The 144,179-nt window shown below is 37.1% G+C and overlaps 1 protein-coding gene across 4 annotated transcripts; it reads right to left on the reverse strand.

Annotated features, from left to right (window-relative positions):
• Positions 1 to 40,867: 40,867 nt before the first annotated feature.
• Positions 40,868 to 118,584, reverse strand: LOC145668052 (uncharacterized). Of its 4 annotated transcripts, none has more exons than XM_081735534.1 (3): positions 118,458 to 118,584; positions 96,196 to 96,720; positions 40,868 to 51,086 (listed from the first exon to the last, which is right to left on the reverse strand). In XM_081735534.1, exons 2-3 carry the CDS (start codon positions 96,642 to 96,644, stop codon positions 50,075 to 50,077), a joined length of 1,461 nt encoding a protein of 486 aa, XP_081591660.1. In that variant the 5' UTR covers positions 96,645 to 96,720; positions 118,458 to 118,584; the 3' UTR covers positions 40,868 to 50,074. The 4 variants fall into 4 exon arrangements, with proteins under 4 accessions (XP_081591660.1, XP_081591661.1, XP_081591662.1 ...); XM_081735535.1 differs by lacking the exon at positions 118,458 to 118,584 and adding an exon at positions 118,177 to 118,448; XM_081735536.1 differs by lacking the exon at positions 118,458 to 118,584 and adding an exon at positions 117,955 to 118,120.
• Positions 118,585 to 144,179: the final 25,595 nt, after the last annotated feature.

The following is a 144,179-nucleotide window of genomic DNA, read 5'->3' on the forward strand; positions in this document are numbered from 1 at the left end:
CTCGGGGGCTCCTGAGTTGTTCTAATATGGCCAATGTTGAGCCAGATCGATCATTTTTCTACTACTCTGCACCTTTCACGGGTTCTTTACCAATAAAAGTGTAAGAATTTATTACTAAAATCTTGTACCTTTATTTATACTGTGATGTTCGGATGGGCCAGCACGGGCCTGGGTGTAGCTAATATGTCAGGACGAGTGAATGGTGTGCAGAAGATAATTTTGACTCAACGTCCGAAAGCTGTATACATTCATTGCAGTAATCATGCATTAGATCTTCCATTTCAGGAAGTAGCACGAAAATGTTAATCTTTGTGTGACGTACCGGCTATAGTGAAAGACGTTTATATCATCAACCTGGATTCTGCAAAACGAGAGACAACAAACGCCGACATCGTTCTTGAATCCCGTAAAAACTAACAACGAAAGTCATCCTAAACCTTTGCTGCCTCTTTGTCCTTCTCGCTGCTGTGTTAGACGAAAATCTCTAATCAGATTTCAATCTACTACAAACGAATTCAAATCACGTTGAAAAAATCATCAGTAATACAAGTTGTCCAGATGATGGTCAAGAGGATATTTGAAAAGAATGAACAAATTCGGAATGATATATTTTTCTGATAGTCAGTATATGTGCTTTTGTACCTTGCGAACAACTGGCAAAAGTGCTTCAAAATTCTGAAACTTCTGCTTCTACAGCTAAAAAAGCAACAGAGGTTCTAGAGGATACTATGAGAAACCTACGAACTAACAGTGAATTTGAAAACATCTATAAGGAAGCAAAGGAAAATGCAGACAGACTACACTTAAAATTGCCCACTTCATCAAGATCAAACAGAATACCAATTAGGTTGGAGCAGACTGATAATACTTCAATAGCAGCTACCCTAGAACGTGTATCAGTTCTTCGAAAAAGTACATCGAAATCATTGACTATTTGTTGAATGAAGTACAGCGTCGTTTCAATCATCCAGGCCTCAAACAACTCATATAACTCGAGAAGATGCTGTATGTTGTGAACATCTCTCAAGAGATTATTTGAGGCAGGAATTGGGAGTTCATGCGTCGGATTTTAACCTGGATAGATTATGCGCTCAGCTCTTACTCCTTTCACTTACTTCGATGACGACCACCAACATATTAAAAACTATTAGTCCTGAAACCCGAACTTTTCGCAGCTTTCTCGACCAACTTGCTCGTCTCGAGACTCTCGTTTTCACTTTTCCAACTTTTTTAGCATCTTGCAAAAGATCATCCAGCTCTTTGCGTCGTCGAAAGATATATTTGAAAACTTCCATGACATAGAAAAGATTGTTTCATCTGCTGTTGTATGTGCATAACGATGCACAATGTGAGATTTAAACACCATTGCAAGCAACTTTAAGCGTTTGGGCTACTCTGGAAACAAAGTTAGGCCTCACAAAGTTTGAAGGGCCAACTTCACGTTAGCCCCCAAGTGTTTGGGCCAGACGAGATTTTAATTGGGCTGGGTAGTACTTCGTTTGGGCTGATTGGGTCAGCAGCTTTTAGCGTTTGGGCTATTATAGTTTCCGAAATATGGGCTATTAAACTTTTTGTAAAGTGATTTTCCTGCTTCTTTTGTCGGGACCAACTTCACTAATATGACATTTCTCACAAACATATTTATTGGAATTTGCAGTACTTTGTGTCCACTAGCAGTTTATGAAGTTTCAAGATTTGGGCTGTATTTGAAGCAAAATTAGAGCTTCACAAAATTTGGGGGGCCAACTTCACATTAGCCCCCAAGTGATTGGGCCAGACGAGATTTTTATTGGGCTGGATAGTACTTCATTTGGGCTGATTGGATCAGCAACTTTTAGCGTTTGGACTATTATAGTTTTCGAAATATGGGCTATTAAACTTTTTCAAAAGTGATTTTCCTGCTTCTTTTGTCGGGGCCAACTTCACTAATATATTTCTGATAAACATGTTTATTGGAATTGGCAGTACGTTGTGTTGACTAGCAGTTAGGAAGTTTCAAGATTTGGGTTGTATTTGAAACAGAATTAGAGCTTCACAAAGTTTGGAGGGCCAACTTCACATTAGCCCCCAAGTGATTGGGCCAGACGAGATTTTTATTGGGCTGGATAGTACTTCGTTTGGGCTGATTGGATCAGCAACTTTTAGCGTTTGGGCTATTATAGTTTCCGAAATATGGGCTATTAAACTTTTTGAAAAGTGATTTTACTGCTTCTTTTGTCGGGACCAATTTCACTAATATGACATTTCTGACAAACATGTTTATTGAAATTTACAGTACTTTGTGTCGACTAGCAGTTTATGAAGTTTCAAGATTTGGGCTGTATTTGAAATAGTTAGACCTTCACAAAGCTTGGGGGACACGTTCAAGCCCTTCCAAGTGACTAGACCTGACGAAAATTTTATTGGGCTGGATAGTATATCGTTTGGGGTGATTGGGTCATCAAGTTATAGTTTTTTGGGCTATTAAGATTTGGTCTGTTTTTGAAAGAGGTTAGACCTTCAGGTATTTTGCTGCCGGAAATAATAGGTTTTAATGTAATAGGTAGGGATTTTTCTTATAAACTGTTTGGACTGTACATCGGTGGAACACCAAATGGTGAAGAAAGATGCAATGTTCCACACATTATGCAAGAGGTTTTGACACAGAATTTCTTCATTATTAATTTCTACGATAGTACTAAATTTACACTTGGCAGAGGTTGGAAGTGGTCACCCAAAACCATTAAAATGATTCCGTGTGATTTCGCACTGTACAGTTTCACACAGTGCTCATTATCGAACAATTTCGCACCGTCTTCTTTATAGGATTAATCATTCTGCAGGTGTGGTGCATTCTCACACGGTCCACCTGTCAATCATGTGATTCATTCTGAAACTGCTTTCAGTATAGGGGCAGGAAGGACAGAACAAATGTCAACTTAGTAAGAACAGAAACTGAGCAAATACAAGTTAAAATAAATACGAACAATTGAATTAATACTACCTTAATTGAGCCGATGGCTTGAGCAGGCTGGGTTGAAATGAGTCCATCGGCTCGGTTTGACTCGGTTCAACTGAGCCCATGGCTCGAGCCGGCTCGGTTGGATGAGTTGTAAGCTCGGCCAACTTCTCGGTTCAGCTTGATAGTGAATGAGCTGTAACCCGAGCAGCTCGAGCCGTTGGCAGCCCTAAATCCGGGCCGAGCATTTTTGAACATGTTTGCCCGATGCCCTATAACTTTTAATGATTTTTGGCTCGAGCCCGAATACTTGCTTCTCCGGAACTCAAACCGAAAAGCTCGTAAACGGTGTTATTGCCTCCTAGACTCGCCTTGGATTTTGGTATTCAGATATAAACCGCGTGTCTTTCCTCTTTATATGCTGTGTTGTTGTTGTTAATAATAATAATAATAATAATAATAATAATAATAATAATAATAATAATAATAATAATAATAATAATAATAATAATTTCTAGCAGTAGTAATATCATTGGTAATAATTATATTGTCTATGTAGGACACTTGAAGAAAGTACTTGAAATTACACACAGGATTTGGCTCGATTTAGCTCAACTCGACTCGAAACTTAACCCCAATTTGGATCGAGTTGGAGGAAATTGTTCGAGCCGAATTCTCGACTCAAGCTTAAAGTTGTCTGTTTCGAGTCGAGTCGAGTTTCAAAAGAACTCGCTCGAACTTGCTCCTACCCATCTCCAATAGCTGGAATAATGAACTATGAATTGCACAAAATGGATTGACGATGCACAGAAGTATAAATGTTCTACCTCAGCAATGTGCTATTTGCTCGGAAAATATCAAGACGACAAGGTTTGTCTTCAAACTGCCTTGGAGTATACAGCTAATGTTTTGTGTTTCACAAATAACAACGTTTTTCTATCCTTTGGGGCGAGAACATTTTTTTCGACTTTTGAACTTCCTGACTGAATTCTCTGATGTGCTGCTTATTTTATTATTTATTTATTTTAATTTGTGATTGTTCTATCTCCCATTTCTAATTATTCCATTTTTTATGTTCCTTTTCTGTTCTTATTATTTATTTTCATTTGCTATTCTTTTTTGTTTTCATCTATTTCAATTTGCGATAATTTTTGTTATTATTTTTCCTATTTATTTCAATTTCATATTGTTTATGTTATTATTTTCTCTCCTTCCTTACTATAACTTTGGTTTGCTTATGTTTTCTTCTGTCTTGTCCGGTTATTTTGATTATTCTTTTTGTGAAAGTGAAACATTAGTATTAATTGCAATTGTTCATATTTAACTTGTGTTTGCTCATTTTCTGTTCTTAATTAGTTGACAGTTGTTCTGTGTCATCCCTCCTCCTATAGTGAAAGCGTTTTCAAGATGCATCAAATGATTGACATGTAGACCGTGTGAAAGTGCACGACACCTGCAGAATGATTAATCCGATAAACAGGACCGTGTGAAATTGCATCGTGAGAAACTGCACGTCACCATTAAAATATAGATCTTGTAATTACGACTCCCATTTATTACGACTGTACGATCGCCTTTGGACGGGGGCATCGCCCCGGTTGCCCCAGCCTTGTTACGCTCCTGGACCGAGGATGCATGTGCAAGACCAAAACCAAGACTAAATGTGTAAGAATACCAAGACTGCCAAGACTCCAGCAAAAACTTGACCCGCCTGCGTTGATACTTTTATAAATAGGCGAAAAATATAGAAAAGCTTTATCACTTTCCGGATCCGGGGTTTTTGGGCTATTTTTTAGACTTTCAGTCAAGCAGCTACTGCATCATCACTATTTATCCTAGGATCATGGTTCATACCTCATTCTCTTCAGAATAGAGCTGGCTTTCAAATGGTACCACTTGCATGCTCATACCACATACCAGGAGCGGGAAAAATGATGTCAAAGGGAAAATTTCGAAGGGGAAATTTTTTTCCTCGCATTTTGGGCCCCTCTGGAGCGGCCCGGTGTGAACGTAGCCATCTAAAAAAAATCTGATAAATAGTACTTGGTATACTGAATGTGTGTGCCAAATTTCAAGTTTCTATCCAGAATACCAAGGGCGGGAGAAATTTTATCAGGAATTCCCACCATGCCCCAAATTACCGTAAAACACCATGATCTCAGGTAAAAAAAATTCCTGAGACATCCCTAATTACCTTAGGGTCATGTTTCGCCCATCATTCTCTTCAGAATAGAACTGCTCTTCAGGCGGTATGACTCACGTGTCTCCATCATGTACCTAAAGCGGGAAAATGAGGAAAAACGGGATTTTTGGGGTAAAATATCCTTTTTTTCAACTTTTAGCCCCCTGGACCCCCCTGTTTTATCGCAGAAATCTGAAAAAAATCTGGTAAATACTACTCGGTGGGCTGAATGTTTATGCACAATTCCAATTTTCCAGGTGCAAAAGTAAGCCCGCCAAAAAAAAAAAAAAAATCCGACAATGTCCCATATTCCCGTATACAGAGGGAAATTTTTAATCATTCCCTGAGACATACCCAATTACCCTAGGGTCATGTTTCGCCTATCATTCTCTTCAAAATAGAACTGCCTTTCAGGCGGTACCATTCACTTGTCCGCATCATGTATCTAAGGTGGGAAAATCCCGTGAAGGGGATTTTTTGGTAAAAATTTCCCTTTTCAACGTTTAGCCCCTCTGTACCCCCCTGTTTTAACGCAGAAATCTGAAAAAAATCTGGTAAATACTACTCGGTGGACTGAATGTTTTTGCATAACTTCAATCTTCTAGGTGCAAAAATAAGCCCGCAGAAAAAAATAATACCGAAAATGTCCAAAATTTCCCTCTACAGAAGTATATTTTGATAAAAATTCCCTGACACTTCCCTAATTACCCTAGGGCCATTTGTCGCACATCATTCTCTTCAGAATAGAACTGCCTTTCAGACGGTATGACTCACGTGTCTCCATCATGTATCTATGGCGGGAAAATGAGGAAAAACGGGATTTTTTGGGTAAAAATATCCCTTTTTTCAACTTTTAGCCCCTCTGGTTCCCCCCTGTTTTAACGCAGAAATCTGAAAAAAAAATCTGGTAAATACTACTCGGTGGACTGAATGTTTGTGCAAAATTTCAATCTTCTACGTGTAAAAATAAGCCCGCCAAAAATACTTTACATAACCCCCCCAAAAATATTACACGAAAATATATATTTTAGAATTATGACGTCATCACCTCCTATGTCTCGACGCAGGAAGGTGTGAAACCATACGTAATGTCTTCTACAATGCCTCTGGACTTGAAAAAAAAAACGGACGAAAAAGCTCAAATAGGAGAGTTATAGTGCAACAGTAGTAGTGGCCCCGTTATGGCGAACTGAGTCAGCAAAAATTTTCTCGATTCTGATTGGCTGAGAGAGGTCACGTGACGTTAGGCCCCGCCCACGCGGGAAATTCAAATTTTCAGGTCACGTGGTATGACGTCATGAGTCACCCTGCGGGGAAATCCCTCATTCTCTTTTATGACTAGGATTTTTGAAAATTGTTCCCTTTTACGGGTAAGATGAGTGCTTTGATACCTCATTCTGATTGGTTGACAGCTGTCACATGATCTTAGACCCAGGGATATTTGAAAATTCGTTCCCTTTTACGGGTAAGATGAATCCTTTGGTACCACGATGCTGATTGGCTGATAGAGGTCACATGATCTTAAGCCCTGTGACTTTTGAAATTCGTTCCCTTTTTACGAGTAAGATGAGTGCTTTGATACCTGATTCTGATTGGTTGACAGAAGTCACGTGATCTTAGACCCATGGATATTTGAAATTCGTTCCCTTTTATGGGTAACATGAATGCTTTGGTACCACGAAGCTGATTGGTTGACAGAGGTCACGTGATCTTAGGCTCTGGATTTTTAAAAAAAATTCGTTCCCTTTTACGGGTAAGATGAGTGCTCTGATACCTGATTCTGATTGGTTGACAGATGTTACGTGATTTTAGACCCTGGGATATTTGAAATTCGTTCCCTTTTATGGATAACATAAATGCTTTGGTACCACGATGCTGATTGGTTGATAGAGGTCACGTGATCTTAGGCTCTGGGTTTGGTATTACGATACTGATTGGAAGATAGAAGTCACATGATTTTAGACCCATCACACGGTGAACAGATTACATGGGAAAACCCCTCACTCATTTGTTTCATTTTATGGATAAGATGAATGTTTTGGTACCTCAATTTTGATTGGAGAATAGAAGTCACATAATCTTTCCCTCACCCCAATGCTAGAATTTTTAGATTACGTGATATGACAGTGACCACCCTCGACCGGGATTTTTTTTAATGGTTATCCTTTTTGGTACCTTAAAGTTCCCGTGGAGGGTTCAACCTCCTCCTTAAATAACCCTTTTTTGGTATCATGATATTGTACTGAAGTTTACATTAAATATTATCGTTCTCTTTGACAGATAAGATGATTACCAGCTTTCTTACCTTGATGGAGATCCTGTCCTTGAATTAGTAGCCTATGTCTCTGGAAGTAACAATGGTGAAAGAGGGGTGTCGCTTGTAGATTTCTTATAACACATTGTTGTGAGTTTAAGCGATTTATTGCTCAGTAAGCGCTTCATTAATGGAAACAGCGTTGCCAGATTTTTTTTTACCTAAACTGCTCCGATTCTTTTCGAAACGGTTCCGCAGAGTGCAAGAAATTTTAAACTAAAAATTTTTTCGAACTAAAAAATTTCAAAACTAAAAAATTTTAAACAAAAATTTTCAAACAAAAAATTTTCGAACTAAAAATTTTGAAACAAAAAAAAAAGTTTCAAACAAAAAATTTTCGAACCCAAAAAAAATTTCGAACTAAAAAAATTGAAACAAAATTTTGTCGAACTAAAACATTTTTAAAAACAAAAGTTTCGAACTAAAGATGTAAATCACATCTAAAAATTTTCAAATCAAACTTTTTATCGAACTAAACTTTTAAAATTTTCGAACTAGAAATTTAAACCAAGTTTAAGAAAAAATCCTAAGAAATGTTTTTTCAGGAATCGAACTCAGGTCTTTCAAACCAAAGATGTGTATGCTAACCGCTTAAATGAATTCGGTTTTAATCGATCTTGGTGGGTTTCGAACCATGGTCCTTGAAAAGGATACACATATACTTTAAGAAAATAAATCTGACAGTGTAACGCTTCTCAAATCAAACTTTTTATCGAACTAAACTTTTAAAATTTTCGAACTAGAAATTTAAACCAAGTTTAGAAAAATCCTAAGAAATGTTTCTCCAGGAATCGAACTCAGGTCTTTCAAACCAAAGATGTGTATCCTAACCGCTTAGCTATGAATGAATTCGGATTTAATCATGCTTGGTGGGTTTCGAACCATGGTCCTTGAAAAGGATACACTTATACTTTAAGAAAATAAATCTGACAGTGTAACGCTTCCGTTCGTGGATTAAAATAAAATGCTGATAGACTTCTTTGTGTGACGACATAGAAGCACATATGATTGAAAAATGCAAACGTCAGCGGATCGCATTACTTTTTGTTTTACTACGAACGTGTCAGCATGATTCATGAAAAAAGCAAACATTGACATTCTCGTATGGAATATGAGGAAAATGAAATGTCGTCACAGTTACGACAAGTAGTGACATGATCCTGGCAGAAGGGAATTGGCATCGGAATTGCGATACTATTGAGAAACGTGAATGACGTCACGATCGATTGTTACACATCGTTTTGGTTCGTGATTCATGACAAAAGCAGCGAGCGTTTTGATTGGTTCGTTGTGATGTCATTTTATAAATTTCCTCGTTTCTGATTGGCTGACGGTGACATCGTTTTCGCAGCGACCTAAATAAAAATCTAAATTTCATTTTTCAAATCCTACACCGCTCTCAACTATCGAGTGAGAAGGTTTGTTTTTTAAAAGTGTCTTCATTTAAGAAGCTTTACTGCACCGACTTTGTGTTCATTGAATTTGAGGTAAGTTCAGTGAGATTTTATTTTTCACACAAGATTCGAAAATCATTTTTATTTTATATTTGCGGGCGGATCACGAATACACTGTTTTACTTTTAGTACGAAATATTTAGACTATGAAGAAATTAGTGGAATGGGAAAGTGGGAGTACGAATCAGGAACCCCCACACATTAGAAGTAAGCACGAGAAATGATATGGTTTAGCGTCCCTTCAGCTTAATGTTGAATGTGAACTCCCGTCGGGAATTGAGCCATGGCCAAAGATGTGTGCGCTTAGTTTTGAAAAGAATACATTACAAAATTTCAGAAACTATGCCTGAGAATAATATGGTTCGATACCCTTTGAAACCATTAGCGGCCCCTTCAGCTTAACGTGATATTCGAGCAATCACCCGAGATTGAACCAAGACCAGAGGTGTGTACGTCAACCATTTAGCTTAGTTTTGAAAAGAATGTATGATAACGCATGAGAATATTAAATTTCAAAAAAAAAGGTTGACAGCGATCCGATGTGTGAAAGCAAACCCCACCGAGGATTGAACCAGGGACTTCCACGTTAGAAGCATGTACGCTAACCGCTTAGTCACAATAATAATAAAAAAAATACGCTATACAGATTTTGTTTTGACAATTACGTATGTGTAACGTTAATGGTTGGTGAATCTCTTCAACTTGCAAACGCATCATTTAAAGGTCGTTGTGAGTAGAAAAAATGCTTACGCGTACTTTCTAACATCTCAGTACTGTTGAAACATTCATTCATTTCATGCATTCTTTTTATCACTATAGAATGGTAGGTCAGTTACATGCTGATGTAATGGTCTCGAGTTTGACAGCAATAAAACACACATTTCAGTAACATAATTATTTTTAAAAAACTTTGATTTCTAGTACATGTGCTTTCATAATGAGATTCTGAACGTCACCGCCAGGAATCAAACTCAGGACCTTTACATGAATTGCTTAGTTAAGAATTTATCATGAATGTTATGATTTCCCGGACTAAGCGGTTAGCATACGTGCCTTTGGCGTGGGAGACCAGGGTTCGATTCCCGGCGGGGAGCTCATGTGGTTCGGATTCCACGTTAATCAGTAGGTCCACGTCTCATATAGCCTCGCTGCTGAAAGGGACGCTAAACTAAAAAATCAAAAAATCAACTCAAATTCACACTGCTCAATTCCTTTTTTCCCATTACATATTTGTTTTACCGTACCTGTTTGTTGTTTTCATTTTTTAATCATGGCCGAATCGGGTTTTACTGTTTGTAATGAAATCACTCGACATTATAGACGATTTATGTACGTTTATGTATTATGAGGTGTACGTCAACCATTTAGCTTAGTTTTGAAAAGAATGTATGATAACGTTTGAGAATATTAAATTACAGAAAAGGCTTGATATGCCCCGACGTGGAAAGCAAACCCACCGAGGATTGAACCAGGACCTTCCACGTCCGAACCATGTACGCTAACCGCTTAGTCACAATAATAATAAAAAAAATACGCTATACAGATTTTGTTTCGACAATTACGCATGGGTATCGTTAATGTTTGATGAATCTCTTCAACTTGCAAACGCATCATTTAAAGGTCGTTGTGAGTGGGGAAAAAAAATGCTGACGCGTACTTTCTAACATCTCAGTACTGATGAAACATTCATTCATGCATTCTTTTTATCACTATAGAATGATAGGTCAGTTACATGCTGATGTAATGGTCTCGAGTTTGACAGCAATAAAACACTCATTTCAGTAACATAATTATTTAAAAAAAAAAACTTTGATTTCTAGTACACGTGATTTCATAATGAGATTCTGAACGTCACCGCCAGGGAATCAAACTCAGGACCTTTACATGAATTGCTTAGTTAAGAATTTATCATGAATGTTATGATTTCCTGTTTATCAGGTGATTAAGATTTTTCTTTCTTCTTTTCTTTTGTAGTAAATTCACGCTGCTCAATTCCTTTTTTCCCATTACATATTTGTTTTACCGTACCTGTTTGTTTGTTTTCTCCTTTTATTAACATGGCCGAATCGGGTTTTACTGTGCGCAATGAAATCACTCGTCATTATAGACGATTTAACATTGAAGGCAGAATGCTCGAAATTCAATTCAACGCACCGCCCGTAGGAACCGATATCATACAGTATGTACATAATAGTTTCCAAGCAATGCTAGACCATTTGTTATCCAATGTCGACGATGAGGCGATGGTTGGTTTATCGGTAATATCACCACGCAACACGAATAAACCATTTTGGGTGAGTTTTCGCCAAGCACGAAACTTGACACTGGAAACGATGTGGGCCTCCTTTGAAAGAGTGTTACAAAGTAACAATGCATTTCTCCTGCACGAGCCATTTACCGTTCATTTTCATCGTGTGGATATTCCAAGAGGATACGGATATGGAGATCGTTTAGCACAAGGAATACTTCAAAATGAAGAATTGTTACGTAGCAAGCGTGGGATTGTACGTGTAAAAAATCAAGACTCAAGGTGCCTGGCGTACGCCCTTGTTATTGCTATTGGCCTGAAAAAATACAAGAATGTAGATGTGAAACGACATAAGCAGTATAAAGATCAATCGAAATGTATTGTGGACGATGAAGTGAATGCGTTATGTTCAAATGCAGGAGTGAATTTGGATCATGGTGCCAGTGTAAATGAAATTCGACAATTCCAGGCATACCTCAAAGAATATAAAATTACTGTGTATACCAGTTTTTCAGGTCATGACATCATGTACGAGGGGCCCAATGATGAAAATCGCACTCCCATAAATTTGATTTGTTTGGCTGGCCATTTTGACATCATCCAATCTTTAACTGCTTGTTTTGCAACCAAGTTCTACTGTGAAGCGTGCCATAAAAAGTATGATCATCGTAACAGACATGTAAAAAATTGTCCTGTAACGTGCTCCAAATGTTTACAGAGACCTCTATGCGACAAGAATCAAACGCCGATATTTTGCAACGACTGCAATCGGCAATTTTACGGCGAAGAATGTTTTAATAATCATCGTAATATTGTATATCATCAAGGGGAACCTATATGCAAAATGGTGAAGCAATGTACTAGATGTTACAGAGTATATTCTTTTGTGCATACAGGACAACGACTTCATGATTGCAATGAGATTTTTTGCAATGTTTGTAAGAAGATTGTTCCAGGATCACATCAATGTTTTATGCTTCCTGATCGACAATGTTTGAAACCTGGTGTTCCTTCACTCATGCACGCAAAGAAAGCCTTGTTGATTTTCTATGATATAGAATCTATGCAGGACACGAATATTGGCGATAATACGTATGTACACATTCCAAATTTATTGGTTGCAGAACAAGTATGTTATGCATGTGTTGAAAACGATAATATCCAGCAGTCTTGCAGTACGTGTGGTCAGCGCCAGCATATTTTCCAAGGAGAGGATCCAGTTTATAATTTTCTCCAGTACTTGCGGGAACGTCGTCCCAATATAAATAGGATTTTCTGTGTCGCGCACAACGCTAAGGGATACGATGGGCATTTTATCCTAAAGACCATGGTAGAACAATGCCAATGGAGACCTGACGTCATATTAAATGGGACCAAGATACTGAGTTTAACGTTGAATAATCTGACGTTCATTGACTCGTTGAACTTCCTACCTATGGCATTAAGTAAATTGTCAAAAGCGTTCAATTTACCCGCAACCAAAGGCTACTTCCCGCATTTCTTCAACACCAAGGAGAATCAATCGTATATTGGACCACTTCCAGAAACAAAGTATTATGGTGCAGATGAAATGGCCGTCGAAGACAGAAACAAGTTCATGCAGTGGTACAACGATCATCGTAATGACACGTTTGATTTCCAGAAAGAAATTCTCAAGTATTGTATTCAAGATGTCAATGTACTGCGACAAGCATGCGTTTCGTTTATGACGTCATTTGAAACAGAAACCAAAGTGAATCCCTTCTTGGAGACGATCACGATTGCTAGTGCTTCCAATTTAGTATTCCGCCGGAATTTCCTCAAACCCAACACTATTGGAATTCTACCGGCACATGGCTATCGATGGAGAAGTACCCAATCGATCGCTGCAATGCAATGGCTGGCCTACATTGAAAAAACCGAAGAAAAACAAATCTTACATGCGGCCCGACAAAAGGAAGTGTTTATTGCGGGATTCCATGTTGATGGCTACTACCAAGATCCTGAGACGTTAGAGGAGCACGTCTACGAGCATGCCGGCTGCTTTTATCACGGGTGTAAAGTATGTTTTACTACAGGCCGTAATCAGCCCATCTACAGCAATCCAGAAGACACCATGGAATTCCGTTATGAACGAACGCAAAGAAAAAATGCAAGACTGCGTGAATTGGGGTACATTGTACATGAAATGTGGGAGTGCGAATTTAATCAGTTCTTAAAACAAAATCCTGCAATGGCGACGTATCTGAAGAATCACCCGTACATGAACCGCAGACCATTAAATCCAAGAGATAGTTTTTTTGAAGGAAGGACCAATTGCGTGAAATTGTACCACCAAGTCGATGAAAAAGCAGGAGAAGTAATAAAATATTACGATATTGTCTCGCTTTATCCTTATGTAAATAAGTGTGCTAAATACCCTGTAGGGCATCCACGAATTTATCTACAGGGTGATGAAAATATACCACCAATAAATAAAGTCAATGGTCTAATCAAAATGTCGATATTACCAAGTCGCCATCTTTATCATGGTCTCCTGCCTTACCGATGTAACAAGAAACTACTCTTTCCACTGTGTGCTGCGTGTGCCGAAGAAATGAACCCAGACCCTACAGCAACGTGTACGCACAACGATCAGGAGCGGTGCCTCACTGGAACATGGGTATCATATGAAATCCAGAAAGCAGTAGAATTAGGATATCAACCAGTGGAAATTTTTGAAATTTGGGATTATGACATTGAACAATATGATCCCATCACGAAAACAGGTGGCTTGTTCACGGAATATATCAATACATTTTTGAAATCGAAAATGGAAGCGTCTGGCTGGCCTAGTTCCTGTGTGACCGAAGAAGACAAATCAAAATTCATACAAACCGTCCTGGAGCGTGAAGGTATTGCATTGGATCCGTCCAAAGTTGAAAATAATCCTGCACGAAGAAGTTTATCTAAGCTTTGTGGGAACTCATTATGGGGAAAGCTTTGCCAGCGTACAAACTTTAGCCACACCACAATTATTGATCGGCCGGAAGAATTTTATGAAAAACTCACTTCCCCCGACATTAAACTCCATCAAATTGTACCCATCAATGATACGATGTTGTATGCGTTCTGGGAGTACAATGAACATGTGCCTGTTCAAAACCGAAACACCAATGTCGTGTTAGGTGCATTTACAACATGTCAGGCACGTCTGGAACTGTACAAGTACCTGGAAATGTTGCAGGAACGTGTTTTATATTTCGACACGGATTCTGTGATATTTACAGAGAAGCCCGGGGAGCCAACCATTGAACCTTCTACGTACTTGGGATGCTTATCGGATGAGATGGAGTCTTACGGACCACGAGCATACATCAAGACATTTGTCAGTGGAGGACCGAAAAATTACAGCCTAGAAATATACAATCCGGATACCAACGTCACCAGCTACATATGCAAAATTAGAGGATTTACATTAAACTACAATGCAGGACAGCAATTAAATTTCAATACGCTAAAAGAAATGATTACAAATCAATGCCGTGGACAAGTCACCATCACTATCCCCCATAAGATATGCAGGACTAAAGACCATACCATCGTCACACGCAAAGAAGAAAAAATGTACAGTATCCGATACACAAAACGTCGATTTAAAGAACTCAATTCCTACGATACGGTTCCGTACGGGTATGTTAAAAAACAAAAGATGGAACTGGAAAAAGAAGAAGATGAAGAAGAAAAAACTGTAAATACCCAATAAGGTCGCCATTTCTTTTTTCCTTTTCCTTTTCTTCTTTCCCTTCCTTAACCACAAAGCAGCAACACCAAGAAGAAAATGAAGTACCCACAAGAGTTCATAAATCACCACCAACACCATCAGTGGAAGAAATGTAGTCATCCCGTACCGAAGGGGGAACCTTGACCATAAAGCAGCAACACCTAGAAAAATGCAGTACCCAGAAGAGTTCGTAAACCACCAACACCACCATCTGTGAAAAAAATGCAGTGATCCTGTACCCGAGGAGGAAGATGAACCTAAACAGATCCATCATTTACGAGTAAGTTTTATTTCTCTCTTATCAATATTGACTCATTTTTATTGTTTCAGAAAAAGAAATTCTTAAAGTAATCCGTCGTTTCTTCTTTTTCTTTACAGGATACGTCTGCAACATTCGAAGATGATGACGCGTCCAACATATTCATTAACTCGATCCTGTATTTATTATGTTAATAAACATGTATAGGAAGAGCACATACCTTTCGTTAAAATACAACAACTTGAAAAAAAATATGTTTTATTATTTCTTGAAACCCTGAACACTTGTTTTCAAATCATGGTAATCTTGAAAATTTAAGGTGAAAAATATATTCAAGATTTGGTTTACACGATTTTGTTCGAAAATTAATTAATTTTTAGTGTCCAAAATTTGATTTTTAATTTAGTTCGAAAAATTGATTTGAAAACTTTCAAATGTGGTTTACATCTTTAGTTCGAAACTTGTTTTTAAAAATTGGTTCGAAATTTTTTTGTTTAAATTTTTTTGGTTCGAAAAATTTTTGTTTAATTTTTTTAGTTTGAAATTTATTTGTAATTTTTGTTTCGAAATTTTTTGTTCGAAAATTTTTTGTTTGAAACTTTTTTGTTTCAAAATTTTTAGTAACAAACTTTTTTTTTGGTTCGAAAATTTTTAGTTTTGAAATTTTTTTAGTTCGAAAAAATTTTAGTTTAAAATTTCTTGTACTCTGCGGAACCGTTTCGAAAAGAATCGGAACAGTTTAGGTAAAAAAAAATCTGGCAACACTGTTTCCATTAATGAAGCGCTTACTGAGCAATAAATCGCTTAAACTCACAACAATGTGTTATAAGAAATCTACAAGCGACACCCCTCTTTCACCATTGTTACTTCCAGAGACATAGGCTACTAATTCAAGGACAGGATCTCCATCAAGGTAAGAAAGCTGGTAATAATCTTATCTGCCAAAGAGAACGATAATATTTAATGTAAACTTCAGTACAATATCATGATACCAAAAAAGGGTTACTTAAGGAGGAGGTTGAACCCTTCATGGGAACTTTACGCATAACCATAAAAAGGGAACTAAATTCTAAAAACCATGTCTAGGGTGATCACCAACATATCGCTCTATATTTCACTCATGGGCTGTGGGGGTTAAGATCATGTGACTTCTATCCACCAATCAAAATTGAGGTACCAAAACACGCATCTTACACATAAAATAAAACAAATAAGTAAGGGGTTTTCCCATGTAACCTGTTCACTGTGTGGCGGGTCTAAAATCATGTGACCTCTATCAACCAATCAGAATCGAGATACCAAAGTATACATCAGAAAGGACACCCTAATTTCAAAAATCCTAGGACCTAAAATCACGTGATCTCTATCATCCAATCAGAATCAAGGTACCAAAAGCACTTATCTTACCCGTAAAAGGGAACGAATTTTTTTTAAAAATCCAGAGCCTAAGATCACGTGACCTCTGTCAACCAATCAGCTTCGTGGTACCAAAGCATTCATGTTACCCATAAAAGGGAACGAATTTCAAATATCCATGGGTCTAAGATCACGTGACTTCTGTCAACCAATCAGAATCAGGTATCAAAGCACTCATCTTACTCGTAAAAAGGGAACGAATTTCAAAAGTCACAGGGCTTAAGATCATGTGACCTCTATCACCCAATCAGCATCGTGGTACCAAAGGATTCATCTTAACCGTAAAAGGGAACGAATTTTCAAATATCCCTGGGTCTAAGATCATGTGACAGCTGTCAACCAATGAGAATGAGGTATCAAAGCACTCATCTTACCCGTAAAAGGGAACAATTTTCAAAAATCCTAGTCATAAAAGAGAATGAGGGATTTCCCCGCAGGGTGACTCATGACGTCATACCACGTGACCTGAAAATTTGAATTTCCCGCGTGGGCGGGGCCTAACGTCACGTGACCTCTCTCAGCCAATCAGAATCGAGAAAATTTTTGCTGACTCAGTTCGCCATAACGGGGCCACTACTACTGCAACGTACCATGAAACACCCCGTATGGTACAGATTGTACCATGGGATCCCCAAAGGGACTTCGAATTCATAATTTTGTATTTCGTTTTCAGCAAGGTGGAGCAGAAAGATTCAAGCACTTCCCTAGAAACATGAAGTGCTCATCGTAATCTTTTGAAATAAACGAACTGAGAAAAAAAGATTGCTTTCCCTACATACAATATAATGTGGATGAGTATTCGGCTTAAAAATTACAAAGAATTGTTAATAATAATATAAAGGAGACTAGTTAGAATACTGTATGCTTCTTGAGACTACATTGGGAATCAAACCTGGAGCTTTCTGCATCAAACACAGGTATATATTATCCACGTATTCACGAAAGGCTTACGTAACAAGGAAAAAATGAATGGATATAAAAATTATTTGGACATAATTCTTCAAGGTTTGACGCAATTCAATTATGTATGTAGTATATATAATTTTCACCAGTGTCTTATTCATATTTCAGATTACCGTATATAACCATTGCAATTGTAAAGTTATTGCTTTTACAGTTTATTAAGACAGTAATTGTTTTCCAGTAAAATAAATTTAGGGGATTAAAGCCGATAACTTCTTACAGAAAATTAGCGTTGTCAAAAATTCAGATTCACAAAATATGGATTTAGAATTTCAACTGAAACCGAAATCCGAATTTCCGATAATAAAATGTCAGAAACCGAAATTAGAATTTCGGATAATGAAATGTCAAAAACCGAAAACGGACTTCGGATAATGAAATGACGAAAGCCGAAATCCGGATTTCATATAATGAAATACTAAAAGCTGGATATATGCATATTGGGCAGTATTAGACAAAATCTTGTGAAAAAGAATTCCAAATTGTATTACATGAAGACGAAGAAAACATCGTATATTTGAGTATATAGTAACTGGTATCTAAATCTATCTCGAATTAATTGGCACAAGTATAATCTCCATTATAAATAACATTCAAAGAACTTAAAGAGAGAGAGAGAGAGAGGGAGAGAGAGAGAGAGAGAGAGAGAGAGAGAGAGAGAGAGAGAAATTGCACTAATTAGTAAAAGTATTTGTCAGAAATATCACATTAGTTAAGATAACCCCGACAGAAGAAGCAGGAAAATCACTTTTCAAAAAGTTTAATAGCCCATAGTTCGGAGACTGTCATAGTCCAAACGCTAAAAGTTGCTGACCCAATCAACCCAAACGAAGTGCTATCCAGCCTAATAAAAATCTCGTCTGGCCCAATCACTTAGGGGCTAATGTGAAGTTGGCCCCCCAAATTTGTGAAGCTCTAATTCTGTTTCAAATACAACCCAAATCTTGAAACTTCCTAAACTGCTAGTCGACACAAAGTACTGTAAATTCCAAGAAACATGTTTATCAGAAATATCATATTAGTGAAGTTGGCCCCGACAAAAGAAGCAGGAAAATCACTTTTCAAAAAGTTTAATAGCCCATATTTCGGAAACTATAATAGTCCAAACGCTAAAAGTTGCTGACCCAATCAGCCCAAACGAAGTACTATCCAGCCCAATAAAAATCTCGTCTGGCCCAATCACTTTGGGCTAATATGAAGTTGGCCCCCCAAATTTTGTGAAGCTCTAATTCTGTTTCCAAAACAGCTCAAATCTTCAAACTTCCTAAACTGATAGTCGACACAAAGTACTGTAAATTCCAGTAAACACGTTTATCAGAAATATCATATTAGTGAAGTTGGTCCCGACAAAAGAAGCAGGAAAATCACTTTTCAAAAAGTTTAATAGCCCATATTTCGGAAACTATAATAGCCCAAACGCTGAAAGTTGCTGACCCAATCAGCCCAAACGAAGTACTATCCAGCCCAATAAAAATCTCGTCTGGCCCAATCACTTTGGGCTAATATGAAGTTGGCCCCCCAAACTTTGTGAAGCTCTAATTCTGTTTCCAAAACAGCTCAAATCTTGAAACTTCCTAAACTGATAGTCGACACAAAGTACTGTAAATTCCAGTAAACACGTTTATCAGAAATATATTAGTGAAGTTGGCCCCGACAAAAGAAGCAGGAAAATCACTTTTCAAAAAGTTTAATAGCCCATATTTCGGAAACTATAATAGCCCAAACGCTAAAAGTTGCTGACCCAATCAGCCCAAACGAAGTACTACTTAGCCCAATAAAAATCTCGTCTGGCCCAAACACTTGGAGGCTAACGTGAAGTTGGCCCCTCAAACTTTGTGAGGCTGTAACTTTGTTTTCAGAGTAGCCCAAACGCTAAAGTTGCTAGCCCATACAGCCCAAATAAAGTACTTTCTGGCCCAATAAATATCTCGTGTAGCCCAAACTTTTGGGGGGCCAACTTCACACACGCCTAAAATTCAATATAAATTCTGAATTATTCCTTATTAATTGTGTAGTACTTTATTAGTGTGAAGTGAAGTGAATATGATGAATGACATTTGGAGGAGAAGTGAATGCAATAACAAACTGGATATACTGAAGTAAGTGTAGTAAAAAAAATCCAAGTAACTCTGGGTAATTAGGTGTAATTGAATTTTCTATATAAATTTCCGGATTGAGTATAGCCCAGGGGTGGACTGGCCATAATCAAGTACCGGCCCGATGGCCGCTGCGCCCTCCTCACATCAGTGCTTTTGCGCCCTCCTCGGGAGGGGCTAAGACCCGTCTTAGGCTCGAGAAGGCGCACAGTTTCCTCTCTGAACACATTAAAAAAAAAAAAACAAAGGTACGTAATTATTTTATAAATTCGCTAGCCTTTGGCCAGCTAGGGCTCCACCCCAGACCCCGGTATTTGCTCGACCTGCGGCCTCACTGTTTCTGTTTTCGGCGTGGGAATGCTATTAATGACATTAGATTTACCACTAAATATATAGATTTGACTCTAATATTAGTCATTTTGGACGATTTTTACATATCACCCTTACCAACCCCACGCTCCGCCCCAAATCCCAGTATTTGCTCGGCCTGCGGCCTCGCTCTTTCTGTTTTTGGCTTCAGGAATGTCATTATAATTATCTTATTGACCCTGAAATTTATAGATTTGACTCTAATATCGGACATTTTGGATGATTTTTATATATCAACCCTCCCACCCCCAATGCTCCGCCCCCAGATCCCGTCTTTACTCGGCCTACGGCCTTGCCCTTTCCGTTTTAGGCTTTGGTGGTACCATTAATGATCTCAGCGACTTCGAAATATATTGATTTCACTCTAATCTCGGCCATTTTGGATCATTTTTACATGTCTCTCCCTCCCACTCCCGCCGTTAGAGACGCTAGTGGCGTTACATAAAAACAAGACTCCGTTCAAGACTTACAGATGAACATCTGGAATCATTGTTCTTGATGAACTCAGAAATATACATTCTGATCAAAATAGACAATGTTATTACTGACAAAATGTGTGGAAAAAGCAAGGAGATGCGAAAGCTCCTTCAAGCATAAAGCGGTGACTTTACTTTCATTTTCCTGTTTTGTTTTTAAATTTCTTTTTTCGCTAGGTAGGTATATAATTCTAAATTTACTTTTGTTAATTTGTAGTAAATGTTTCATGTATACTTTTTATTAACGGTTTTAAAAATAGATGAAAAATAATGTTATGATGAACATAGCTTTAAAAGGACAGAAGTATGAAAAATGGCATAAGCCCCAAACTTAACTCAAATATTCAGTTATAGTTAGGCTGTTAACAAATGTAGCCGAAGAATTTAAACAACTGGTGTGATTTTTGTAGTCTCAGTTAAAGTGTGCAGATTTATATAGACCTAATATACGAGGCGTTTGAACATAAGTACACAACGAAAGGTTATTTCAAAAAAGTAAATGTATTTTCAGACCTACATACTTCACTCTATTTTTCGACATAGTTGCCAAGTTTGTTCAAACACTTATCATACCTCTCAACCAATTTCAAAATACCCTCTTCATAAAAAATTGCCGCCTGCTCCGATAACCAAGAGTTCACAGCCGTTTTCACATCGTTGTCATCATTGTAACGGTTGCCACTGAGGTGTTGTTTGAGGTGGAGGAACAGATGGTAATCGCTCGGCGCAAGATAAGGACTGTAGGGTGGGTGGTTTAAAACTTCCCAGCCAAAACTGTCCAACAAATCGCGGGTCTGACCTGCAGTGTGAGGTCTTGCATTGTCATGGAGAAGAACAATGCCCTTTGTCAGCATGCCGCGTCGTTTGTTTTGAATCGCTCTGCGTAGCTTTCACAGGGTTTGGCAGTATGCTTCTGCATTGATAGTGGTTCCTCGTTGCATGAAGTCGACCAACAAAACACCATGCCTATCCCAAAACCCCGATGCCATGATTTTGCGCTGGGACAGTCTGTTTGGCCTTCACCTTTACAGGCGAGTGTGTGTGTCTCCATTCCATACTCTGTTGCTTCGATTCGGGCGTGATATGCGAAACCCATGTTTCGTCTCCAGTTACGATCTGACTCAAGAAGCTGTCACCTTCTTCGTGATAACGAGTCAAGAACTTCATGGCACACTCAAATCTTTGGTTTTTGTGATCCTCTTTAGGAGTTTCGGGACCCAACGGGAGCACAGTTTCCTAAACTTTTGGTGTTCAAAAACAATTTTGTAAAGCACTGATCTCGACACATCAGGAAATTCGTTTGAGAGACCTGTTATTGTGAAGCGCCTGTTCTCACGAACCCTCTCTTCAACTGAAGCAGCAAATCGTCTGTAATCGAAGAAGGGCGACCGGAGCGGTCCTCATCATGGACGTTGTCATGGCCATTTTTGATTTCTCGTACCCACTTACGCACTTTGCTTGCACTCATAACAGTATCACCGTACATTTCGCAAATCTGTCGATGAATTTCTGCAGCAGACAGGTTACTTGCTGACAAAAACCGTATCACTGAGCGAACTTCACACGCGGCGGGCGACTTGATAGTCTTAAACATTGTGAAAGCACAGAACACAACCGTACAGGTCAGCTACAGAGTTGAAACTGAGCACATTTGTTCCCGAGGCATGCCGGTACACGACGCACACGCTAGTTGCGGTATGCGCGCGAACTACTAGTGTCTACAACAAAACGGACCTTACTTAAAAGCACGCCTCGTATTTAGAACTCAAAGTCTCTGTTTGTTTATGAAAATATTGAATTTGTATAATTCTATCGTGATTAACTGCAATAGCTAGTTAATCTTTTGTTGTGTTTTGTGTACTAATTTTCTGGGTGAATCCCCCCGGCACTTTCTTTTATTAGGAGGGGGTATTCCATACAAGCGAAAGCCTCAGACGAACGGCGCCCTCCAGAGTATGTGACCGCGCCCTTTTTACATAGCCAGTCCACCCCTGGTATAGCCCGCTCCCCTCAGTGATTTTTAACGAATCATGGTGATTCTAACGATTCATACTAGTTCATAATGAATCGGAATCGCATGTTATAAAGATTTAAGATGTAAATCTTGTGGTAAGGAAGCTTTAGTATAAGTAGTAGTAGTAGTAGTGGTAGTAGCAATAGTAGTAGTAGTAGTTAGTAGCAATAGTGGTAGGAACGGGTTCTGCACTCGATATAAATAGTAGTAGTAGCAGTAGTAGTAATTAGTAGTAGTAGTAATAGTAGTAGTAGTAAAAGTAGCAGTAGTAGTAGTAGTGACTCTTCCAGCTCCGGTGACAAAGAACTGGGGGGAGCGGGCTATACACAAGCCAAATTTCCTGAAGTCTTTAGTGAAAATTCCATTTTTCCATTTCTGGCACGTTAGTAGAAAAAATATATTTTCTTATTTTTTACTTGATTATGTAGCCTGTTTTATAATGTTCAAGTTACTTTCTACTACAAAGTACTAAAAAGTTTTTACTTCTAAATAGGAATTTCTAATATTACAGTGTACTGCAACACCAGAACTGGATTTTTAAAAATATAATTTTAATTTCCTAGTTACCAAGTGATTTAAGTACCTAGTAGTAATGGCAGCACCCTATCGAAGTTTGGACTTTGACCCCGACTTTGTGACGTCATAGGTCAAAGGTCAATGACCTTGGCCCGGGGTCAATGACCTAGGCCCACCCCCTAAATTTTAGCAGGGGTACATAGGACCACCCCTTAAATTTTGGAAATTGCCAAATCTAAAAATTGGGTATGGTAGCCTAGGACCAGGGTATGTACCTCTAGTAATATTGGATGTATATGTCGTTCCCTTTCATGGGTAAAAAATTGCCAAAAAGTCAAATTTCGGGGGTTTTTGACCTAATTTATCCTCTTTGATGAGGTTCTATTACCTTAAATGGTTATATGTTCATGTATAGGTGTCCATTCCCTTTCATAGGACATGGGTATATTGATGCACCCATTGACATTTTTGGGAGGGGTACCTTGGCCCACCCCTTAAATTTTAGAAATTGCCAAATTTAAACATTTGATATCATAGTACTGGACCCTAATATATATCACTATAAATTTGGGTGGTCCATCTCGTTCCCTTTTAGGGGTACAAAATTGCCAAAATATAAACGTAAGCAAATGTAGTACCACGTGTTTGGTTTTGACCTAAGGTATTCCCTTGGATGAGGTCCTATTACCTTATATGATTATGTATAGGGGTCCATTTCCTATCATAAGACATGGATATATTGATGCACCCTTCTTAAAATTTGGCAGGGGTCCACCCTTCAATTTTGAAAATTGTCCAGTTTAAGTAGAGTACAGGAGCTCAATATGTATCATGATAAATTTCGGTGGTCCTATTGCCAAATTTTTTAGTACAACCATGTGTTCGGTTATTGACTCAATTTATCCTCTTTGATAATGTTATAAGGTATGGACTGGTATCCCCTTTCAATTTGGTAGCACCCTTAGAGTTCAGTACGCTTACGTGATCGATGATTTGGTTTTGATGCGCGACGGGTCCCTGGTCAATGTTCTCTAGGAATTAGGTGGAACCTTTGCCCAGGGTTCTCGTCTTATATCGCACAGTTCTTTAGAAGAATCTGATAACGTTCCCACGAGCACGGTGTTTGTCCACCACAAAGTCCACACGGCGCGAGCTGGGATCGAACCAGGAACCCCAAGCACCGGAGGTGAACGCTCTACCACTGAGCCACCGCGCCCCCCTTGAAATTGATTGAGTTACTTCTCGAGAGAAATTTGTTATTGCCAATAATTCATGTAATATGAGCTCCCACTGAGCATCAAACTGCTCCTGTTTGTACACCCTATTATTCCTGATGCACTCTTCTGAGATCTGTTGATTGTCTACTCCAACGCCAAATCAGTTCCCACTGCTGTGAACTTGTGATCGAATCGTTTAACAACATGTTTCCCTTCCAAGAATACGTTGAATACTTCGGGATGTGTTAGTTCTAACCTCCGCATATTCTCCAAGTAGAGAGAACTCCAACGTTGGTAATTAATACAATCAAACACCGCAAATAAAGGCTGAAGTTGTTGAACAGTATACAAATGGAGCTCCCATACTCCTTCTCAGTCAGCAGTTATCAAGTTTCTAAGCAGTTTAATCATTCGCAAGAAATTATCCCAGAATAGAAACTGCTCCGATGGTTCCCTACCCTCTGCTACAAATGTCTCAAAATCATTTAGAAGAAGTGTCATCTGAACTGACTGATAATCACTTTTGTATTGTTCAGGAAACTTAAAAAAGCACGGGCATAAACGAATTATGGATTCATGCAGGTATTGCAGATTCTACAAAAATGGTTCCCATTCATTATATAGCAACTTCCTTGGGTCATGAATATTATTCCGTTCTACCTGATGTTCACGCTTTATTTAGTGCACACTATACCAGTAAATTTGGTACGAAGAAAGCGGTTTTAGATTGTAACTCTACGGCGTATTTGAAAGAATTTGGAATTACATGTGAACCACTTCACGAAGTTTTACGGTGTGCTGAGGAATATCTTGTTCAGTTGTTACAGTTCACAAACCTCTGCGCTTTGCTCCATACAAAGTGCAATATTGTTGTTCTTTTTAAAGATAGAACAATGATTCTGATACCGTTCGAAAGCTCTTAATGCAAATTCTTTTGTATACTTCGCAAATATTGAATATCTTGGTAGCACGTTCTATTATTTGATACTGAAGACAAAAAATACATTAACGAAACAATCCTTTTTGCCATTTAGGGCGCCATTATTAAACATGGCGACCACACATGATAACTAATTTAAGTTAAAATAATTTTATGTCAATTTTTCTTCATCAGGCAGAAAACGGTGTTTCAATTTTTATTTATTAACAAGTTACAAAGTGTTAAAATTGTTACAGGTGATTTTCCATGACCGCCACTGTAAAAAAGTGGGGGGGGGAGGTAAGCGGCAAACAACCAATTTTTTATACTTCCTTATGAACACAAGAATGTATTTCAGTAATAATTTCCTCCACACAGACTTGCATACAGAAGTATTATCAGCTCCAGGACTATAAGCTGATGTAGAGCATTCACTTAATCCGTCAAAGGAAAGCTTGGAATGACCAGTAAGGATGGCCGGTGATTATTTTTTAATAGAATTACTCGCACAGCTGTTTCAGCTAAATTTAAACCAGGGCCGTTCATACAAGTATAAATTCCAGTAATAATAATAATACGAGGGCTATCCAGAAAGTAGATTACGTTTTCGTCTGTGTCCGCTAGGGGCGGGGCTAGCGCGGCCATCTTGGGGTCAGAGCGTTGCGCAGCTCAGTCGGCATCTAGCCGTGCTAGTGAGAGGTTCGTGCTGTGCTCCGTTAAGATACTGTGACGGTTTGAAATGTCTGCGTTAATTGAAAATCCCGCGAGCTGCGAGGTGCGTGCAGTAATAAGGTTTCTGACAGCAAAAAACTGTAAACCGATAGAAATCTATCGGCAGCTGTGTGAAGTGTATGGGGACAACATTATCACTGAAGGTGGAGTGCGACAGTGGGTCATAAGATTTAAAAATGGCCGAACCAATGTTCACGACGAAGATCGAAGTGGGAGACCCAGCAAAGTGACTGCCGAACTTGTCGAAAAAGTCGATGTTAAAGTCCGTGAAAATCGAAAGTTCACAATAACGGAACTTTCTTTGAGTTTTCCACAAATTTCGCGAAGTTTGTTGCACGAAATCATCAGCGAAAAGCTTGGTTACCACAAGTTTTGTGCAAGATGGATTCCAAAAATCTTGACAGAGGACCACAAAAATCAGCGAATGGCTGCAGCGTTGCACTTTTTGGACGCCTACAATAAGGATGGTGACTCTTTACTCGATCGCATCGTTACTGGTGACGAAACATGGGTGAAACACGTGAACTGTGAAACGAAATTGCAATCAATGCAGTGGGGGCACACAGGTTCTCCCCAAAAACCCAAGAAATGCATGCAAACAATGTCGGCAAGGAAGATGATGGCGACTGTTTTTTGGGACAGAAAAGGTGTGATTTTGGTGGACTTCCTGGAAAGAGGCACTACAATAAACGCTCAAAGGTATTGCCAAACTCTGCAAAACCTCAGAAGAGCAATTCAAAACAAGCGCAGAGGAATGTTGAGCTCTAAGATCTTGTTGATTCACGACAACGTCCGGCCCCACACGGCAAATGTCACGCGTGAAGTTCTTGAATCTTTTCAGTGGGAGTTGTTTCCTCATCCGCCGTACAGTCCCGACCTGGCACCGAGCGACTTCCACCTATTCCCAGCAATGAAGAAGTGGCTGGCTATGCAGCGTTTTGATGACGACGAACAGCTGCAAGAAGAGGTAACGAAGTGGTTGAAGTCGCAGGCGGCCGAATTTTTCGACGAAAAAATTTCCAAGCTCGTACATCGCTACGATAAATGCCTTAATTTGAATGGTGACTATGTCGAAAAGTAGTATTTGTGTGTGGCTTTCATCTGTATATAATAAAATTTGTTTCCTATACTTTGTTGATTTTTTATTCCAAAACGTAATCTACTTTCTGGATAGCCCTCGTAATAATAAATCGGTGAAGATGGTGTGAGAAACCCTTTGCAGATCAGCTATCCTAACGGAGGTTTTCCTTCATTTGCACCACGCAAATATCGGAATAGTGCCTAACTTATAGGCCCCAAGTTGACTCAATTGCGGCTGCAAATGAGCAGTACTAATCCGAGGTTCGCTATTCTATTTGATAGTACTGGGAATGACGGTGAATGCTTCAAACTAGCCCGACAATACGTCGCATGTTTTGTTATTTTTGTGGATTCCAACGATTTCTTGGTGCAAATTAATTCATTTAATTTCCTCTTAAACCTTGAACCAAAGGAAAGACCACATTTTTTTTTCGGAACCTTCTTCCGCGATTGGAAAGGAACTGGTTCCATCCCGTACTCTTACTCAAATTGTATCCAAAGGGTGGCCAGATTCTGACAAGTAAAAGGTAGGACACAAGTGTAATAGTAAATTATACAATATACAATACATAGACTTTTGATTTGGATCAAAGAGGGTGTGAAAACTGTAGTCATTGCTATGCCAAAAGAGAACAACTTCAATGTCATCACATGGATATACGCAATACTCCTCACCCTCCTCGCCACTCAATTCTGCCTACCAATTATCTTTATAAACCAAAGAATTTCTAAGAGAAATATTTGGAAACAGATTGACTTTATTTTATTATAATACCAGAGATCAGCTTTCAGAAGGTAAGGACAGCGCATCTGACATCTTGAGGAAAAACTACTGCAGGTCCAGAATGCTGTTTTCCATTATAGAAGGGTTCTCGGAAAACTCGATTCCCACACTCCGAAAACGCAAACATTTTAAAACATTTTAAAAGAATTTAGACATCATTCACGGCAACAGCCTGACGACCAACTGTTTAGTGAATGCTTTTGTTTTAAAATACAGTGGGCCTTATGCAGAGTCATTTTGACACGTGATTAGTGCAATGCTAAAGCGTTCGACCAACATGTGTGGCCTGCAGTAGTCAGGCATTTAATATGACGCTAATTATTCGTCAAAACGACTCTGCATAAGGCCAGTAGGTTTTTTTTTTCCTTTTTGGTTCTAATTAAGTGAGTATACTATGAATCGAATGTAGCGTATACCCTCGTACTTCCTAAATTTTAGGTGGCTATACGATTGTTTCCAAAAAATAGAGGTGAGTATACGCCGTATACCCGCGTACACCCTCCATTACATCTCTGGTTTTGTGCTAATGAATTTTATTTAGGAAGTTTTATTTTGTGCTGCAGACGATCCTTTCAATCTGCTACTTTTTTAAACTTTGTTGCCTGATCTATCCCAATCATCCTTAACACTTCCTATCACATGGCGCTTCTAAGAGCTACTGCTTAATCAACTTATAGCTAGTTAATGCTGTCGTCAATCATCCAATAACCTTTCCCTAGACCTCACACAAGATGTCTACATTTGTATTTTGGCCTGCGGACTCAATTATCAACTCAAATAAAATTCTCTTAACACCGAACTTCCTGCGTCGCCTACGTTATTTCAATCTCTACGAATAAACGTCACCAAATCCTTTCGCTTTAACACCAATACCAATAGTAATTGCCTCCATCATTTTCGTCTTGGCACTGTAAGTCTGCTGGGAACACCCTTTTGAACAAGGTACCAACCATCCTTCGTCCAACTAGATGCTGCGCCTCTACCATTTGCTAACATCATCTTTTTCTGACGCTGTGTCCAGGAGATATCATCCTGTACGAAATCCTATTAAGATGTCCTCACTCCCTGACGAAAGATATCCAATAACATCAACTGTGAATCATAGTGATCGTCATCCTATAGATGATTCCGTCATGTTTGTCATAAGTGATTTAAGTGCGTCTGTGCTACCATACTGTTAGTGAAACGGCTTTACTGACGTCGATGGTAATCCTGGAGTTCATAATCTGAAACTCATAGAGACGTCGCGTTCTCAGGTGGGTTACTTTCTTTTCTTTTTTTTAAATTCAGTATGTAGATGCATCTACTTCTTGCATTCATCAGTTATCTATTCGCTTAACTCAAGGAGATCACTGTCTCAAGTACTCTATAATTTGTTTTGAAAACTCATTACTGCATTGCTACTCTTTTTGATGAACTCATTATCTGTAGAGCTATGCAAGAATGCTCCTCTTAATCGATTTGAGTATAGTTTATACCTTGTCTTAATTACTCAACTTCTAATCGCTACCACAGAACTGGTAACTGCTGGAGAAATCAATACCTCATAAATGTTACAGAACTGTTGTCAATACTTGCGTACTAACTCATTATAGTACTAAAGGTACCGCACAATAGTAGTTTGCTTGTACTAAATCGGGACATGATTGCTGTCCCCTCATTAACAGTTGTTTGAGACCTTTAGTGTATTTAAATGTATTGCGCCATGGTAAATTTATTGTCTAAGTAAAGATGTTAAATTATCTACCAGCGTAGAGCCTCCTTGCTCACTTTGAATACGGACCTATTTGACGTCCTTAATCTTTTTCAAGACTATTTGCTTTTTATGGTGTTTCGCTCGAAGAGCCTTATCTAAGCCTTAGCTTAGTTAGATGTGGTAAATAGTAGAGAATCTAGTTATGATATATATTTTATTTGGCGGCCTAAATTATCTCCACTGGTGTTAATTTTTTATTAGTGCCTTAAGCATCCTGTTCGCACGCCATAAATTAATTGCTATTGTTAAGTGCTCGTGTCCAATTGACACTCTTATAGATATGAATATCGTCAGATCAAAGAGCTACTTGAGAGAGTGAACAAACTATTTCATATTTCGAATGCAAGTAGTAGAATCAGTGTTCTTTAAAGCTACGAATCATTGATTTTCCTACCAGTGGGCCATGTGGAGCTTGTTCCCCTCAAGCCCCTACGTGTTGCACCACACAGTGTTCATGAATCATTTCAAATGACTTTATTTTCACGTAGATATACATTTGAATGTGTCCCCATTATTGGTATGTTAGAAAATATGAACCATATGGTCAAGTTCGGCCTATACCAGTCTTAGCAGAATAGGAGTGTTTGTAGCATTTACATACTGGCCACCAAGATTAGCAGCTTTGCCCCATTACTTCTGGTAAGGTTATGCGAAGAACAACCTACGGACCACCCTTATCGCAGGAATCTGGAACACTGAACCACAGCTGCCAAGCCAAAGTTACTTGTGATATGCTTAACTGTCGGATATGAATCGAACTGGATTATACGGTATGTTAACGCATGGGCGTCTCTGGTCGGGGGGGGGGGGGGGGACGCGTCCCCCCCAAATATTTTGAGTACGAGATAAGTGAATCAATGCTGAAAGTATTTAGATTTATATGGAAGAAGTAAAAATATAAGCAGAACAAATGAAAGTTAGATGTTGTTGTTAAACGTTAGGTTAATGGGATCAAAACGTCCGCCTGACGTGTGCCACTTTTAAAGAAAGATTTTTTTTTTCTAGTTACACTTATTAGTTAGTCAAAGTAGTCTTGGCTGCAGGCCCACAATTTTTTCATTCCTTAACCAGCAAGAATTGGTTTCCATGACGAAGGAAGACTGGAGAAGGGAAGGAAAGGATGTATAGAAAGTTTATCTGCGAATTAAGAAGGGAAATTACCTGACAGGGAAATATACAATAGAAATGCAGGTGACAAGAGGAATTTAAAAAGATAGAGAAATTTGAATACTATATATGAGGGTAAATTTCATGCGAGGGCAGGTCATCAGCTAGGATGGAAGAAAATAGAAACGCTTTCAAAGTCTTGACTGGAAGACCAATCGGGAAACATTAGGAAGACCTAGGCGTAGATGGGAGGACAATATTAAGATGGATCTTGCAGAAATACGAATACTCAATAGAAACTGGATACAGTTGGCTAAGGATAGAAGTCAGTGGAGAGCTTTTGTGAACGCGGGTTCAATAGTCCATAGAGTTAGTTATACTGTAGAAGGGTAGCAAGAGAAAACTACTATGACAATATAGAAACTAGGCCTAAAGATAGAAATGAGTGTTTAATGAGCGAACTGAGCTTGAGGAAGATGGAAAGTATACATTGAGGAGCCACATGACAGCAAGAATAAGCCGTACGTTTTATACATTAAAGCGGAAAATGAAGTAGGCCCTAATCGAACATGGTTCATTGGACAAGTTCAAACATACAGCGAAAATAACAAAAAGGTAGACAATATACCTTTTAAGTTTATTAAGAATACAGAAGAATGAAGATTAAAAATTCTAAATTCGCAATCAAATCAAGTGTCATCGTCAATTCGTAATCAAATCAAGACTTTCTCCAGAGAGTTAAGATTTTGTTAGCTAAACAATCGAAATATATGAGGACTATAAAACTACACTGCTGCAAATGCGTTTAAGAACACTGCGTAGGAATTCACCGGTAGGACTGTCAAGGTGAAGAATTTACCTAAGAATCATATTATGTATAAACTTTTTTTTTTTTTTGGCAAGTAGCCTACCAGTGATGTAAGAAAATTATGATGAATTGTGTTGGTAAAAGTAGAAAGAGCGGAACCCGTTAGTAAAGTAGATTCCAGTTTATTCATAATTTTGATCTAAATTTAGTTGGGGTCTACTAACATTCTAGTCATCCTCCCCCCTCCAATTTTAACATGCCAGGGACACCCATGTGTTGACGCAATGAATACTTTGTAAGATGTATAAACATAATTCAGTGACTGCATCTTTCACTTTGTTATCATTCAAGCACAATATATATCTTCCGTAAATATACAGCGATTTGTATGTTTCATTAACCTTGTAAATACAGTATTTTAATTCTTGTTTTTTTCAAAACAGGATGATTTCCAACATTCCTGGATAGGAAAATAAAAGTCTTGAATTATAATTTAATATTTTAATTTATAGAAAAAGATATTTTACAAGTTGTTAGTGAAGTCACTACAATCATTATTTAACGCTCAACTTCATCAAGAATTTGTGTTTGAAGCTTAAAATACTGACTGGCGTGTAACAAATTCCAGAAGAACTAATAGGAACAAACTGTTACCCTGATATTTTCTTGATCAGGAGTACAAAATTCTTGAACACTAGACTAGTGCTTGGTTTGTACCAGGATCTTTCTCATCAATGGTCCATGTTATAATTACACGTAACAACAGAGACGTATTCTAAAGCCTACTAGACATATTTATCAAGGTAACGGAGATACCCATGTACTGCAACACCTGATGTTTGTGGAGCTTTGTTGTAGTTTTATAGTAAGCATAACCGCCTATGGATTGAGACCAGCCTTTGGTTCTGGAAAGGGCACACTCCAAATTACTTAACAGTTTAAGAGTTCGTAACACTGATTCGGGAACCGCGGCTGTCGCGTGTTTATGCTATGTTATGTGACAGTAAGTAGTACGCGAGGCGCTTTCCTACGAATTCATGTGCGCAATAGGCCAGATACTGATGGTGCAAAAATGAAGATTTATCAGACTTTCAAAGAGGGCATCTTGTGAGTGCGGCGCTAGTTGCAGCAAATGCACCCAGGACTACCAGTGTGTTAGGTATGCCAAGACAGGGTGTATAGCAAATTTCTCTCATCATTTTCCAGAGTTTTTCCCGACATATCCTAAGAAAAAATCGTGAAGTTAAGGAAAGTTAAAATGTAACGAAAAAGTGTGCACAATCTTACCTGATTAAAAAGTTTCTCCTTATTCATGTATGCAGTGAAGTAATCTAGTCACGCAATTTCATCTCCTCTTCTATGGTAGCGACTTCTGACAAAGATTTACGATTTTCTGTTTCTTTGCTTCAAATTCCTTAAGTTTTCGTTGTGCTCTTCTTTTCTCAGCGCCCTGCGATCCCTTTCTGGCATCACTTTTCTGCGGTGATCTTCGGCTTCCTTGAATTTCGCGTATGCATTCTCATTGATCATCTGTTTTGGGATAGGCAGGTCCTGTACACCACCAATTACACTGGCAGCATCATATACTACACGCTGCGCCACTAAAGATTCCTCTGACAAATTTTCTATTATTCCGTTGTTTACGAAAAAAAAAAAAACTTTTTAAGGCTGCATTACCATAAGAATTAGGTATATCTACTATCTTGCAGATACACATAACTTGGTGATAAGATACTCTAGGTATATCTTTACTATCTTGCAGAGATACACATCATTTGGTGATAAGACACTCATCCAAAAGTTATCAAGTTTGCGTTCACTTCTTTTGTTAAGACTCAATTTTCTCTCGCACATGTATCTGATCTACTAGAGCCTTGTATTCTGTCTGCCTTCTCTGCATCGGACGCTGAGACAATATTACTTTGCATTTCGAACGTTGCTCTCATTTGTTCAACAGCTTGTTCCTGTGAATGAGCAACGGTGAAGGGATTAAGAAACGTCACTGCTTTTGTAAGGAAATACTTTAGCGGAGACCTCTGCTGCAACTTGGAAACAAAATGCTGATAGCATTCACAATCTTGTTTACAAAAACACAGCTGTGAAGTATCTGTCTTTTGGAAATGAAGTAACTATGTATTGGATATAAAGAAGCATGAACTTTTGAAAACTTTGAAAGAAAACTTTGTTTAGAAGTGTACATTCTCAGACAGCATCTCCTTTTCACTAACCTCTGTACATTTCCTGAGTGCTGATCTAGTTGTATACTCAAGGTCAATTTCCTTGATACGTACTAAATTAACATAGATATTTTCATTTTACTCCATAACATCAATTTCATTGACACTCTTCCTGTCCATCGTTTCTTTTTAACGAAGCGTGACATCAATATTTTTAATAACTGAGTGAGGCTGCCATGTAAAAATGGAGTCACAGGGATGTCTGACTAATATTCGGTCAGGAAAGGCTCACGGTCCTCAGCAAGGGATTGAAGAAATGCTAATTTTGCAAGAAGCAACTTGTCGTTCAAACTTCCAGCTACTATTCTGAAATTGTTACAGTTGAGTCCTTTGTTCTCTTAACAGTCTCAACATACTTTCTTACATTTGGTAATATTTCTTGGTTTCGCTTTGCTACTTTATTTCCTACCCACCAAATGTGGCAAAATGGAAGGGGAAATGAACCTGTTATTTCAGAATACTGAGCACGCCTTGCTGGTACCATTTCGAACAGTTATACAAGGCTCTAACAAAATAAATCAAATCCCATCCAGTTTTTGTATGCCAGTCTTAAAACCACCGTGAACAACGTAAGGCCACACGAGCCAAGTTCAAGAAGCCGTGAAGCATATGTACCAAGGGTGGCACAACGTTCCTCTTTAATTAGCCTTAAATGTGCCAAGTTTAAGTTTGGCTCATCCATTGAAATATCAGAAGCTTAGATGGCTCAAGCGACTGCAATACATTCTGCAAACCATGTAGTAGGTCTGTAGCTACACTATGATCCATAAAAACAGAATTCAAATACAGTGTTCTGACTCTGTTGTGCTGTCGTCCCAGAAGTGTACACCCACATCCACTTGAGTCCTTTGCACAGCTTTGAGCAACTTTCATTAAATCTAACGACACAATGTTCGCATTCTCGCAACAATGATTTAAGTTCATGTTGAAAATATGGACACTATTTATTCATGATGCTATATAACACTTTGTCCTTGGGCAATTTAATCTCGCTAGCAATTGCACTGTTTGGAAATATCCTAGTGAAAAGAACACTATTTTCTGCACTGCGTAAAGAGTTGTAATTCATTACCGCGGTTATACACCACAAAATCTCTGCCTGTGTAACACTATCCTTCAGTTTATATTTGTCCAGGTTAGAAGCACTAGTGTGAGAGCGTGTTTCACTTGATGAGCATGGAAGAGGATCAATGCTGCTGCCAGGTACATCTACATGTGATGCTGACGCAGAAAAACTGAACTCTTTACAGGTTTTATTGGGAAATGATACGTCATTACGAAAGTCTTCTGTCGAGTTGCTGCAAGGTTTTGATGCTTCTTGCTCCTTAAATGACCAGTAAAACAGCACGTCCCATGGTGCCAAAGAAAAATGAAGTATTACACCACACACATTCTGCAGTTAATTTTGTCTTCCCTTCTTTTCCTAGGGAAATTCATCTTCCCATTTTTCTTGAAAATTAGTTGACGGCATGATGTATGTTAGAATCTGAAAACACTATAAGGCCACTAAAGTCACTATATTTCATTGATGGAAAATTGGCCTTGAATTTTTAAAATAAATTTCTTGGTTTATCTTACTATATTGATGCAAAAAATGTCAACTCTTCCGATATACATCCGACGTCTTCAATTTCACTTTGAGTTATGACTGTTGTTCCCGCTAACTTTGACGCGCAACACACAATGTTTCGATGATTCTAAAATATTCTTCTTCAATTTTCATAAATTCTCTCGCACAAAGACTGTTTCTTCGCGATTTCCTCTGGTACCGTTTGGAATTCTTCCAACTGACAGTTATCCGCCCAGTTTTCTACAGTGTATTTTTATTCTTCTTTCACTACCAAAAAACTCGAATCCTAAGATTATTATAGACGGATGCTATATTTTACGAATGGAAATTATGTTTAATAAAACAAACTTACCAACCTCTACATTATAGACAGAGCTATTTTTTATCAAACGTGTACTACACTCTGTAAAGAAAAAATAGCGACACTTGCTCTAATATGGTTTTCTCAACATACTTTAATCAATATGAACTTTTACATGAATTCCTGATAATATTACAAGGCATATTCCTAATGAGCAGTTCATTCTTAATACTTGCACCAGAGTTTCAGGCTTTTGACATGAATTTTGTGAATTTATATGCATATATAAGTAGCTATGTGTGTTTTGAGCAAAATCGTTTGTAGGAAGAGTAATTCATAAAACTGAAAAAGATCAACAACAATAGCAGAAAACAAGAAATGGAATTTCTTTAGGGTAAGACATATTGTGTGCAAACATCGAGAAGTACGATACACCAAACTAGTATTTTGTATGTGCACCATGGGCTTCCCGCATTGGTAACAAAGCTATTGCAAAATGCAACCTCGATATCACGGAATAACACCCGGATTATCTGTTCCTTGAATTCCATTCTATTTGAGATAGTTGTCTATTGAAATTTCTACTCATATTGATCTACAAATTTTCAACTGGATTCATGTCGGGTGAGTTTGTAGGCCACACGAGTCTCTAAATAGTCATATTCTTGAACCACGTATTAACAATTTTGGCTCGGTGATATGAAGCATTATCGTCCTGGGAAAGGAAGTAGTCTATATTTTCTTCAGAAGTCATCTTTAGCTGTTGTAAGAACTTTACGTACCAGAATTTGAAGATATTTTCGTGCATCAAACGATCCTTCACATATATCCGTCGTTCTGACGTCTTTAACGGTGAACCATGCCCATATCATCACTCAGTAACTGAATATTTGAATCTCTTAAACAAAATCCTTGTCAAGTTCCTTGCTTGTTCGTATCCACAACTTCACACCACTACCGTTTCCCAATATTCTAAACTTCTTTTCAATGAAGAAAACGACATGCTTTCAGTTGTCATAAGTCCAAGTTGCATATCGACTCATAAAACTACATGTTGAAGTCCTCTGTGTTTTGTCAGTTTCGACTTTCTACGCGGTTTTCTCTTTGTAATATCCTCTTCATACAGTCAAGACAATACAGTTGTACAAGTAACTGCAGTTCCAAGATCATGTCAAACTACAAAAGCGATTTTTGGGGAAATCACTCATTAAATCTGCGGTGCTAGTGATTTCATTTAGCAATCTGCTCTGGGTGATGCTTTCTTTTTTCTTTCACACTGTTGACGAAGGGACGATTTGTTATGCTGTTTCCACTTGTGAATTACTCTTCCTGCCGTAGAATGATGGATTTTCAGAATTCCATCTATTCCTTTAGAGATTTGCCACAACTCACATTTCTTACCCATCTTATTTGTTTACAGTCCACATGTAGCAACAATATCACACACAAACAACATTGCACAACAAAAATTTTGCCACTTGACACACTGTCGAAACAATGAGAAAGCAAAGAACAATCATAAAATGCTATTTACCTCAGCCTACACATCACAAATGCAATGCAGAATTCTTACTACAATAATTTACGAGAAGCACTCAGTGCCATCTATCGAAAATACTACTGATACACCAACAATTGACAAGCGATGTCCTACACCACAGGTGTCACAGATAACGCAAATGAACTATCCTACTCTTCATTTCCTTCTATTCCTCTTCTAACGGGCTGCAACTATGGTTTTCTGTGTAAGTTAGTTTGAGAATTGAGGTGTCGCTATTTTTTCTTTACAGAGTGTATAAACAAATGACTGACGAGTTGCGTTCTAAACAAAAGAATGGCGAAATGCGATTTTGTGAATGATCATATTAGAATTTTCAAACCTAAAAGCAGTGACACAAAGTGTACACCTCAAGCAATAATTGTCAAAAACGTAAATTTAAATTTCCCGACTTTTTTTGTAAATTCCCTACAAATCCCCGATTTCCCGACCAATTTTTTAATTTAAGACAAATTTCCGACTGCTAGATACCCTGCAAGAGTAACAGTGTCCACGGTGATGACGCATGCTTGACTTAGGGAAAGATGTTATCAGACATGGGTACAATTTAGAAGAATGGATATTAGAAGAAGCTTCTGAAAAAAACGCAAAGAAAAACATGACAACGATGTTGCATTGAAGAATGTAAAATAATGTGCAGAAAGCTGAATGTGAATTCAGAAGAGAAATTGACAAAGTCAGGGAAGTATGCAACTGACTTAAAGAGATGCAGAGAAAGGAGAGAAGAAGTTATATAAAGGAGAATTTAATGGAAGTACAACGGTAGCAAACTGTTCAGAAACTGTATACTTCGGGCATTCAACAAGAAAATGAAGTAAACGAAATTATAACGAATATGCAATACTAAGAGACAAGTTTAAGAATATATTGAAGGAGACGGGGACGGTGGGGTTCGTCTAAAGATATGGGACACGCTAGACAGTTGCTGGAAGATGAAGTACTAGAAAGTGTGCAAATAAGGTCGAAGGACAAGTCCGACATCATCACGAATGCACAACACACTAATCATATTCCCTTGAATGAAGATCAGTGACGAATGAGACGAGATTTTCTCTCTCATTTGTAAGCTTACATACATGAACAGAACAATCTCTGTATCTAAGAAGGTACTATTCTCATCGCTGAATACTTTCATTCGCCTTGCCACCAGTCTCTCTCGATACCACATAAAACGTTTCTGGCGATGATCATATGTCAAGCGAAACTGAGCGAAAGTACCTCAAGGTGGTAGATCAATATTCAACCATCGATTATTTAGTGTTTGAGTGCTTACTATATTTAGTGTTTGGAGAACTACGGTGACTATTGATTGCATTAGTGGACGCTGTCTTGTCAGTTAGGGCGAGCCGAATTATCCTTCTTTCCAAGAAAACTTCGATTAGTTGTGAAGGCACTGAAGAGGCTGATAGTTATGATAACCCTCTGCCTACCGTCGTGTAACCAACATGAACCACTAACATGACATGACACGCAAGTAGCAATTTAACGAATGACCACCCGACCTCCCACTGTCTCGGTATATGGCTCCGCTCCAAGATACTTAACTGCGCAATACACTTTCGGTGGTGTCGTCCTAGAAATGCTCCGAACTTAATTAATTTCATCCTGTAGTTTGACAACTGAGAAGTGTATTTCCAAAACATGCTAAATTCGTTTCATAGAATTCTTCAGAAAGCGCAAAAACCTATATCATTTTACATTGAAATACTATAGCAAGTGATATTTCAAACAGAATTTACCAAAGAAAATAATGTGTTTTAACAAAAAATAATTTGAAAATTTAACGTAAGAGGTTCCATAGTATACTCTTCCATATTCAATTCAAAGTCGGACATTTTTGGATTTAGCATGTTTTGGAAATACATTTCTCAACTTTTAGTATTAGCATGCCCTGTACCGAAACTATTATGTCTCTGCTTACACTAAGCGACGTGCTAGATCCATCAAACTAACATCAACATATCCTCTGTGAATAGGTTAATTTGATAGGAACTAGAAAACCTAATATATATATAGGTCAAAGATGATAAAGAATAATTTGAGATTGAAACAAATTTATATATATTTATATATATAAATTAAAGCAATGGTGCCTGAGATGACTGAGGCTGTGACAATTGTAGAAGTCTCAGTAAAGAAAGTAAAATAGTTGGCTAGTTTTCTATATTTAGGAAGTTAGTATTATTAACGAAGGTATGAAATACAAACGATAAACATAAAGCAACGTGCGAAATGGTGTGCGTGGGTTTTCTCGAGGTTCTCCAGTTTCCCCCCACTTTCTTCATTTCATCTTATTTTTTTATCATTACTGTCTCCTTTAGCCTAGCCGGCATAACCATGGGACGTAAAACATAAAGATTTCAATTCATTTTTCTTTAAGACGATAATGATGATAATGATGAGAAGCACACTATGTAAATTACTGAATGAAGAGTTACACGAAGGAGTTACAAACAGCATTTGATTGTATGCAATAGAAACAGAAACATTACGAAAAGACATCGAAAGATATTGAGCTTTAGTTCTCCGAAATTTACATGTTAAGGACAATGCAAAAACTTAGCTAAGTGGAAAGATAAACCAATAAAGTGTATTAGGAATAATAGGAGTGAAATAGTCAATATGATGTCAGAACAATGTTGGAGAAGACATTGTACTTTGCGTGACGATGTAGAAAGTATGATGGAAGGAGAATAAGCGAGGAAAATATAAAATAAATTAATAAATTAGTATTAATGCTCTTATTCCTGCGTCAAGACGAAGATCCTGTAAGAATATATTATGACTAATTGTACTACTAAAGGTAGAAACGCGATCCAGCTACTTCAGCTAGCTTCTCATTTACCTCACGATTTTGATGTTGAGTTTGGGTCTACAATCATCCTTTGTTCTAGTCTTCCCCCTGAATGTTTACATACCAAAACCCTCTTGTTGTCAAAGATGAAACCGAATACATGATGATCTTCATAAGCTAAACATCATTGGTGCGTTAGAGATTTCTAAACTTCTGATTGAAGACAACGCGGTAGCATGAAAAATATGGTATCGAGAACATAATGTGTGACCACTGATGAGAATAATATTGTTTGAAGAGTCATATTTACATTGCCTCCAACAAGAGAATGGGTTTATGTACGGTGAACACTCAAAGCAAGGGAATGTTCTGGACTGCTTACTTCCTACCTGGACAGCGGGAGATCTATACTGGCATGGGCAGCAATTTTATGGTATTCCGTTAATTCTATCATTAGTATCAAAGAACGAATGACTGCAACAAATATTTCGACACTTTAGTTAACCATCTGCACTCTTCACTACAAATACTATATAACGACAATGAAGTCCTTCAACAGAACACTGCGCCAATACACATAGCCTGGTTTGTGAAATATCAGGATGGATTGTAACATTTCTAGCCCGTTTTATCCTCCGACATAAAACATTGCTGAACATCTAGGGCCAGTTTTATTAAAGTAGCAAATCCGGTCATCGCTGACGTGAGTGAGTGCTATACTGCACGAAGAATAGTCCATTAGACTTCTGGAAACGATTCGCACGAATTGCATGCCTCAATTCCGATACGAATACAACCTATAATACAGACCGAAGGTGATCACACTCCATACTAACCAAGCAAGCTATATTTTCTTCATGTATCTCCACTATTTTGATAACTAACATCTTCCCTTCAATTTTAGTACAATTTTACTTAACGCAGAAAGACTATAATTTTCTCCAACTTACGAATTTTCCTTAACGAAGCACTGTTATAAATACTGGTTATTAGTATTTATCAAGGCAAATTACGATGTAGTTCAGAATGATTTATTTTTCCCTTGTAAGAAACAGATAAAATAAGTCACTTTAATCATTATTATTGGTTAGGTCGCTTCATTCTTCTTCTGAGAAGAAAGTCACATTTTTAATTTTTTTCAAATACGGAAATACTTAGTAGTGTTCGCTTACTCAAATTACATAGTGGAATAGAAAGTTTAAAAAACAACTAGATTAGGTATAATCTTAATAATGGCACTTCCAGCAAAGTTAATATGAAATGCTTTGGTGAAACAAGCAATATCTAGATATATCACTGGCACATTTTTAAGTTTTTGTTTTCTTCCTCTTTTGCTGTACTTCCAACTTTCAAACTGATATCCAACAAATAAAATCTAGTTTTCAGTACGCAAGAAATCTGAAAAATATGGCAAGGTCAAAAACTGACATGTAAGAAGAAATACAACCACCTTTGTCTTCTTTATCATTTTGGTGACTAATATGTGGACCATAAATTGGAAAAGTCTTGGTACAAATGATACTAAACAGTAATAATTTAAAACTTACTTGAAAATATTGCATACATATATAATATAGTATATAATACATACACATACACATGCAGAGAGAGAACTATATTCTATTAATCAGTCATAAAATAAAATATACAGCGAAAACGAAAAAGTTATTCCTGAAAGGACAGAAAGCCTAATTTGCCTGCCTGACAGACTCAAAAATGACAGACATTATTATCAAGTATACACTTGAGGGAAAACAATGAATAACTTTCGCTATTGCTTTATTAGACAAGGAAGAAAAAAGTAGGAAGGAATATTACAGAAGAAAGCAGCAACTTAAGCAGCATATGTAGAGGAGGCATGAAGGCATGGGCGTCTCTTGCATGTAAAATTTGGGGGGGGGGGCATCAAAGGAAATGATCTAACTGTTAGTGAGTATCTAAATAAATTAAATTAAAATAAAATATTGAATATTTCGTATTTCAAAATATTGGGGGGGGGGATGCGTCCCCCCGCCACAGACGCCCATGCATGAAGGCGTGATAGTGTTCATACGTTGATTTCAGAGACTTTAGCGTAGGAATATAAAATTCACACGACTAGTTGGTCAGTAAAGATGGGAAATAGGAACAACTCGTGAAAAGAAACTAATAAATTAAAAAGACAATAATAACAGAAATGAGTAAACCATAAATTACGTAAAGCACTAAGAATAATAAATATGTAAATAACAAGATAAAGCAAAAATCAAAATTGCAATAAAATATTATAATTGTATGTAAAATATTAAATATAAAATATTATAGGTTTTCTTTCAGGCTTTTATGGCAACACTGTCACTTCTACTTTGGCAATGTGTCAATACATATACACTATGTGATCAAAAGTATCCGGACACCTGGCTGAAAATGACTTACAAGTTCGTGGTGCCGTCCATCGGTACTGCTGGAATTCAATATGGTGTTGACCCACCCTTAGCCTATGACAGCTTCCACTCTCGATTTTCAATCAGGTGCTGGAACGTTTCTTGGGGAATGGCAGCAAATTCTTCACGGAGTGCTGAACTAAGGAGAGGTATTGATGTAGGTCGGTGAGGCCTGGCACGAAGTCAGCGTTCCAAAACATCCTAAAGGTGTTCTATAGGATACAAGTCAGGACTCTGTGCAGGCCAGTCCATTACAGGGATGTTATGGTCGTGTAACCACTCCGCCACAGGCCGTGCAGTATGAACAGGTGCTCGATCGTGTTGAAAGATACAATCACCACGGAAAGTAAGAAGGTGCTTATAACATCAATCTAGGCCTGCGCTGTGAGAGTGCCACGCAAAACAAGGGGTGCAAGCCCCCTCCAAGAAAAACAACCACACCATAACACAACCACCTCCGAATTTTACAGTTGGCACTACACACGCTGACAGATGACGTTCACCGGGCACTTGCCATACCCACACCCTGCCATCGGATCGCCACATTGTGTACCATGACTCGTTACTCCACACAACGTTTTTCCACTGTTGAATCGTCCAATGTTTACGCTCCTTACACCAAGCGAGGCATTGTTTGGCATTTACCTGCGTGATGTGTAGCTTATGAGCAGCCGCTCGACCATGAAATCCAAGTTTTCTCATCTCACGCATAAGTGTCATAATACTTGGAGTGGATCCTGATGCAGTTTGGAATTCTTGTATGATAGTCTGGATAGATGTCTGCCTATTATACTTTACGACCCTCTTCAACTGTCGGCAATCTCTGTCAGTCAACAGACGAGGTCGGCCTGTACGCTTTTGTGCTGTACGTGTCCCTTCACGTTTCCACTTCACTATCACATCAGATACAGTGGACCTAGGGATGTTTAGGAGTATGGAAATCTCGCGTACAGACTTCTGACACAAGTGACAACCAATCACCTGACCACGTTCGAAGTCCGTGAGTTCCGCGGAGCGCCCCATTCTGCTTTCTTACAATGTCTAATGACTACAAAGGTCGCTGATAGTGAATACCTGGCAGTAGGTGGCAGCACAATGCACCTAATATGATAAACTATGTTTTTGGGGGTGTCCAGATCACATAGTGTATATATACACAATACATCAAACTTGAAACCTGCTTTGATGTACAGATACGTGAGATAGAAGACCATCTCCACTGCTCCACCCTCTTCTACACATTCTCTCACATTCATCCGCTACACGTACGCCTACAAGACTGGCACAACAAGTGAACAAATGACTAACATTTTGAACCAAACTGTGAAATGTTTTACATTGGAAATACCTACCTCGGGGCTGGTTTAAAACTGAACGGTATTTATCAAAGTAAATGAGTTCAGTCTCCACTTGTCCTAATGAAATACACAAATAAATAAGTTTCACACACAATCAATGATAAAATAAACATTCCATTAAAACATATTTTTACAATACATAAAATACTACTTCAAGAGATTCGATCTTGGCATAAAGTTTGTTCAAACGTTTATTGGTAATATGTGCAAACTTAAGAAACGATTAACTAATAAATATATGTACTCACACGACACACAGATCATTTCAATTTCAGTCAGTTACTTTTTGTATCTTTACCTTCTTAATTCATCCATTAAAACAGTCATATACAATACAATTACTCAAAATATGTTGATATTTTAACATTCAAACACTATTACAGATAATCAATATTTGATGAAGGAGAGTACGAAACGGACAAAAGGCTGTGTAAAGTAAGTTCAGTTACTTCTAACTGAAATTCATAATCACAATAACAATAATTTTCAGGTTCAATAACTAGAATAATACTTATAAACCATTCTTAATTCTGCACAATAATAATTATTAATTTAGATCATTCCATTATGATTTATATTGAAACATTTTTTTAACATCTACAGACATGATTTAAAAAATAAGGAAACATTGCTTAACTGATTGAATTATTTAAAAATGTGTAAATTTTTTAACTTTAAAAATAAAGAGAAAAGAGAGAGAGAGAGAGAGAGAGAGAGAGAGAGAAAGAGAGAGAGAGAGAGAAAAAAAATTCATTAGCTCATTGCACTTAATACTTACTCACAAAAGTGGTCAGGCACGAATGTTCATGGATAAAAATCTTGATTATTTTATATTGGTTTGTACTACGATCAGCACTTACTAGTTCAAACTAAGGCCTCACTGTTTATTGACATATTGCTCATTAATTGAAATATTACGTTCTATCAAAACAAAAAGAAACAACTCACTATTATTATTACTGTTATTTCTGAGCATTTCCTTCTAGTTAATTTACATATTAGAATTTAATACTATTTTCTTGTTGGAGAACCACTTAAATTACCAAATTACAGACATCCGTATAGATTGAGTCAACAGAGATGAGAACGCTTCCAAATCAATAGTAATAGTATTGAATTGATTTGTAGATTCAAATAATATCAAAACAAAGTGCTTTTTCACGTGCTTTCATATTCACAAGGTAAGTGCACAAACATGAAACAATACCCTTATCAGATTGAAACAAACGAACAAAATTAGTTTCTCCCAAAGTTTAAGTATAATTCACGCACTTATTTAAATCCCTTTTTTCTTATAAGGTACATATGCTACAATATTTCCTTAAGACGTTTTGGATGGGAATGATTGTGTATTATTATTTCTCTTTTTTAAAATATCTTGCTTTAAATGTGCCTTACTTGAATTAGTATATTCCTATGCAAGAAAATACTTACTTTAGCCTTCATTTTAATCTTCAAGCTTCTTTGCAAATGCAACTCTATGGGCTCAAACGGACAGACCATAAATGCTAAGGCACAGAAATGGTCGTGGGGGAAAAAACGGGAGAACTCAAACCACAGGACACGATGCTGTCCACCACTACACATGTCGTGGGATTCGAACAAGGCGCCTTCGAACTACAAGAAAGAGCTGCACTACTCAAGCTCTGTAAGAAATCACAAAGAGATGATAGAAAACCATACGATAGTTATTGAAATGGACTTGCATATATTGATGTTCACACGAAGGATACGGAGTAGCCACTTAAAGGGATGTTATCCTGTTATCCTTTAACATGAAAAATAATTTGTTCTAGTAAATGATAACCTTACAAAAAGGGAGGTTTATATTTACATAAAATAATAATCACAGACTATCTTCTGTATCTTATTTCTACTGAAACTTTCGTTTGCTATGCGTAATTTATTTCCAATCTTCTACCTTTCTATCATCTCTTCTAAACACTTTATCTAATTTTCTTGCTGCTAATATTTCATTAAATTCTTCGTTGTTTTCTTCCAGCACTTCTTTCCTATATATATATTGTATCAAGAATATTGTGCTTGAAAATATTTCTTTCACCATGTCAGTAATCTCTTTCATTTCTAATTATATTTATGTTTCTACCCTTACATACAATTATTTATCTTTCACAATTATTTCTAGTCTCTTTTTCAATAATTTTCGTTGTAGCTAAACTCTTCCGCTTAATAATAATAATGTGCGACTTATCAAACTAATCTTTTTAGCTTCTTCTGTGATTTTTTCCACTTATTTGTTCCGCAGGTGTTATTATTTCCCACTTATCCTAAGACATTATTTCCCATTTTCTCTCAATTATAATCAATCGTTTCATGATCTTATATTTTCTCTATCTTTTAGTTACTTATTATAACTTGTATATATATCCTGATGTTTTTATTTTCACTTTTTTCTTTTATGAATTGGGTTTTTATTTTTATTTTTAGTTTCTCTCTCAAATTTATTTTTAGCTAGATAGTGATTTGTGTCACAATGAGGGCCTCCGCACCTTTGGGTGTCAATAATAGATGTCGATGTCTCTACTAGGACACTGTCTATTTGTCTGGATTACTGTTTAAAGGTTTCCAAATCCCTGCATGAAACTACTGATATGAGAAGCATAGACTTACTATTATCATGCTATTTGTGGCTGTAAATTGGCTAGCATTAAACTACTCTATTACTAAAATATTCAAATGAAGTCATAAAAACTAAAAAAGTTGTAAATGTCTGAATTTAAATAATGCCCGTGTGAAGAAGTAGGTTAAGTTTGTAGTGTGTGTAAAACATCTTTTTCAGTCACTGGCTTTTTACAGCAAAATGTCCTTTACTTTGAAAACCAGCTCGTAAATATTGAGATGATATCACAAGATATATGATAACAAAAATCAATGAACATATAAGGAAAATCAAATGAAAATCCACTATTTACATTAATACTTAACTCACTCCTCAAGGAAGAAATCTTAGCTTCTGGGACAACTAGTAGCTACTACAGACACGATTCTTTTTGGCACTGAAAAACTGTATCTTATTTCACTAGATTGTCAATTATCTTACACATGTTCAAAGGGATGTACGTGTTAAGTTTCTGCAGTCTTGCTTTCTGACAAACTTAGCTAGAAGCACAGGGAATTGATTAAACAGTAAGTTAACAGCGGGGAGGGCGCTCTCATAAATTAATTAAATGTCGTGGAGGCAATTTAATGATCGTATAAAAAAAAGATACCGAACTATGATTGGCACTTGGAAGTAAGTCCTAATTGGGAAAATCAGGTTATGGTTTGTACTAAGTGTCCAATACTTGTGTTACAGCAAAACAATCTTCTCTCTCTCTCTCTCTTTTTTTTTATTTTTTTTTTATTTTTTATCCTTCATACTTACATTCACATGATCTTGTTAAACGCGTTTGATTTTTGATGTGGCTTTGTGTAATAACTTTTATTAGTTTATATTATTATTTATTGTCTATGTCGTAATGCCTAGGGACGGAATTAGGAAGAATACTCATTGATACGGAAGTTGGAATACAAAAACATACTATTCGAGTAAATCACATTACTACAGAATCTTGTGTGCGCGCAAGTAACTGGAGAAAAGATTTAAGAACCAAAAGTTTGAACGTTCATCCTTTCGTGGCTCAAAAACATCTGTGGTGATACTGTACTTTTAATAATATATTAGGCGTTACGGACACAGAACAATGTCGAAAAGAAATATGCACGTCATGAATAAATACCTTCATTTTAATTGAGTTACATAAGAACCACGATAAAACTTCCGTACTGCATGGCTCACAAACATAGTTTGCATACAAACCAAAAGGAAAAGAGAAAATACTAATGGTTACCTCTTTCCTTTTCCAAATGTGACACTAACAAATTCTGATACAGTAACGAATTATAATCGTTGACCATTCGTTCGTATTTTCTTAATTTTATTTCATGTTTATATAACATAAACGACACGTAAGTTTTTTTTTTTTTTATCTATGTATGGATATCATTTGATTCTATTTCCTCTGTCACAATAAGAAAATTAATTACATCATTATGACGTATACGTAGTGAGAGACAGTACAGCGTTAACTAGGGTTTGTCTGTTTTGCTGAAATATAACTTGGTATTTTAACATATTCGCTTGAGTAAGAAAATGTAGTCAAATATTATTATTACTATTTAATAGTACGCATAGGTCAACAACTTGTCTTCTATTAAAGTTTCACTTTGGCTATTTCATTTTTTTCATAATGATTAATAAAAGGCTAGATTCCGCACCCGGTCCACGCGAACCGACAGCATGCGTATTAGCACTTGGCCACATGAGGAACAACCTTCCACCACTAATGAAGATAAAGGTTTTTACGAATGAAACAACATGAACGCTAAGAATATAAACCAGTTTTTACCTTTATCCTCAAGCTCCTAACCATGCTAACGAATGATGTCAATTGGACTCGGAAAATTCGGTGAAACTTTATTATTGGACTTCGTAACAAGATTGATAGCAAACATTTTTATTTATTATTATTTTTAATGTTTAAACCATAAAAATTCTGATCTCTGTTGTGATTTTTCTGAAATACGAGCTTCCTCTAAAATTAAATAGAAGATTCCTCTTAAAATGCTGTTGTTAATATAACACATTGAGTATTTTCAACAATTTAGTCTAAAAATAAATTCCTAACACTATGTATTCTTGAAGAAGTTTTCCTTGAGCACAAAAAACCGCGCGCAAGTCACATGGACATTTGGAGTATATGCAGACCATCACAATTCCCTTTCAACTTAAAGGGGCAACACAAAAATTAATTATAACTTCTGGTGGGATTTGTGATTTAATCATTTACATTTTTCCAAAGAGCAAAAAAAAAAAAAAAAAAAAAAAAAAAAAAAAAAAAAAAAAAAAAAAAAAAAACGGACGGAAAACAAAGAAATAAATAAAACTGCATCACCGGCCGAAAAATATCATAATTCTCACGTTTGCTATTGTTTGAACTGCTTAATAATCCACAGCTCTTTCTAACGAGATTACAATGAAGCACTAAATAAATATTCACTACGTACAACTTAAGCTTTGTTAACTAACAGAAAAGGAAGTAAATTCTTACGACTAGAATTTGGTAGTGATCATAAGGCTATCAATGACCTCATGGCTCGAGCGTCCGGCTTCGAACCTTCCTGGGAGTAAGTCTTAAATGAAAACCCGAATAGTGTTTCGGATCTCACTTCAATAGCACGTCCTGTCTTTCGTAACTCGCTGTTTCCCATCACATAGTTTATTATAATTACTTAACTTTGAAAGATAATTTTCACTGGATGATCAGTAAACTCAAAAAGTACTTAGTCTTCTCCAAAATACAGATTTCAAAGATCACATTAAATATCGAATTTTTACTCAGTAGCTGTTTTTATTTACTACGACAGTGTGCTGACAACTTTCTGTGAAAATTGCACGTTTAATTTGATATTTTTTGAACCATCTAATAATTTCAAGGAGCAAACTGAGAACCTTTTTACTATATTGATGAGCAGTTTACATTATAATGTATGCCATCAATTACGTCACTAGATGAGAGATATACATGAAAAGGTGGGAAACAGTGATTATGGCAGAAAAATTAATATATAATTGATAAAGTATTTCACGAACAGGCTCTACATTTATGGCACAAAACGCATACTGTACTGCGTATAAATTATCGAACTACACCAGAAAAGTCTACCATAACAACATGACACTTTTAACTTATAGACCTCGATTAATTTTAGATTTTCTTTTTTCATGTTATAAAATTTCCTGACAACTAGATAGCAACAGATATGACATCTTAACAACTGTTTCAAATTGATTAATCGCATTACAAATTACTTCCTTTATCAAAATTTATTGAATTAGCATATATCAAATGAAAGATGCAATAGTCGCCTTTTTGAAGATTACCACTACCCAACCACCGAGATTTAGGTTTTACAAGCACTGTTTACGAGGAAATGGTGGCGAAACTGCAAGAGTTTTGCATGAAGTTAGTTACCTCTATATCCTCGGAGAAAACACAATGTGAGTTTGATCGCCGATATGGAATGAAATCTACGGGAGATCAGACAACCCATCTCGGCATAGGAAATTGCAGGAAACAGTATGCACCTTCAAGAAAGTGAACGTAGAATGGAAGAGGTTTCAACGTAGGCTACGGAAGTCAATCCGCTACACCAGTCGGGAACTGGATATTCCGAATAAAGTCTTTGGCGTCCTTTAAGATGTCAAACGTTTAGGGTAGGCTGCAACTATAGCATGCTCCCACAGCAGGGAAGAAGTTACAGGAAGTTTTTCCCTCGCGAAGGAGGCTATGAAAGACGAAGTTTGGAACACGCTGTGCTGGACGCGTACCTACAGTGTACATGAAAAGAAATTATAATAAGCTATCCTAACACCAAAGTATTTACTTAACACTAACAGCCTTAATTTCAATGCCACATATTCTAAAATGCTTCTTCAGTTTTCCCTTAAATCTAAAGCCCTCGCAACATACTGGACATTTGTATAGTTTACCGTTAGCGTGAAGCTTTGAATGATTCTGAAGATATGACTTCTTACCATACATTTTACCGCAAACCGAACACCTGTGATAATTATGTTGTCTTACATGCATTCTGAAATTCAGTTCTAAACAAAAAACCTTTTCACAAATTGGACATATAAGTTCCTGAACACTACGCTGTTCTGAATGGGCATGAAACAAGTCTGAATTAAAAAACTTCTTTCCACAAATATTACATTCGTATGACTTTTCGAGCGTCTTGAAAGTGATTTTTGCTTTCATGTGTTTTTTCGAATGTCTGATGTACAATTTCCGACTGTACAAAGTCTGTTTACATATGGAACATACATAAACCTTTTTGTCACCATGAGCTCTGATGTGTTTAATGAAATTAGATTCGTACGTAAACGCTGTTTCACAAATAGAACATTGAAATGGTTTAGTTTCCTCATGCTCTTCTAAATGGGCTTCAAGACTATTCTTGAAGGGAAACGTTTTGTTACATGTTGAACAACAAAAGACTGACTGTTTCACTAATGTTGATTTCTTTGAAGCAATTTGCTCACTTCTAACTTTTAAGGGGATTCTTTTCGAGGGTCTAATTTTATGCGCACGTAAATGTTTTCCAAATTGAGCTCTTTCACAAAATCCAATGTTACATTCTCTACAATTATACATCATGGCATTCTGGTGAAATTCTAAATGCAAATCCAAAAGAGGTTTTGATGAAAACACTTTTTTGCAATCACTACAGCTGTATGTTTTAGAGTCAGGCGAGTCTTTCACCTTCACTGCAACTGTCGACGTACATCCTTTTACAGTTTTTTTAGGTTGTATATGAACCCCAGGTTTGGAAGACACTTCCGAAGTTTCTTCTGGTAGCTCAGTCTCTATAAGATCACTCAGAAAGTTCCTGAAATCAACAATTAAAAATGTAACATTATAATAATTAGCAATACATAATGCATATATGATACACGTACATGTAAACACTAACAAATTAAAATCTGAAGCTTTCTAACTGTTAATTAATGGTTCACAAACACAGGGAAAGAAAGAAAGAAAAAAACAGAATATACCAGAAAAGTATCGACCATTTATTTACGAGATAGTTCTGATTGTAAGCTTGGAAAATGTGACGAAAGAATGAATTCTGAATAAAACAATAATTCCGAAGTGGAAAGAAAACTCTAAGAAGCGCACAACCCGTACAAATTATGGGTTGGTATATAAGAAGGAGCAGATCGAGCAGTTTAGGTGTGGAAAAATTGACGAAATTAACGCTTTTCAAATATGTGTGATCTCAGTCATGGTTTCAGAAACTTTTTCTCGGTAGAAAATATTCTGAAATCATTCCTGCATGGCAATACTGTTGATATAATGCCAGTAATAATACAGAATAGATATCCCTATGTTTCACTCTCGTGTCAAATTTCTCGTAAGCTACGCGGCCTTGTTGAGGGTCATTAATATGTGTGATTAGCTTCATACTCACGGTCTGATTAACCACTTAATCATGCGGTAGTCAAACCCTTATTATGAAGCTAGTTACAAGTAAGAACAATTCTGATTAGGACCAAGAATGTTTATTCCGACTAATATCTGATGGCTATACTCTGAACGCACATTCCTAGTCTCAACGTGTTTTTGCCCTTCACTGGAGGTGTATGAATAATCAAAAGTGATAAGTCAATAGCCAAGTGAAGCTTTTATTAAATAAGGAAACGACAACTGAAATTAATATATTTGTAACTTTGTAGAAATCTGCTATGTCTCATATCGTACACTGAAATGGTACTGAAATTAAATGTGCAAAAATATTGTAAGAAGATGAATATGGCAATGGTCCTTGAAATACTGCTACAACAGAAGAAAACATCAATGAAGTGCAAGACATAGTGATGCAACTTCGACAAATGTCCATCTGGATTATAGCAGAGGAGAAAGGCTTTTGATGCCATAATATGAAGGTTGATAGACTGAAATCCGTCGCGGTCATAACTACAGAGAGTGTGATGAAACAAATGTTTAATTTTGTAGTGGTATATCATGACATACATTGTTGGTCATGTATAGTAGAAAAAATCATATTTTTGATCGTTGGAAGAATAACCATTGAAAGGTGGGTCCCGCAACCACAAGCCCAAACAAAATCGACGTGCTGATACACATTTACGCTGAAGGACGTTTCGTCGGATGAAGAACGTACGCGGTAGATCAGTCTGCATTCAGCCGTCGTATAGTGAAAGTTGTCTGATCACTAGTTCCACTTTTGTAGCGCCTCAAAATGTGTGCTGCAATATAAAACCCCGCCAAGTGCGAGGTGGGAGCTATTATACGTTTTGTTACGGCAAAACAATATTCGGCAGCAGCTATTCATCGGGAACTTTGTGCCGTGTATGGAAAAAATAAAATTAAACCTTTGAGTTTTACGTTCCACGCTTATGCCGGTTAGCCTAAAGGAGACGGTGATGATGAGTAATGAATGAAATGGTGGAATGAAGAAAGTGGGAGGAAACGGGGAGAACCCTGAGGAAACCCACACACCACGGTGTTTGTCCACCACAAAGTTTACATGGCGGGGGCTGGGATCGAACCCTGGACCCGAAGCACCAGAGGTGAACGCTCTACCACTGAGCCACCGCGGCCCCTATGCCATGTATGGAGCAAGTGTGATGAGTGAAGGAGTTGTTCGTGAACGGGTTCGTTCATTTAAAAGTGGACAAACATTCATGACGAAGAGAGGAGTGGCAGGCCATCAGTGGTCACTGATGAACATGTTCAGAGAATTGATGGGAAAGTTCTTGAAAATCAACGTTTTTACAGTCTCGGAGCCTTCCGATAAATTTCCACAAATTTCCAGGACTTTTGTATGATCTCAGCGCTTTGGTGATGAGGAGGAACTGAAAAATGCGGTCACAGGCTGGCTCAAGGCACAGGCGGGAGATTTTTATGATGATGGAATTTCTAAGTTAGTGCAGATATGTGATAAGTGCTTGAATATTTATGGAAACCATGTTGCAGAATAGAGCAAAGTAGTAATTCAGATGTATATAATACATTTTTCTTATTTCCTTTGGTGTTTCTTTATTAACCAATCGGAGCTTACTTTCCGAACGGCTCTCGTATATGGCAAAACATATGTGTCGAAAACAATTTCTCAAAGGCAACATATGTTTTGGGAACAATGGGCGAGAACAAGTGATTATTCGCGTTCTGGTTAAGCCAATGTTGTTGCAATTGAGGGTTAGCTGTACAAAGGCGTCTGAAGCTAAATATTAGATATACAGTGTCACCATTTTGAACCAAGCTGCAAATCTGCCAGTATGCAATCGTTTGAACGGCAACCTTCCCAATTTTACATGGACGGCATTTTAAACAGGTAACACAATTGAACAAACATTGAACGTGTATGGTGATGTCTTCTGAATCACAATCCTGTGATACGCTCATTATGGACGCCTTTAAATTGTATACAAAGGATAGTTACATATGATTAGTACTTTTGCAGACGTCTGCAAACAGGCTTCAGTTATCACAACACATATATATCGGGTAGTCTAAAAAGTACTGGGACTTTTGCGTACGAGATGCTGTTAAGAATCCCAAATCTGACGATATGAGTTACAATGAGTTAACCTAACGTAATTCAACAGCCAGCTGACTACTAGACCTAATAGGTGTGCACAAAGTGTTGTAATTCTTATAGTCATACGTAAGGTATTTCACAAACTACTACGTTTTACAATTCTATTTCGACAAAGGTGCAAATGCTGCGCAGGCCACTGAAGAAAGTTGTACTGTTTATTGGCAAGACATGTTACTAAAAGCAACAGCGAAAACATACTTCAGTCACTTTCCTTTTGGAAATCTCGATGTCCCAGATGCTCCTCGCGGTAAGCAACTAATCACAACACAAGTGGATGATATTCTGGCAAAAACCAAGAAAGACAGCATGTAAACAGTCGCCAGTGACTTAAACATCCATACAGTCATTGGTATAGTCATATATTTTATGAACTTGTGTAAAATTGATGACAATAAAGACGTGTCCTTCGACATATTACGTCTGGAAATAAAGCGGCTAAATGAGTTTTTGGATGCAATAATAATTGTTTTTATCGGAAATCCGATATAAAACTTATAAATTGCTATGCAAATTTAAACGTGTTACACTTAATCATCATATTATTCTAGAAGGCACGTTGGTATAGCTCTCACCTCTGGCGTAAGGGATTAAGGCTCAATCCCAGGTAATATGAGTTTATGTCCAACATCATCATGTTTGAGAATTTCCCGTTTTCTCCTATATTTTCATTCCATCATCATTCACTATCCGTCTCTTTTAGCTTACAGGGCAAAACCGTGGGATATACAGATTTCGTTTTATTTTTTTCGTATTTATTCTATATATATTCCATGTATATTTAGCGTTTTCTAATTCTTTTCTTTTTAAAACTTGTGAAAGAAAAATTCCAGCTTTGTTAAGAACCTATTCCACGTCAACTTCTCGTATTTTAACAGCTTCTTATAGTGAACGTCCTTTGGCACGAGACCCTGGTTCGACTCCTCATGAGAGCTTATGATTCGGATCCCACGTTAAGCTGTAGACCCGTCTCATTTAGCCTCGCTGCTGAAAGGGACGCTAAACTCAAATCTAAATTTTAAAAAAATCTCGTAATTTAACATTACGCAAAATTTAGAAGTGGCAAAGAAAAAAATGGAAATCATGACCACAGGGTGCGAATACCAAAGTTCGTTCTTTGTTAGAGCAGGAGAAAAAATGATGAAAAAAAAAGAAAAGAAAAAGGGAGAGAGTGCTACCGATGACAAGTGGATCAAATAAGCTTTACTCTCTGGATAGGGAACGGCATACATGTTACTCGAGAAGCAAACAGAATGAATGAATTATCTCTTTGCGACAGGACTAAAATAGCAGGCCTAAATAGTTGTCACAGTTGGAGGGAATAAATGATTCCTCCTTGGTCGCAATGGTGACCATAATTAGCATTTTTTTAAAATTGTTAGTTGTATAGGAGGGTGCCTTGTGTTGTGAAGTTAAATTTGTGAAGTTAAATTTCCTGACATGTATTAAGCAGGGTTTTTTTTAAAAAATTATTTATTTTTTTAAGTCCTGATTCACACACTATCCAATCTCGTACTTTTGCAAAATATTTTATCTTTTACATGCAGCCTCCATCCCCACTGCAGTCCAATTCTCACCTTAGAAACAAATTTTATCATAAACTATTTCTGTATTTCTTCATTATAATTCAAAATACAACAAAATTACATGAACAAACGTATTATTTAGGTCGTTCCATATTGATTGAGACTGTATCCGGTATGAGAACATTTGTGTCACGAAGTATTTGACAAAGATGGTCTTGAGACTACGAGCCGGGCATATTTCACATTTCTACTCACGGATAGCGCCACATGGCATGAATTTGTGTGTTGTAGCGTTGGTGTGCTTGTGGATAAGTGAGGTTCACTGTAAGAAAACAACACGAAAAGTGACAATCCCGGTCAAAAATGGACCCCGTGGTCATGTTTGAAGGTGTGTTGGCAGAGTCAACTCATCAGCACCACATCATGCAACTATGTTCCGTGGGTAGCTGCTTTTACCACTAGGGCAAAGAAACTGGTCCCGGAAGGCCCCTTGAATCGAAAACCCCAGCGAAGATTAGAAATTGAGTGATAGACGTGACTGTGGATGATTTACAGAATGTGATAGGTTTGAAGAGGGCAACAATCTATCGCATTGTGACACAGGATCTGAATACGGAGAAAGCGTGTGCGCGTTTAGCGCCGCATACACTAACCGCATAACAGAAGCGTGTGCATGTGAAACGTTAAAAAGATCTAGTAGCCTTACATGATGAAAATTTAGAAGAAATTTTTGCTCGTTTGGTGACAAAGGATGAGTTCTTTTACAGTTGTTTGTCGTCTCTGGGTGTGAATGACAACCTACTATACTCAACAGAGATTTTAGGCAGATTGAAGTTTCACGTGGAACTTACAGGTCTGGGATTATTCGTTTCGTACGCCGAGCTATCAGAAGAAATAAGAATTTTTTTCTGTAAGCCACAAGCTTGTGAGTGGGATCTAGTATACGTCAGGCCAGAAAGACTTAAATAAAGGTAGTCTACCTTAGATGAGTACATAACTGTCTTCGACTGAGTAATGATCAAAGCCTGTAAAGTAATTTATCGGAAAGAGAAGCTGGAATCAGGCTTTCCTGAGAGAATACGACAAAGCTAAAGTACTGAGTTCGAACTAAGGACAGGTAAGTTGCTGTAGGAATATTTTCTTCTAAGAACTTCTAGATGCTGAATGACGCTTCTTTGGACAAATGATTTTAAGTTTTGAAGTTACGAAGTAAAAGGACTTCTTTCTGGTTTTAGAATCAGCATTCTTCGATCCCACAAGCATTTTTTCAAAAATTATCATTGTACAAATAAACTATTTGATTAATACGAGTAGACATTACATCCTATGTAACCCTAGAGGAAACGGTTGGTTGCATTTTATTTCAGTTACAGCTGCAGAAGAGATGGTGAAAGACAAAAGGTAAGGCAAGAGTGAAGGCATCATTACTAATTTATGTAGAGGAATTACTACGCTGAATCCCACTAAACCCCTATATGCGTCGAGCCAGAAATCTGCAGATATATATGTGTGTGTCTATGTATTTCCTCCAACTGCAAATATTAATTCCGACGCAAAAGTGACACAGAGTTCTGATTTGCACACATTTAACAAACTATTGGAACAAACATAAATTTCTCTATAGATATGTGAAGACGGATGAATCCTGAGTCCACCACTATGACCCTAGGATCAAACTTCAAAGCAAGGAATGAAAACATTAATGGTCCCTACCTATTAAGAAATAACAGTATTACCAGATAATAATATCATGCAACGTTTGAGGATTAATACAAAACATTTTCGACGATTTTTGCAGGGAAGGGCCAAAATAACATATATCCAATATGCTGATTTAATTGAATCAGTCATTTCGAAAAGGCCATATATGCACCAAAGTAAATTTTTGAGGAGCAAGAAAAAAAATTAAATTTCAAACTCGACGTGTACAACGGCATCGATGATATTGAGGCAATAGTTTTGGATATGTAACATAATGTTACCAGACAATTGGTCTTTTCACAGGGAATGCGCGTTTCTTCGCATAGATCTCGACTTTGCACTAAAATGAAAATGTGGTGGGGATGGACATATGGCCTTTCGAAATGACTGATTCAATTACACAATTACATGCTGAATCAAGAGAAAACGCCGTGGAAAGCTGACGTGAGGTGATGTTCTTTTTCACAATACTTGACAACAGTCTTGTATCCCAACTGTTGTACTTAATAACGGGCTTTGAATTGTCTCAAAATCCTGCTTATTCAACTGGTTTGGTCCCCAATCACTGCACTCTTCGCAAAACAAAACAAAAACGAAACAAAAAATCGTTGGAAGCGATTTTCATCAGCTGACATCATAGAGATCGGAAATGTGTAATTTTCAACCTTCTTTCTAGAAGCGGCAGAAGCGCTGAGGCATCCTGTGACAAGTTTGTCAATCTTACAATAAACGGCAAAAGTTTTGTACTTTTTGAAGGTTGGAAAGAAAAGTGGAAAAGAGTGGAGCATAGAGATCAATGGGTACGGACACACAATCAACCATCGTATTCACAGCTATTATGTTTGTAACTAAATAATTGGAAAAATAATGAAAACAATGAACTCGTCAACTCTTTAAGGATTTTGAAAATAAACTGTTAATCACTTGTACTGTACAGCAAAAATATGATACAGACTGGAAATACTGTATACATAGCTACAAATTTGAATTTTGTTTACATTTCAAATTTCGTATCACTATATACACAGGCAGATATGTAATAAGAGAATAACTTCTGCACTCATCATTCCAAATTCAATTAGGGTAGGAACATGTCGAAGAGACCTCGCGATCGAGGTCGAGGTTTAAGTCGCGGTTGTACCCTCGATACTAGCACAAACACACACATTCAAATGGATAAGCGCATACCGAAGATGTACGCTACATCGCGGCCTAGAGGTCGACCGCGAGGGTGAATTAGTGGTCACGATGATAAACAACCGAGTTTGCTTTACACCGATGCTCAGCGGAAGCATCGCTACGGCTCATGCTCTCATTGGTTCTCCCTGAAGAGCTGCATGGAATAAAACCTTCATTTGTTTAGAATTTCGTCTGCAGAGGTTTGTTATGTCTATACTCGAGAGGTTTCGCTGCACTATTAAATTTGATTATGAAAGACCAGGCCCGTGCTGGCCCACCCGGACACCGGGACGTGTCCCGGTGCGCCCTCCGAAACATCACAAGATTTAGTACAAAATACAAGCTTTAGTAATAAATTCTTACAGTTTTATTGGTAAAGAATCTGTGAAAGGTGCAGTGCACCCTTTACATTAGGCGCCCTTGCGAGTCCACACCAAAGATGAACGATTTTATTTACTCTTCTGTATACCACAGTTCTGTACAATAAATACATACAGTTACTATTGGTAAAGAATCCGTGAAAGGTACAGTGCGCCTTCTACATAAGGTACCCTATGATCATCATCATAGGTATTCTGCCTTTATTGGCAGGTCATTTGCCGCAGCTGAGAAGCTTCCATGCTCCACGATCCTCCGCTAACTTCTTCGTCTCCGCGTATGATCTTTCTGTTTTTATATCATCCATTAATTGTAGTCTCCTACGCCCCCTCCCTCTCTTTCCCGACACAATACCCTCTAGGACGTCCCTCATGATACAATCTCTTCTTAGGCAATGTCCCAACCAGTTTCTCTTCCTCTTCCTAATAATATCTAAAAGTGTTCTTTTCTCACCCACCATTTCTAACACTCTCTCATTCGTTTTCCGCTCGACCCAACTAATTCTTTCCATTCCTCTCCACACCCACATTTCGAAGGCTTCCAGTCGATTGTCATCACCTTTACGTAATGTCCACGTTTCCGCCCCATACAGTACAACACTCCACACGAAGCATTTTATGAGACTTTTTCTCAACTCTTTATTCAAGGTCCCACAAAACAGACTTTTCTTCCTCTTAAAGGCTTCTTTCGCCATTCCTATCCTTGCTTTTATTTCATGTTCGCACTTCATGTTATTACTAAGAATACTACCCAGATATCGAAAACTATTAACGTGTTCTATTTTCTTCCCTCCTACTTTTATATTTGACACAGACCCCTTCGTTCCAATCACCATGGCTTTTGTCTTTCTAACATTTATTTTCATCCCATATTCTTTAAAGCCCTTTCTCATTTTTTCTAACATTTTATTGATTTTCTTTTCAGATTCTGCAACAAGCGCCATATCATCTGCAAATCTTATGCATCTAATCATTCTATCTCCTACCGAAATACCATCATCATCATGTAAACTCTTTTTCATTTTCTCTTCTAGATAGACGTTAAATAGTGTTGGAGAGAGGCAGCATCCTTGTCGAACTCCCCTTCCAATTGCAATCTCTTCCGTCAGTTCTTCCCCTATCCTAACACTTACTTGTTGGTTCATGTATAAGTTTCTTATAAGTCTTCTATCTTTCCATTCCAACCCTATCTTCGTTAGAACTCCCAACAACAATTCCCAATTCACGCGGTCAAAAGCCTTTTCTAGATCAATAAATATAAAATACACCTCTTTCCCTTTTTCTATAAATCTTTCACTGATCGCCCTTAATAATCCAATTGCATCTCTTGTGCCCTTGCCTCTTCTGAACCCTAACTGTTTTTCCTCAACTTCTTTATTTGTTCTTCCATATAACCTTCTGTTCAGTATTCGGAGCAGAATTTTAGCTGCATGAGATATGAGACTAATAGTTCTATAATCCTCACATCTTTTTGGGTTCGATTTCTTAGCCATCGGTATCATGATCGTTTTCAGAAAGTCTTTTGGCCATTCTCCTGTTTCATATATTTCATTGCATAGTCGGAACAATTCTTTCTTTCCCTCGTCTCCTATATTTTTAACCTTTTCAGGACGGGCAGGGATTTCAAGAAAATCGTAGACCTTTACTTTGGCGGCCCTAGCACCCCTTCTAATTCTTCCACGGGTATGAATTATACCTTGTTGGAAAGCTTATGAAACAAAGATTCTAGTACGATAACCTTTGAGGCTACCGTACCCAACCCGTAGAACAAGAAGAAGAAGAAAGAAAGAGAAAAAGTGAAAAAATATTTTTTTCGAAATTTGTGAGAGTCTGGTAACACTGTTTCTAGTCGCACGCTAGAAAAAATATTCTGACCTGTAGGCCAGACATTGATAATAATTATACCAAAAAATGAAGGGCAAAGGTACAATAGCTAGGTAAAAAAAAAATCGGAAGATAGAATCTAGGTGAATCATCCTGTTCCTATTTTCCCGAAAAATTTTCGTCTACCCTTACGTTGGCAGGCTTGGCGACGCCCCTAAATGTCACACATAAACAAACCATACCTCGTTGGAAACCTTATAGAACAGACATTTCAGCACAGTAACTTTCGTGTCTCTCGGACCAAATTCGTAAAAGAAGAAGACGAAAATCTTTTTTTTTTCAAAAATACAATTCTTCAGATTTTGTCAGACTGTGGCAACGCTGATACATACCGTACGCAAGCAAAAAAAAAAAAAAAATATATCAAATTTACGCCAGACACTGGAAACAATGATATCAAAAAATGAAGGGTTTAGATTCAATAGGAATGGAGGGAAAAATTCTGAACACCGAGCCTACGTGAATCATCCTGTATTTTTTCGATAGATTGTGGTATACGCTAACATTGGCAAGTCTGGTGATGCCCCTAATTGTCACAAGCATATCAGCTATACCTCGTTGGAAACCTTATGAGACACCCATTTCAACAGGGTACTTTCGTGTCTCGGACCAAACTAGTAAAAGAAGAAAACGAAAGTCAAAATTTTTGCGAAAAAATCTATTTTTTCCAAATTTGTCCGACTATGGCAACACTGGTAATTGTCGTACGCAAGGAAAAAATTCTCACATTTACGCCAGACATTGGGAACAATGATATTAAAAAATGAAGGGTTTATGTGCAATAGGAATGGAGGGAAAAATTCGGAACCCCGAACCTACGTGAATCATCCTGTATTTTGTTCGAGAGATTGTGGTATACGCTAACATTGGCAGGCTTGGCCACGCTCCTAATTGTCACAAACATATCAGCTATACCTCGTTGGAATCCGTATAACACACACATTTTAACAAGGCAAGTTTCGTCTCTCTTGGGCTAAATTAGTAAAAGAAGAAGAAGACGAAAATCAAAATTTTGGTTGGAAAATCCATTTTTTTTAAAATTTGTCGTACTATGGCAACGCAGTTATTTCTCGTACGCAAGAAAAAAAAAATCTCACATTTACGCCAGACATTGGGGACAATGATATAAAAAAAGGAATGGTGTAGGCGCAATAGAAATGTAGGGAAAAATTCGGAGCACCCTGTATTTTTTTTCGATAGATTGTGGTATACGCTAATATCGGCAGGCTTGGCCACGCTCCTAATTGTCACAAACATATCAGCTGTACATCGTTGGAAAGCTTATGAAACCAACATTCCAACAAGATAACTTTCGTGTCTGTCGGGCCAAACTAGTAAAAGAGAAAGAAGACAAAAATGAAAATTTTGGGTGGAAAATCAAGTTTTTCGAAATTTGTCGGACTATGGCAACACTGTTGTTTGTCGTATGCAAGAAAAATAATTCTCACATTTACCCCCGTTATTGTGAACAATTGTGCAAAAAATAAACCGTGTAAGTGCTGTAGGAATCCACTCTTACTAACGGCAGAGAATAAACTCGCATTGGTTCACCTAACATTGTTCGTCGCAAGATCATTGCTTTTCTTTCCTTTTGCTTCGTCAGGAAGATTTTTTTCTAAAACTAAATAACTTGTCAAAGGAGGGAGTTGAAAGAAATGCATATTTACGACCCTTAGATTCAACTGATAGCTACAGTTGACTTTGACCAGGCTAAAAATAGAACGGTGCGTTCTGAGGTGATAACTGTTTTCCTTTCGCTCTCTCTCTCTCTCTCTCTCTCTCTCTGTGTGTGTGTGTGTGTCTGTCTGTTCAATAAATTATCTTGTTGGAATGTCTGTTCTATAAGCTTTCCAACGAGGTATGGCTGATATGTTTTTGACAATTAGGAGCGTGGCCAAGTCTGCCAATGTTAGCTTATACCACAATCTCTCGAAAACATACAGGATGATTCACGTAGGGTCGGCGTTCCGAATTTTTTTCTTCACTCCTATTCCACCTAAACCCTTCATTTTTCTACATCGTTGTTTCCAATGTATGGCGCAAATGTGAGAATTATTTTCTTTGCGTACGACAAATAACAGTGTTGCCATAGTCCGACAAATTTCGAAAAATTTTAATTTCCACCCAAAATTTTGACTTTCGTCTTCTTCTTTTACTGGTTTGGCCCGAGACACACTAAAGTTACCTTGTTGGAATGTTTGTTCCATAAGCTTTCCAACGAGGTATAGCTGATATGCTTGCGACAATTAGGAGCGTGGCCAAGCCTGCCGATATTAGCGTATACCACAATCTATCGAAAAAAATAGAGGATGATTCACGTAGGTTCGAGGTTCCGAATTTTTTATTCACTCCTATTGCACTTACACCATTCATTTTTTATATCGTTGTTCCCAATGTCTGGCGTAAATGTGAGATTTTTTCCTTGCGTACGAAAAATAACAGCGTTGCCATAGTCCGACAAATTTCGAAAAAATTTATTTTCCACCCAAAATTTTGACTTTCGTCTTCTTCCCCTTTTACTGGTTTGGCCCGAGACACACAAAAGTTACATTGTTGGAATGGCTGATCTATAAGGTTTTCATCGAGGTATGGTTTGTGTGTCTGTGATAATTAGGAATGTCGCTAGGGCTGTCAACGTTAGAGTACATTACAGTGGATATTGAACAATATACAGGATGTGTCACGTAGGTGTGGGGTTCTGAATTTCTTTTTCCATTTGTATTGAACCGATGGGTTTGACTTTTGTGTATCATTGTCCCAAATATCTGTCGTAAATGTGAGATGTTTTTTCTTGCGTACGATGAATAACAATGTTGCCAGAGTTCCTCAAATTTGAAATATATTTTTTTGTCTTTATAAGAAAATATACAATAAGAAAAAGGGTAAATTCAATACCCCTCCTATTCACTCCTCTCAAGCCCAAAAGTCATGGACTGGGTATGGCTAGTTAGTATGTTCATTTGTCTCTATGGATGCCATTTTTTCTTCTTGCAGCTCCATCAGGGGGTACCTCCCCCCAAATTCTGAAGGGAGAGAGGGAAAACTATAAACACTCAACTTTGCCCCCGTCCCCTTTCACGGCGGGACCCATTACATAAATGATATACACAGGATTAGAAAGTTCCATCCTTTCTGAAGAGATACATACCAAAATCATCTCTCTAGGTTAATTAGGAGCAGAGCTAGAGAGGTTTGAATTGCTGGCTCAAGGGTTGAGCAGTTCGTCCTGAAAAGGTTAATGAATTCGATTGGTATGTTATCTAATCCGGTTGCCTTTCCATTCCTAACCTCGTATATAGCCTTTTCAAACTCATCCCTAAGAATACTTAATCCTTTATCATCCTTGCTCACTTCATTTTCTACTTCAACATTTAGGCTACACGATCTATCCCTACTCTCATATAAGTCTTCAATGTATTCTTTCCACCTTCCTATGACCTCATTTCTCTCGCTGACTACCTTCCCATTCTTATTTTCTACTGCCATCATAATATCCCCTTGTTTCCTCCGAAATTCCATAGATTTCACCGCATCAATATTTACAAACACCACCACGTGGTTCGGCAAGAGGATCTCCCACCAGATGGACCATGCAGACGACGGCTTCTGGCCCCTCCCACGGAGCAGCAGCGCCACCGCCACCCAAAGGACCCTATAAATTGAATGGACGAAGACAGCTCGACACCAGTTTTCTGGTGACCCTCCTCTAGTCTGCTACGGGACTCTTGGAGTAACCTAACCCCTGGCCTCTAGTCTGCTACGGGACTACGCGTATCCTATCTCCTGGCTTAGCCAGCTACGGGGCTCTGTTGGAGATCCTGTCTGCGACCTTACGGTCAAAGACCACCTATAACTAACCTTTGATTCTACAGAGATTAATTTGTACAGTATTTTGTGAAAATACTTTTATAGAGGAAGTTTTATAATAAAACTGGTAGTGGGAGTCGATTTCCGGACGCTCTTTTTATTAAATGCTCTACCCAAAAATCCTATATATGAGAAAGTTTTACATGGTAGAGGCTTTGACCGGCTCAGTATCAATCTGAATACTCCCTTACCGTACAGTATTTTTATTAACTTGAAAGTGAACTATTTTCTTAAAGGTATGTGATTTTCTTTAGTGTACAATTAGTGAATCAGACTTGACTTTATTTTAGTGTATGCCTAAAACTAGAACTGGAAAGAACACTTTCCCGGAGGACGGTACAAATATGGAGCAGAATTCGCGCCCTTTCTTTAATGTACCACACCTCACTAAGTATTCGGGACACGTAACGGAGGATCCCGATAGATTTTTTATGCTTTTCGACAATCTTGCATTGTTGCATTCGTGGAATAAACAGAAAAAGAAAGAACTATTACCTATGCACTTACAAGACGAAGCACTTGATTTAGTCCTACAATTAAAGGCCCAGAATCAGTTAGATGCGCTTAATTATGAACAATTAAAAGATAAATTAGTTGAACTGAGTAGATCAAAATTACCGGCATATCGGACGCAATTCGAAATTTTTTAAGTCCAACAAGGTGAAAACGAGCCAATAGATGCGTATTTTCTCAGAAAATTGAGGGTCATTAGACAAGTTCTGCCTCAGGCCACCGAGGAGCAGATAAATATTTTATTTAAATTATTTATCCTTAGGTTTAAAGAAAACTTTTTTGCAAAAGATAACGTTAGAAACATTTACAACTGTTCACGCCTTACAAATGCATTTACATAATCTCGAGAAAGCAAATGACCTAATGAAGATACGTGATTACGTGGAATTACAACAGGCAATTTATTCACTCAGGGATCAGAGTTCACCAGCCAGCAATTTACACTCATCAGCAATCGCTGGCGCTTCCTTCCCTGTGCATCAACAACAACTGACTTATCCATTATGTAACCAACACCTAATTGGAATCAATACCGGCAACCAACTCCAATTTTTCCTACACCTTCAGCACCGAAGCTACAGGGTGCATCACAAAATCAGATAACTCCAAAGCCTTTCCCCCAAGTTGCTAATCCGAATTCCCCTCCCAAACCCCCCGCGCCTAGCACATCTAGTAATTCCAGTGCAAATAATTCATTAGATTTCACTAAATTAGCAAATCAAATGGCTGAACTATCTCTTCTTGTAGCCCAAAATGCTATAAAGAACTTACAATTTAGGAGAGGTGGACGTAACAATTATAGGTCGAAAAATACAAATAATGGTAATCAAAATCGGCAGAGAAATGGAAATAAGAACAGTTCTAAAAATAAAAAAATAATAGTAATCCTAGGCCGGAAACAGTTACAGTATGCGGTACATGCTATAAAAAAAGACAATTCTTCCAGTACATGCTATAAGAACAATCAGCAGGGAAACGCCTGGGGGGGGGGGAAGGACAAACACTCTCAAGAACATGTTCTGAGGGCCGAGAAACAGGAAAGAAGTGAACAACAAAAACTGGCAAATACATCACTTTATGCAGTGGCTCCGTTATCAGATAGAAGGGAGAACATTAAAATGGTAAATCAGGAACATAAATTATTAATTAATGTAACAATTAAAAATGAAAATATCCTGTAATTATTGACACTGGCAGTTCATTGAGTCTATGGCCTGAAAATTGGCTACCTCCAAACACAAAATTGATTCCTTTTAGCACTAATCTACGAGGAATTGAGAATTGCACCATAAATTTACGCTATATAGGTTTGATTACATTCAGGATTGGCTCAACAACATTTTCTCATTATTTCAAAATTTTAGAGCATGGCGATTTTTTGCCTTTATTCGGTGAAGACATTCTAAACCGATTACAGACCAAAATTCACTTAAAGAATAACATGTTGTCGGTATACAAGAAACCACGGCCTCCGCAGTATCCAATTGAAATTGATACTCAGGAAAAATTATTTGCTAGCGCTATGCATACAATAAAACAGCAAAAGTCGGCTGATGTCTTTACAACTTGAAAGGTTACCATACCAACCAGGTCACATTTCTTTTTACCAATTAATGTCAAGAATCGGGAAAAGAATAATGAATACTTTTTTATCTTTCCATTAGAAAATTTGCTGGACAAATACGGACTACAAACGTTGCCTACTAAAGTACCTAACAATAAAATTTCATGTTATTGATATCAAATCCTACTAGTAGGCCGGTAACGTTAGTAAAGAACACCCCAATTGCATATGTTGAAGAGAATGTTCAAGAAGTAGATTTACAGGATGATTTGTAAAAGATGAACAAAATAACGAAACATTTTATAGAACGGAACAAGAAATTCAGAATAGGCTAGTAGAGACCAAGTCACTTTTTGATGTTAAGTTATTTGACATTAATCCAAATTTAACAAGTCAACAGAAAAAAGCTGTACATGATCTACTTTTTAGATACAGGGATGTCTTTTCTTATACACCAACTGACATTGGCTACATTCGTGATTATGTGCATAAGATAAGGATAGATAAAGGAGTCTCTTTTCATCAGAGATCACCTCCCATTCCATTGGCAGTAAGACCACAAATTGATTTACAAATTAAACAACTTTTAGACGCCAATATTATTAAAGAGACTAGTGACAGTTCATTTTCCTCGCCAATTCTCATAGTGAAGAAACCAAATACTTCAGAGTTTCGCCTAGTTTTGAATTTACAGGCTTGTAATAAATTCACACAATATTTAAGCTTTCCGTTCCAGTGCACAGAAGACATTTTACATGTACTTAGAGGCAAATCTTGTATTTTAACTATCGACATAAAAACCAGTTATTTCCAGCTATTATTGCATCCCAAAAGTCAAAAATACATGACTTTTGAGTTCAATCATACTAAAAAGGCGTATAAGTTTCAACACTGCGTAATGGGACACACTTCATCCGCCGCTGCCCCAAGTATAGCTGTACGAATGCTTTTAGAGGGTCTACCACCACGCGTAAAAGCCTTTGCGGATGACCTCATTATAGGGAGCAAAAATTGGAAACAACAACTGTCAGACTTGGAATTGCTCTTTAAAAGGTTAAGAAAACAAGACCCATCTATTATACTTGGAATTAGAAGTTTTAGGATTCACAGTTAATGGAAAGGATATTAAAATATCACCTAAAATTGCCAACAAAATACGAAATTTTAAGAAAGCAACCTCTAAACGGACCTTGAAGTTTCTTGGGACTATGCTCTTATTTGAGGGCACATATTAAAGATTTCACGGAAAAGGTGGAACCATTTCAAATTCTTTTAGCAACCAAAAAAATTCCAAAATTAAATGGACAATACAGTATGATGACCTATTTGAAAACCTTAAAACGGATATTATACAATCTCCATCTTTGTTTCATTTTGATCCATCATTGGAAATCCGAGCATATTCAGATGCATCGTCAACCTCCGCAGGCGGCATATTGGATTGTTATGATAATTAAACCAATCAGGAAAGTGTTGTTTCCTATTGTAGTCGACGTTTCACCAAAACTGAGAGAAAGGCCTCAACATGGCAAAAAGAACTATATGCACTGTTATATGTTCTTCGAAAATTTCAATATTTCTTGCTGAATAGGAAATTTAAATTATTTATAGACGCTAAATGTTTGGCTTCACTCACTACCCAGCCGGACAAAGTCGGGAAATTTAGTCGCTATAAAATATTTTTGGCGGATTACAATTTTGAAATTCAACACATTAAAAGTCAGCAGCATCCCGCAGACATTTTTAGCTGCTTAGAGGGCAAACAAGATATACAAAACGACGAGAATCAAGAAGTTGATAACTTCTCCGACACAGAAGACGCTAAAGTTTTTGCTTCACATTCTTTAGAGCACACTTTTCAAATTGACCAGTCCATTATGTTACCTAATTTAGCAAATGAACAAAGGAAGGTCCCTTTATTTTCGGACATCATTACTATATTGGAAAATAAAGAACCTAACAAATTATCTACACTCCGTGCGGCGAAATACTTTTCTCTTAAAAATGGATTATTATATAGGACTCAGAAACACCCTCAATTAGGACTGCTGTATTTACTTTGCGTACCGAAATCTTTACTAGGCAAATGGTTCGAGGCTATCCATAACAACCCAATGGCACCGCACTTCGGTTATACCAAGACATACCAGTCGGCGCTTAGGAAATACTATTTTCCTAACATGAAAGCTTACATTGCCAATAGGATAAAAACATGCAATCTTTGCCAAAGACTCAAGAAGTTACCAGCTAAACCGGCGGGCCAATTGTTGCATCACCCATCTAAACTTATTGCTACTGCCTGGCAGTACGATTCAATTGGGCAAGTGCCTGTCGGAGATGGAAAATTCAAATATACTAGTTGCTATTGAAATGTCCACGCGATATTGTGTCACCAGAGTTGTAGACAACATCAGAGCAGAAGAAATTAAACAATTTCTTATATATGGCATTATTCTTAAATACGGAGCTTTTACATACCTGTATTTGGACAGACACCCTGTACATAACGCTAAGAGGCTGCAGAACTTAGCAAAATTCTACAATTTTGAATTTAAATTTTGTCCAGCGTTTCCACTACACAAAAATCTGGGTGTAGTGGAAACATTCCACAGAATAATACAGAACGCTCTTAAATTTTTTGTACAGGAAAATCAAAATCAATGGCCAAAGCTGGCCAAAACTAATTCCATACATAACATTCGCAATTAATACATTCGTACAAGCCGGAATTAATATTCAGGTTTTTCCCTTATGCATGGATATGAACCTAAGACCATCTCTGATATAGCATTAGCATCAACTCCGACGTTATGCGTCAACAAAGAACATTTGAATAAGATACGTGGGATCGTCCAGGATAATTTAATCGCAAGTTATAATAAGCAGAAAATATATTTTGACCGCAGACATCAACAAACTAATTTTGATAAGGACCAGAAAGTACTTGTATTTTTTCCCAATCGTCAAATTGGGATACCAGAATCATTTTCATCCAAATATGTAGGACCTCTAGAAATTATTGAAAGAGTTAATCCTAATCTTTATAAGATTAAATTTCCTAGCTCATATCGTCAAACAATACAGGAGATTTCAGTAGACCGAATTAAGCCATTTTATGAAGATAGTAAAGACACAGAACAAGAATAAATAACCTCTTTTAATTTTCTACATGAGCGAAGACATCTAAAACAAATGTATATAATAGCCAGGGCAGAGCGCAAGATATACTATATGATCTGGAATATCTAATCTTTTACATATTTCTCCTCTTTCAATTCGCAGCTCGAAAAGAAAAGAACAAATAACTAAATAAACGTATCTAAATTATTTAACTCAATTGGCAAAGGATATTGGATAGCATAAAACATTTTTAATCATTCTCTCTTCTAAAATGAAAAAAAAAAAATAAATAAAGCACTTACCACTAGGAAGAACAAAATACGAAGACTTCAGACAGATAAAAACACTTTTCATTACGATACAAACATTCATTTCCTCTTGGTTTTATAAAAAGCTGATTCATTATTCTGCAACTGAATGAAAGAATGCTGAGATCTGCATTTCCGCATTTAAAAGGCAACTGATCTTTACAAGGACACCTAACTTATAATTCTACATTTTCATCGATATTTTTCTTTTCCTCTGTGAACTACATGTTGTCACCGACATTATGCAACATAAATATTGTACAGGATGTTCCAAAAGTTATGACCGCACGTACATTACACAGGATGACCAGAAATTCAGAACCATCATTCTCATCACTGGCATTTAAAATTGGATTATTTTATTGAAATACATATCTTTAACGAATATATTTTAGAAACTTTTGCACCTTATACAGAGTGACCAAGAAATCACCCCGTTCGAATCACGAACTTTCCAATATAAATTATCTTTGTAACTCTGTGTTACTAGCAACTTTTTTAGTACTTCTAGCTCTTATCATTATATATATATTATATATATCCGCCTTCGCTCGATACCAAAAATATCCAAAACGCCTCGCTTAGAAATATCTCCTCCAATTCCGATGAACACATTTAATACCAATAATTTAACTACGGAGAAACCGACATTACAGGCTAAAACACCACTCACTATAAGTGAACTAATATAAGTGTATTAAGCCAAAGCTTAAAACAGCCCTACCTCGAGGGAAATGAAGTGACATATTAAAATGCATCGATCCTGCCTGTGATTAGGGACTAACTGTTTAAGTGCTTTCTTCCGCTACCTTATTACTGCTCCGAAAAGTGATTTTTTTCAGTGTTGCAAGTGTTATTAATGTTTTTAGTGATTTTTCTGTGATATCTCAGTGTTGCCAACCCTCATATAAAGAAAATAACCCTTCGGCTTATTTTTTAAACAAGCCAGGGGCTGTAATATCCTATGTGATGTTGTAAACAAACAATTCCACGCATAAGTGTTTACAAACACCACCACGTGGTTCGGCAAGAGGATCTCCCACCAGATGGACCATGCAGACGACGGCTTCTGGCCCCTCCCACGGAGCAGAAGACGACATCGGAGCAGCAGCGCCACCGCCACCCAAAGGACCCTATAAATTGGATGGACAAAGACAGCTCGACACCAGTTTTCTGGTGACCCTCCTCTAGTCTGCTACGGGACTACGCCTATTCTATCTCCTGGCTTAGCCTGCTACGGGGCTCTGTCTGGGAATCCTAACCTCAGCCGCTTAGCCTGCTATGGGGCTCTGTTGGCCACTTAACCCGCCTCTGCTTGCTACGGAGCATTGGTTCCTCAATTTCACTCCTCTTAGCCTGCTACGGGGCTCTGTTGGAGATCCTGTCTGCGACCTTACGGTCAAAGACCACCTATAACTAACCTCTGATTCTAGATAGATTAATTTGTACAGTATTTTGTGAAAATACTTTTATAGAGGAAGTTTTATAATAAAACTGGTAGTGGGAGTCGATTTCCGGACGCTCTTTTTATTAAATGCTCTACCCAAAAATCCTATATGAGACAAAGTTTTACAATAGAGAGACTATCGTTGAATAAAGGAAATATTCAATATCTGAAAACGGAGTGGGTCAATTTAAAGAAATTAGAGGAGAGTCAGATGAGAGGGGAGCCAGACTGAAGTATCGAATAGATTCTCGGTTTTATAAGGTTCGGAGTGCACTAGTGTTCAGGATACTTGGTTGCAATTAGAGATAACATTAAGATTTCAGCAAAAGAAATGATGAGACACGCAGAAATACGTATAGAACAAAACATGGTTCAACCTGGAATGCACTTAAGTAGCAGAGAAGAGAAAACAGAAGAAACAGCGTTGGCTACAAAATCCGACCAAAATAACTACATAAAATTTCACTGTCATCTGGCGGAAAACTTCCAAAACTTTTAGAACAAAGAAACGGGAATTTTGAAAGCTAAAATTAATTAACTTGAAGATAATAGTAAAAATAAAAACATTCGGGACATGTGTAAATGCATTAACGGACTTCGTGCTTATATATTAAATAAAGCTAAAGGAACAATTCTCACTGATCAAGATAGCATCTTAAATAGATTGAAAGATTTCTTTGACGATTTGCTTAACACATAGCTAAAAACTAATGTGCGTGGAGAAAGTGAAATGCATACAGCGTAACCATATATTCCAGAACCTAACCAGACAGAAATAGAAATCGCTATTAAAAAGTTCAAGAAACACACATCTCCGGGTGTAGACGAAATTCTGGTTGACTTAATTTTAGCTGGAGGAGAAAAATTGAAGAGCAAGATACACAAACTCATTCTCCTTATCTGGAACAAGGAGGAATTATCACAAGAATGAAAAGAATCAATCATTGTTCCACTTCAGAAGAAAAGCAACAAAACTGATTTAATAATTATTGATACATTTCTCTTCTGTTAACATCCAATAAATCCTCTTAAACTTTCTATTAGAAAGATTGCCTCTATACGCAGATGAAATTATTGGAGATTATTAGAGCGGATATCTATCGATCAACTGTCGACCAGATATTTACTAATTAACTAATACTTGAAAAAGAAATGGGAATACAATATTCTGGCACATCAATTATTGACTTTAGACTAGGGTAGGAGGGAAACGTATATACAACATGCTTACAGAATTTGCAATACCGACAAAGGTAGATTAATTAAGATATGTTTAAATGAATCCCAAAGTAAGGTTCGAGCAGAGAAATTCTTGTTCACGAGCTTTCACGTTGAGAATGGCCTGAAAGAAGGAGATGCATTGTCGCCATTATTATTTAACTTTGCTCTGGAGAACACTATAAGAAAAATCAAAGACAGGAATTAGGTCCTAGAGCTGAATTGTATTTACCAGGTTATGGCGTATGCTGATGATGTAAATTTAATAGGGGATGATAGAACAATAGAAAGGAATGCAAAAATCTTACTTAACGCTTGCAGAGATATGGGCTTAAAAGTAAATGCAGAGGAAACTAAATAAATGGAAGTTTGTCGGGATTGTAATACTGCATTTTATGGATGCGTTAAAATACCAAATAATAGTTTCTTTCGACAAAGTGGATACGTTCAAATATCTTGAATCATTCTTAAAAGACCAAAACCATAATCACTTAAAAATTTGATGTCAGCTAAAAGCAGGGATTTCGTGTTATTATTCAGTTAAAAATCTTTTGTTGTCGCTAATTCTGTTGAGGAATTTGTAGCTCAAAATATAAAACGATAATCATGCCTGTTGTGCTGTATGGTTGCGAAACATGGTCACTGACTCTGAGGAAAAATCGCAGACTGAAAGTACTTGAAAACAAGATTCTTAAACCAATATTCGAACTCCAAGAAGAACGGGAATGGGGAATGGCTGGAAATTTCATAACGAGGAACTGCATAATTTTATATCGTTTACAAGAACATTGTTAGGGTCATCAAGTCTATGAGGCTCAAATGGGCATATTATGTAGCCAGAATGGAAGAAATTAGAAACGCTTTCAAAGTTCTAACTGGAAATCCAAATAGGAAAACAAAAATTAGGAAGACCGAGGCGCAGATGGGAGGACAATATTAAAATGGTTCTCGCAGAGATTGAAATATAAAGTAGAAACTGGGTGCAGTAGGCTAAGGACAGAAATCAATGGAGAGCTTTGGTAAACGCGGCACTGAACCTCCTGTGTCCATAGGCCATAGAGCTATATTAAATTGTTGATACATTTAGCTTCTTTTTTATTTTACAGAAATGTTATTAGAGGAACTAAAAAGTTTTTTCTCTAGTAAAGAGGATTTCGATTTAAGGTTTCCACAAATTAGCTATTTACGTTAATACTAAAACAAATTTGGTGGTGATTTTGATATAGAAAGGCATCCATACTTTCTTTCAATATATATATACTAGAGACCTGCACGGGCCGAATTTTTCGGCCCGAGCCCAATCCAGCCCGAACGTACCTAGGCCCGGCCCAGCCCGGGCCCGAAAAGTTTTGAAGATTTTCGGCCCGAGCCCGGCCCGGCCCGATAAGTTTTTTAAAATTCTTGGCCCAAGCCCGGCCCGGGCCCGATAAATTTTAAAAGTTTTTGGTCCGACCCCGGCCCGATAAATTTAAAAATAAAAACTTAGCTCGAGCCCCAATCTTTCTCAAAATTTAGTACTAAATTTGACCTCACCCTCAGAAACATTTTCTAAACTCTGGTTCACAACCTGACGCTTGCCTCCCGAATAGTACCATTGCCTCCTAGAACTTTGCCTGTCATCGAGAGAACAAAAATTCCATTCCCTATAACAAAACTCTAACTTAATTGATTTTTAGCATAAAGTGAAGATGACAATATTGTTTAGCGACTGGCAAAACATTCCCACCCCTTTTTGTTATATTTTGAGTTCAGTGAAGGCCAAGGTCAGAGCTCAATTTACCGCATAATGCCTGCAATCCTCTATGGTGAAAGTGGAGCCGCTAAGCAACACAAACTGTAAATTGCCATTGCATTCTTTGTAACATTTTTCACGGGCACACTTCTTCAGCGTTTGGCTCTATTCCAATTATCGTTTAACGAAAGTCAATAATTATTAAAGAATTGCAGTTGATCGGCCCCAGCCCGGACCGACTTGAAGGGAAATCAGTGTCGGCCAGCCCAAGCCCGGCCCGGCCCAAAGAAATAACAGTGTCGGCCCGCCCATCCCGGCCCGACCCAAAGAAATAGCAGAGTCGCGGGCCGGGCCGGGCTTCGGGCCTGGCGCGGCCCGTGCAGGTCTCTAATATATACACACAAACATCATCATAATAGGCACGGAAAGGAAGAAAATAGCAACTGAAATGGGAATGTCAGGTAAGTTATTTATTTGAAAATTATACTGTAGCTTATTATTATATAGGGCAGTAGCGCTTTCGGGTTGAAGTCCGTAAATTGTGGAATTTTTAAAGAAGAAAAAAAAGAAGCCACTGTTAATCATATCTATGCTTAAAAACTCCACGCCCCCCAATTCCGTGATTAATTAAACAGGTTTTTTTCTAAATTCGTTATTGATATAAGGTAAAGAAATACCTGTAAAGACAGGCACGTATACATACAGATGACACTTCATTTGCTGAAGTTAATTTCCCCTCCACCTCGAAACCTGAAGACATACATTTTTTTCTTTCTTTCTTAATTTTATTGTGAAATGATTTCTCGCCTGAGTGCTGAAAGAGATAATTTCTTCACAGAAAATTAAAAAAAAAAAAAAAAATGTAAAAGTCTTTGATTTATTGATAGAAATGGACAAGAGATGAGATTCAAATATTTTTGCGAAACAAGAGACAAGACTTTAGCATTTCTCATGTCTCACCTCGCGTCCATCTCTACTTATAAACTGTTTGGTCCTGTTAATTTCAAAATGTGGTTTCGCAGTGATTTTTATGCACTGATGAAATAATTTCACACGGCCACAGTAATGTTTCTTCTTAAACTGAGAACTTACAGCGAGGGTGCGACCTTCTCGCTATGTGCGCCTTCATCCATAACGGTAGCGACTGCGACTTAAACCTCGATCTCGATCGCGAGGTCTCTTCGGTATGTCTTTACCCTTAAGATATTTCCGTATACTTCGGACTGAATCGCAGTCGTGTACGACGAATTAAAATAACATGAAAATAAGAATTACAAAGTAATTATGGTAAACGGAATGAAGAATTTTGTGGTTCAAGGAAACTGTTGCAATTTACTTACAAGAGCCTTTCTATTCAACACCTTGCGGACCTTCCTATTCAACATCTTGCGGGAAAACATTGGACGTCATAATCCAAATTTAATTTTCATTTCTAGAATCAGTCAGCATTGAATTTCTTCTCATAAGCTCAGAATATGTTTAAATATATTTTATCAAGATGTCCACTATTAAACCTTACCTGTGGTTTCAGAATTCTTGCATACAATGATCTTTTAATTATTAGTAAACTTCTGTAAAATTCTGACGTATGAAATATAAGATGAAGAACGTTTTAAATATTTCGAAAGGCCTGAAATAAGACGTATTATAACTGGATGATTTGACATGAACACGCAATACTTACAATTGTTCCTGTTTTCATTATTGTTAGCTTTTTTAAGTGCCTGCGTACGACAGAATTCGATCTCACAGTCAATGTTTACTCGCTAGTCTTGATTTTCTAGTCTTTTCCCAGTAGATACTAAATTTCCTTATCATTTTCTTTTTGATTGGACTATTGAGTGTGAGCTCAGCGGAAAGAATTCTAACGCTGGCTTTTACCAATTACGTACTATTTAAACATTTAAAAGATTTCTTAGGTAATACCTTGTAAATTAAAATTTTTCGGAAAGGCTGATTATAACTTACGGCGACTGATAAAAAAGGCGTAGTTATACTTGAAATCTACAGTGAAATTCTGACAGTAGACACCTTGATAAAAGATTTTTTTAAAAAAAGTAAACTTGTTGATGGGAAGAAAGAGCCAAAACATGTACGCTAGAACTAAAAAATCAATAATTTTACCCCCAGGGGCTGAATAGGCTCTTATGAAAATGAAAATGCTCATCAGTCTCATCACAATTACCTAGTTATATCATAAATACTGTCACAAGTTTAAATGTGAATAACACAGACAGTATTAACACCAAGGCAATTTATTTTAGTCATGTTTTACATTGATATGTTGTACACCTGACGCATGAATCATTTTTCGAAATGTCCCCCTTGGCCTTGATGCAGGCACGAAGTCTGTCCGGGCACTGGTCAATGGCATTTCGCACCACGTCTCTGGGAAATTTGTTCACTGCTCGGGTCAAGGATTGTTTCAGACTGTCGACAGATGGATGGCGTTTATGGCAGACCTTTGCCTGAAGGACTTTGCCCAAAGTTTGTAGTCCAACGGATTAAGGTCCGGGCTGCTAGAAGGTCAATCAGCGGTAGAAATGAAGTCGGGGACGTTCCGTACCAGCCACTCCTGGGTTGTTTTCGCTTTGTGACCTGGAGCGGAATCCTGCTGAAAGGCCCACCTTTTTCCAGGGAACATGGTAGCAAACAGTGGTTTCACAATAGGTGTTAGCACTGTGTCTTGGTACACCTTGGCAGATGTTTTAACACCTTGTTCGCAAAAATGCAGCTGGGTTGTGCCTGAGTAGCTTACTCCCCACCAAACAATCACTAAGGACGGATGATGTGCCCTCTGAACTAGTACTGTCGAAATCGGTTTTTGAAAAAAAACGAAAACCGGTTTCTGAAAAAAGTGAAATTTCATAAAACCGAAGTGTCGGTTTTAAAAACTGAAAACCGCTTTTGCGATTTCGGTTTTGAAAACCGCTTTTTCGGTTTCGGTTTTGAGAACAGCTTCTGTGGTTTCGATTTCGAATACCGCATTTGCGGTTTTCGGAAAACCGGTTTCCTCAAAAACAGCAAATGTAACAAAAATTCGACAGCACTAAACAGTTGCCAGATGGAGGGAAATTTCTCTCGGCGTAGGGAAAAAATGCTCAAAATTTGCAGAGAGGAAAGAAGGTATTTTTTTCTTAAAATGTCTTACAGCGTAGGGAAATTCTTGTTGAGTATACTTCTACAATTGGCAGAATAAAAAAAAGTTGAAATTTCTCACAAAGAAGCACGGCTATCGTTATTGGGAAGTAAAAAAATACAGAATAAAACATGATCGGTGTTTTCTTCACGTATAAACTATTGCAGGTGTTTGGGGCTTGCGATAAGAAACCAGTCAACACATGCAAAACCACAACATTCACATTTATCGGAGTGGCAACAAATCAACAATAAAATTGTGTATTGCGATCTAGATTTTCTTTCTTTCTTTATTTCTTTTTTTAAAGAAAGGAAGGTCGTGCTTTCTGTTAACAAATAAAAAGTGGCAGTACTATTTCTTAAAAACAAGGGGAAAGAGTATTATTATTATTATTATTTAAAAAGGAACCTATTGATTACGAACTTCAAAGACTCGATTGCGTCAGTGTTAAGACTACTTAATGCCTGTTGATTCTACTGTAGAAATGTAGTGCTGTCTGTTTGTGTGTGTGTGTGTTTGTTTTTTTATTATTAGAGAGACAGAGAGATCATATTTTTAAGGACAACGTTATTTGAAACTTTACTTACAGTTGTAGAAGTAGTTATTGAAATAATAATAATAATAATAATAATAATAATAATAATAATAGATTTAGGCGTAGGGAATTCTTCTGTAAAAAAATGTAATTTCTGATGATAGAATAGGGAAATTTTATGCGGATCATCTGGCAACACTACTTCGGCTTTCTTTGTCACTGTTCAAAACATAATAGTCTGGCAGCCAGGGTTGATTTTCGGCTCAGTTGGAGGCAGGATATGCAACTTCGGGTGAATATTGTATGGCCCATGGAAAGTTTAAAAATGAATGTTGCCCACGTGGTAAAAGCAGCTGTTCGAAGATGGCCGCCCAAATCCACGATGGTTGCCATCAAATACCCGCATTCACATTTCCCTACATAACAATAAAACGGTGATAGGAAGGTTTTCCTTTTTGTGAAGATGTTGAATGGCCGATGGGAAGTTCAAAAATGAATGTTGACCATCTGGGAAGAGCAGCTGCTCCAAGATGTCCCCCAAATCCAAGAAGGCCGCCATCAAACAGCCATAGTTTCTCATTATCGCTCTTTAACGCTGACACAAACGCATGGTATTGGCTTTTCCTTCCTTTTGAAATATTCAAAATTCAGTTTTAATATTTGAGTAAATTAATTCTTTTTCCGTATGCATAAGTTATTCTATTTCTTAGATATGAGGCAGTTTTTTTGTTCCGTTACATTTTTTTTAATTGATAAAGTTATGGGGTAAATGTGGTAATGTAACTTGCTAAATCACTCTGGTTTTTAATTATAACTATTCCAGTTACATATTTTATTTTATAAAGTCAGTCAATGAAAAAGTTTGCACTTTGAAATTTATAGAAGGTAAAATTTAATAACAATACCAGATCTGAAACTACAAATACAATTTCAATAGGAAATAATTGTAAAAACATACAAAGAAACACATTTTCCTAATGTAAATGATGGAAAACCTCATGCATCATCATCACTCTTAATTGCCATGTTATCACAGTGAACTTTATATAAATTTGTGCAAAGTAAACTAGCTTAGAAACAGCAGTACCTTTGGTACAATTTTACAGTCGCAACAAAGGAATTGTAGTATTTCATCTGGCGCTGTTTTACATATATTTAAGATCAATATTAACAGAGAAAAATGATATTCACGGAGAAATTAAATGTCGACTAAAAGCAGGGAATTCGTAGCTTAAAATATATAATACGATAATCATGCCTGTTGTTTTGTATGGCTGCGAAACACGGTCACTTACTCTGAGGGAAGAACATAGACTGAAAGTATTTGAGAACAAGATCCTGAGACGAATATTCGGACCCAACAGGAACGGGAATGGGGAATGGCGGAAACTTCATAACGAGGAACTATATAATTTATATGGTTTACACAACATTGTTAGGGTCGTCAAGTCTAGGAGGCTTAGGTGGGCAAGTCATGTAGATGGAAGAAAGTAGAAACGCTTTCAAAGTCTTGACTTGAAGACCAATCGGAAAACGACCATTAGGAAGACCTAGGCGCAGATGGGAGGACAATATTAAGATGGATCTCACAGAGATTGGAATACAAAGTAGAAACTGGATGTAGTTAGCTAAGGATAGAAGTCAGTGGAGAGGTTTTGTGAACGCGGCATTGAACCTCCGGGTTCCATAGGCCATAGAGTTAGTTAGTTAGCTGTTTTACATCCTAGCCACTGTATTCGCAGGGTGCTGTTATTACTCAGAGTTGAGGTGGTGGGATTGTAGGTTTTGGAACCAAAACGTTTCTTCAGATGCCACAGCTCGAGCAACGTGAAGTTGAAGGAATAATTGACAGGGTAGAAGATTTTCTGGGTTTATTTCTCCACCCTTTGCACAATACAGTTCATATCTTAACGAATTCACATCTGCCATATTTCTTTCACATAATTCGCAAACTTGTGACTCGATAGAAGCGGTTAGCTCTTCGGCTATGACCCAGCTTGTTCCCAGATTCAACATGCAATAATGTGTTCTATTGATTTAAGGACCAACTTAAGAATGGAAACTTTTCCTTTTCCGGAGAAGGCTGAAACCGTGTTATATCCTGAAAGTGAATGCACTCCAGACAAAGCAGAAAGAAAATCATTCACAGCTATGTCTGCACCGATTGATTTCTTGACTTTGTCCACAATGGCTTGAAATACAATTATCTGAGGTTTTTTTTTCTTTCTTTCTTGAAGTTAAAAAAAAAAGATAAAACTGTTTCCGTATGGTAAGACTGTAAAACAAAGCGATTATAAATACGTCTGTGTCATCGCTGTGGATCACAAATGATGGCTGAGGGATGTGGGCAACATGCAGCAACATTTTAGTTTCAGCCTCCTCATGTGTGCAGAACAACTTCGGAACAGAACGGGAGTTATTGGAAGTGATGCAGATGCATTCTTCACCACGGGTTACGAAGAGTGTTCTTCCACCGAGCTGTTTCCTATAAGTCTCCAATTCTTTTATAAGAAAGGTGACCAATGCCATTTTGTTTTCTGAGCATTGTAAAAACTGTCTCCATGACCGCACAACGTAAGACGGTAGGATAGCACTGTACTGTAACGAGGCTAGCTGTGACTATGCTCTTCTTTGTCGTTCAGTCTTCTATGGTATGGCAGGCATAAAGATCATAAACAACATCTATTCGTTTGGAATGGAATCTAGTAATGGTATCGAATATCTTCTGAGCGAGTTCATCAAATCGTTTTTACAGATCTAGATGTGTATCTCTGAATACCAGCTATTCCATCAAAGACTTATCCAAATCAGGTAACGGTGCCTTTGCTTTTTCTGAATTTCCGAGTACTTAAAATCATCGGGGATAGTTAAAGGTCTAGGTCCCATTCTCTGCCCGGAATAATAGTCTGGAATATTTGTTGCGATTATAGCAGTTGGCAAGGAACGGTCATGTCTTTTTGTTGTCGGTTCGATCACTTTCTCTGATTCTTTACTTTGCTCATTCGGATAAGACTCGGCTAACTTCCTCTGGTCAACAATAGCATTGACACGATGTGAAGCACCAGCACCTTTATGAGTACTCTCGTTCTTGTCGATGTTGTCTGCAACCATAACTACTATCCCATCCCCAGGCATATGTGACTTCTTACGAATTGATTCGAGAATAACAACCGACATCTGATCTTGTTTGGAGATAATGTTGAGCGCGTGTGCAGTTTCAAGTTCTTCAATGAGATCGTAGACCATGCTGATTAATAAGATTTAGGACTTCTTTGCTATTGACTAGTGATTTAATTACACATGGGAAAAGGACACTTTTAGGCGGTTTTACAGCTGCGTCTGTAGCACAGAAAACAATATCTTGCGCTAGTGATGTTGCTCGCCGAAGAACACGAGCATTAAGATCATTAATAGACCTTCGACTTAGAAGAAAGTGTAAGAATGACAACAGTGCCTCTGGCACATATGAACAAACTTCACTGAGTTTTAGATCTTCAGTTTTGGGGGCCCATTGCTGTATGGATGAAGCGTTTTTCAATATATGTTTTGGCAGTAACTTTGCAACAGTTTGCAGTTTGACATCATCCTCACTTAGGCCTTCAAATCTCTCCTGCTCTTTTCTTAATCTGTAATTCTCACGGATGACATCTTCCATTTCCAGCGTGATGGGAGAGATCAGTTTTCTTTGTTCGATATCGATGAACATTAACTCAGGAAATTTGTTTGAAATGTGACGCACAATATTCTTCTTAAGGGAGGGTCTGAAATCCAGTTCGTGACTTCTGAATTCTTTCAGCAGGATCTCATGTAATACTTCAAGATGAACTGTTTTCGGATACTCAATGTGGTTCTCACAGAAACAATACACTTTTTCCATTGCCTGCACTTCAATACTTTCAATTCCACTTTTCTGTGCGATTTCAGATTCGATGGCGGGCTCAAGAATTCTGGTAAAATTTCTATAACAGGAGTCCTGGTATTTACCTTCACATGAGGTCTTTAATATATAACTTGCGTCAGGGTAACAAGGAGTTTTTTTCTTTATATGCTTCATTGCTGCTGCCTTGATGTTTTCACTTGCAACATTCATTTTTGAACTTTCCATGGGAAATACAATATTCACCCGAAGTTGCATTTCCTGCCCTCAACTGAGCCGAAAAAACGAAAATAGGGGGTCTGGCTGTCGGACTATAACACTCAACCATTAACACAGCCTTACCCTCACATCCTAGTAACAGGATATTGTTCTTTGTGAGTGAAAAACTTGTATCAGATTTTATCAGCACAAAGCTTTCCAGTGCAATAGACAGTCTGCTGCCTATGTACACGATCTCATATATATTTTATTTCTGCTGAGCAAATGTAGGGTTAATTTTACATTCAGAAAAAAGTAGAACATAGAACAAGGACGAAGTCTACGATGTATTTTCTTGAATTAAACATTAAGTTTCATTTTAACACAAACATTTCACAAAGGCTAATGAACCAAACTATAAATTTATAAACAAGGCTAAAAAGCTAGGCACGCGATGGAACGTGTATCGTATATTAACAGATTTGTCGATTTTGCAGACTACAGTCCACTGGCACAGCTACCGTCGTAAACTAGATTTATGACGCGAGCCTCATTCTTTCTGTGTCTCACATGGACATCTGGTACTGATATTACCGTCAATTTAGGCATTTGGTATCATTTCTTCGTTGAGATGTCAACAACAAGTTTATAAGACACTGATTCATACAGGTAGCGATACAAATATAAAAGATCTCAGTCTAAGTGGATGAGATTTCAAATTGAATTTCATGAGTTCATGAATTGAATTTCAAGTGTTCACCAAAGGTAAATTTTGGACGGGGCGGTTAACTTTATATGTAGCGAAATTTATTGGTTTCTAAAAATAAATAAATAATAATTAAAAAAAAAAAAAAAAAGAGAGAGAGAGAAAAATCTTCAAGCATAGTTTATTCTCCGTTCGCTCTGGGCACGGAGGCTATGAGAGTTATTTGTTCCGAACCACCAGCTGTTACGTTGGCAGTTGTATCTGTGTTCGTAGGAAGCCACGCCCCTTAAAGAACTCGTCCGTGCTTCGTGCGATGACGTAAGCTGCCACCTAGCTGCCCGGCTGCTACGAATGTCTCGTTGCAGTGTAAAACAGGTAATAGTAAGGGAAAGTACGGAATCTGTTTTGAGTCAAAATGAACGTTCGTAACTTAAAATTCTTGTTGAAACATGTTTGAAAAAAAAAAGTGTAGAAATAATAATAATAAAAAAAAGAGTATCTGGGAGTAATCACCAACATTTGTTCGCTAATGTTTGCTCTATTTAAAAGCGATTATTACGGACTGGTAGAGTTACTTTCTGCTCGTCTTTATTAGTTGTTTTAATACACTAAAGGGCTTGTTTAAAAAACGGATACAAATTATAACTGAGTGAACGATTTGATGGTTATACATTGTGGGCGAGAAGTGACTGGTTACGTCTTGCATTTGAATGATAAGAGCCCTGGGTTCAATACCATTAATTACTATTGAATATTAGTCCCAGTATAAACGATAGCACATAATAGAAAGTTTTTTTTTTTTTTTTTAATAATTGGAAAGAATAATTTAGGGACATTTGTTACTGTGAATGGAGACTGGTAACGTACTTGGTTTGATGTGTAAGGTACTGGATGCGATTACATATAGTCAGTTCATGGAATCTCATAAATAATACGTATGTGTAATCATATATATATATATATTTTTCTAAAAATACTAGGCACTAATAATATATATTGAATTTCATTTTAGTAATTAGCTAATCAGCTGAAAATATATTAAATTTAGAAAACAGGTTAGCAGACCACATCGCGTACTAATCTTTGGAGGAAATTAAGTACCATATATATATATATTTTCAGAGCCATAGGCTCGCCTTGTCAAATACTAACATAAATCGTATTATCATCGAGCGTTTTCGGTTGGGCTCGACTGTTCAGATATTGCCTTAGCTGGCCATGTATATTTCTTTCTCAGTTACTAACAAAAAATCAGGCAGCCACAGACGTTAATTGTAATAAAATATTGTTATTGTTTTTTAACAAATTGTTTGATTTCTCTGGGATTGCGGCATATATACATATACTTCCCAGTATTACTTCTAGTTCTTCTTGAACTTAATGTCTTTATGACACTACATAGAGTAATACCTATTTAAGTTACCTGTTTTACACTACCATCACAGTGTTGCTTGCTTAGCTTGGGCATAAAAGGGCAGGCTTGCAATACACGCATCCCAGAAAATTTGATTAGTGTAATCAAACAAGGTCAAATGGTTGTTAGTGGAATATTAGATTTGAGTGTTGCTATATAAAATTAAAAGTCTAAAATATTGTGTCCTTGTTATATATATATATATATTTATCAATAATGGAGTGTAATGAAGATCGTAATATGTCCTTTAATTCAAGTTTAAATTTTTCGGATGAATTTGATCCCTTTAAACCATTAGTAATGCAAGCATATGCACCGGGTCAGGTGGGTACCTATAGTAGAGTGCGTAATACTAGTTCTCGGATAGGAGATTCAATAAATTTAACGGACCGTAATCAAGCTGAATCTTCAGTCGTAACTATGGATAGGCCAGCTATAAGGTTTGAATTTAATAAGGATTTATCGAGGGCATTATATAGTACCATTCAATTACAAATAAATCAATTGCCACTCGTTGATGGCATGAATAGTGATATGCTATTTGAATTCCTAGTGAGGATTGATGATGTGATAGAAAGACAAGCTATTCCGTCAGAGGCGGTCTTAGTGGTTAGTCTAAGCCGAACCAAGGGTGAATTATATCGTGAATTATTATGTCTTTTAGGAACCACCATTGGGTGGAAAGATATTTGTTCCTGATTATTTGTCAAATTTATTTCTACGATTGCACGTTGTACGTTTATACAACAAAAACTATATTGCGTTATGAATTCAATGAAGTCGTTCATGCAATTTGTACATGAAAAACAATCTATTTCGAATGTCTTGGGAATGACTCTTGATGAAGCTTCTCTTGTCAGTCTAATTTGTAATTTAGTTGTCCCCGAAATACATACGCTATACCTAAGTAATGGGATACCTAACACATTGGCAGAGTTACGTCAAATGGCAGACCTTTATGATTCACATAAAAGTTATACTATGGATTTTGTGAAAATAAATCAACAGTTGCGCCCTACTAGTAATTTGCTTTACCCTAGTATTCAGTTTAACAATCCAATCAGGTTTCTTCTGCATTAGGTAGAGAAGCTTTGCCAAAGAATCAAAGTAGAGCTCTCCTAAGTAGTTCTGCAAATAAAGGAAAGAATGCGCGTAGATGTTTTAAATTTAATTCTGAATTTCATGTAGCACGCTACTGCGATCAATCAACAAAAAAATAAAACCTTCCATTGTAATGTAAGTAGTGATGAATATTCACATATGGTTTTTGTGTATGTAAAATTATGTGGTTTGATTAAACGTGCAATAATAGAGACAGCCTCCTCCGTGAGCTTTATAAGTGAGAGTTGTTTTGATACCCTTATCAAAAAGTGTTCACCAATAAGGATATACCTTATTTTCTATTAAGCTGTGACTTGTATAACCACCGAACTATCCCTTTCGCACAGTGCTGCACATATTACCATAATACTCTTGGAACAAATTAAAAAGAAAAAGTTAAAACACACACATAAATCAATACAATTATCTCGATTGATAGATGCTTTCACAATTATTAAAAGGTGTAATTAAAAACAGCATGGTTTCTGCTTTGAAAATGACAAACATGGTTTCACTTATAAAATCACAAATACGGTTTCGGGCGGCTTTCGCTTTCGAAAAGAGCTTTTGCGGTTTCCGTTTGGAAATCCGCTTTTGCGGTTTCGGTTTTGAAAACCGCATTTTCGGTTTTCGTTTCTCAGACAACCGGTTTTCTCAAAAACCGAAAACCGCAAATGTTACAAAAATTCCACAGCACTACACTGAACCCTTGGAGCTGCCTCACCAGCTGCAGTAGATGACGTGGCATACACACGGTCATTTTGGGCGTTGTAGGCCTGCTCAATTGTGAACACCTTTTCGTCAGTGAACAGAATCTTTCTGTGCAGATTGTTGACATAACGCCACAACAGTCTCTTTGATTTAAGAACTCTCTGCGACATTAATGTTTGGGTCAGTAAGTGACCAGTCCGCCTCTTATACGCCTGTAGATATAGGTAACTGCTGAGCACACGAGACATGGAATTTCTGCTGATGTTCATCTCAGCAGCCATCACACTTCGTGTTCGAACAGGATTTCTTCAAATTCTTACTGTGGCTGCTTTCTGGACCTGCGGGGTTCGTAGCGTTCCTGGTCTGCCACTCCTTGCGCGGTCAGCTGCCGTTCCAGTCTCGGTGTATCGCTGTATGGCGCGACACACGAATCTCTTGCTGATTTGTAGGGGTTTCAGGAGGTTGAAAATCTCACCTGCTGTCTTTCCGACTTTGTGTAGTGCAATTACTGCTACACGATTTTCGTAATCGCCCCACTCCATCAGAACTCAGTACAATATCAACGTATATCATGAAGAGTCAAACACACACTACATGCATCTTCCGCTTTATACACAGATGGCAGCACTGTGCCACTCCGGATGCCTACAGCGCCACTCCAAACTTTGTGACAGTATTTTTGATATAACTAGGTATTTTACTTTTCTCAATATACAAGCTTTTGCTTCCTCAGTCATATCGCTGCTTATAAACTTTCCATCTCCCAAAACTGACGCAACAACATACATATATATATACTGAAATTTCCGCTTTTTGGGGCTTTTTGTGACTTTCTCATTCAAGCACAAAGTTCCTTTTAGTTTCCTGTAATGAATTCTACAATTAAAGAAATGCCTTCACAACATTGATTACTTCTGAATCCTATTTTTAGTCCGGGGTTGACTCTTTTCATTGGTTTTCAAACTGTCATTTCTTCGGTTATTAGCCACTATAAGTTATGGAACCCAACATAACACTACTGTCAATTTGGTTCCTCAACTCCTTTATCAAGTGCTTGAAAGTTATACACCTTGCCTTATATGTTTTACGGATCGCATAAAGTCAAATTGGCAGAGAAGAAAAAATATAATAAACCAAGAAACTGGTACAAAACTTAGTTTTGGTATAAAATTTCGCTTGCATTTCGCTCACCGTTGAAAATCACCATTGTGAATTTCAGATATTGTACAGAAGAAAGCAGCCCATTAGGAGAGTATATGAAAGTTTGAGCTTTACGTCCCACAATTATGCCGGTTAGTTTAAAGGAGACGGTGATTATGAGAAATGAAATGGTGGAATGAAGAAAGTGGGAGGTACGGGAGAACCCCGAGAAAAATCACGCACACGGTGTTTGTCCACCACAAAGTTTACTTGGCGGGGGCTGGGATCGAACCCAGGACCCCAAGTACCAGACGTGAACGCTCTACCATTGAGCCACCGCGGCCCCCAATATTGTATTAAAGCCTAATATAAGTTCACTGTATAAAATTAAAGTTATGAATGATCGTTTTGGGTATGATGCTAGTTTAATGGTAGTAAAGCTTCATTATTCACTGAATTACTTCTTTTCTTACTGTTATATTGTGTCCATGTTTGAAACAGAAAACTTCAGTATTGCGTTTCTCATTGTCTATCTCACGAATTTTAACGACCTCAATAAAATCTGTCTCTCTCTCTCTCTCTCTCTCTTTATATATATATATATATATATATATATATATATATACTTGTTTCATATAATCTTCTACATAAAATGTGTCCTTAGCTTCTAAAACGTTACTTACTTAAGTTTTAGTTTATGCATAGATTATAAATGATTATGCTGTTCCGCGAAATTATTATATTTTCAAAACAATTTAATTAACATTTATTCATAATCACAAACAAAGCTATTTTCCCTAATAATTTTACATTTTACTAACTTGATTTGTAAAACATTTTTGTTGTTGAATATTACTCTAATAGTTCTATAAACAATTCGTTGCAACTAGAAAACTCATTGAGTCCACTGCTTTGACTTTTTTCATTCCTGTGGAGTTTCTTTGGTCCTTCATATTTTTGTGTATCTGTATGTCTTTTCTTCTTTTTTCACTTTCTTCATAATGCAGTGATCAAGTGTCCTTTCGTATTATAATGGGAAGAAGATAGAACTACTGTTGTTCCTTCATTAAAATCTAAATGGTCACAAAGACCAAAAGAGCCATAGAAAGTTTTTTCCGAGCCCTTGCATCTCTAGTAAGTACCATTAATTGCACAACCGGTGTTCACTGGCGTCGTCCTGGTATTGAAGATATGGACTGATATAAACATAGAATTAGCACACAATTACATTTGACGATCTTCGAACTACTACCGTATTTCCCTGAACGTAAAACCTAAACAGAAAATAACTACTAGCATAATTCTTTAGATTGCCCTACTCTACGTTGGCCGGTATGTTGCGACCTTCAAACTATGATCAGGACACCCTCTACACACAATTGTTCTGTAATGCAAATTTCGTTCGAATCGGATGACGTATTTGGGGTTTTATTACATGCATTTCCAGCTGTACATTTTAAAGATTGAATTTTTAATAATTCCTTATCTTGCAAAGCGTAATCCAAATTGTGACACTTGCTACGCCTTCTGCCTTTTGCATCTTGTCTTGCGGGTGACATGAATCTGTTGATAAGAAATTCTGATGTTATGTCGACGTGTTGTGGTTCATTTTGGTCCTTAATTTCCCTCTGTCTCAGTGTACTTGGTAACACATAATTACGTTTAATGTTCATAGATGGTTTTTGAGTTTTAGTCAATTTTACCATTTCTAGCAGTTTTACTTTCTTTCAAAGTAGGTAAGTAGTATGAGATACGCAAAGAATTGTAATGTAATGAAATACTTTAATAACCTTATAAATTTAAAATGGACATGTGTTTCATATCATTTACTTTGTTTTGGAGGGTTTATGTAATTTGAACATTAGCTAGTTCAAATTTAATATCTCATCTCCGAGTGGACTGAAAGACATGAAACAAAACATTAGGCTCTGCTTGATTAAAATTTTACTTTTATATATAAACACCCTGTATACATATAAGGTGTTTCAAAACAACACTGACAACGTTTGGGAGGTAATTCCTGACACCAAGATAAGACAAAAAGTATAGACCAACCTGGTGCACAAATGCTTCGTTTCGGAATTATAGGCTGCCGAAAACACGAAAAAATGAACTTTAAAGGTCCATAGCTCCAGTACTATGGGACTTACTGTAGTCGGGTCAAGACTTCGCTTAGGAACTAGTCTGTGCTGTAACTAAATATCCATGTTTCAGAATCCTGTGGTATTTCCGCAACAATATTTATAGAGGTAGTTGGTGAGTACTTCAGATTATATGCCCGTAGTCCAACTCCCTTCATTAAAGTTGTTACGGAAGTACCGCAGAATTCTGAAACATGTATTTTTGGATAGAGCATATATTAGTTCCTAAGCGAAATCTTGACCCGACTATGGTAGGTCTCATAGTTTTGGAGCTATGGACCTTTAAACGACTCCTAAACGAAGCATTTGTGCACCCAGGTTGGTCTATACTTTTTGTCTTATTTTGGTGTCAGGAATCACATCCTAACGTTGCCGGTGGAAACACCCTATATATATATTGTAAGGATCCCCACGTCGCCGTACCATGCAATAGCCATGCGTACTACACGTGTAGATGATAAATAAAAACACAGACGACGGTCCCGAAGAGGAGTCGATCACCATCGCCAACAGTCGGAAGAACGAGAATCAACGAAGGAAGCCGACAAGACAGGATAAAAAGGACCTGCACTCCTCGACCAACATCAATCTTCCCGGATTGATTGAAACACCTAAAACCCCTCTCACGACGCTTGGTCACCGAGAGGTACCCATCCTTATACCCACGACGCTTGGTCACCGGGTTCCTTTCCTCTTTCTCACGACGCACGGTCACCGAGAGTACCTCACCTCAAAGCCCACGACGCTTGGTCACCGGGCTCCTATCTAATCTTACTTAAATATTAGTGGAATTTCTTATTATAATTTGTGTACATAAACTTTTTGTAATAAAAAGGTGAAGGGAAAGTCCAAATCCGGAGTACATTTTATTGCTTTACCCAAGAAATTTTACAATATTATATATATATATATATATATATATATATATATATATATATATATATGCATGCGTTTTTCTACTAACCCGTTGTTTATATGTTAAATGTCGATCGGGGATTAACGTATAGATATAAGTTGAAACTATTTAATCAACCTAATAAGCACGAAAAATTGAGACGTTCTAAATTAAAAAGCACACTTATTTTTTCCATATCATAGAAAAAGCATTTCAGCATTTTTCATAATTGTAAGAAAAGAATACACAGGGGTGTAGCCAGCAGGTTTATGTAGGAGGGGCCCGTCGCTTTTGAAGGGGGAACAGCTACAATATACAAAAAAAAAGTGTTGCAGCTAGTGTTTTTGAGGCCTGAAAAATCGGAAAATTTTGGTTTCGTTCCCGAAAGCTAAAAACACTGTTTTCTTTAGTTTCTTCTTCTTCTTCTTCTTATTATTATTATTATTATTATTATATAAAAATAAAAGTGACCAAGTTCGTAAGTTAATAACTCTTGAACCACCCGATCGATCTCAAACAAATTTTCAACGTAGATGAAGTTCGAACCTGGAAAGTTTTTGATTATTTCATTTTGATGGTAGAACTTAGGGATGGGGATATGAAAATAAATAAAACTTAATAACTCTTGAACCACCCGAGCGATCTCGATCAAAGTTTCAACATAAATAATGTTGAGACCTGGGATATTTTTATTTTACTTTGACGGCAAAACGTAGGCCTGGGGAAGGGGTGGGGGGCATATATGTAAAAAGAAAAATAATAAAAATGCCTGTCTTTGCGACTTCATCACGCTTAAACCACCGAACCGATCTTAATCAAATTATCACATAGATGAGGTTCGGATCTGGGGTGGTTTTTATCATATCATTTTGACGGTAGAACTTAGGTTAGGAGGAGGGAGGGGAAAGATGTATAAAAATAAATAAAACTTAATAACCCTTGAACCACCTGACCGACCTCGATCAAATTTTCAACATAGATGACGTTCGAACCTGAAAAGTTTTTTTTTTTTTTTTTTAATATTTTCACTTTGACGGTAGAAACTAGGGGAGGAGAGGAGAAGGGGAGATTAATATATAAAAATAAACAGAACTTAACTCTTAAACCGCCCAACCGATCTCGATCAAATTTTCAACATACATGACGTCCGGGCCTGAATAATTTTTATCATGCCCTGTGCTGCAATATGGGAAGGGAAGAGGGTTATATAAAAATCACTGAAAATAACCAATATCAAAGAGCGCTTCAGTACTAGTAAAAACGGAACATATTACCATTTGTCCTCAATTTAACCCAGCGAAATCGGGGTTTGTCTTAGATTTGAGGACGTCTTAAATTCGAGTAATTATTGAGAAATTCTTAATTAAAAATATTATTAACGTGTTATTAAAACTACTTTGCTAGTCATAAATTTTGTATCATATTCAATCATTCAGACAACAATAGTGTCCTGTGCTTGCACAGGACGTGCGGGTGGGGGGTGGGTGGGGGCTTTAGTATTTATTATTATTATTCGTCACTAGAAACATAATTATTTTATTAATAGCTATATCTCGCTTTCTATTTTATACCAAGTAGCATTAAAAAGAGCGAATAAAAACGTTATTTTTCACCAAATTTTCATCTGATAAAAACGATAATTATAACACTAGTTACAGCATGTAAAAGATATAATGTACTTATTAATTAGTTTAGAACCATTGTTTAATGGTCGTATTTATAGTACCTTGTTAAAACGTTTGTTTTCAGACTGTCAAATATAACTCACAGTAAATTTGTGTAATCTGCTGTCAGAAAAAAGTATAACATATTATTTTCTGATTGATATAAGGAAGAGATACCATACTTTTTTTCGATCGGTATGGTAAAACAGTATTTTTCCATACTATTTTACCGTAAATTATTAATTATATGTAAACTTTATAGCTGGTCATTTGGGGGGCCAAAAATCATTTAGGGGAGCCTGGTCTCGATGGCCCCCCGTGGCTACACCCCTGAGAATACACAACAGGGATTTAGTGACATGAAAAGTTATATCGTTTAGTATTTTAGAAGTTATTGTTTTGTAATTACCTGTAAATATATTTTTTATAATTGTGTGTGAAGTATTTAAGAATTTCTCTAAGATATTTAGTTCAAGTGCATACGAATTTGCAGTGAAGCAATCTCCATAGGAATGTGTGTAAGGAAGTGAACAAATAAACCAACATGTAAATTGATATCCGATTTAATGATTAAAAGGGCTATTTCCTTCGACGATGCTCGCAGAAGTGAACGAGTGAAATACCAGGAATTAGAAACAAACAAAAGGTGCTAGGTATGTAAAAACATTTATTTTCTTTATGCTATATTTGAGTAAACTACATAAAACCTTTACGTATTAGTGTAAACAAACTTAGATATAGCCAATCGCACAACATGTTAGTTATGAAAGGGTAAACTGTCCTTTTTGATTTTAGAATTTCGCAACACTACTCCGAACGGAAGTTGCTTCAACATGAAATAATTTATAAAATGAACAAGGTAATTTAAAATTCTGCAGCTGACAATATTGTAACGTCATTCTCACCAACGACAAGCAGTCTTATCAGAAGATGGCGACGCTTCAGCACAAGATGCATATAGTGTGTTACGTGCGCAGAGATAGAGAGAAAGAGAATACAGAAAGAAAGGTATGGACGGCCAAAACGTAAAAAAGTGGTTTAAGAGTTTCTCAAAAACTGGAAATGTTGCGTGGTTTTATTAGCGGTAAGTATACCTGTACTCAGCGTAGAAGTGGTTGGATTGTTGAAGACAAGTATACTTATGTGTCTAAAAAATAAAATAAGAATAATAAAAAAAAAATCCCTCAGAGACACTGCAAACCCGGAATGAGAGGCAATATAATATACAAGATAATGAGAATATGTAAACAACTTCGTAGTGTACAAGATAAAAGTTGTCAACTGAGGAACATCACAATGTGCGCAAGGAATTTTACGGGATGGTACTTAAGTAAATATAAGGTCATGCTGAAACGCGCCCGTAAGATCTCCAAATTTCACAAACGCCCTGCGACTTTTGGCTCTGTGGGAAGGGAAGAGAATTTGATGTAAAATTTTCCAATGCATGTCATAAAAGAAAAAAATCGTACCGTGGCTCACGACTATTTTAGAATAATGACACACTTTACAGTGCGCCGATGACATTGCGACACACTTACTTCAATTTTTATTATTATTATTATTATTAATTTTAATGGTCAGTAACGTACGCAGTTTCATTAAAGGGGTTTCAAGCACTCAATTTCAAATCCTTTCAAGATACACATGAGATTTAATATACATATATATTATTTTTCCATATCTTGCTCAAAGGGTAAAACCCACAACCTCCTTGCGTACGTCACTCATAGTAGTGTAAAATTATGTTCCTATAAAGTAATGATTCTATGTAGTACTGAACATTGTTGTTGTTGGAAGCGTTAACAAGCACAGTCCGTCTCAAAATTGATTTCAACTAATTGGTTCACTAAATTCTAAAATTTCGCAACATACCGGTTGGGAACCACTGAATTAGGATATTGCAAGTGAAGATCGGCAATGTGCAATTTTGGGGTTTCCGAGAAGGACTGCCCGATTGTTTAGACGTCAATGGAATACATTGGCTTGTCGTTAATAGCTGTAATTTGTAGTCAAATTTGAAGTTAACGAAATGTTTTAAAAGTTATTTTTATATGTGACTCCCCATTTGGCAGCCATGACGATTTCAAATCGGCGGAACTAAAATTATTTATTTATTTATTTATTTGCCATCAACACAACAGGCATAAGCCCAATTATAGTGTTGGTGTATTACATAATACATTTACAATAGTTTTCTTAAACATAGAGTTCATATTGCAGATATCAATTTCTTTGTGTTTGATACATATTTTGTTATAAGTAGAACACATTCTCCAAATTGGTGATTTCAATAACACGTTGGTCCTTGCTTTTTTGCAATAAAACAGACCAGAGTTATTAGCACGAGTTTTAAGTGTCGGGACATGAAAATTTAATGTTGATATGAGATCTGTACAGTTAAATTCGTTTTGTACTATTTTATGGAGAAAAATCAAATCTGTCACATTTCGCCTTTGTTCAAGTGTAGGGATACAGAAGTGTTCTATTAATGTTATATAATTTTCATAATATGGATAGATTCCAGTTGTCTTGTACGTCAAGTATTTGATAAATTTAGATTGGACCTTTTCCAGTTGGTGTCTGTATTGCTGTTGTGATGGGTTCCAAATCACAGCAGCATATTCCAGTTTTGATCGCACATAGGCATAATACATTTTTGTTAGTGTAGTACTATTGTTAAATTCCTTTCCAATTCTAATTATGAACCCTAACATCTTGAAAGATTCGTTAACTATGTTCTCTATATGGTTATTAAATGTCAGTTTCGTATCAAATATAACTCCAAGATCTGTGACTGAATTTAATCTATTTAGTAAGATCTGATTCATTGAGTAATCAAACTCTATTTGACTTTTGTTTCTGGAAAACGATAAAATGTTACATTTGTTTATGTTTACATTAAGTTTGTTAAGAGAACACCAATTAGCAATATTTTCGATGTCAAGTTGTAAATCGAGACAGTCATGGATGGTCTTTATCCTACCGTATATTTTGAGGTCATCAGCAAAAAGCAATTTGTTACTTAATAATATATGATCAGGGAGATCGTTAATGAATAAAAGGAACAATAACGGACCTAGATTAGAGCCCTGGGGAATTCCAGAATATGCAATATAATCAGATGATTTATATTCCTTGTAGATAACAGTTTGTTTTCGATTATTTAAATATGATGAAAAGAACTTGATCAAGGGAGAAGAGAAATTATATTCGCCTAGCTTATATAATAGTACCTTGTGATTGACTCTGTCAAATGCCTTTTCAAAATCTATATATATTACATCAACCTGACATCCTACATCTAACGAATTTGCTATAAAGTCTGTGATAAGTGCAAGGTTTGTTGTTGTTGATTTGTGTGGGATAAAGCCATGTTGATATGGTGAGATTACGGGTTGGATGTGGTCAATTATCCGTCGGTATAGGATTTGTTCAAATATCTTTGCAAAAGTAGGTAAAATTGATATAGGCCGGTAGTTATTTATTTCATGTTTATCATTGGTTTTTGGTATTGGGCAAACTATAGATGATTTCCATTTATCCGGAAAAACGCATGTTTTTAAAGCGAGATTGAATGCAATGCTTAGCGGATATGTAAACGCATCTATACAGCCCTTTACGATATATGGAGGTATTCCATCAGGGCCAACAGCAGTTCTGGGCTTTAATTTTTTGATTGCCATTTCTACTTCAGATTGAGTGATTTCCTCAATGGTAAGTGACTCTAGTTTGTTACTTACATAAGTTAATAAATTGTTCGTAGGAATGTCAGTGAAGCCTGTATCTGGCACATATTAGTGATTATAAAGTGCTTCCATGTTAAGAATCATACAGTTACACATTTCATTATACAGTAAGTTTAAAATGTCGCACCGTACTGGATTATGACAAAGAGATGCATAGAAATACTAAACTACAGTAAATGTTGAAAATGGTTTATCTTAGCTTCAAGGCACATATCAATCCTTATACCCATTTTTGCATGATTGATGATCGATAAACTATATGCACCTATATGTTATGGTCCCTCCTGATACTGTTCAATGAATATTGTTGAACCATTTTTCAATGACTCGTTTTACTCAACAAAACTCTGACCGACCTAACGCGAATCACCTTTATTTTGAGCATTATACATCTCCGTTGAATTGAAAGTTAAAAGCTAGCTTCGTTCCTGTCTATGGCGGACATTTAAACAACATAACATACACATACAGAAGGAGAAAAAGCGAACGTTGCAATCCTTTTCTAACAACAGCAATACCTACATCCAGTGCGGAGAGACTTTTTGAACACACTATATTATATATGGATAGCAGCCGAAATACAATTCTTTTCTGATGTTTTTGTAAACATTAATGATTAAACATTACAATACAGCTATACTAATCATACAATCAATACATCATCATAACATACCTGCTTTCTCGAGTACAAGTTTCTAGTGTTTCTTCAATTGTAATCCCTAGATCCGTAATTATATCTGACAAATCCTCATTTACATACATTTCCTGTAGATTTTCACTCTTAAACAAACATTCATTGGCAGGCTTTTGAAATTTTACTTCATCATTGTCTACTAAATCAGGTACCATTGGCACTTCGCACGAGAAATCAAGAATGTTTGGCTTTGTTTCTTCATTCTTCAATAGATTAGTTTCAGTAAGGGTTACACTACTTTCATGTTTTATAGAAGGTTTGGAATTTGTTTCTGTCTTTATATCTACAGGCGTTTGAGAGAAATTGTCAATAGCATCCGGAAATTCTTCTTTCAATACATTTAACTTACTATCTTCTGGTTCAAGATCGTCAGTTAGTTCTTGTTTAATAAAAGCATTTGCATCTACAAATTCGAAATGCATATTCATTCTAAAAGTGAGTTCAATATTGACACATATTCCATTCGGAAAACCAGTGGCAGTATTCTCACGTACCTATAATAAGCTGTAAAGAAGTATGGACAACAAATAAATATCATACACATATATGGGAAATTCATTATCTACCAGTATATAATATATGAAAATAAAAAAGTAATATATGAAAATTATGAAGTACTAGACTAAAAGAATGGATACAATACTGGGTATAGCACCAAACAATATTTATATATTTTGTCTATAACGGAATCCTTGCGCAAATAGTTTCGTTGGAAGTCATCTCATTTTACATAAAGGCACATTTTACATAAATGGTAAGGTTGACACACGGTGTCCGTAGCTGGGGAAACAAAGAACCACATCCGCATACACAGGGCCAGTTCTAGACATTTCTTAAGTGGAAGCAAACATCATTTAGGTGCCTCCACTTAAATTATAATAGAAAGCAGAACTTTGCAATGGACAAACATTCTTCAAATAATGGTTACAACTGCAAATTTCTTCAATATCTATAGTCTCCTTGTGAATATTAACAAAAAATTACGAAATTATAACTAATTGACTGTAGATGAATACTGAACAAAGATCCAATTTTAATAATTAATAGCATATTTTTATTAAATATACACAGGACACAACTAAGATATAATATGTATTTTGACCGAAACAGAATAAAACACAAACTTTAAGTCTAATATTAACACAGGTTTGATTTTGACAAAGAGGTATGCTTTTATGCTTCATTGAAAGCATATCTACATAATATTTCCTAGTGATACGATTATGGTAATTAGCTTAATTTTTCGTTCTCTTTGTTACTGAAAATTTAATGTTATGAAGACACTGTTCTAGCTTTCAATTTGTCAAAACCTCTTATTATTGCGTCCATATCCATTTCATTGAGTCTGTCATTTTCAATGGCCATCAAAGCTAGTCCAGTCAATGGTTCTTGAGATATATTTGATCTCAAATGATTCTTTATTAATTTTAGCTGAACTTGTTTAATACACAACAAATGACAGAAGTGTGCCTTAATAGACAATTAACCTAATTTGTCTTCGATCCAGTGTCGGAACTTCAAAATCAGTCCCCCCCCCCAAAAAAAAAATCTTTTCAGGGCCCTTTAGGCCTATAAAACAATTTATTCCTTTCATGTCTCTAACAAAGACGTTCAAAATCAGGAAATGAGTAACAAATCTGCAGTAACATATACAAGATTTCTCTTATGGGTCCGAAGGTTTTTCGGAGTGGTCTACAAAATGCAAATAATAATTTGTGTATTCCCCCCCCCCCCTCCCCTGAAATTGTACTATTTCCTTCAAAATTGAAAGTTCTCGGGGATCCAGACTCTCAGACCACCTCCGTCGGTGCACCCTGAATACAAGTAACTAATAATCAAAACTCTACTTTGCATTAGGACTATTACCAAATGTTTAGAAGTATCGTTCCATCTAAATTTAATACAAGAGAATGGATTGATTATTATTGTTACATTGTTATAATACAACGAACCGTAATGTATACGCTGCTATGATTGACAGTCAGAGTTCTGAAACCAATGTGTTACTTATAATTCTAATGACCTTTGATTACAGTTACTCTTTCGAGTTATATACACATATATTGTGTGAAAACTAACTGTATTCAAACAGATTTTGAAATTCATTAAATTTAACTCAGGCCCGTAACCGAAGAGACCGTATCCAATTCATTTCAATTTTACAATTAAATTATTGGAATCAAGTAAAATGAACTTACCGTTTCAAAATTTTGTCAACTTGCAAATTCATCTTTAACAGTAACTGATATTGACAACTTTACCACCTGAACATTTGTATGATTACCATTTTCGAAATTTTGTCCAAAAGTCGAAAGAAACTTTTTTTATTATTATTATTTATTATTATTTTAGAGCCTTCGTTTGCCTCTCATCATCTTTCAAGTTTCGTAGCCTTCTTTTCCGATAAAATGCTCCACTTAATTATATGAACTGACATAAAATAAAGGGGTACTTCCGGTTAACGTGGAAAGTTGAAATTTGGCATGATTGTAGCTTTTCGGGACTAACCAACCAAAAGTGAATATTTTTTTATTTTTTAGTTTTAGGGGGTTTATAAGGAGCATGAAGAATTCTCCATGTTATTTAAATGGGCGGTTTTTTTTTGGCCATATAATCTCATATTTTAGGTACTTGGAATTGAAATAGAAACTTGAAATTCGGTATGCTTGTACATTTTCGTTAGCGTTACCTAAGTAAATACATAAAAATAAAAAAATCCTGCTTTAAAGTGGTTTTATGGGGAACTGAAAAATCTTCCCCATGTTATTTATATGAGACATCTTTTACACCCCCAAATTATTGGGCACTTCCTGTAGGATTACAATGGTTAAATTTGACATGATTGATTGTAGCTTTTCGGGACTAATCCACAGGAAAATTGCCGAAAGTGAAGATTCTTAATTTTTAGTGGATCTAATTCCCATAAGAAAATTCCCATGTTATTTAAATTTTTTTTTTTTTTTTTTTTTTACATATAATTTGATATTTTAGGTATTTGGAATTAGAATAAAAACTTGAAATTCGGTACGTTTGTACATTTTCCATAGGATTATTAAACAAAATCACTAAATATAAAAATTTCCAACTTTAGAGTAGTTTTATGGGGAACTGAAAAATCTGTCCTATATTTATATGAGACATCATTGTAGTGAGCCGTCACCGCCATGCCAAATTAGCGCCAAAATTTTTGCCGCACTCCTTAAATAATTAAACAATTAACGACAATTATCTTTGCTAATTACGTATACAATCTTATTTTTCTTAAAATCTTAAAACAGGGAAAAGAAAAGAACAGAAAGATGTTAGGCATTCTCCTCGCGCTGATTAACTTCCTTCCAGCTGCTTTATTTTTTTCTTCGGATGAAATATTGTGTCTATTCCATTCTCTCTCAGCCAGCTGACTGTCTGCTTCGAAGGCAGTTAAACTATAACCTTTTTCGTCTCAGAAGAAAACATTTTTCTTTTTAGGAGAAAAGTAACAGATTCTCACTTTGGTTATTACACCTTTAAATAAGTAGAAGAGACAGGAATATTCTGAATTTAATTTTTGTTTCCTCAAAGGTTAGAAGGTTATTTTTACTAGCCAGCAATATATTCTGTAACACTGACAGAAAGTCTCATTTCCTCGCAGCACAACCACAAGTGTTCTATTATAAATTTGATTACTCACTCTGTTTTTGACATTTTCGTAATACAAATTGTCATAGTTCTTAAATTATTATTTTTACAGCGCACTTGTAAAGTTTGAACTTTTTAACTCTCTAAATTTTATTGGAATCATAATGTCTCTGCCGAGTCATGATGTAATTAAAACTGTCCTACTAAATTTTACTTTCTGTAATAAGACGTGACTCTTTGTACACATGAGGTCAAATGTCAACCTCCTAAAGTTATTAGGATTCTGTATAAAAAAAATATCTCATGTAAAGGAAGCTTTTAGGAAGCGCCTTCTCTTGCCTGGCGCAGACTCAGAAAACTCAAATTCGTTTTACAGATAATTGAAAATCCAATCAGGAAACACCCTGGCTTACCCCTGTATTCACACGTCCCTACAATAATGCCGCATGCAATTGATAAGGGCGAACAAAACCCGATTACACTCTCTCTTTTGGGAAGAAAATACTGCGCTAACACGGAGGCAAGAGCCTCGCGCTCGTTGCCCTTCAGGGGGAAATCCATCGTCTAAGGAAGAACTTACACCGGGACGTTGACACGCTGACAAGTCCGTTCTTCGTTCGGGAGAAACTTCTTTGTTGTTGACCGGGACTCATTGTCGTTCACAGCGCCGACTTCTATCGGAAACTCTTCGGACTTCTACTCCGAAAGATATCTTGTATCTCCCGTCGTCACGTCCTTCGCCGACCTATTACTTTGTTGTGTTGGTAATGACTTTTAATTCCATCTTACGGCGTATGAAGCAAATACTCTATTACCACGGTCACTTCATTAAAACTTACCATCTCTGAATCTTGAACGAGCAGTGCGTGTGTTATCGCCAATCCGTTCATTAGTGCTCACTTCAGCTGGACAGTACCATTTGTCTAATCGTGAGTATGCAGTCAATCTAGAACTTATTTACTACTAACCAGACTCTGTCTATCAACTTCTGAGAACTGGCTCTGCACGGATCTCTTAACGATCCATCATTAATTTCGACTGTTTGTGTTCCTGAACGCTTCCTAGTTTGCCTGTGCTAGTACTGACTTACATAACTCTCGAAGACCTCATGTAGGAAGTCACTTTTTTTGTATCAAGTCCACGGACTTTCTCGAGCCAAGGAATAAAACTCTTTCTAACTCGAACTTGCGTCGTTTACGTCATTTAAAATTCTCAATACTTCCTTTTCGAATATCGCATCATTTCTTGAGACCTCTATTAATGCCTCATTCATCGACGTGCGAATGTTGTAGTCTACTGGAGAAAGCAGACGTCCTGTGGAATGAAATCCCGTTGGATGTAATTCTATCTGGAGCTGAGTTCTATCATTCGTCTCACCTCTATCCCAACATCATCGATCCAGGAGAAGACCAGCCTGTGCGATGTTCCAATTTTCCGAAGACTTCTAATCCTGTACGAAGCTCAGTGACGATATCGTCTTACACGAAGTCCTGGCCATCGTCCATCTATCCTGCTCTTGTATTTCAACCGCTCGAAGTACAAGTAAGTAAATTATAACAATAGTGTTCTTGAGTGTTTTAAGTGAATGTGCTACCTGGTGTGTACGAAATGGCTACAGCAACGTCGAGGTAACCCAGAGTCTCCCATATCGACTTGGAGTGCCTGGAGGTAGGACCACGGACGTCAGGCGGGTTACCATAGTTTCTTTAATATTTTCATGTACCTATCACTTGCATTTCTGTTTCCATCAAGTCGCTTAACTGTAAAGGGGATCACTTCCCAAGTAGTTCCAAATTACTTTGAAACCTTTTAACTGCTTTGATATAACTTATATGAATGTTGACAGAGCGAATCCTAATCGCTCCTCTCTTTTGATTAATTGTTAATTACATTTGATTTCGAAGATCTCTTTTAATCCAAGCCGCAACATCTTTGTTTAATTGTAGCGAGATATTGTATTTTGATATGATAATTGTTAAGCATTCTAAACTGGCTGAAAGCAGTGGTATTCCAACTCGCTGAAGCCCACACACTAATATTAACGGTGTTTTGAGATCTAATTGGACATATTGTTTAAACGTTAATTTATACTACTCATAATCACTCATTCTCTTGCGTACTAACTCCAAATATTGGCAGAGCCCCCACCTAGCCAAAGGCAAGTATATATATATATCGTTGACTATTATTACATGAAAAACAATATACTGTTGAAAAGTGAAAATACACTTCACTATAAATAAATATTTTTAAAAAAGGAAACGAAACGACTCAGGATAGAAGCGAAAGTGTTGACGATTGACAAATGGAGTAATAGACATTAACAAAGTGAGCATTAAGCAGTGGGTAGTGATTTGGAGCCACTGATATTAGGAATTTAAAATTTCTCTCAGAAATGATCAAAAATTTCATTTATATCGGCCATCTTTTCTTTATATTCACCCCCTCCCTGGACGAATGGACAACAAAAGCCTAGCCGCTTCAATTTCGATAATGTGCATTTCATTTTTGCTGACCTTTCTTAAGCCTTAACTGGGGTCATTGAACCAAAGCACTACGTGGGGACACTGTTTATGACAAGGCGGAGCATCCTTGAAGATGTTTCTTTCTACTGTGGTAATGCCACTCAACCCATAAGCAAACCATGCAGTTGACTTCCTTTTGTTTGTAGATCCATTTCATTTCAAAGACATATTTAATGATATTCTCTAGCAAGATCGCGGAAGGATTGTTAGGAGAGGAATGAAGAGTCTGTTATATTTGTATTTTGTGCATATCATTGGGATTAAGGGAAGAATGTCGCTGTCTTTAGTTGTACTGCGGTAGTGCTTATTACAATATCTATTGAAAAGCTAAATTTCCCTACATTTTATCTCATATACTTAAAATCTCCCCTTTCCCTCTCTAAAAGTATCTTCCCAAATCTCCCCGCGCCGCGGGAAATTTCCCTCAAACTAGCATCACTTGTGAGTGTGGCATTGGCACCAATTGATGTACGAGTCCACTTCGTGTTTTACAGCCAATCAAACAAAGATTCGATTTTATTGTCTTTCTGATGTATTTTATCTGTACCTCAGTGTGTACAATATTTATTTGAAGCTATTTGAATTTTTTTTATCATAACATTTTCTCTAATAAATATTCACATTTAAAACACAAAATTTATTTTCCAGTTGGACGCCCCCTTCACCTGGCGCTTCCTCCGAGCGCGTAGTTCGCAGGATTCAAAATCCGGCCCTGTGCATATAAAGCCTTAGCGTGACTCTACAAATGTCATTTTCTTACAGTGTCTCATTTTACTTCACAGAAGAAAAAGTGACTGCCAACTCATTTCTAAATATACAGGAACTAGGTTGTTATTCAAACTAAATACCATTTCCCAACGAAGCTCCGCCCGTTTCACAATAATATACAAATGATACTCAATCGTGTTCTTCCCCAGACTTCCATCGGACGTGTTGCACATGGGGAGATCTTTGAGGTTTGATAGCGAATACATACCATAATTGTTCACGTCCATTCTGCAAGTTCATGATAGAATAGCGCACAAACTGCAGCTCATTACAGAGGACATGCTGAACCGAGTTAGAGATGAATTTATACCTATGGCTGTATGTTGTGTGACCCAGGACTCACGCACTGAAGTATCGTAGTTAACGTACAACAAACCTGGATGGATTCTGCTGCGAACAATAAATGATACGCCCGTGTACGGTGAGAAAAATAATATTTTTATTAGCTTTTGAAACCATACCATACTCTTGCGTATAGAGATGTAAGAAAGCCGGCTTTTTTGAATCGATGGTTTCTTTCACATAAAAGGCCGGCTTTCTTGAAAAAAAAAAAAAAAAAAAAACCAGAATTTTGCCTTTTTTCATTTTCATGATTTTTCTATCTAAATAGCTTTCTTATAGCCTTGAAGAATGTAGTATTTGAGGGCAATTTTAGAAGCTATTAACCTTTATTTTAACTTTTGAGTTATCGACATTTTTTTCTTTCTTCTCTAGATCATTTTAGTTTGTCATCCGTGTTTCATTTCTAAGAGCTTAGCACTCTAGCTTCTAGCGCAAACGTTAAACTTACGTTTTTCAATATATCCGTCAAACCGTACTTCCACATTACTGTTATACTGTAGCTGTGCAATGATTTAGCAATAATTTTCCGGATACAACCTTGAATACCAATTTATACAAGTAATCAGTAGCGGATTTAGAAAAGTACTTTGGGAGGGGTTTCTTTGATTGTTTCGTTTTCTAAAAAGTCCTAATTTTATTTGGGAGGTGCTTGAAGTTTATGAGTACAGGCATAACTAATATTTCGTTTCGTTTATATGTTTAGCAATAATCTTCCGGATACAACCTTGAAGATCATTTTATACTGAGAATCAGTGGCGGATTTAGAAAAGTATTTTGGGAGGAGTATTTCTTACTAATGTTTAGTTTTTCTAAACATTCGTAATTTTTATTTGACGGGAGCTTAAAGTTTATGAGTAAAGGCATAACTAACAAATATTTCGTTTGTTTTAGACATTCCGTAACTTTGAGGAACAGGCTTCAGTTCGAAAGAACGTCCCCCTAACCTTCACAAAACCGTTACTGCTGGTAATTAGTAATAATAACGATTTAAAAACAATAAGAAAGGAAGTCGACCAACTCACAGTACACGCACTATTTCTACATTCACAGATGGAATGAAGAAAAGCTTTGTCAGAATGGTCGAATGCTGGGTTGAATCCCGGACTTCCCGAAGCGCAAAAGCTAACCACGCAGTCATGTTTGTTGTGCAGTTGTATTTAGCTTAACTTAAATATATTCTGTAGTCTTTTTTTTTTTTTTGGGGGGGGGGGTGAGTTCCGTAATGATATGTTGAATCCCTCTTGTTAAAAATTCAGAAAACTTGAGGACTGGGTAAACAGTGATGGTGGTTATATAAAACTTAACTGTAGAATTTCAAGAATATACAGAACTCAAACTCTAGATGTGCAGCCTTTAAGTGTATCATATAAATCTAAGTATTTCTCTTATGGTTTATTTTAATTTTATTTTGTTTCAAGAAGAGGGTATGGAATATTTTGAAGTAAAAATACTACATACAATTTTCCTACTTATTTGAGTATTTTTTAAAAGAAGTATTTACTTTTAGGGTTGGCGGGTTTATACCAGCTTTTTATTTTATTTTTTTTTTAATAACTGGTTTAAACCAAAAAAGTAAAAAGAACGAAAAATGCGAATCGTGTGAACTTCATGGTGACGTTTCCACATATCAAACCATCTGCATTAGTTCTATTTCCTTTTCACCTTTTAATCAAGGTGTCCCATGTTGAATTCTCTGTCGAACCACAACCCTTCTTTCATGCGTAAACCAAGTAGCGGGTCGGATGTCATTTTAAGCGAAAGTCTTCTCCTTGATAATTTCGGTATTACGTAAGGATGTTAAGCCTAAACATACGAAACGAAGCCAAGGTTGCTTAAATATATTGATAGAAATTGGCAAAATATATCGATTGCCTATGTAGCTTCCAACATTAGCTTGGATTGGACTTCCAATGATATCTACATACCAAATTTGTAATTTAATATCTCAGTTTTAGCGTACTGATTATGATACATTGACCTTTAAATTTTACATGCAAAGCAATAACAGGATTTTCCCGTAATTGTTTTACATTTAAAGTAATGACGGGATTTTCCCGTAATTGTTTTACATTTAAAGTAATGACGGGATTTTCCCGATGGCTAGGGTGGGAGTTTCTCAATTTAAGAAATTTGGTGACCGAAGTTCTTTAAGCTTATGGGACCTCTTCCAGCTTAACCCCGTTGTTGTATAATAATACCAAGGTGAAATAAACTTATTTCTGTGAATATGTAATATAACTACATAAAGCAAAATATCTAAATAAAAAAACCTGGTTTAAACCAAAAAAACGTTGTTTAAACTTCCCCCAAAAAACGGTTTTTAGGCATTTTCAAAAACAACCATGGTTCCTGCCAACCCTGCTTACTTTTGTATATAGGAGGTTAAAAAATTCTTATTATATACATTGGTTAATCCTTTGGAATTCATAATGCAAATATGTTGGAGAAAAATTGTTTGAAATATCTTTTCGAAATTCATGGTTTATTTTCGAGGTTTTATATTATTAATGGCATCAACCACTAATTAAATAACTTTTTGTGTTATAGAGAAACGAAACAAAGTCTGCTTTATCAATTTAAAGCAGAATTTTGAAAAAATGCCCAAAATTTCCCAAGCAAAAAAGCGAAGCAGAAAAAAAAACAATTCCCCCCCCCCAAAAGCCGTTTTTTTCCGAGCCCTTGCATCTCTACTTAAGTATATGAAATGCATATGAAGCACTTCATATGACGCGTTTGAATATTCCTTCATCTAATTCAGCTGCCCTTTTGTTGTGCGGGCCAAAACTTGGAATCTTCTGCTTCCAATTCTCTTTTCTCTTTAGCAGCTTGTTTTCTTTCTGTATCTGTTAGTACTTTTTCTCTCCTTTTTTTTTTTTTTTTTTTTTTTTTTTAAGTACTCGGTGTAACGGGCGTGGGAGTTTTTAGCTGCATGAATCAAATCAGTGGTTATTTCTACTGCTTTCACTCCATTAGCTGCTGATACACCTTCATAAACCTTTCTCAAAGCCACTAAACTTTCTTACTTCAAGTTTTCAAATTCAACTGAGGCGTTTCCGTGAGTCAGTATAAGGATAAGTTTAATTAAATATTATATATATATATATATATATATATATATATATATATATATATATATATATATACTCCACTTGCCCTTCCAAACTTATTAACTCCATAAAAAGTCATACAGTCGCTTTTCGTTCTGAAATTCTCTCAGAAATGGTTCAAACAAACCACACATTAATGGAAAAAAATCTGGCTGGCAAGAGCTTATCATTCAATTTCTCCTTACCCTTACAAACTCTTACCACAGCATTAACATAATTTCTGACGCAGGACAATGTGGTCTCTCAGCCACACGACCATTCTCCAACCATCTGACGGAACAGAACTTCAATGGAAAGGTGTCAATTATGTTATGGTGCGTAAAGTCTGCTCTGCGAACTGGTGAATCTTTAAACAGATTGTGCAGTGCTCTGACAAACCCTGCTAAGGTCTCCTTTTGTTGTGTTCATACCCGTTTTAAGGGTACCGTGTAGTGTGTGGAGATCACAATTGGCATTGTGTAGCAAACTACGAATCTGAAAGTTAACGTTGAAGGTCGTTTAATAATGTTATGTTTACGTTAGGTCCATCCATAGAAATCTGTATGATTTTATTCATAATTTCAGGAGAATTAGCGTCTTTAATATCTTGAAGAAGGTCTGAAGCCTTGGAATGTACTAAAAACATTTATGTGTAATACCTAGTTTTGTTTCTTGATTGAATCCCACCAACGTATACGTAGATTCATCTGTTGTCGTTGTCACACCTTATTTAAGGATTCGTCAAAACAGAGGACCATATGAGAACATTTCTTCAGTTTTCTTTCAAATTCTTTGTCAAAGTATGGTGCCAAACCGAATTTTAGTATAGTCTGATCTTAATTTTGATGATATACCATTATCTGGGAATTGAACTTTAAAACTTTTTGCACAACGTGCTGCAACTGCAAAAGGAATATGATTCACAACGATTTGTAAGCACCAAAATACTTAACTAATTTTGTTACGGACTCCGAAAGCTTACGGAGTTACGGAAGCGAGTTACGGGCTCCGCTAGGCTCACAACGGAGTAAATACCTCGACAAGTTATGATCCAATTATGATTTTTTTTTTTTTTTTTTTAATGCAGCTTATTAAATACACGATCAAATGTAAATGAACACGATTTTCTAATGTTTCAGAGCTTGAGCGCAAAATACTACGGAATGCCTTTCTGGAAGTGCTGAAATTATCAACTTTGAACACGAATAACCGTTTCGAGTAAATGATTTTGTTTAAATGTCTAATATACCAAATTAAAACACATATCCTTCAGAGTGAAATTGTGCCTTCTAAATTGAAATACCAGACTGGTTTCCCAGAAACAGACTGAAGTAGAAAACCAGACGCGCATACAATGACGGCCATTTTGAGGATAAAGCGATAAAGGTCTCCTGGGATACTTTGTGACTTTTGAAGTTTCACTGTACTTGAAGGTAACATGGAATATTTTGGGACTTTTGAACTAGTATTGTACTTGATATAAAGATCAAATCCTGAAAAGTTCAGTTTTTTAAAATAATTTTTTCAGCTCGTTGAATTATTTTTACTGGGCTATACTTACAATACGAAAAAAGGTTGATTGACCACGAGCTAAAGGAATTTGATTTCTTTTTCTATTAATTTAGAAATTTTCCCATTTTTAAGGTTTGGACATGAAATTCACGGTTTCCACGGTCGAGTGGAGACCCTGAAGTTATAATGATGATTTGCAATAAAGAGACATCTACCATTTATACCGTTTTTACAGAATTACAGTCTACCTTTGTGTCAGTTATATCCCTAGCTACCTCTGGACTGGTTGGGTTGTAGTTATGACCGTTTTGCATGATGATGGGGCCTTTCATTTCAAAATGAAATGAAATCTTTGAGTTTTACGTCCCACAGTTATGCCGGTTAGGCTAAAGGAGACGGTGATTATGAGAAATGAATGAAATGGTGGAATGAATAAGTGGGAGGAAACGGGAGAAGCCCGAGAAAACCCACGAGCACGGTGTTTGTCCACGACAAAGTCCACATGGCGCGAGCTGGGATCGAACCACGGACCCCAAGCCCGGAGGTGAACGCTCTACCACTGAGCCACCGCCCCCCCCCCCCCTTTCATTTCAAGTTCAAAAATGCAATTATCTCAGTTTCGCCAAAAATGTCAGTTACCTCCTTTTTGCAAAAGACCGACGATATGAATATATTGACGTTGGCACTTAGCACTAGCCGGCTTTACATCTTGTAATTTTCACAAAAAAGAAAAATAAAGGAAAAGGGATTCAAAATTTATGACAAAAATATATCTCTCATGAGAACTTTAAGTTAAGCAGATGGAGCTGGGTACATAAAATCCTTACTGAAAATACGTTGAGGCGTATCCCAGGGTTTTCAAAGCATATGCCTCTAAAGGAAGAACATTTCTGTGATACTGTAATTTCCTATCTTATCTAATGGCGAAAGTGAGTTCAAAATGGATCTTTAACATAACTTCGGCTGATCTGGGCATTTATTATCAGTTTTGTAGTTGAATGAAATACATATTCTAATGGGGAAGGGCAGAGCAGATTTTTCGCGAACAAAAGTCCCATAGTTTGAAGTAGTTTTTTGAAGATACTTAGGTTGTGCTGGGTTTCTATCTTTCCATTTCGATTCAAATACGGATCCTAAAGGGTGACAAACAGGGTTGAAATGTATCTTTCATATATTTGCTATAAACCTATTCTCCCCATACTAAGAATGAGCATTTTAGCTAGTCGTTAATACTGTAAACAGGAACAAAAATGAAAAATATGTTTGAAAAGAAAGAAAGAAAGGAAAAACATTCTTGAGTAGAAAACACCTTACTATTAACAGATCTTACATATTATGGTATTATTTTTTTGTCATATTACGTGCAGGTAACTTTAAATCTAGTATCTATATTTATACACAATTGATGCTGATACAAATCACAATATTCCTTCAATAATTTTACAATTTTGAAGCAAGCGATTCATTCTGAGAAAGATAGGATGAAAAACGCATAAAAATATTGTATTCAATTTATATAGAAAAGAATATATATATATATATATATATACACTCTCGGTGCAACGCACTGCAAAATTATTCGAGTTTGCACAAAGACAGCATGTTTTACACGTGTATACTTTACAGTGATTCTTTACTTATTACGATGCTTCAAAAGAAATACGCATTAGGAGTATCATCATTCTTTGGTAGTCATCGTGTTCACTCACTCTTGAGGATAATAACTGTTACATGTGAGACACACCTTGAAAAAAAATAAGATCACATAGTAAAAGAAATCTGAAATCTCTGCAATTTACTAGTTAAAAAAGGAATATTATTTAAAGCGTTTTCGATTTTTTTTTTTTTTTTAATCAACAAAATTAATTTTCCAACTCTGTAAATAAGAGAATCACAATATAGTTTTAGAACAAACATTACACTCCACATTTATCTCTTTCTTCCTATTGATCCGCTCAGAGATTGGTATTTTAGGGATTATTCATAGTTGCTATTGCATTAAAAAAATAACCGTAAATGTTTGATAGTACAAAACCTTTATCGAAGTGTACTACAATTTCTTATTATTTTAGGTGCTAGTAACATGGCCACTGCTGAGAGGGATAAGCCTTAGAGTAAGGAGGCCAAGCCTCTCTCTAGCTTCGCGAGTGTCAAGGATTTGTGGCCATCTACGTCTCCCGACTTAACTACATGCGATTTTAAAATGAAATGAAATTTCTACTTTAACGTCTCACGATTATACACCATTTCTACGAGGGACTGTGATGATGAGAATGCAGTAAGTGGGAGCAAACGAAAGAACCCTAAAAGACCCACCCATAAGACGTTTGTCCTCCTTAACGTTCACCTGTGTCAAGCTGGGATCGAACCAAACGTAAGCGTTCTACCACTGAGCAACCATGGCTAGTGGCAAGTAGAACTGGAACACTATTCGCAGCATTATTTTGAAAGAAATGCAGGGAGTATTAATCAACATATCACAAGATGCCCAGAAGAAGGTGGCCACTTTGAACATCTCTTGTAACGTCCATGTGAAACGTTTATTGGAATAGGACAGTTGGATGTTGTCTTAGTTTAAATAAACATAAAATTGTAAAATTTTCGGGCGAAATATGTTATATTTTTCTGGAAGATCAATATATAAGTAGCTACTCGCAATATTTCAGGATTCTACTTCTCACATGTAGAATAAGAAAGAAATGCAAAGTGTGCTCTTTCCTATGTCATACTCCATAACGGAACCACGCTATTGAAGTGCTATGTATAGGCAGTGTACAAAGTGATCACAGAAATGTCGAAAAGTTGTGTCACACACAAGGCATATGTCTTTTTATGTCCTATGATTTTTTTTTTCCATTATCTTCGTTTATGCGCATACCCACAACCGCTGACGAGTCTGCACCCTATATAGCATTCGTGCTTTCTAGTGGCATCCCGCAAAAGTTGGTTTGCGTTTCTAATACTGTAGTTTTTACAGCACAAGTCACCAAGCTGTATTTATACCCATAACTAGTTAGCACTACTAAAATGAATCTGCACCCAGTAATGAAACTTCTCCCTTAAGAAACACTTTCTTAGGGCGTAAGAGCGGAATTCCCGATGAAAGAAATGAATATATTATGAATATAAATGTTACCTAAACTGCGACTGTACGCAGGAGCATCGTTACGGGGGAGCCTCCCTCCCAGTTACCAATTTCTTGGCAAGTTGGCAAATTAAAATACCTAGTTGGCAATTTGAAGAATGCCATTTTGTTCAATTGACTTATTTGGTTTAACGTTTTCTTAGGTACCCGGTTACTGTAAATTATAATCAGTTCTTTTATAGATTTGGCATAAATTTCGTGTAGTTTTCTATCTTGAAATAAATTGATATATTCGTTTTAAGCTTCTTTACTTGTTGCAAGTGATCACATTTCACTTTTGTTCGTGTGATATTCCTAAACATTTTGAAGAATCTTTTATAAAAAATCGAGAAATCGTACCACTGACGAAAGTAGAATAGAGGTGGCGTGCAAAACTAAAACAAAGATAGACAGAAGAGGCGTTTCGGTGGCAGGTACGTTGGACGCAAAAGCATTTGATACAAGAGCATATACAAGGCAACAGGCAGATTATGGAGATTAATAAGAACTGATATTAATAAAACAAGAACAAGGGAGTGATTAGTTAGTATAAACTTTTTACTACGTATAGTATGTAAATTTGACAAATTTAAAAGTTTTTTTTTTTTTTTTTTTTTTTTAAATAGTAAAATATCAAAGGGAAGTAGATTTGATACCAGAATGAATATATTCTGTAACCGTGTCTGCTCTGTGTGGATAAAACACAGAGCAGACACGGTTACACAATATATTCATTCTGGTATCAAAATCTACTTCCCTTTGATATTTTACTTTGAAACTAAAGGTGATCATATTAATATAGACGACAATAGCTTATTTCTAGGGACGGGCACGAGCGAGTTTTCTTTGAAATTCGACTCGACTCGAAACAGAAATCTTTGAGCTCGAGTCGAGTCGAGCCAATTCGAGCTAAACCCTCTGTGTAGTTCCAGGTATTCTCTTCAAGTATCCTACATAGACAATATAAGTATCAATGATACTACTCTACTACTACAACTTATTATAACAACACCGTGTATATACCATGAAAGGCAGGCGGTTTTTTATCTTAATACTGAAAATTAGTTGACTGTCGATCTCGATCATCGAGAAATCTTTAGGAGACAAGGACATCGGTCATGAGGTTCTGGGTTTGAGTTCCGAAGGAGCAAGTATTCGGGCTCAAGCCAAAAATTGTTAAAAGTAATAGGGTGCCGGCCGAACATCAAAACTGCTCGGCCCGGGTTTAGGTTTTGTCAACGGCTCGAGCGGTTCATCTCACAGCTCATTCACTATCGAGCCGAACCGAGAAGTGACCCGAGCCAACAGTTCACCCAACTTAGCTGGCTCGAATGGATGGCTCATCCGAGCCGAACCGAAGTGAGCTGATTGCTCACCCAACTGAGCCGGTTCGAGCCATCGACTCAGCTGCTGAGTCGAACCGTGCCGATGGATTAATTTCAACAAATTGGCTAGAGCCGATGGTTTGCATGAGCAGAGTCAGTGTCTCATCCCAACCGAGCAGGCTCGAGGCATCGGCTCAATTGAGTCGAGTCGGTGGCTTGTTCCAATCGAAGCGATGGCTTATCCCAATCAAGCCGGCTTGGGCCAGTTGGAACCGAGCCGAGCCAGTTGACATCACTACCCGGGTTGGACTTCTGCTTGGGCTAAAAAAAATTTGACCGTGCAAGGCTCAGCCTTGATGGTAGGAACTACATACTTATATTGGTGCTCATAACATTTGAGGCTGTCTCGTTGTAAAATGTATTGTCGTCTCGTTATCGAGACGAGACGAGATACAAAGCACCCCACAAGTTGCAATAAAGTACGAGACGAGATGCACCCCTGTCGTGAACAAGACTGAAAGTATTACACATTACTGTTTACATTTCTCACGGCTTTCGCTTTCCAGTCTAATCAGGCCATGATTTCAAAAAGAGTTAAAACGAGCTGAAGGAGAGAGCCATTTATCTAACTCGACCTCAATGAGTCGACTCGAGAAAATTAGCTTTGACTCGATTCGAGTCGAGTTTTAGCTCAACTCATGCCCATCCCTACTTATTTCAGTTCTGTTTTGTTGTAAGACTGTCCATTTACAGGGTTTTTTGAGCAAGGAGAACTGAACAAAAGTGTGTTTTGGGAATAGCATCATCAGTGCCTTGCGTAAGGGAGAGGGCGGGCGGGGCCCCGGGCGAAGGAGTAAAGGGGGCGCAAAATTGGGGAGGAAAAAAAGAAGAGAATGAAAGAAAAAAATACTTGTAATATTACTAGTATGTACTTAAATCCTCTTTTTGCTTTAGGAAGTGGTCCTATAATGTTACCCATGTTAGGAAAATATATGTGCACATATATAAAATGGAAGGAAAATGTAATAAAAAGTGCTCAAAATCAAGGAAAAGCAGGGTTTATTTTTGAAAATTTTCTTGCGCTTCGTGCCAACCATGGTGGCGCTTCACGGCTCGTCTATCGACCTCATCCATATATATGGAGGCGCCGTCGTATACTCTCGCCGCGGGCACTGATTTTCCATGGCATGGCACTGGGGGGCATAGTAAATTTCTCGGGGTGTTGTTCGATGAGGGCAAGCTACAATGGGTAAGTCAAGTCATTTTGTCGCTTCCGCTGTGAACCTAAGTATACTAATCCAAAAGTCACATCTTGGGGGCCATACAATACGTCTACTGTGTAAAAGCATAGACCGGTGTGTGTTTCACTTCATTTTCATATAAATGTGTAGCCTTTCCTATCTTATTTTTAATCCTGTAGTTGCTTCTTTTGGAAAGTTAAAAAAAAAAAAAAATGCAATTCTTCTTTTCTTTATAGTATTTATGTCAAAGCAGTACGTAATCATTGCACGTTCTGTAGCTCACTGGGCTGGAACTATGGTGGAGCAAGCGAAGCACGTGCCCCCGGCGCGTGGTTGGAGGGGCACCTAAAAGTGAAGTTATATATTAGTATTTTTCTTGCCGGTATTTAATACTTTTCACCAGAGTGCGAAATCATGAACTCGAAGTGGGAGGAGACTGGAGGACAGAAGGAAAAAAAACGTCTGCCAACTTCTCGTGAGGAGTGGCTGGCGGGGATTACCTAAACTAGCCATGAGTTGTCAAATTAACAGTTATACTCGTGGATGATGATAATGATCCTGAGTTGAGGTGTGAAATTAGACTCGAAACCGGGGAGTGTTCGTATTCGTATCTCAGATGGGGCATAAAATGGGACGAATATGAAAATAAGGTTGCTGTAAAGTTTTCCACAGGGTTGGTAAAAGTGAGACTAAGATTTTCGAAACACTTTGCAATTTTTTTAATCAAGACTTGGCAATCTCAAGTTTCATCCCCTCGCCCCCTCTTGTAATGCTCGCTACGCCGCTGACTGCACGGACAGTTATTTTAGTCTTGGATTGCTTTTTCGTGATCCATTCTGTAGATGAAGAGATGCCATAAAGATGTTTAAAAAAATTGCTCAATATTGTCACTTAATGTTACATTCAGCTAATATTTTGAAGCTAGTTTTCTTAGGGAACATTTAAAGAAAACTCGAACGTTATAGTTACCTAACATTACAAAACTTTAAGCGTTCACGGCTAAGCTTATGGTTACAGTGTACCCGATTTTGACCAAATTTTTTACTCTGACGACATCGGGGAAATAAACAAATGTATTGAGATAAATGTTGGTGGTCATAATGGCGCCAATCTGGTCTGACGTATACGGCCAAATTCTGCCGACGACCGATCGGAAACAAAACAATCTTCTTGTTTCTTTCTTTTGTATTCGTCAGTGTATGTCAGACTACAGGGTGATCCGCAACCCATCACAGGAGCTGAGACATTCCAATTTCATTTCCTTTTTCCAAGATCGTTGATGCTAAAATATTGAATTATTTAGTGCAAGAACAAATAGCTCTGTGGGATAATCAAAACAAGAGCTACCATAACAGGGACGTAGGAAGAAGGCTTGCAAAGTTGTACATTATAAAACAATACTATTTTATACCAATGTATTGAATATTAAAAGAATTAAGATACAAGCTTTACCTTAACAATTTGTCTACAAGCAACTATACTCAGTACGTGTTTTTCTTAACCTCTTTTTAGTTGTCAGCTGTGATCAGTGTTTGACATCACTTTGCATCAATCATTCTGTGTAAGTGTATATTTGGTTGTACTCGAACTAGCAGCGCCTTTTCCATTGAAAATATTTTGAATCGGTCACGAATATTGTAGCATCTCTGTACTTTGATTTCTTCTTCTTCCTCTTCTTTAGTATATTATTATTATTTTGTGTACTAGTGCGTGTATCCGGTTATCTTCAAAACCGGTTCCATTTTTTTTTTTTTTTTTTCAAAATTGTTTCTAATTCTGACCAGAATAGGGTTTCGTTGTTCTCCGCAAACCGATTCCATTTCCACAGAAATAGTTTTATGTGTTTTCCAAAAGTTTTCACCAAAACTGGTTTTAAAGAAAACCGAAACTGTTTTGGACGAAAGCGAAATGTCGGATTTCGGTTTTTCTAGAAACCGGTTTGTTTTTTATAAAAACCAGTTTTGCCAATTCCTACTTTAAATTCATATCGTAGGTTAAATAAACTGGCAATATTGCCCAGAGGTTCGAATTTTAATATATGTTTCATGTTTCCAAGGCCAGTCATACTGATGTCGGATTCAATGAACTTAGGGCAATATTTAGTTATTTTTAAGTAGGGGGAAACTGCAATGCCTGTAAATAATCGATAAAAACTTCATGGTAAGGAAAAGTAATAGCCTAGGGTTACAACATATATGAGGATGAAGTAACAAACAAGTGGTGGGAATTCGCCATCGCCACTACTCGTCTTGCAAATACCATCATAAATGTACTCGTAATTCAAATCATTCATTTCGGTTCCGTTAAGAGATATAGTAGCTGTTCGAAAATCAACATAATCAAACAAACCCTTCTACATTGCAGTCACTTCAAAATCTAAAGAAATCTAATTTCTCCTGCGGCCCTGTGCCAAAACGTGCATTTCTAATCAATTTTGCAAGTTTAACGTATCTGGCTAATAATGGTAACTTCTGTTCGTGATTTGCGTGAAAGTTACAGAGTCCTTTCGTTTTTGAGTATTCTTCTGTAAAAATAGTGTTCAATTCCTTTTTATGATTACGCTATGCACACTTGAATTTAAATACGTTTATCGCAAATGCAACAAAATAAAAATAATTTCTATGTTTTCTTAAAGTATAAGCATGCTAACTAGAACAACTTTGAGATCACCACTTTCAAGTTAATTCAGTGGCATTGTAATGAGTGGAAAGGCATCTTTCAAAGTCTTTGCAATACTGCATATTAGTGTTTCTTTTCTTTCAGTTTAAAACCCACAATTATGCCCTTTAGAGTAAGGGGCAAGAGTTTACTTTGTGCCGAAGTCTTTAATTTGCCCATTTTATGTCAAGAACAGAACCCAACTAACCCCTGCGGGGCTTCTTACCAGTTCCTACTACTCCTACTTATGGTATAGGATACCGGTTTCAGTCACTGTTCGCCACAAAGTGAACTCTTACCGAGTAAGCGAGACGATGATTATAACGAGTGAATGATGATGGAAGTGCAATGGGAATGTGGGAGTACCCCGAAAAAATCCGCGGACACGATGTTGGCCACCACAAACTTACTTGGCCGAGATTGAACCAGGGACGCCACGCACCAGAGGTAACAACACTACCACTGAGCCACCGTGACCCTTGCCGGTGTTTGTTTCGGGAAGTGAGTCGGTAAGTATAGCCTCCCGGAAATGGAAAAAATATCTCAGGCTGAGTGTCAAAGAATACTGTATAAGAATATGGAAAACCTATATTCTTAACTATGATAACACTCAAACTTTTAAAATACCCCGAATTGTTTCATGAAAAGAGCGCGTTAAATTCCAAAGTTGGGCGTCCGTTTCCAGCAAAATTTTTAAAATTTACAGGGAAGATATGGATAATTTGATCGTTTGTGTGCTTGATAATGTATGAGTCTCGAAAAATCTGTTTATTTGTTATACATAAGCGGTTATAAACATGGGACTATACGGCGAGCGGAGAGAACTACTTGGCGCAAGGTAACCGAAGAGTTGCATTGTGGGAAAGAAACGAGCATTTATGTTATCAACATGGCGAACGTACAAGGGCAATGAACTAACATTTGTGAAGCAATACGTTGATAACGAGCAAAAACTTTTAAAAGTTTGTGATGAGCACGGATTAATGAACCTAATAACAAATTGTAGAAAGTGTGGAAAGGAGATAACAGCGAAAAAAAAAACGTGGCGAAAGCGGACGCCCATCTTCGGAATAAATGCCAAAAGAGCAATCTTGCAGATGAAAGGGGCCTCGCCTGAGTTGAGAAAACTAAAACTAAAACTTCTCGTTCATACCGTATCTTACAATAACAGTATCTGACTGATGACAGGATTTACTTATAACACCAGCTCTTCGTTCATACAATAACTGTACCTGAGTGATGACACATGGGTTGCAGTGACCACGTAATCGGCAGATACCGTCAGCTGTAGTCACCTGTGTAAGAAGTTGGATGCACTGTGACCATAGCCTGTCACCATTTAATTAAAAACAGCACAAGACAGATGAAACATCAAAAAAATAAGACAATCAAGTGATATTGAAACCACTGTTCACATGCTTATATTTGAGAAAGGGATAACGTATTTTGCATTTTTCTATTTTCCAATGTTTTTCCGAAAATCCGTGTGTCATCGATGACGTATTGTTTTTACTTTTGAACGTCACGTACTCAACTTACTTATGCTGTCCACTATTCCAGTCGAACATTTCCATCCTAATCTACACCATTCCAGATTATTCTTATTGAGCATTTGTTTTAACATTACCGAAGTTTTTCCTCTTCTTTCTTTCTTTTCATAACAATGCGCTCCAGTAATTTATCATATCCTCTTACCTACTACCGCAAGCACTGAATACTTTGCATACAACAGATAACCCTCTTACACCAGTCTCTTCTTACCTCAAAAAACATTTTTTCCATTATTTATCCACCACCATTCATATAATTTGCGGTGTAGTTTTACTATACGGATCCACAGATTGTGAAATGTACGGAAAAATTTGTGGAAGTCTTTAATTTGCCTATTTTATGTCGAGAACAGAACACAACAAACGACTGCGGGACTTCTAACCCGTTCCTACTCATACTACTACTTATACTATGTATTCGTATAGTAAAACTGCGTGTAATTTGCTTACGCCTGTACAAATGAGGTATTGAAAAATAATCAGTCTATGTACCTAGTCTAGAGTAGATAAAAGATCATTCTCTCTTTTGTATACTTCTACACTCTGCCGTACTATATAAGCCGATTTGTTTACAACAGTGCTATGTTGCCAGGTAGTAAGCCTAATTTTCCGTATTTTACGCAACTGTAATAACTAATTAACATTATGGCTTATGGAACCCGGAGGTTTCCTGCTGCGTTTGCAAACCCAGACAAAACGTACTGGTACAGTCAGCGACAGTAAAAAGTGGAGGTTGGATACATAAGAAATGATAGCTTTTTCCAGTAGCAGAATAGTTTCACTCAATGTCTGATAGTTGGACAACCAACATGACAGCAAATACGTGCCCGAAAACATAACATGCCAGGATATTCCTCCACTTGGAGGAAAAAGTATTACTATCTGAGAGCATCATTTAGAGAAACAACCACGAGATAAATCTGCAGAAATTCCATTCACATTAAGTTCAAAGAGATAGGAATTAATGCAAAGAAAACGAAAAGAATAATACGCTTCATGCAGAAACCGAAAAAGTACGGAAAGCTAAACAAAATTAGAAAAGAAGGAAAGAGCAAAAGGCATGGGAATAAATTAAATTTTAACACTTAAGGATAAACAGTGTCCGTCTTTCCCCCCTGCCCCATCTTGGGTTTTCTCCCTTCATAGGATAAATCTCTTTCAGTATCAGTAGCTAATTTTGTTGTTACAATGATTTTATTAGAGAAGTTTGATTAATATGAAATATTTTGTTTATTGCAAAAAGCGAACATCATTTATAGTGTTTAATTCCTTGAAAAAAATTTAACTCAGTCTAGGCCGAGACTCGAACCCCAGACCCTTAGAATGACAGTCAGACGCTGTAACCACTTACCTACGCACGCTATAGCAATTGTGTTTATAAACCAGCCATTACCCGTGCTGTTACCAAACGTTTTAAATCAGCCACTGTCGGGAGATACCCCAGTTACACTTGAAGTTTGAATTTTATTTACGGCCTTTAGCCATCTACGGCAACAGGCCCCATGTTTTCATTAAAAGCATTTGTTCTGTAGATTAAAATCAAGAATAACTTAATCTATACTCTTACTTACTGTTGTCAATATAATATATATATATATATATATATATATATATATATATATATATATATATATATATATATATATATATATATATATATATATATATAGAGAGAGAGAGAGAGAGAGAGAGAGAGAGAGAGAGATCGGTATATAAAAATCGGATTAATGGGGGTTAAAAGAGTGATTTCGTAACTGCGAAATGGGTCTTCAAGACGGTGATCGCACCACTATTGACATCTGGTAGCGGTGTTACGTAACATACACTTGTAACTTGTATTTATAACCTCATGTAACTTTGTGTTATCTACATATATTAAGTATTTACCCGCCATCCTATAATATGTAAATAAGTTCTGAAAGGGAGAACCACAAACAGCAGAAGCTCGGCCTCTCCCTGAATCGCTATAAAGATTGTTAAGTAACTGTTTTGTACTCATATACATATTAATAAATTCTAAAAATAAATTCTAACACATTAGAAATAAAGCTTCGAAACGACAAGTTGCACGTTGTGCTGTGGATAAGTCGGTAAGGTGTCTGCTTATTGAGTAAGCAACTCGAGTTCGAGTCTTGAGTACACCAATTACTTTTTCCTTCAAAATACATTTCTATACTTTTATATATGTTATTAATAATTGCTTTCCTGCATTTTTTGTAAATTATCTTAAATTAGTGAAGGTTCAATAAAATCAAGAAGGTTAAAATACATATATATCATTGTTTTATCCGTATGTATAGTTCAGAGATGGAGCGGGTCGGGGGGCCGCGGGTCAACAGAACGTGACCCACTGCAACCCCCACCCACCAGGAACCACTCTGACTTAACAACGTATTACGACCCACAGACTCATTCTGCTCAGTGCATTGTAGACAGCTTCTGAACACTGGTGAATTTGTCTACTTTCAAGGCATCCTTTTTCTTTTCATTTGTTTCTATTGACAAAAGAACTTCAGGCAATTTTAGATATTGATATTTGCAATTGTAATAATAGCAATAGGACTTACTTGAGACGCAGCCTGTGATTTCTTAGAGGAGCTAACTACTGGGAAAAATTTTTCAATGATGTGTAATATATGACTTATTATATAAAAAATTGAATGTGACTATGTGTGCATGATCATCATATCCAAATTGCAAAGTCAAAGGGAATGATTTTTGGTATATACTTAAGCCTCAATCTCAACTAGGAAGTTATCGTACATGTATCGGTTTCATTATATTATATATTCTAAGAGGGCCCGAATTTTTGCGAAAATTTAGTATCTCGCAAGCCGTTCAGTATATTAATTCTTTATCTAATATAAATAAAATAAAAAGTTTGTTTGTGTGTTTGTCTGTATGTCTGTCTGTCTGTCCGTGTGCGGCCTGGGAACCAGACGAGTGGACCGAGAGTTACCTAATTTTGGTCAGGGGTACCTAGCCCAGGCCTTAGATCAAGACGAAGCCTTTTTTTAATTTCGAACCAGGGGGGTCTCAGGGGGGCTTTTACCGGAACCGGCTTGGGAACCAGAAAAATAGACCAAGAGTTACCAAATTTTAGTCACAAATACCTTGGTCCACGCTCCAGATCAAAGTTAAACATTTTTCTCAAAATTCGAACCAGGGGGTCTCAGGGGGGCGTTTATCGGGACATGTTAAAGTAGTAGAAAATTTCCGATATTAGTGTCGAATTCATAGTTCTCGCGGTCGCTGAAATCAATAATGAAGCTCCTCTCGCAATAAACTTCCAAATTCACGCTATTCGGCTCCTTGCCAGGGGTCGCTGGGGGGCTGAAATATCGAAACATAAAAGTAATCCAAAATGACCAATATTAGTGTCAAATACATACCTTTCGCGGTCGCTAAGATCAATGCTGACACTTTTATTAGCGATGACTTGCAAATTCAGCTACCATTGTATGCGGACCGAGGGTCACATGTGTGTGTGTGGGGGGGGGGGTTTACTAAGATGTAAAAATAATCCAAAATGACAGATATGAGTATCAAATCCATAGTTTTCGCGGTCGCTGAGATCAATGGTGACACTTTCATTAGCGATGACTTGCAAATTCAGGTGAAATTGTATGCGGGCCCGGGTCAAATGTGGTGGGAGGTTACCGAGACATGTAACAATTATCTAAAATGACCGATATAAGTGTCAAATCCATAGCTTTCGTGGTCGCTGAGCTCAATAGTGAAACTCCGAGCGCATTTACCCCATTCGGTTAAGGGCCGGAAGTCACGGGGGGGCGACCCCGAGACACGTAGAAGTAATCCAAAATGACCGATATTAGTGTCAAATCCATATTTTTCACGGTCGCTGAGATGAATGGCGATTCTTCCAGAGGCGTTGACTTCTAAATACAACTCCCATCGCCTGGGGACCAAAGACGTTCTTTTTAAATTTCAAACAGGTGTGTCTCAGGGCGCGTTTACAGTGATATGTAGAAGTAGTAGAAAATTACCGAGATTTTATCGTTTCGTTTTTCAGTTTGTTTACATAGATATTTTATCTGACCCTTGCGAAAAGTGGGTATTTCAGCTAGTTATTAATAAATGCAAGATGTGAATTATTAATAATATACAGGGTGGACCAAAAATAGGTATACATTACCGTACTGATCAGCTCATTGCACTTTATATAATTTCTTATTGTTATCCATCAGGTAGAAATAGTTTATATATTATTTATTTTAATGTGTTTTTACTTACATCTTGAGCTCAGAAGAGTCAAAGCAAGTAAACTCATAAACTAGAATGTTATAGTTGATCAATGCAGAGGTGTATGCCTACTTTTGAACTACGTAAACAGATAGGAAGAGACGAAAATGTAAACATACTCAACAGTACTTGACTTTATATAATCTATCTTAAACCGCGGTCACTAATCTAAGATAATGTAGGAAAAATTGCAAGAAAGAAAGTAATAATAATAAATATGACCAATTGCAAATATGGTCAATTGCCTGAAGTTCTTTCTTCAATAGAAACAAATGAAAAAAGAAGAAAAAGGAAGGCCCTGAAAGTAAAACGTAGACAATTTCATCATTCCTCAGAAGAATTTGTCTACAATGCACTGAGCAGAATGGGTCGGTGAGTCAGAGTGGATCGGTGGGTTTTGAAGCTTTATTTATATTTTGTGTGTTACGTAACAACGCTACCAGACGTCAGTACTGTTGCGACGACTTTCTTCAAGATCCGTTTCGTAAATTTCCGAAATAACTCTTTTAATCCTCAATGAATCCGATATATATATATATATATATATATATATATATATATATATATATATATATATATATATATATATATATATTTACATCACCTAATCATTATCACAACAAACACTATTCGAAGCTTTCTTGCACCCACTGGAAAACGTGAAGTATATTAATATTTATTTGCATATATTGTTATTGTAGACCGTTCCCATAATGCCCACCGACTTCGATTTTACAAAATTTGAAAAATAAATTTCACTTTTTATTTAGTGGTCAATTTGAAGGCATTTTGTTATACTACCATTAAGAAACCCATATACATCATATTACGAATCAATCATTATGGAACAATCTCATGTGTGACACGCAGCAGTGGTACCAATCTTTGAAAGTTTCATTTACAACTCTTTTCCTTTTTCTTTTTTAACTGATTTTGTAGTAATGGTGCATTCAGTATAAAGGTACAACAAGATATTCTCTCTCTCTGTGTGTGTGTGCGTGTGTTTTTTTGTTTCTAGTTTCCGGCGTAAGCGTGTGGATACTACCAGATATACTTTCGTGTGTACATATGCTAGTGTGTGTGTTTGTGTGGCGCGGGTATATGAAGTATTAATTGGTATCGCGTAGTGCAACTTATCGATATTAGTACGTACATACAAACGGCTGTTACTTCCAACGATAACTTTGAACGAATGCGAATTTTTAAATTCTGCTTTTTGCAATAAATAAGTAGAGTGATTCTTCTCGAGGGAGTTCCCCTAAATGGTAGCACCTACCATGTCCAATTGAATCACAAATTGCCGCAATCGTTTGTACATTGTTTGTACAGAAATGTGCAAGCCAAATTTTCGTTTGTACACTATTAGGGGCGCCGCCAGAACGAAAACGAATTGGAGAGTGTCTAACTGGTAGCCCCAGCAACATGTCCTATTCAATCACAAATTATCGCAATCGTTTGTACTTCGTTTGAACAGAAATGTGCAGGCGAAATTTTCGTTTGTACACAATTAGGGGCGTCGCCAGAACAGAAAAAATGGGGGCTGTCTACGTGGTAGACCCCAACCAGATCAAATTGAATCACAAATTATCGCAATCGTTTGTACATTGTTTGTACAGAAATGTACAGGTCAAATTTTCGTTTGTACACTATTAGGGGCGCCCCCAGAACAAAAACAAATTGGGGGCTGTCTAACTGGTAGCCCCCCACCAACATGTCCTATTCAATCACAAATTATCGCAATCGTTTGTACTTCGTTTGTACAGAAATGTGCAGGCGAAATTTTCGTTTGTACAAAATTAGGGGTGCCGCCAGAACAGAAAAAATGGGGGGCTGTCTAAGTGGTAGCCCCCCCTACCATGTCCAATTGAATTACAAATTGTTGCAATTGTTTGTACTTCGTTTGTACAGAAATGTGCAGGCGAAATATATGTTCGCACGCAATTAGGGGCGCCACCAGAACGAAAAAAATTGGGGGCTGTCTAAGTGGTAGCCCCCCACCAATATGCCCTATTCAATCACAAATTGTCGCAATCGTTTCTACGTCGTTTGTACAGAAATGTACAGGCAAAATTTTTGTTTGTACACAATTAGGAGCGCCGCCAGAACTGAAAAAAAAGGTGGCTGTCTAAGTGGTAGCCCCCTCCCATCACGTCCAATTCAATCACAAGTTGTTGCGTTCGTTTGTGCATCGTTTGTACAGAAATGTGCAGGCAAAATGTTTGTTTGAACAATCTTAGGGGCGCCGCCAGAACGAAAAAAAGTGGAAGGCTGTCTAAATGGTAGCCCCCCCACCATGTCCAATTGAATCACAAATTATAGCAATCGTTTGTACATTGTTTGTACAGAAATGTACAGGCCAAATTTTCGTTTGTACACTATTAGGGGCACCGCAAGAACGAAAAATGGGACTGTCTAACTGGTAGTCCCCCACCAGCATGTCCTATTCAATCACAAATTACTGCAATCGTTTGTACTTCGTTTGTACAGAAATGTGGAGGCGACATTTTCTTTTGTATACAATTAGAAGCGCCGCCAGAACAGAAAAAATTGGTGCTGTCTAAGTGGTAGCCCCCCACCATGTCCAATTGAATCACAAATTCTCGCAATAGTTTGTACTTCGTTTGTACAGAAATGTGCCGGCGAAATGTATGCTCCCACGCAATTAGGGGCGCCGCCAGAACGAAAAAAATTGGGGGCTGTCTAAGTGTTAGCCCCTCACCAACATGTCCTATTCAATCACAAATTGTTGCAATCGTTTGTACTTCGTTTGTACAGAAATGTGCAGGCGAAATTTCCGTTTGTACGCAATAAGGGGCGCCGCCAGAACAGAAAAAAATGGGGGCTGTCTAAGTGGTATACCCCCCACCATTTCCAATTGAATCACAAATTGTCGCATTCATTTGTGCATCGTTTGTACAGAAATGTGCAGGCGAAATGTTTGTTTGATCAAACTTAGGGGCGCCGCAGAACGAAAACAAAGTGGGAGGCGTTCTAAGTGTTAGCCCTTCCCCACCATGTCCAATTGAATCACAAATTGTCGCAATCGTTTGCACTTCGTTTGTACAGAAATGTGCAGGCGAAATGTATGTTTGTACACAATTAGGGGCGCTGCCAGAACAGAAAAAATTGGGGGCTGTCTAAGTGGTAGCCCCCCACCATGTCCAATTCAAGCACAAATTTTCGCAATCATTTGTACTACATTTGTACAGAAATGTGCAGGCGAAATTTTCGTTTGTACAAAATTAGGGGCGCCGCCAGAACAGAAAAAATGGGGGGCTGTCTAAGTGGTAGCCCCCCTACCATGTCCAATTGAATTACAAATTGTTGCAATTGTTTGTACTTCGTTTGTACAGAAATGTGCAGGCGAAATGTATGTTCGCACGCAATTAGGGGCGCCACCAGAACGAAAAAAATTGGGGGCTGTCTAAGTGGTAGCCCCCCACCAACATGTCCTATTCAATTACAAATTGAGCAAATCGTTTCTACGTCGTTTGTACAGAAATGTACACGCAAAATTTTCCTTTGTACACAATTAGGAGCGCCGCAAGAACTGAAAAAAAGGTGGCTGTCTAAGTGGTAGCCCCCCCACCATGTCCAACTGAATCACAAATTGTCGCAACAGTTTGTACTTCGTTTGTACAGAAATGTGCAGGCGAAATGTATGCTCCCACGCAAATAGGGGCGCCGTCAGAACGAAAAAAATTCGAGGCTGTCTAAGTGGTAGCCCCCCACCATGTCCAATTCAAGCACAAATTTTCGCAATCGTTTGTACTACGTTTGTACAGAAATGTGCAGGCGTAAAGTTTATTTGTACACAATTAGGGGCGCAGCCAAAACGAAAACAAAGTGGGAGGGCTGTCTACATGGAAGCCTCCTACCATGCCTAATTTAATCACAAGTTTTTGCAATCCTATGTACGTCATTTGTACAGAAATGTGCAGGTAAAATTTTAGTTTGTAGACAATTAGGGGCGCCGCCAGCACGAAAACAAAGTGGGGGCTGTCTAAGTGGCAGTCCCCCACCAACATGTCCTATTCAATCACAAATTGTCGCAATCGTTTCTACGTCGTTTGTACAGAAATGTACAGGCAAAATTTTCGTTTGTACACAATTAGGAGCGCCGCCAGAACTGAAAAAAAAGGTGGCTGTCTAAGTGGTAGCCCCCTCCCATCACGTCCAATTCAATCACAAATTGTCGCAATCGTTTGCACTTCGTTTGTACAGAAATGTGCAGGCGAAATGTTTGTTTGAACAATCTTAGGGGCGCCGCCAGAACGAAAAAAAGTGGGAGGCTGTCTAAATGGTAGCCCCCCCACCATGTCCAATTGAATCACAAATTATCGCAATCGTTTGTACATTGTTTGTACAGAAATGTGCAGGCGAAATTTTCGTTTGTACAAAATTAGGGGCGCCGCCAGAACAGAAAACATGGGGGGCTGTCTAAGTGGTAGCCCCCCTACCATGTCCAATTGAATTACAAATTGTTGCAATTGTTTGTACTTCGTTTGTACAGAAATGTGCAGGCGAAATGTATGTTCGCACGCAATTAGGGGCGCCACCAGAACGAAAAAAATTGGGGGCTGTCTAAGTGGTAGCCCCCCACCAACATGTCCTATTCAATCACAAATTGTTGCAATCGTTTGTACTTCGTTTGTACAGAAATGTGCAGGCAAAATTTTCGTTTGTACGCAGTTAGGGGCGCCGCCAGAACAGAAAAAAAGGGGGCTGTCTAAGTGGTATACCCCCCACCATTTCCAATTGAATCACAAATTGTCGCATTCGTTTGTGCATCGTTTGTACAGAAATGTGCAGGCGAAATGTTTGTTTGATCAATCTTAGGGGCGCCGCAGAACGAATACAAAGTGGGAGGCGTTCTAAGTGTTAGCCCCCCCATCATGTCCAATTGAATCACAAATTGTCGCAATCGCATGTACTTCGTTTGTACAGAAATATACAGGCAAAATTTTCGTTTGTACACAATTAAGGGCGCCGCCAGAACAGAAAAAAATGGGGTCTGTCTAAATGGTACCCCGTCCATCATGTCCAATTCAATCACAAATTGTCGTAATCGTTTGTACATCGTTTGTACAGAAATATACAGGCGTAATTTTCGTTTGTACACAATTAATGGTGCCGCCAGAAGGAAAACAAAGCGAGGCTGTCTAAATGGTAGCCCCCACCATATCCAATTCAATCACAAATTACTTCAATCGCTTGTACATTGTTTGCACAGAAATGTGCAGTCGAAATTTTCGTTTGTACTCTATTAGGGGCGCCGCCAGAACGAAAACAATGTGGGGGACTGTATAAATGGTAGAAACATTAAAAAAAAATGTGTCACATTTATGGAGTATTTTTCTAACAGGACTTTATTCACACTTTTGTGTGGTTTGGTATGTTCACACTATCGTGTGATTCACTATATTGATCTTATTCTAACGATGATGGAATTAAATGTTTATTTTTTTTGTTTATATTTATACTTACAATCATTATTGCTGAGTTAGTTTATCACTCCTTAGCTCTTATTATTAAACTTATTCATTATTTCTTACGTGAGCTGAATCCTTAGAGGAAGAATTTATTATTTTTCTTTCTATCTTGCGCAGAAACCGTTATTCTCATCTCGTACAGGAAATTGATAAGTGGAAGATATAACAAATTCACAAAGTAGACTGTTAAAGGGAAAATTATAACACAGTATTTTGTTTTATTTGATCATCTTCATTAAACTCATTTTGCAGAAACTATAGAATGCATGTTGAAGTATTTTGGTGCATTCAGCATTCTGATTTACGAGTAGAGTTGCTAACTGGCCGGAATTTGCTGTGATTTTGATTAAGGCCGGTGACCGGTACAAACTTATTAGCCCCCTTCTGACGGGTATTTTGGAATCTGCAATCCAGAATATAACATTGAACATCGAAATTTTTCAACAGTGCCTTTACAAACACAAATTTCCGTTGTATTATACATTACCGATATTTTTTTAATGTATGGCAGTTTTTTTTATTTATTTAACATAACAAATTTGATAACACTTATATTTTATTGTAAAAGGATTTTATACATTTATTGAGAGTAGAAAATGACTTTTTAAAGCAATTTCCTTTGTTTGAAGTGTAAGTTTATAGAGTAAATTTCATTTTATGAATCAACTATTGTTACATAAAGATTAATATCCAGTATTATTCATCTGTTTCGATAATTTTAAACAAGTGGCAATTGCTGGTAAATAAAATAACGATCAATACAGTCTTCAGTTTCTCATTTGTACAGAGAATTTTGAGGGTGTGCCGGTAATTTTGTTTTCCTGAGTTGGCAACCTATTTACGAGGTTTTGTTTCAACTCTGCTACGTAGTGGCTCCGTACTGACACTCCGCATGCAAATAAGTATATAAGGCTACCATACGCCCCGGTTTCTTAAAATTTGTTCCGGTGTGCAGAAATTTTCCTTCTTGTCCTGTTTTTTTCTTTATTATTATTATTAATTACATATCAAAATTTCTGAAAATATAATAAAATTGACTTATTCCTTTTGCTTTCAATTCCGACAATACTATAGGAACAATTTCATTGTAATCTTTATTATTATTCCAATCGCTGCTTTCCCGGATATAACATGCAATGTTTAAATCCTCCTAAGTAGCACTCTTATCACTAAAAGTAAGAATGTATACCCCGAGGTGGCAACAAATTCTTGTGACGTTGCAGACCAGCCCCGAAAACACATTTTTTTTCTGCTTCAGAAAAACAATTATGCAAATTGCTTTCTTTTAGTTCGCATTTTAGGTTAACAAAAATAAATCAGTCTATTGAAATTTGGAAACAACTTCATAAATCTGGATTTTTTTTCTTTATAGACATATAGAGCATGTAAAGGTGGTATGTGTAATAATATTGAAAATATAATTTTTGCCTAAATATTGTATGTTCACTGATTGCTTTTATATTGTATAACAGCTTCTAGCTTCTATAATAATTTTTAGCACTGTTGATTAAGTATGGACTATATTAATACATTATTTTAAGTTGTATAACTAGTGCGATACTGTAGTAAAATTGGAAAGATAAAATTAATACAAAATGCAATATTTATTACTATTTGTAAGATGTCCCGTTTTTTCTGTTTTCAAAATGTATGGTAGCTTTAAAGTATGCTAAACCATACAAAATAAATTGTACTGTAAACTGTACCCCTCTGATAGTGCTCTCAAACGGGTCGGGTTACGGGTCGGGTCGGGTCGAGTCGGGTTACGGGTCGGGTCGGGTCGAGTCGGGTTACGGGTTGGGTCGGGTCGAGTCAGTTGTCGGGTCGGGTCAGTCGGGTTAGCTCGTGTCGGGTCACTCGGGTCGAGTCGTCACATTCTTCACTCATTTTCTATACGGAATACTATAAGGAGCTTTGTTGTAGAATTCAATTCGAAGTTGGTGAATGAATGATAATTGTGACTAATTGAAGGTGAAATAGGAATAAAATTTTAATTTAACCCTATATTAACTAATTGGCATTGTAATTGTAATTAATATTACTACTGACTTTTTTCCTTTCTGCGTTTCTATGTCAAGTTGAATGTCACATTAAGTGAAATTGAAAGGAAATATCTAGTTAACGTCCAACGTTATGCAGCAACGCTAAGAGAGACAGCGATGATGAGAAATAATTGAAGTGGTTGAATGCAGAAAGTGGGAGGAAATGGGAGAACACCGAGAAAACCCATGCACATGGTGTTTGTCCAACAGAAAACTTACTTGGTACGAACTGGAATCAATACCCATGGATCTTCGGGTCAAACATCTGCCTTTGGGCAGGACACATTATTATTACTATTATTATTATTATTATTATTATTATTATTATTATTATTATTATTATTATTATTATAACTTTAAGAGTGCCCAAGAAAGTTCCGCCGCCTTTTCACCAACACCTTCGAACATTGGTATGTAACCTAAGACGTACCTGGAATATCAAAAATCGTCTCCATCAGCCTCGACGACCTTCTGCCGACGTTCTGGAAGGCTATAGATTCCATCGCAGTCGAACTTGGTGGGACGTGAAGTGAAGAAGGTATCAAGTGCATATTGAACCTCTACTAGCGATTTGAATTGGCGTTCTCTAAGGTGATTGTCCAAGGAATGGAACAGGTGATAATCGGACGGTACAATGTCCGTGGAGTATGGCGGATCCAATAGTGTTTTCCATTCAAGGCGTAGAATGATGTACTGGGTCATTTTAGCCACGTGGGGCTTAGCGTTGCCTTGTAACAAGAGGACCCCTTTGCGATTCAGAACTGCTGGATCCAGACAGTACACAGTGACAGTACACAGTTGCATTGATGATCTGACCAGCTTGTAGCAAGTCCCGATGGACGATGCCTCGAGCAGTCCACAAAATGCACAGGAGAACCTTATTCTGGTGTAGTGCTGGCTTGGGCTGTTTTCAACCGGTTCATGGGATGCTAACCAACAATGACGGCGCCGTGGAGCTTCGTACAGGACCCACTTCCCATCACATGTCAACACCCTGTCCAGAAATTGCTCCTTCCTCAGACGAGACACCAAAGAAACACAGATGTCTGCTCACGTTGCTTTCTGGCTCCAAGTCAAACCATGTAGGACCCATCAACCCAACTTGCAGTGCTTCCCAAGTTGATGGTGGTGGTGCCGAATGGTTTCTCCACTCACACTGAAATGTAGTACCAGTTCCTCACATATCTGTCTTCGCCTCAATTGCTGCCTGAAGATTTTTATTTTGAACATCTGTTTGTCTTCCGGCACGTGGTGCGTCTTCGAGTGTTTCGTCACCGTCCTTAAACCGTCATACCACTGCACTCTCTGCGTAGTCACGACACCCTCACCAAAGGTCTGTCATATCTTCCGCCCCGCGGAGCAGCAATTTGAACTCGTACAGCAAACAAGCCCTTATGACGCTCTGTGAAGGCCCCATGTTCACTCAGTCCTTACGCACGTTCACGGTGTATCTGAACAGCCACAATCAAGTAGTATGTTGGATATACTTACTAGTGTTGCTCACGAGACCAGGTTTGGGGGATTCTCGTCTCGAAAATGTGTCGTGAAGGTAGTCTCGTCTCGAAAAGTGCATATGTTTCTATTGAAAGAGCTCTGTCTCATCTCGTACCCCTTCATGAAAATTCTGTCTCGTCCAACAACTGACCTTCACCTTACATCCATTCGCATTCAACTCACGGTGTGAGGGCCAATTGAACACAGACCTCCACAAAGAGACAGAACTTTCTTGGTCATCTTCAGATTATTATTATTATTATTATTATTATTATTATTATTATTATTATTGCTGCGGTAGTGATTTGACTTTCTCCGCAATAAAATACTTGCTAATTTTATATAATGTTGCAAATATCTTCTAGATAAATTAATCAAGAAAAAATAAAAGGTAATTCCCTACAGAATGAAATTTCAGTGCAATTAGTTCCTTATGATTCTATCAGACAGCAACGCTGTTTTTAAATAGAAAAATCGGAATGTTAACGTGATGAAATTTTTGTTTGTTACATAGCAAAAAATATTAAAAGAAGTTCTATATACATTCCTTACTAGAAAATAATGTTGTCTTCAGAACTTTTATTCTTTTAGTCTTCAGAAAATGTCTTCAGAACTCAGTCAAATTTTATTTTGATTTTCGAAGTTGATTGCCTAAATTTTAACCTTGGAAATTTGGATGTGGAGTAAAATAAAGAAGGTTAGCAGGGTAGAGAAGAAAACGAATTAGGAAATGCTGAAAAAATGCAAGAGACGGGAGCAATATTAGACGATATAAGGAAGCGAAAAAAATGGACGGATCACAAGTTTCGATCTTGCTAAGGGATTGCATTCTGAGAGATGTAGTAAAGGGGGTGATATCAGGAGAGCGAGAGTGTGTAAGAAGGTAGCAATTGATAGATTGTAATAAGGAGGGTGGTACTTTATGTTGGGTTGCGAGGCAGATATTAGCGGGAAATCGCAAAAATGGAAGCTTCTTACCTAGTTCACGGAAACTGGCCTGTCATTAATGGCAGAACACTGAGGAGGAGGAGGAGGACAATTATAATACAAAGAAAAAAAGCCGAAACAATGGTTTATGCATAAGAATTGGTCAGCATTTTTTTTCTGGTGGCAGTTTTGTAAGGTTCTAGCTCTCTCAAACTGGTTAGATTGTAAGGTCAAGTCACTCGGGTCGGTTGTCGGATTAGGTCACCTCGGGTTGGTTCACTCGGGTCACTTTGGGTCGGGCCAATCGGGTCAGCTCGGGTCGGGTTGTCGGGTCGGGTCAGTCAATTTGGGTCACGGGTGGGGTCGGGTCGGTCTTCAACACATATAATTTCCACGAAAATTACAATATACCACGGTTTATACCTCATTGGACTTCCAATAAAACATTTTCAATGATGTGTACACCATGTCACCATTTTTGTATGAGGAAATTTCTAGAGGGATTTTGTGGGAATTTGATGGTGTAGATTCCTGTGTGTGTGTGTGTGTGTGTGTGTGTGTGTGTGTGTGTGTGTGTGTGTGTGTGTGTGTGTGTGTGTGTGTGTGTGTGTGTGTGTGTGTGTGTGTGATACGTTACAGGATAGAAGATGTCGAGGAAGTGTGTAATAAACCGGACAATTTCTGTTATGTATGTGGGGAGCTGATATTTAAATCACAACGTCGATGTTTTACTCCACTTGTGAGGAAGTGTTATCAATTATATTTTGGTTGCTGTGTAGGAGACCAAGATAAGAACTGGGTTCCTCACTACATTTGTTGTACTTGCGTGAAACGTCTGACTGGGTGGGCAAATGGTGGACGAAACATGAACTTCGCAGTACCGATGATCTGGAGGGAACGAAAAGATCATTCTTCAGACTGCTACTTTTGTATGACACAGATAAAAGAAATAAGCAGTAAATCTAACCACACAGTACAGTACCCTAATTTGCCATAAGCAATTAGGCCAGTTCCACACAGTGCAGAATTACCTGTACCAGTACCTCTTCCTCATCTTACGGTAAATGAGGATTACGTACTTGAGGCAACTATTGAAGTTCCAAATGAAGATGATGATCCTACTTATGTAGGAAGCACATCTACATTGGATCCCCATCTGATAACTCCGGGTGAACTAAATGACCTCGTACGGGATTTAAAACTCTCCAAGACACAGACAGAACTTCTTGATACTAAACTTAAGGCTGGAATCTGCTCCATCGTGACACTAAAGTGTGTATTTTTCGAAACCTTCATACAGAGTTTCAAAACTATTATTCTCAAGAAAATGATTTAGTGTATTGTAATAATGTCTGTGCTGTGATGGATACACTTGGACATGCACATAAGTACAGAGTGGAGATTGCTTATTGACTCTTCGAAAACTAGTTTTAAGGCTGTCCTTTTGCACAATGGCAACAAATTTCCTTCAGTGCCTTTGGCTTATGCAACTAATATGAAGGAAACCTATGAAAACATCGAAATAGTGTTAGAAAAAAATCAGTATGAGAAATACAAGTGGATCGTTTGCTGTGATTTAAAAGTCATTTCTTTGTTAATGGGTTTGCAGCTTGGTCATACGAAATATTGTTGTTTCCTCTGCGAATGGGAGAGCAGGAACAAAGCGGAACATTACATCAAGAAGGAATGGCCAACGCATGTATTAACTCCTCGACAGAAGAATGCTGTTTATTCCTCACTGGTGAGCCCTGATTAGATAATTCTACCTCCTCTTCACATAAAGTTGGGGTTCTTCAAAAACTTTGTTAGGGCAATGGACAAAAGTAATGCAGGATCTTGTTACCTCAAGGAAAAAATTCCTCGGGTTAGTGACGCTAGGGAGTTTTCCAGACCCCCAAATAAGATGTTTGATTCGTGACCAAAAATTTGAGGATCTCTTAACTCTGGTTGAGAAAGCAGCTTGGTGTCCATTTAAATGTTTAACAGAGAATTTTTTAGGAAACAAGAAAGCCCCAAATTACCGTGAAATTGTGAGTGATTTCCGGCAATCATTCAATGAAATGGGTTGCAACATGTCACTTAAAATTCACTTTCTAGACTCCCACCTGCATTTCTTTCCTGAAAACCTTGGTGCTGTTAGTGATGAGTATGAGGAACATTTTCATCAGGACAATTCCTCCATGGAGAAGAGATACCAGTGACAGTGAAGTTCAAAAATGCTAGCTGATTACTGTTGGACACTTAAAAGAGATGTTCTAGAAACCAAACACAGAAGAAAGTCGACAACTAAAACATATTAGTTGAGGTAAGTCAGTGTCCATTTATTAAGAAGATACCACTCACTTCTATTGGATTATTTATTAAGTAGATATAAAATGCTGACACGGTGTATACATCATTGAAAATATGTTTTATTTCAAATCCAATAAGATATAAACCGTGCTTATATTGTAATGGAAGTTATATGTGATTTTATCTGCACTAATGAATATTGTAAAATGAACAGTACACATAGCATATTTTTATATAAATATGTTTATTTCTCTAGATAGAATAATGCTACTTAGAGGGCTAACTAAGTATAAATCAAGCTAACATACAATATAATTTGTGTGTTTATATACCTAACGTACCCAAGCTACAAGTATGAAAATGGTTTTTAAAAAAAGAAAAAAGAAAAGAAGTTTGAGGGGAAATTTTCCGAAAACACCTCTGTCACGGAAAAACTGAGGGTGATAGAGAAAAACTGATTGCAGATTCAAATTCTACGTGAAAAGTTCTATTAGAATCAGGTATTTTCTTCCGTGTGCCAGAGAAAAAGAATTTTTTTTTTCGACTAGTGTAATAGGTACCATTTTCAAACTCAGCAACCGTTATAAAAACCGGTTAACGTTGATCGCAGATATTAAAAATACTCACATCCGTATATTATTTAATACAAACGAAAATTTTACCTGCACATTTCTGCACAAACGATGTATAAACGATCGCGACAATTTGTGGTTCAATCGAACATGGTGGGGCTAGCACTTAGACAACTCCCCTTTTTTTCGTTCTGTCCACGCACCTGATAGCGTAGAAAAAAAACTTTCGCCTGCGTATTACTGCTCAAACGATGTATCCTCGTCGCCATAAGTGCCTTTACATCGCAGTGACGGGTATGTGACCGCGCAGTACTCCAAGGAAGGGATGGTTGTATAAGAATTTGTGATTAATTTTGAAGAGTTTTTATTTTGACTAGGGAATTAACATAGGTGAAGGGAGTAAAGACACAGATTTGAAGCATCAGTTCACTGTTATTGAAGCATCAGTGCACGAAAAGATTCGTATTCTCAGTTTTTCTATTTATTGTTTTATATGTTAAGTTAAACACCACAATATGTATCACTGATATCGCAGATCGTATTATTTTTTAAAATCGTGTTTGTAACCTATTGTCAAAACATTCATCTCCAGACATGATGTAGAGAGAAGAGAAAGAGATACGACATCTGTAATATATGTATATGTGATTCACTAAGTAACTGTAGAAATTAGTTAAAGGTCACATAAGAGAGCGAAAAGGAGGTCTAGAAGTCTGAACTTTTTAGAAACGTCCTAGATAGGTGAAAATATAGTTAAAAATTGCAAAGGGTATCATGTAATTTACCTCTCTTTTCTTATATTCTAGTATACTTTTTCTTTCACATCCAAAGATCCCTATTCAGATTTACGAGATAAAGGTGAAGAGAGAAACATTTCCATTTCAAGAATTATATAAGGAAAAAAATCTTTTGACTTAGACTAGATTCGAACTCGCAACCCTTGAATCCATGGCTCAGCGCTCTACCGACTGAGCTAACAACTTCTGTTGGAAAAGCCTGATTTCTACAACTACTGGTTGCTGAATGATGTGTATTAACCAAGTTTGCCGAGGTAATTGCTTCATATAGCTATTGCAATAATAATAATAATAATAATAATAATAATAATAATAATAATAATAAAGCAGAAGAAGAAGATCAGAATTTAAAAAGTCGCATATGTTAAAAGTTTGACGTGCAGAGTAAGTCCTAATATGAGATTTTATTAATTATATATAATAAATGTAAGCGTGGTTTATTCGTGCGTGCTATTCAAACTGCGTAATTCACTACCTAGTCCCATAAGGGTTGTACAGTATGGTACAGTAGCCTTGCGTCCTCCAACCGTGAAGAATGTTTCGGTTTGAACCTATGCGTGTCCTAAGAGGAAGGAGGAGATTGAAAGAAAGAAAAGTGGTTTAGAAATTATGCAAACGTAGAATATCTCACGAGGTGAGGTGATATAGAGTTCAGCGTGTCTTTCAGCTACTACTCTATACAAGACGTGCATCTACGACTTAACGTGGAACCTGAACCACACGACTCCTGACGGGAATCGAAACCCGTATCACCTCTAGTTCTATTATGGGAGACACAGGAACATATAAAAATAATCGAAAATGAACGATATTAACGTTAAATCCAAAGCTTTCGACGTCCTAAAAATTCGTAATTGAAAGATATGAGTGTCTATTCAATAGTTTTCGGGGTCGCTGAAGTGAATAATGACACTCCAGATACCAAGAAAGCCCAAGGCTTTATTCTTCGTTAGCGGCAAGTTTATTCAGTTGCTCCTGCTGGAAATGGATTCGTACTATTTCATTCCGATTCAAATACGTATTCTACTGGGAAAACTAATCTCAAATATATCTAATGGTTATATTTAATGGAAATAGACATATGCATTTTTGAATATTGTATATGAATTGCTAATTCATACTTTATCTAATAGAAAATGGTGCATCCAGGATATATTCTGAAGTAATAGGGAGAACTTTTGGAGGTATATTTTATTAATCTACTGTCGAATTTAGTGTGCAATAATTTCACACAATTTACTTCGGAACTATCGAGACGAGACTGAGATAGCTATTTGTCGATTGAAAGGGGACTAATACTGTAAGTAGTCTCGTATTGTCTCGTTTTGATACCAGTCTTACTTCGGGGCTTGTTCTCTAGTAACTGGTTGCGTAGTGCACCTACATAAGACGTCGTATATTTAAATGTTTGAGAACTTACCCCACCTCCAGTTGACGGATCGTTCTATCTAAAACTACCAGACCGTTTATGTAATTTTTCGTTTAAGTACAGGTCCTATCCTTATGTCAATTATTTTCTTGCAACAGAGAATGAAAAATGTAACAGTTATAATCAGGGTGCGAATTACCGGGGAGGATGAGGGGGATTTTCCCCTCAATTACATTTTGTTCCCCCCCAAAGAAGTCAGCTGAAGTATCTCCACCAGGGATGCTCGCTTTCCCCCTCAAACTATGCTTAGTATAACTCCAAATTTCACTGATTTTTGTTATTTCTTGTAAATTTAATCTTCTAGCTGTATTTCGAAATGATCGATGTAAACTGTTCAGTTTTGGTCATTTCTACTTACCACCTAATTACCCCCTATTTTCAACGTTGTTTAGTAGAACTATATTATTATGACTACGGTTGTTACTTGCAAGTGTACCTTCGTACCCTTCAGTTCGACATCGTTTGTGAATTTGAATGTACTAATTGCGTATAACAAAGCCACATATAGATTTATAAATGTTATTAGCGGTTGGCCAAGAAGAAGTAAACAAATAGCTTCTTCTACCATACTTGGCGAAGTTCGGATATGTCATATTCATCCTCTATATTTGTATCGATTATCATCTTATTTTAATTTTTGTTATAACATGTTATTTCATTTTCCAGTGTACTCTTTGTTAGCACATGGTCTTCATTCCCTAGTAGGTTGTGTGTATGCAACTCAAAAGTTGCATTTAATTTGTGATAATTAGCATAGTAATCACTGCTTTTACAGTTTACGGAAATGAACTTTTGAAACTGTACTCAAAATCTGAGATATAGGTATTATCTCGTAAGTATATGTTAACGTATACGCTGGGGGATACGCTCCTAGTGACCAGACATGTTAATGAAGGTGATTTTTAGGTGAATAAGCGAATAATTCAAGATTTGTTTCAGCATTTGTTAATACGACTGGTTCTCCGTGTCATTGTCCGTGTCTGTATAAGCATTTAAACTGAAGCGTTTTTTTTTTTAAGTTAACCCTTCATTTTTCCATCTTTTCGCTGTACAGTTTGCTGTCCACGCAATTAATGTTGTCTGAAAAACTTCAGTGTAATGTTTTACTTTATTTGAATAACGTAGCCCATAGTGAATCAACTCATCTTCAACCTAACAGTAAAGTAATTTTTAAGTGTTGACTTCCTGTGCCCATCACGGAATCGATATTTGGAGAAAAAAAGTCGTGATGAGCACAGCTTTAGCGGGAAGTAGAAGCACAAGCTCGAAATTTGAATTGAGAGATTTTAAACATTTGGCCTTCGATTTGACCTTGATGTGAGAAATCGGGACCAGCAACAATCCATTTCTTATTTGATAGGCTAATATCTAGATTTTCTTTTTTAAAAAAAATAAATGTCCGGTTTAACTAATAATTTTAGTGGTTTTCACAAGACTGAAGTAGGTTTCTTTCCGCAACCTGTAGGTATTAATGCAAAGTGGAAGCTTTCAATATGAGTGGAAAAATTAACATATGCTTGTGATCATCGCTCGAGGCGAATTATTAACTAAATAAACCTTAGAGAGCTACGGGAACAAGAGTGAGTACAACATTAAAACACGTTCAGAAAGGTTTAGTGGGGTGTGTGTATGTCAGACAATATATATGTGCATAGTTATTGTCGGTAGATTTATTAAATTAATAAATCTCTTATTTATTACAGATGTCACACACACACACACACACACACACACACACACATATATATATATATATATATATATATATATATATATATATATATATGGGGGTAAGGCATTTATTGTCTCATTTTGAAATTTGAACCTTCAGACTATGTCCTTTGGCCTAATTTTATCCCCCCCAATATAGATTATCTAATTCGCACACTGGTTATAATGTTGATCGCGCATAATCCTGTATAGATAAAAGGCACTTTATAGAGTGTCGGACTCCGTGGAGTAAATACAGTAGTTACTGCCTTGGTAAGTTCATCACTGAACGCGTTTCTGTCCTACTCGTGCAATGACGTCACCTTTGACACTCGCTCGGGACAGAACCACACGAAAGTAACGCTGTTGTCTGCTTACTCGCTTGCTGTTGTGTATTCTCTTTGGAACCTGATGTGAAATTGCTGTTTTCTCCTTACTTTCAGCTGTCTTTTGGTATTTCTAATTTAGATGTCTATTATATTAGTGGAATTTTATTCCGTCATGGAAATATATTTTATTTCTTTTTAAATGTAAATAAAAAGAAAAGTCTATTTGGACAACTTTCCCTACAACTCTAGAGTTATTGTCTGTGGTGCGCTTTTCTTTCCTTTTCCTTAAGGGCCCCGGTGGCTCAGTGGTAGAGCGTTCACCTCTGGTGCTTGGAGTTCCGGGTTCGATCCCAGCCACCTTCAAGTGAACTTTGTGGTGGACAAACACCGTGTGCGTGGGTTTCCTCGGGGTTCTCCCACTTCATTCATTACTCATCATACCAACCCCCTTTAGCATAACCGTCGGACGTAAAACTCAAAGATTTCATTTTTCTTTTTTTTTTCCCTTAAGTTGTATCCCCAGTTGGCCTAATCCAGTTGCGTTTGTCAATCAGAATTTCTTTCCAGAACTTTTAATTTTCTCACTTCATCACTTTCTTCATTTGCTTGTAAAATGTTCTTTCGGAGGAAGAACTTTTCAGTTGCTTGTTTAGTTAATTTATACTTATGTATGTTCTAAATGGGATAAAATATTAAAACCTCCGGTTCACACTTGCTAACAAATTCATTTTTTTATGATGCCTGTTAATTTTCTAATGATGTTCTTTCCTTGGCTCACTTTTCGGCTCGGCTCGGTGGTTACTGAGCCGTGATCCGATCCGCTCAAGCCGTTGACAACACTGGTACTGTTGTAAATAATTCATCATGTAGTGCCGAGTTTCTCAAGTATATATATCTTCAATTAATGCAGATGTTACTGTTCCCTGCTGTGTATAAGGTTCTTCAATGGCTTCAATATTTTTACGTAGAATGCTTTTCCATTATATACCCTCTTATCTGTACTTAAATCTTAGAGAATCCGGATGGTCATTGCTTGAACTCATTAGTTTTCTAGGTATCAGGACATTTGCGATAAAACCAGAACACCAGTTTTTCTGGGATATTTGCGGTGCTGTTCAAAACTTTCCCTTAAACAGTAGGACATTTGCGATACACACCGTGGAACGTGCGCCGAAATCATCTGTTTCAGCCCCGTTAATCTAAATTAGAATGAATACATTAATAAAGAGGTTGGGTATGCAGATGCAACAGCCTAATATATGTGATTCATTCTGTTTGGCTGATTTTAGTAGGTCATGAATATATAAGAGGAGATCACGCGGGCTGCTTAATGGAAACTATCACAATAATCGAAACATCTAAGAAACCATGCGTTTCTCATCAGGGTTTTCAGTACAGACAATATTGAAATTTCAAGAACGGGAACATATCTTGAAGGAAACAAATATTGTCCCTTGGATCTTCGTCCTTTTACCAGCAAGAGATAGTAAGAGATATCAGAGTTTTTCAGTTTGGTGAAGGTTAATATTATGATTGGAATCCGAAATTAAGCAAATTACGTTTCGAGCAAAAAGCAATAACATCTCGAAGAACACTGTTCCAGGAAACGCACATTACTTGGTGTAAGTTCCATTTTAATCAGTGCTTGTGGAGGAAGGTTCAGGAATTAGGACTCAACTATAAATCAGTTCCAGAGGTGAGGCTCCGCCTCAGAATTTCTTTTGCCCTACCATTTCTCCCTGTAGATGATATTGCTATTGGGTGGCTTTCCATTATCGAAGATGCATCACATCACGAAAGACTTTAGGTTTTTAGATTATCTTGCAGAACAGTGATTAAGAAATAATGCCGGTTAAATAATACTGGTATTGACATATTCATGTGAAACTACTCGAATCAAGAGCACAGAACGAATAATGCTGTTGAAGGTGGAATTACAGAATCAAATCATTAATAAGTAAATGAACTCCTAAGTGTGTTGTTTAGAAGTATCTAAAAAATGAGGCTGTGTACAGCAGCTAGCTGTATCAAAGAAGACCTTTAAACATTGAAGGGAAACGTAGACAACAAGCGTACATAGAATTGGACGGAAGAATAGAAAAAGCATTAACTGATTATGTATCCTCAAAAGATGCCAAGAAATTCTTGAGGAAAATGGTACACATTCAAAAGTTGGAGTAATTATTGTTTCTTCCAGAATAGAGACTACGTTGTTTATTGTTTTTATTATTGTGATTGTAAGTTGTCCCAATCTATCCATCATAATTATCTGTAGTTCTTGGAAAAGTGTTAATGAAAGCTATGAAAGAAAACAAAAATATAAACATTTCTAGAAGTTTCCTTTAAATATTATGGACAGGCATTTGACCAATGAGAGATAAGAATTTGTTTACATTTTCCAGTTTTGGCCAATCACAAACAAGCATTTGTTTACATCTTTCGGATGTGTCTACCATGTATCCTAGTAAATGTTTTTCATTTCACTTTTCTGTATAATTGATCCTTATATTTGAGTTTACATGTTCTTAGTGTTCTGAGAAAAGTTTGTATGTATGTATGTGAGTTAATAATGGTTTCATATTCTGAAAGAAGATTTTTAGTCTGCTTTTAGTATGCAAAAACCCGAGTCCCCTAAAACAGTCATGTTATTTTCCCCTAAAACAAAGTGCTAGCTACACCAATGTTATAAAATTTGGTCGTTGTGTAGCAGTTGATACTGCGTGCTTATCCTGTAACTGAACACTCGAAAATATTTTCTCTTAGCAAAGAGAATAAGAAGTTATTTCAAATAGTACCGCAAATGTCCCAATACCACAAAAGTCAATACTCGAAGTACCGCAATTGTTGCAGTATCACAAATGCCGATACCGCAAGTGATTCCCTTTCAATTTTCTAAACAATCTTCATTTAATTCCTTTCTCAAAAGCAATTTTCCTGCACAATTCTGTACTTTGATTTTTCTACAAAACGAAAGGAACAAATAGCAGCTGAAATACAAACGGATAAGGACGAATTTTACTTCTTTCTGTTCCTTGTTTGATCTACATAAATAATTTTAGAAAGAATAGGATTATTTTTTTTTAACGATACATGTAACATTAGGGTGGTCCAAAATCAAATGCAAAAATTCAACTTGTTCAAAATAATAGTCCACAAGGCTTATTTTTTCCTCTAGCCATAACCTATTTACTTGCTTAATTTCAGCACTGTTGCTTAATATTTACAGGTCGCTCCATTTTAAATCTTTTTGTTTATGTAGTATTACCAATGAACTAACGCTAGAACTTTTCTGAGGTATACGCTGGACCGTTCTCAAAAATATAGCGTATACCCTTCTCCGTATATACTCGTTCATTCGTAAATTTAAGGTAAATATATGCTGCACTACAAAAATATTAGGTTCCTAATGGGTATTATATTCATGTATACTATATTATAGGCGTCAAGACTACAATGTAATTTAACACAGTTGCTGTGCTAATAGCCGGATAGCCGGATAAGTTCGTAGCTTTCATTGTGATCATTAGATGGTGTCATCATGTTATGGAGGTAGTCCTCTCTAGTGTCTTAAAAAATAAAATGAAATTTTTGAGTTTTACGTCCCACGGTTATGCCGGCTAGGCTAAAGGAGATGGTGATGTTGAGAAATGAATGAAATGGTGGAATGAAGAAAGTAGGAGGAAAGGGGAGAACCCCGAGGAAATCAACGCACACGGCGTTTGTCCACCACAAAGTTCACTTGGCGGGAGCAGAATTTGAACCCGGGACTCCATGCACCAGAGGTGAACGCTCTACTACTGACACACCACGGGCCCTCTCTAGTATCTTCAAATGTTTGTTTAGTCCGGCAGAAGGTCTATCAACTTCATCGTTCAAACAATTTCATAAACAGTGGTCATCAGTAAATCAGGATGATTTACAAAGATAACTGACGACCTATTTGAGAGTCCAGTGATGCACAGATACTATGCACGAAATCCATTGAAGCACAGACATATCAGATGTTAAAATGTTTACCAAGTGCTCCTTAAGCCAAGAAGCCTAGAGATGATTATAAGGAACTTTTGCGTTTATTTCTCATATTTCTTGGTTGATGCAACGACAATCAGTCATTTCGAGCTCGAGACCCAAAACATCACGCTAGATGGATGGGGAAAGGCATTTAAGCATTGAATTTTTTTTAAGTCTCAATTTAGGATGACTGCGCGAAAGTAAATTATCACATGTTTAGCGCTGTTTGTCAGCCTTATTTATGTGAAAAAGTGGAATGAAGCTCCCCTTGTCAACCAAATCCCTCTCAATGACTAACTTTATGTCAGTTTTGAAAACTTACTCAGAGGACTGCATTTCTAGTAGTGCATGTGCAGCATTTTCAAGATATCTCTAGTTTTTGTCTGCACTTTTATCAGAATTAGCTTTTTTTTTTTATGAGAGAGTATCAGAAGAAACAAAGGAAAAGATGGTCCAAAGCCTGCAGCGGCCAGCATAACCAAACATTCCACTACGACTTAAGTTGACAAAGAAACCCGAAGATCTTAATTTGGAGGATCTAGTAACAGCAAGAACACTCAATATTTGATGTCCTAATGAAAAAAGGCAAAGAGAAGTCTCAATCTTTCCTCAAACAAACACTACAACGCTGGCGAGATAATGCTTTTTTTTTTTCCAAGAATTTTGTGAATTATCAAAATAAATGGCTGTGGTGAATAATGTAGCTGAAAGAGGTATCAGTCTCATCCAAAAGTATAATGAAGCCTTGACAAAAGACTAGGAACAGAAACAGTTTATTCTTCGATTGGTCGAAAACCATCTTAAAAATGTTTCCACTCCATTGAAGAAAGCGTTTTTTAAATTGAGGATACAAATA

The sequence above is a fragment of the Thermobia domestica genome, chromosome 13 (genome assembly GCF_964235325.1).
Source record: "Thermobia domestica chromosome 13, izTheDome1.hap1.1, whole genome shotgun sequence".
Lineage (NCBI taxonomy): Eukaryota > Metazoa > Arthropoda > Insecta > Zygentoma > Lepismatidae > Thermobia > Thermobia domestica.

Coding starts and splice junctions, on each gene's coding strand:
- LOC145668052 (XM_081735534.1), bottom strand. CDS start 96,644: ATGAATATGCATTTCGAATTTGTAGATGCAAATGCTTTTATTAAACAA. Junction 51,087..96,195: donor ACTTGTACTCGAGAAAGCAG/GTATGTTATGAT, acceptor TGTTGATTTCAG/GAACTTTCTGAGTGATCTTA.